A 143,494-nucleotide genomic window follows, 5' to 3' on the forward strand; every position below is an offset into this window, starting at 1 on the left:
CCCACATTATGTCCCTTCTCACCTCTCCCTGTCTCCTGTTTTCTGGGGCTTAGCTCTGAGTAGAAGAGCAGGGACTGTGCCTTTTCCTGGGAGACTGACAGGCATGCAGGCACCTCCCGCTGTGGCCAAACAGAATGTGCCGAGCCATCTCCCAGAACAGTGTTGGCTCCTGTACCATCTCCCAGAAGAACACAGCCTTGGCTCCCGTCCCATCAAGCACAGCCAAGGACCACAGCGGGCACAACCCAGCACCATGTCTGCAGACAAAGGTTGGCTGCATGCTTGTTTGATTTTGTGTCTTTCAGCCAAACGGTTTGTGTGCCCTCCCGATTCAGGTACCAAGTGATGAGCAGCTGTGCTGACGCCATGCACATTTAAATTTTGTGGAAGAAGTTAACACCAGCTGGAGCTGCGATCTTTTCTTCCCACACCCAACCACACTGTCCTGCTGCCTGCCAGGGCCTGACATGGTACATCCTCTCACTAAAGAGTCTTTGTGGCTGCAGCGGATGGAAGATTCTGGGTCTGATCCCGGGCTGAGGGCCCATCTGTAACTACTTGGATGCTCATGGCTGTGGCTTGGTAACCTATGTATTTCACCAACCCTCTGAGGTCATGTTTGGCCCTAGGTCTTGTTTTGGCCAAATACGTGTGAGAGGTGGACAGCTAAGGGGCCAGGGGTGGGAGCGAGGAAGAAAGGCCAGAGGGGAGAAGCAGACGTACTGCTTTGGGTGATCTGATGTTCTAGTTTCTTTCTGTTGCTCTGATAAAACACCCTGACCACAAGCAATTCCGAGGAGGAAGGGTTCATCTGGCTTATAATTCCGGGTCACAGTCTATCATTTTGTGGAAGCCAAGGCAGGAACTGAAGCAGCTGACCACATCGTATCACAGTCAAGAGCAGAGAGGAGAATGTGCCCATGCTATCTGCTTTCCATGTTAACTTTCTACTGGCCATGTGGCTAGAGCCGGAATAGTACCTCTCACAATGAGCTGTGTCTTCCTACATCAACATACAGTCAAGACTCCCCTCCTATAGACATGGCCATAGGCCACCCAGATAAAAACAATACTCAATTGAGGTTCTCAGCTGAGTCCAGGTTGTGTCAGGTTGAGAGTTACAACTAACCACCACAGCGGTTAGCGCAAATGCCTCAGAGTGGGTGGCTCACACAGTAACTTCTGTTGTCATGATTCCAAAAGCCAGAAGTCCAAGTATAAGCAGGGCCCTCCCGAGGCCTCCCTCCTGTGCTTGTGATGGCCATCTTATCCCCATGCCCTCACATGGCCTCCCTCTGTGTGTCTGTGTCCAAATCACCTTTTTAAAAATAAAGACGCCTACACCTATGACTTCATTTTAATCTATTACCCCCATAAAGGCCTCATATCCAGATACATCAATTCTGAGGTCCTCAGTTTCAGCATCTGAACTTGGGAGACTGGAGTCCAGTTTGTGACACCTAGTAAGCCATTGTTTCCCAGTGGCCACAGCAGGCCCAGGACAGACACAAGGTGGAGTCTAGCAATGGCTCCCGAGGAACTAATGGAATGAATCCAGACCCAGCTACCCAGTAGGAGACCCCCAAGCCAATGAGCTTCATCAGGCAGAAAGGCCTGCTTATCACCTGTTGTCCTGGTGAGGCCACACCCAAGTGAGGGGAGCTCTGGGAATCACTTCTGCTGGCAATCTTCCCTGACTCACCTGCCCAGCTCTTCTTATGGTTCCAGAAGCCCCCAGTTCTCCCATCCCCTACCCTTTCCCTTCCTGGAAGTCTCGGAGTAGCTTCCATTTTCCCAACCAAGGGCTTGATCCCATCTAGGTAGGCAGGTGGAGAAGTATGTATCCCACCACGATGTAACCTTTCCCAGCAAGGCTTGGGTGTGTAGGCCTGACGAGGTGGTGACTTTGTGAGATGCTCTCGGGCTTAGCTGGGGTCCAGCTGGAGAGAGCAGGGGCCTGGCTTGGCATTTTCCCCTCATTTTCTCTGGATATTCGTCACCTTCCTTGGTGAGTGTCCCTTCCCGAGGACCTCTCCATCCCTGTAAGGAGAAGTGGATGTGACGCAGGCAGCGTGGGGCCTTCTGTCTAAAACATGGCTTCTCGAGAGGCCGAGCCCCTGGAGTCTTGCTGCCATCCTGATAGAAACCACTTGTGGGCAAGTGGGATGACCACTTCTGGTGCCTTTATAATCCTCGGAGGCTTCCCTTCCTCTGGGATCTCCATGTAGGCTGGGCTCTGTGGTTGTTTGCCTTGTGCTTAGGAACAGGCTATTTAAATAATAGCCATGTGTGTAGTCTTCTATCTGAGCAGCTCCCATCAGATAGGGTCTGGGGACCAGGTCTGTCTGCACGGCCGTTTTCCTCAGGGTCGTGCAGCTCAGCCTTTCCTCCCAGCCAGAACCACCACAGACAATAGGGTTCTGAGGTGGAGAAAGAACAAGAGGGGAATCCTCTGTATTCACCGAGAAGCAGGAGAGGCTGTAGAGTCATCAGTCCACATTCCCCAGTACCCAGACGGCCAGTGAGACTCAGGGTCTGGGGTGTGGAGGCTGCAGGTTGGGCTGGCGACAAAGCCCCCCAGACAGAGCACATGCAGGCAGTTGGCCCAGCATAATGTAGCCGCCGCTGGGCTTCTGAACAAAGGGCTACATCACTTCCAAGAGATCACATTCATGTCCCTTAGTCTGGACAGTACCTGCGAGCATCTCTGTTCCTCCACTGCCCTGTGTAGTTCAGCCAGCTTGATCTCCAAAATCCACATCAGGGATTACGCCCAACCTCCCACATGTGACCTTCCACAGGACAGCTCTGTCCAGGTTGTCATCTCCTCATTGCGCTTCTGAGCTTCATTTCTGTGCCTCATCCCTTCTACTTTCTTGTGTGTGCATGCACACGTATGCAGGTGTGCATGCGTGTATGCATGTCCAGGGCAGGGGCCTCTGTATAGTTCCCAAGGTGCCACCCACCTTGCTTTTTGAGACTGAGACCTAGACTTTGCCAGTTAGTCTAGGCTGGCTGGCCAGTGAGCCCCAGGGCTGGACCTGTCTCTGTGATAGGCACATACTACCATGCCTGCCTTTTTTAGTTGGGTCCTGGGGGGCGGGGTCAGACTCAGGTTCTCATGCTTGCAAAGCAGGCACTTGGCCGACTAAGCCATTCCCACCCCTTGACTCTACTTTCTACCAGTTAAGTACCTTCTTAGACTTTGATAAGACTTACCTCGGCTCATCTGTCACTCAAAAACCTCAAAACACTCCCTATACAACCCAAACCCAAGAGGCTGGTGAGAGCTGCCCCCAGCTCCTGTAGCCCACTAGGCATTCTGGCCTCACCACCCCATGACTCTCTGAGAACACATCCTTCCTTCAGTCTGTGACCTTGCCTCTCTGTCTCCAGCCTTTTATCCGGCTCTGTTCATGGCCATTACTCCATTGTAACACCAACTGCTCTGGGAATCATACACATGGAGATTTTACCAGTTAGAGCTGTCTCTCCACACAGGACACATGGCCTTGTGTGTGTGTGTGTGTGTGTGTGTGTGTGTGTGTGTGTGTGTGTGTGTGTGTGTATGTGTGTGTGTTGCACATGGACTTACATGTACATGTGAAGGCTAAAAGTCAACAACTGGTGTCTTCCACCTTATTTATTGAAGCAGGGTCCCTCACTGAACCTGGAGTTTACCGATTCAGTAGACTAGCCAGCAAACCCCCAAGATCCTCATGTCTCTACCTCTCCACCTCACCTGGTTTTTTTTGTTTTTGTTTTTGGTTTTGGTTTTGGTTTTTTGAGACAGGGTTTCTCTGTGTAGCTTTGGTGACTGTCCTGGATCTCACTCTGTAGGCCAGGCTGACCTGGAACTCACAGAGATCTGCCTGCCTCTGCCTCCCGAGTGCTGGAATTAAAGGTGTATGCCACCACTACCCGGCTCACCCGGCTTCTTATATGGGTGCTAGGATCTAAACTCAGGTCCTAAGCTTACACAACAAGCACCTTATCAACTAAGCAGTCTCCCTGTCCCCACCTTCTGTCTCCTCTGTGGCCCTCACAGCCACCCACATCAGACTCCTTTGGACTATGAACTTAACACCAGCAGATCTCCAAAGCTTCCAGGCTTTCTGAGTTTGATTGGGACTGCAGAGGCAGCCAGCTATGAGAATTGAGTAGCTACCAGGTTCCAACATGAAGGTGATTGTTGGACCACCCACTTCCTATCACCTTCTGCCCTTATATTTACTGTAGTCATTTAAAGCTCATGTCAGCTTTCCTTTGTGTTGAAGAAGTGGACATGCATCCTGGGCATTGAGTGAAAGAGTCTATGGCCTCTCTGTGTCCTTTGAGTCACATGGCCATTATGGTGGTAGATTTTTCTTTTTTCTTTCTTTCTTTTTTTTATTTGAGGTAGGGTCTCACTCTGTAGCACTAGCTGCTCTGGAATTCACTATATAGACCCGACTGGCCTCAAACTTATGGAGATATACCTGACTCTGCTCTGGGATTAAATGCATGTACCAACATGCCCAATTTTAGGGATAGATGTCTGAGTGCTGCCCTGTACTCCCTCATAGCCACAGGTTACATTATCTGTTCTCAACCTTTGGGGGGTGGGGGCAAATGATCCTTTCACAAGGGTTGCCCAAGACCATCAGAAAACACAGGTATTTACTTTATGATTCATAACAGTAGCAAAATTACAGTTATGAAGTAGCTACAAAGATAATTTTACAGTTGGGGGTCACCACAACGTGAGGAACTGTATTAAAGGGTCGGAGCATTAGGAAGGTTGAGAACCACTGGGCTGCATGCTATATGTGCTTTTTGAGAGAACCTAGTCACACCTGCTCAATCTTCTGGAGTTACCGATAGGTGTTTCACATAATGGAATTCCTGACCCACCTTGACCTCTGATATGGCCTTCCTAAGGTTACGAAGTCAGGACTATTTCAAGACCCTGCCTGCCCTGGTACCCTTGACCCTCCGAGGCATGTGGAAGAGCAGATCTGAGGAACCGCACAGCCAGAATCTATGTCTCCAGGGTGTGCTTTCAGGGACATCTCTGTAGCTCTCCTGTATACTGATTTCAGGTCTAAGAGTGAGGGGCTGAAACGTTCTGAAGCTCAAGCCTTCCCCAGAGCACAGTGATAATATCACCTTGCACAGACTACCACAGGAAGGAGAGGATTGCTTCTCCTATGGCTTTGGTCAAATGCAGGCATGATGGCTACATGAAGTGTGCTCACATGGCCTACAGGATGAAGTCCATGGTGACCCTCCAAGTGACCCTTCTTGGAGGAACGTCCTAGAGAATCTTTTCCTTCCTCCTACATCTTCACCTAATTGTTTAAATAATCCATCCATCCATCCATCCATCCATCCATCCATCCATCCATCCAGTTATGGCCCTGGTCTTGTGTATGTTGTAACTGTGACAAACAAAAAGGAAATCAATGTCTCTATTTGGATATCTTCTTTTGAAATATTTTTATTTCACTTTTTTCTAACAGTAATATAGAAACAAATAATCATAAAAATAAAATTGTAAATTGTCCATTGATTATGTAATAGCACTTGGTATTGCTACAGGGGTAGATCTTGGATGAGGCCAGGTCATGGCCAGGCCTGCCCAGGCTCTCTAGGCTCTGTGATTGCTACTGAGCCCACAGAGGCATTGGACATGACCTTGTGGCAGCACAGTGGATATTTCGTGTCTCATGGGGGGGGGGCAGGGGAGAGACTCTGGGGGACATGGAGATGGTTAACGATGAAACAGCACACAGGACTGTGTACATACGGTCAGCCAGGAAAGTGGCTGTGGAAGGCTGCTAATGTCACCACTGACCTACAGACATCTCTGCATGGATCCTACAAGCAGAATGAGCAATTCATGGTTTGTGCTCGCCATGAGAGACAGGGAGCTAACAGATACTAGCTGCACATAAGAACACAAAATGGCTCCCCTCTACTTTTGTGACCCCCCCCCACCTTCCCTCTTCATCCCCGAATAGGATGAACTTGGGATGAACTTGAGATGAACAACTTAAGCTGAGGCATCTAACCTATTTAGATCCATGCCTGGGGCGCAGTGTCCTCAGAGAACAGAAGTAGGAAGAAGCTGGTGGGGTTAGCTGAGCACAAACTGCTCCGTCACATACTTGGTTACTGTCCACATCCAATTCGATCCCTCCGCTTTGCTTTAAGCAAAGGGTGTTAGGTTCTGTAATGGCTGGTGGTGTCTTTTCCCTTGTTATGTTTCTGAGACATGGTCTCATGGGGCCTAGGCTGGCCTGGAGAACTTACTGTGTATCACAGGCTAGTCTTGAACTTCTGATCCTCCTCCTCCAGCTCCTGAGTGTTGGGATTAAAGACATGCACTCCCATGACTGGCTAATGATTAATTCCTTGCAACCAGTTTGGCGTTGTTTTTAGGACATGGGATGGGCCTTCTTTCCTGTGTTTTCTGTGACGTGGTGTGAGAGTGTCAGCCAGCGGGGTGTCTGGAGGCTGGAGGTGATGAGAGGTGATGAGGCCTCTTGGGACTTGGCAGTGTTTTGTGTAGTCTCTAAGGAAGGGACTGGGGTCAAGGCCTCTGGACTTCAGGGCTTTTAAGAAATATTGGCTACCTTGTTCTACCTTTTCAAAAAGAAACACTAACTGCCTGGCTCTTTGAAATCACTAGGAAGAGACCCTTTGGTCATACACGACCATTCAGTTATATGCTCCCATTCCAGCCTCTCCCTGGGTGTGTTGTGGCATGTGTGGACATAACCCATGGGGATTACCAGGAGGAAGAAACATTATATACAGAGAACAGTCAGTATAGACTACGGGACTATGACAGATGGTAAGTGCCAAAGGTCCACCATCTGGGCATCATGCTCCTCCCTCCCAATGCTTTGAATTGCAAAGTGGGGAGAATGGGTGGAGCCTGAAAGGGAAGGAGAAAGAAGTTGGCAACTTATGGGTTTGGCAGAACATCAGGCCATCTTTTGGAGTTCAAGTTCATTGACAGGAGATCCCTCTAGACCTGACTCATAATAATTTCTCACCTTAATATTCTATAGCCACTAAACAGCCAGGTGACTTGAGGGAAGCCATTCTGTTTCCTGGCTTCATTTAGCCCTCTCTGCAAATGAGCAGGCCTCACTAGACACACCCAATGTCTGAGAAACTTGTGTTAACAGGATTACACGTGGCCTAATATGCTGTACCAGGTCTTTCCTGAACCGATCAGCTTAACATTCTGCTGATCTCAAGCCTGCTGCTAAGGGAAAAACCTCTCAAAACTGAACCCCAAATTCTTCTTGGCTTAGTCAACTGGTTCTCCACATGGACAAGAATCAGACGGGTATTAATGAGTTAGCAACGCATTAGGTAACAAACAGTCGTGGTCAATTAAAAGTCATTGTTTAGGTCAGGCACGGTCTTGAGAGAGGCTCAGTATGGGCTTCTGGACTCCCTGTGGTCTTTGGTGCTGAGGATAAGGTGATGTGGTGACACCATCAGGTCCCACCAGGAAGGCCTCTGTCCTGCCTTCTGCAGTAGGATTCACTTGGGGGGAAATCTGTTTCCTATCTGCCTGGTTTAGTCACCAGTGGCCTGTTGGTGCTCTCCTGGGGTTGTGAGTGGCAGCAAAATAACTGAAGTGGTTGTAACTGGAGCTGGGGGGCGGACAGCAGGGCATCTGGGTTCCTCTACCAAAGCTATACAAGGTACATGTGTCATGGAGCAAGCTGGAAATAGCATGGCCTTGTAGCATCAAGGCTGAAGGTCCAAGTAGCAGGGCAGAGCTCCTTCCCAGGGATGCTGGTTGCCATCAAAGAGAAGCCTGCATTCCCATGTGCCACAGTGTTATTCCTTTAGGTTTTCTTGTCCTAGCACACCTGCCCAGGTTGATGAGTCACCTCCTTTGGGGCAATTAGAGCTAGGACTAAGAGGGTGTTGACACTATGTGAGAGATGAGTGTGCCTTGCACATCTAATCTTCCCAGCTTCCCTAGAGCAGAGCTTTCTGTAAGAACAAGCTTTGTGGGTGGGAAGGTCCCCTTTGGGATCCAACATCATAGCACCAGTGAGTCTAGGACACAGGAAAGTGGGCCACTGAGGGGGACAGGCCACAGGGATCCTGCTGAGACCCTGTTTTCCATAGTGCCTGCAGACTCTTTGGGTATTGAACATGAAGACCCAAGTATGCAAAGCTGAAGCCCCTGCCACACGACCGCCCGGTCCTGGGACCTTCCATTTCCCAGCATGGCCTCAGGGAGACCCACTTTGGGTAACTTGGTCTGAGTTGCCTCTCTCTCACCCTTAGCTCTGGTCCCCCCCCCTTCCATCCCAAGGCTTCTCAGCAGAGAGAGAACCTTCTGGAGTTGATGTTCATCTTGGTGACGCCGATGAGCTTGAGTGGTGTGGAAAGGCTGAACGAGGATGCCAGAGGGGAGTCACAGAAGAGGTCTGACAGCTCATCTCGCTCCTCCAGCTCAAAGGCAGCATCATTGAGCATCCTCCTGTGCAGGCGGCAGGTCTGCTCAATCTTCAGCTTGTTGATATCTCCACGGAGGCGCATGAGCTGCCTGGCCAGCTGCTGGTCCTGGAGCCGCATCTCTGCCTGGAGAGGAAAGGCCAGATACGTGTCAGCAAGGGCTGTGGAGGCTGCAGTTCTGTGAGCTCTGCTGAGGAGACTCATTAGCAGGACTCTTAACTGATGTCATGGATCACTGACAGGTCCATCTGGCAGCAGGCTTACTTTCTAGGTCAGAGAGGCGAAAGGACACTACGGTGTCACGGGAAGGTGTCATTGCCCGCTTTGTGCCAGGCTAACAGCCATGCCTAAATCCTTCTCCATGCCAATCCTAGCTTAAATTCACCCCCAGTTCATTCCCGTTCTTTGGTGTAAAGTGGATGTTCAGGCGGAACGAGACTGCAAAGAGTAACAGGCACCGGATTTGGCGGCACAGCTCCTGGGTGGGGAGAAGGGCTGCGATGGGCGGGACAATGAGGGCTCTCCACTGGGACAGTCCCGATTAGGTCATTCGCGTGGGGGCTGGCATAACGTGCTTTGTTATTTGTTAATTCATACATTTTACAATGTATTTTTATCACATCCACCTACTATTACCATCCTCTAATTTTCCCAAGTGCCCTCCCATTCTAACTTTCAAATTCATGTGAATTTTAAAATTCTTTTTAAAAAAAAAGTGTAATTAATAACTCTGAGTCCACTTAGTGCTACCCATATGCACATGGGTGTGGGTCGTCTTCGGGGCCGTAGGGCCCTACCAGTGGTCATGTGACCACCCCCCTCACTCTGCAGCGTGCTATTTTTTCTTTCATCAGACATCTTACAATGACTTATTGATATATATCTTAATAAAGGTTCCTACGAGCCGATCATAAAAAACGAGCTGACATTTACTATGAACCAGAGTTAATCCTCATGATAGCCTGCAGAGTAAGAGTCTTACTATGCCACAAGTCACAGATGGAGAAGTTGAAGTCAGCTGTCAAAAGGCCCTTGGTGGTAGAGGGGTAGGGGCTCAGACTGTGGGTAACCAGGAGACTGACAACTCAGTCAGTTCTGCCTCTTAGGTAGAGTGGAGCCTAAGGCATAGAGCTGAACAAAGCTGGGAGACCCTCTAGAGAGGTTCTGATGTGGTTTTTGCACCTCTGTTTCCTGTTAGGAAAGGGATGTACTGAGAACTCTCAGCAGCACTTTCCAAAACCCATCTACACCTCAAACCCTGCGGCACCTCCCAGGCTCCCCGAGGGACCTGCACTGAAGGTCCATATTTCGTTTGAGGATCCTGGAACTCTAAGGCTTTAAGGTGTCCCTTAGCGTCACCATTGTGACTTGGCAGAGATGGAATGTAGCTGTGATCTCACTAGGCTTGGTGGGCAGTGGTGTCCCATTAGCAAAGCTTTGTCACTAAGACAGACCACCAGCTGTTCCTACTTGACCTGAGACCCAATTCCATCCTGCCATTTACTCTGCCTAGGCCTCCAAGTGTTTCAGTATGTTTTCAGTCCTCAGACTGAGTTCAGTGGCCTACCAGGTGCTTGGAGCCCAATGAGCCCTGAGATTCAGGAAGGACCCGCCCTATGGCTATGCAAATGAATGCAAAGTTCTCATTTTCTCCATTGGGTTTGGAATACCTACCCACTGCCAGGAAGAAAATTAGTGACTTCACTAGTGAGCACTCAGTGTTCTCTCTCTCTCCCTCTTACACACACACACACACACACACACACACACACACACACACACACACTACATAAATAAACAATAAATCTTTTTTTCTTAAATGTGAAGGGCAAAGACTCCGAAATTTGAAAAAAAAATGTAGAATCTATATAACATAAAATGTATCCTCTTAGTCATTTTGAAGCACAGTCCAGTAGTGTCAAAGACATGCATTGCTGTGCGACCATGGCCACCGCCCAACGCCAGAATTTTCCCATAGTTCTCAACTAAAAGAGGTGCTCATTTAAAGAAAAAAATCCCCATCCCCTTCCTCCAGCCCCTGACAACCCCATTCCACTGCCCTTCATCTCTATGAACTAGATGGCTCTAGAAACACCCCCCAGCCCTCCCAGTCCCACCCCGTGAGGAGGATCCTACAGTGTTTGTGCTTATGTAGCTGGCTTATTTCATGTCTCATCATGCTCTCCAGGTTCACATGGCTGAGAGGCTTTTAAAATTAAATTTCCTTAGCAATGTCTAAAGGTCACAGGTCACTGTGGGTAACATGAATGACAAGATCTGTAACCCCCACCCCTGGCTCCCTGGCTCTTCCTCACTCCAGGCCAGAGGCATCACATTTATCTATCTTACAGACAAGGAAACTAACTCAGGCCCAGCCCTCCTGGGAATGGTGGCACTCAGATCCCTCTGGGTTAAGCAGTGGCTTTCCCGGGGCCTGGAGGCGATGACGGACTTCTGGGGGAGATCCTGTTGCAGCCCCCCCCACCCACCCCCCCCCCCCCGTGCCCGCTAGCTGAACCAGTCACTAATGCCAAACTCCCACCTCCACTTCTCCAAGAAGGGACTGAGGAGGGCTCCAGACCAGACAAGAAGCTGTGCAGAGTAACCCTAGGGCAGCAACTAACAGTGGCCAAGTACTTCCCTTCCAGCCAGGAAGGGATCCACAGGAACACCTAGGCTGGTGCACTGGTCCTAAGACTCAGCCTAGGGGACTCAACTCAACATCGGTCAAATACTGTCCTCCAAAGCTCAGTGTAGAATGTCCTTATTTCCCACCCCCACATCCCTAGGGTGGCCTGCCCTCCCTCTGGGGAAGCAGGCACAGGCTGGAGTCAGAGCTGTGGTTCGTTGTTGAGAAATCCCACAATCAGGGCACAGGCCCTGGTGAAAGACGGTTGGGTGGGGGGATGCCATTGGTGAGGGGGTTAGGGGGATGGTAGGGAGAGGGTCTCCGGAGACCTCAGGGAGTGGAGGCAGCCTTTCTGAGAGAGCCATCGCTGTCCTTCAGACTCCTCTGCTGCCTGTGGACACTGGTGGTTTTGAGGCAAATGAGAAGCCTCTTAGGAGAATCTTAGGCCTGTTTCTTCAGGTAGAAGGTGAACTCCCAAGGGCAGGATTAGCTACCTAAACAGTAATTACAGGGCTCGGCAAGAGAAGAGATTTCCTGACTTCCCAGCTCACTGTGGGGTGAAGAGCAGTGGAGACAAGGAGGGAAGAATGGCTGGGAGGAGAGTCGGCTGAGAGACTCCAGAACAGAAAGCTCTCAGGTGAATGTGTCCCTGCTTACTGGGGAGAGATCACCACATCAAGTACTTCCCTGAGGAGAAAGGAGAAGCTCAGGTCTGATCTGGGTTGGGGGGCAATGAAAATGAAGGCGGTGGACATCCCCGGGATGTCCTGATTAAGTTCAGTGGGTACCATATATATGACCAGGGGTTTCACCCCAAACAGCTGGAGGCAAGGACTCCCACAAGAGACCTGTGCCCCAAGTTCACAGCGGTACACCCCAACTGCAAAACAGATGAGCACAGCCAATCCACGCTCTGGATGCTATCCAGTCTTAGCAAGGAGGAGATTCAGACACATGTCACAGCCTGGATTTGGGGGACATTATGCTAAGTGACATTAGGGTTTGCAGGGTGTGGGGATTGGGAATCGGTGTTTAACAGTTAGCACGCACAGAAAGAGAATACTAAGGTGAAGGACATGTGTCTAGTCCCTAGTCCTGGACTCCTGTGGACACTATCTCAGCCTGAGAGTCTCCATTTGTCTCTGACAGAAAGGAGTGGTGTGAGGGCTGGGAACTATCTCCGCACGTGTGAAGGAAGGGGCAGAGTGCGTTCCATTTCCACATGGTTGGACAACAGAGACCTAATTCTTGAGGTTTACAAACACTCTTTGTATTCTGCTCTGGTGTTTGTCTAGCTTTACCCAAAGGTCAGCCATTGTTATAATCAGACATGTATAATGTCAGGCATTGTTACAATCAGTATTGTGTCGGAGTCCGCCTAGAACCAGGACAATGCAGGACACTTTAACCTTAGTTTGACCCCTGTGAATGCCGCACTGATGAGGGTGGAAGGACCAGGTGGTATGGGTAAGGTGTCTTGCTCAATGGAAGCTTGAGTTTCTGGGAACCGGTAGAAGGAAAAACTCAAAGGTTCCCAGAAGCCAGCTCTACATTGTGAATGGGTTTCCAGGGGAGTTAAGGACTCAGTTAGAAGTGGAAGTATGCTTCATGGAGAAGTTGTTTCTAAGAGAGGAGGTGGCTGGGCCACATAGGTGGGACTGACCTCTCCTGACAGTGGGGAGGCCTTTTGATCTTTAGCCCTGGCCTGGGCTGTGGGTTGGAGAGTTGGCACCCTGGCTCCAGTCCCCTGGGCCGGTTCAGTAGGAAGGAGGGAGCTGGTTATATTGCTTGCTCTGTCTGGGTCTAGTCTATTTCCTCTGAGTTGTGCCTGTATTGATTGGGAAGGCCAGATTAGAGTCCAGGGCTAAGAAGAGAGCTTGGGGCCCTTCAAGGCCTCCTGGGGAATTCCTGGCTCTACACAAGTGTGAAGCTCTAAAGATATGATAAGGTTTTCAACTTTTCATGCTTGGAAAGTCCCCAAACTGTTACCTTCTCTATGAGAGGCTGGACTTGCAGAGCTACCAGGGGCTCTGGCTTCCAGTTCCCAAACAGCCCTTTCTAGGTGAACATTCCTGGGCAGGTGTGAACCCCTGGAAGAAAAAGGAAAAGGATGGCTGCCCCCCCCCCCCCACCGATCCCTGCTGCATCAGACAGTACTGGGGTGTGAAGGAGGGAGCTGTGCCTGGAAGGGGCACACAACAGAGAGAAGCTGGAGAGGTGAGTTGAGGACTGGTGGGGACCTGAGTTGACACTTCTCAAAAGAAGACAATTCGGTAGCAGGCAAATTTAGGCAAAGGTGTCCGACATCTCGAATCACTGGGGAAATGCAAATCAGAAGGACAACAAAGCTGGGTGTGAGGCATACCCCTGTGATTCTAGCACTTGGGAGGCTGACATGGGCAGATCATGAGTTCAAGGCTGACCTGGGCTATGTTATAAGTTCTAGGCTAGCTTGATGCAGATGCAGAGTGAGACCCTGTTTCAAACAACAAACAAACACCCACAGCAAGATACCACCTCACCTCAGTTATCATGGCTACTATCAAAGAGACAGGAAATAGAAATGCTGGTAAAGACATGACAGGGACACACACACACACACACACACACACACACACACACACACACACGCGCGTGCATCACTGTAAACAGAACTACCTACCTTGACTACCTGAGAAGTTTTAATGTACTCCCATGTTTATTGAAGGACAGTCCACCACAGTCATTATGTTAAGTGAAATAAGCCACACACAGAAAGACAAATACCACATGTTCTCACTCATTTGTGAAAGCTGAAAAAAAGTTGAACTCTAGAGGTTGCTGGAGGCTGGGACAGTGATGGGGAAATACAGGAGGACTGGGTAGTGGGAAATCCATTCCAATATTCTTTTGGTAGTACTGGGGATTGAACCTAGGGCTTCATGAACGAGAGGCAAGCACTCTAACAACCCTCTGCACTACAGCCCTAACTCAGTTCTACTAGTCTGATCATACCCAGATAAATAGTCTACAACAATTTAGTATGTATTTCAGAATAACTCAAGGAGAATTTGAGTGTTCCCACCACAAAAAAGGGATAGTACTTGAAAAAAGTGGAAATGCTAATTTTGATTTGACCACCACACACAGTATCTAATTATTCTACCATACCCCACAATAGAGCCACACATGTTGATTTAAATGTGTGTGTGTGTGTGTGTGTGTGTGTGTGTGTGTGTCTATATACATGTGTGTGTGTGTGTCAGAAAGGGATTATCCAGCCTACAGACTTGCTTCAGACTGAACCAACCCCTTTGATACTTGAGACCACCATGGCTGGCCTCTGTGTTAGCATAAGACACCTCCTTATACAGAGTGGAAGAATTAAATTCTTGGAAAGAGGGCAAAATGGAGTTAACTTTGGAGAATAACACAGCAATGTGCCAGGAGTTGAGAAGCTGTGTTGAGGAAGCAGAAGGCACCTTCATGCTCACTGACTGAAGGAGCCGTGGTATAGTGTAGCCATTTGGAGCATGGGCTCTGAGGCTGGGCAGATCTGATTTCACACCCCCCCATGCTGATAATCAGTTCCCTCATCTGTAAGGGGGGGTGCTAATACTATCAGAGGCCCCCACCTAGGAAGGTGGCTGAGCATCAAGTGTTGTGATGGGAGTAAACACACACAGTACTGATCCTGGCCTTTGGTTCCTCCTCTCTATTTTCCTTTACCAACACCCTGAGAGCCAGGTATTTGTCACCTCCATTTTACAGTGATAAACATTGGGAAGGATTAGGTCAACTGCAAGTGGGATATAGTAGAACTGGAAGTCTAATCTAATTGCAGATGGGTGCTTTTCCCACCCCCACCCATGACCAGTGACGGGGCCAGCTGCTTTACAGTTGTCTGTGGGTCCTCAATAACTTCCCAAACCGCTCCAGGTTTATAGCATGGACTTCCACAGAGACCAGGAGGGATCTGTCCTAAACAAACACCCTGGGGGCCTTCCCCTCTCCAAAGCAGGACTCCACCTGCAGGTCCCTGGGTGATATCTGCCTTCTCTTGAGAGAGACTCTCTGGAACACAAGACCCCATCCCACCTACCTCAGCTCCACAGGCCAGCCACCCAAGGACTTCTCATCTTACTACATGGGATGTAGTGGGATGAGAAAGTCCCCCTTTGCCTCCTGTGGCTCTTGGGTGCCCTGAACTGCTTCTCTGCTGAGCTCCTCTGGTCCCCTTCTCAACACTGCAGAGAAGAAGAAGGGGGACTGTGGGTGGGGCCTTGGGAGGGGGTCAGCTTCGGCCTCCTGGCCACAGGCCCTATTGCTCTTAGGTCCCAGAGGCATGCCTGGGGATGGAAGGCCTGAGTTCTCTCCTTCTAGGAGACTCTTTTCTGCAGGGCGAGGCACGAATTCCAATTACAGTGGCAAGACAGAAGAACCCAACACTTTTCTCTCTCTGGCCTTTTATTTTTAATAACCCCTTTCTCCTTGATTATATAGGGTGTTTCTATTTTAGAAATTTCTGGAAACTACAGAAAAGTAGAAATAACGGCATAACTAAGAAGAAATGAATATCGCCACCGCTCTGACGTCTTTCATCTCCTGAACCTTTGTCTATACGTTCTCGTATTTATTTATTTATTTATTTTGAGACGTGGTCTTGCTCTGCAACCCTGGCTGGCCTGCCATTTTCTATGTAGCTCAAGTTGGATTTAATACAAAAATTGTCATAACCCCTACAAAGTCAGTATCTTCTCAGACGAATAGAATTGGGTGTTCACGAGAAGAAGAGACAAGCGTCGGGCAGACAGATGCCTGGGCTTCTTGTGCGTCGAGGCCCACACCCCCAGTCTCCTGCTGGCTGCCTCTGAGCACTTCATCATCTTCCCTGAGACACAATGGTCCCAGTGACATGTTCTGGGGCATGGCATGCAACCCTGTGGGGCCTTCTAGGAGCATCCTCTTCTGAAACCATCAGGGTTTGATCATGTGCCTTTGAGAGTATGTGACCCATGACATGAACATGTGACAGGTCTCTGATAGAGGAAAGAGTCCTGAACCCCGAGTCAGACAGGTGCCATCCTAACAGGCTTAGCCACAGCCTCAGCTGCGTCACTTAACCCCTCTGTCCTAAGACTTCTGGGCTTTCTGAGTCTCTGTCTTCTCCTTTGTAAAATGGGGAGAGCCAACAGCCTCAAGCTTCCGGGGGCACCTCACGGAAGTGCTCTGGGGCCTTAGAGTCCTCTCTCCTGCCATCGTCAAGCATCTCCATCCCACACAGGGACTGTGACCTGTCATCTGGCTGGGCACCCAGCAGATAAGGATAATGGGAGCTGGTGTCACACCATGCCAGAGCCGTGTGCTTGCCTAGATGTGCCACTGAGAACTCGAGCTGGTGATCAAACTGAGGCCACAGGCACCGCCGGAACCTGGGTCTCCAGCTCTGACACACAGGTCCTGCCCGGTTAGTACCCACCAAGTTTCTGATTCTGTTTCTAACAGCTATAAACACCTTCTGCCTGCAGGGATCAAACACCTGCAGGAAACTAACAGACAGTGTAGGTGTTATGGATTCTCAGGTTCTCACCACAGAGTGCATCAGGGACCAGGGAGGCTTTTCCTTTTGTCTGCCACTGACAGCGCAGATGTTCTGGCTCCTGTTTCTTATCTCCTTATCTGTCAAGGTCACTTCTGAGCAAGACCACAGAAACAAGACAGACTGCTGGTGGCTCAGCTCCAGGCCCAGGCCTGAAGCTGCTTCCCTGACCAAAGGCAACTGGAATTCCACACTCAGCTGGAAGAAGCTGACAGACTCCTGCCACCCAGGGCCATGGCTTTCCCATGTCACCCTTGCAGGACTGCCACCACCTCATCCCAGACCGCCCATTAGGCTGTCTTCACTGCAGGCACACAGCTGGGGGCTGTGACCTGGTAACCAGAGCAGTCTAGAATCAGCAAAGGAACATGATGGTTATTTTTGAGGACTCTGAGACCAGCGAGGTCGGATCTTAGCTTGGGGATGTCAGGTGGCCCCAAATCACCAAGTGCAGAAGCTGCCCTGCCTGCCACAGTTGGGTGGTGACATGGTCTCTTGATCTAGTTGGAGCAGAGATGCCAGGCCTTAGTTGGATGTCATATGATATTTATGGTTTGAGAATCAATGAATGAATGGAGACCAGGGGAGAACCAAGGGAGCAAGAAGGGATATCAGATGGGAAACGAGGGAGGTCCCTAAGCTTAAGTTGTCGCACCTGTTTCTGCCATAACTGCCTCCATGTGGCCCAAGGCTCAATCTGCAAAGGGGTCAGAGTGCTGGAGCTCAGGCCAGCAGTACAGGAACCACACTTCTTAGAGATGGTCTCATGACCCTTGAGGGTTAGCTTCCCAATATCCCTGGTACATTAGCCAAAGGCAAAGCCACTACTCTAGGTTGACAGGGATGTTGGCAGAAACACCCCATATCTTGGGGTGAAAGCCAGGAAGGAACGTCAGGAGGGATCCCCCAGCCCCTTCTTTGCTTTGGAAACCTGTCCAGATCCTGAAACTCCTTTCTGCTAGCCCCAGAGGAGGCAGCAAAGGGTAGACAATGCTTCCTGTTCCTGCATAGCCTGCCTTTGAATGAGGGCACATTGACAACTGTCTCCCTGGCTGTTTTAACAGCTCCCAGGAAGACCACCAGACAGACAGGAGGCACACTACGGGTTGCCCTCTGCTAGGACCAAAACTTCCTTTAAAACCAGGGTCTGGTGGCAGAGGCCTAAAATTGCATCTACTTCTGAAGCTGAGGCAGGGAGATTTGCAAGTTCAAGACCTGTCTGGGCTATAGAGTGAGTTCAAGGCCAGCCTGTGCAACTGAGGAAGCCCTTATCTTAAAAAGCATATTAGAAGGAGGGTTGTGGATACATGGAAGGGCACTTGCCTAGCATGGGAAGGAAGGTCTTTAAATTCAATCCCCAGGACTACAGACAAACTTTTGTTGAGTTGGCTGTTCGGCAGTATGGAGGGGGAAAGCCCACATACTGACTGGAATTAGAGTCTCAGTCTGTTCCTCAGACACGTGGGAGGAAGGATAAATTTGCACATGAGTCTAACAAATACACAGGGAGGGCAGGAGTGCCCAGGAGCAGAGAAAGTTTGATTCTGAAGTTAAATAAATACAGCATAATAAAGGTTATACGAACTACTTTCACTGGGGCCTTAAAAATGAGCGGATTTTAAAGGCACCTTGAGGGTGAACATAAGATACATTAGAAAAGTAGCACAAAGCTTTGTTTTAACTGAGACAGAGAGAAGAAAACATTCTAACCCAGCCAGCTAAGCGTTTGACGAGCTGCCTTTGCTGGTGTTTGATTTCTGGCAGGGCAGAATTGGGCATGGGGGTGCTGAGATCAGCACCAGAGCTGCTGCTAGCCCCTGGGGGGCCATCTCTAAGCAGGCGGGGTTCCTGCCTCATTGGGTGGATGGGAATGCTTAAGTGAGGTCCTTCACTAAGATCCCTTTGCTGTCTGAACTTGGAGTTGTGGGACAGTTGAGGCAGGGGCAGGATGTGGAACTCAAGCTTGGGGACTCCTGGATCTGCCCTCTGAAGTCTTTTCACGGTCCCTTGGGCCTCTTTCCACCCTTGGCACTCTAGGTGTGGTATGGCATTTAGTGTCCCTTGGAACATATTGGAAATTCCAAATCACAGAGCCCCATCTCAGACCCACAGAACAGAATATTCATCCTTACAAGAGACTGGGGGGCTCTGAATGCACATTGGAGTTCGGAGGCCAAATGGTTTTTCAGCATGTTCAGCTGGGCCTTCCCGGGTCAGGCCAGCTCACCAGACTCCCTCCTGCATTTCCCAAAAGTGAAGGGTGAGCCCTGGCTTTGGCACTTCCTAGCTAGGTTCACTGACTCCCAGGAGCTTCAGAGAGTTCGTCCACATGATGAGAACAAAGACAACAAGTACCCAGGACCTTTGTAGGATGGAATGGCATGCAGGGATTATTCTCACTCAACCTTGTTTTTCTCTCTGCCTCCAACCCACACATTCTGTTGACTGCTGACATCCGTGTGAACTCAGTTTTAGGAAAACTGCCCGCGGCCGATGGAGGATGTTGTGTTCTGTGGCAGCAGCTAGAACTAGCATTAGTACAGTGACCTGATGGCCCAGGGGTTCAAATGCCAGCTTTCTTATTCCCAGCTGCATTCCTCTCTGAGTCTTTTTGGTTTTCTTGAAAAAGGGAGTTTGGAAAGGCAAGGTCACATGACAACGAAAAGTGAGTAACGCAAGTGACATACCTGGCACACACTGAGCACGTGACACATCTGCCATCACCATCACCATCACTACCCACCCCTGGTCACCCAGGAGAACGGAAGATGTTGTGCAGATAAAAGGCATGTTACTAATGCACATATTTCTTGTGCCCACGTCAGACAGCCCTTGGCAACCAAATTAGTCCTGACTATGACTGCCCTGCCCTGGGATCCGACAGTCTGAGTTACCCCAAATATGGCTGGTCTGCTCCTCCTAGCCAGCACACTCTGGGTGGGGCACCTTGCCATGCTTGTTTTTGATGTCCCGGTAATGAGACTAAGCATGCCCCATAGATCTGAGACAATGTTCTCAGCTAGGCTGGGTGCTGCTTGAACCAACCTTCCAAGTCTCTAGATGTTCAGCATCATGCCCTAGGTGTTCCTTTCAATGGTCTGAGGTGTGGCTGGAGCTTTGGGGTCTTTCCAGAGCTCCCCACGGTACTTTTCCATCTAAGGGATGATGGGGGTGTCTAGGAAGTTGAAAGGAAGCCCCTACTGTTTTCCATTCGCTCAGAGGAAACACCGTGTTTCTCTACTCCCTCACTCCAAAGGGAAGCCCACAAGGAATGTGAACGTATTTAGACAGTAAATAACTCTGCTCCTAGAAGCAATAAACTCTCAAATGAACCCAAAACCAACAAATTGCATCCTTGGCTAATGGGAGTATTTTTTGTTCCTCTGTGAAAAATAGATCAAAGCAGGTTGGCCTCAGGAAGTCAGGGCGCAGCTTTCAGGGTCTGTCTCTGGCCCTGCATGCCCACCTCTCCACCTCCTATGCTCCTGTGAGCACACTGTGGTCACAAAGCAAGAATCCATAGGTACCCTGTCTTCAGCAAAAGCTAATGGCAAGCATACCCATGCTCGACACTAACAGCATACACAATGGGATAGTGTGTTCTGAGTAGACTCAATGTCAACTAAAGAGGTTCCTAATTAATTAGATGCTCAACCTCCTGAGCTGCTACCACCCTGAACCCCAATGCTCTATTTCAGCCCACGAGAAATTCCAGGCTCCAGTGGAGAGATGTCCTGCAGGACTCAACAAAACAAACCCAGCCGGCCTCTGCTTTCCTATTACCACCGGTTCTTGGAAGGCAGCTGGCCTTGACTGCTGGCTCCCTGGAGTCAGATGGCCCTGCAGGTGATTCAGGGAAGCAGCTAAAGCTTAAGGGGAGGCTTTGTTTCAGGTCTAGGTCTGCTAAGAAGCTGCTGTTATGGAGGGACCTAGTGGTTTTTCCTGGGGCAGGATGGGAAAATGCTCCACCTCCTTTCCCAGAATTTTCATGGTGGTGAGAGGTTCCTGATGGGGACCCCTGTGGACAGTAATAGGATCCAGGTGGGTGCTGTACTCAATCTTCTGTCTTTGCTCACTCATTCCCATCTGGAAAGTCTGACCCACCCTGACTTCTGGGCAGACTCTTACTCAACATCCTTTGCCAAAGCCTTCACTCAAAGCATGATCAGTCATGTGCCCCCTTCTGGCAGCTCTCGAACACCTTGAATTATTAAACAGCACTTCCCATGCTGAGCCCCAGTACTTACAACTATGACCCCCAGACTGAGAGTCCTTCCCAAAGTCTCTCACCCAGGGAGACGCACCACCTAGCTAGTGTCAACTCCCAGCTCAGGGAAAGAGGGCTCTTGCTCGCTGAGTGAGTGGTGGTCCCCAGCCTGTAGACAACTGTGGTGAGTGGGGAGAGGGTTTCTTAGAGAAGTCAGTACAGGCAAACTCTGAGAATCCCCTAGCTTCCCAGGAATAAGAGTAGGTGGGAAAAGGGTAGGGACACCCTAATGTGGGCTCAGATCCTTGCAGGTAACACTTGCTTCCTCCATATCTTTGATTAGGGGCTGACTGACTCAGGCCCCCTGTATCCACTGAGAAATGAGATCTACCCTGTGCCTAGTCGGAAGACAGATGTGCAAATTGGAAACAGGCAGAGACGGAAGGACAAACATCATTCGGGAGCACAGACAAGGTCAGACAGAAAGATGGAGATAGGGAACAAGCACAGCAGACTTTCTGTACGGGGCGGCCACTCACCAGTTCCTTTCTGAGCCACGTTATAGCTTCATCGATACTCCGGAAGCCTTCCAGCTTGCCCGTGGTCAGTGGCCTGTCGCCCTGGCTGGCACTCCTGGCAGGTGGAAGAAGCTCTCTGGACTCCCTTAGAGGTATCGAAGGTTCTCCACCTCCACATGCTTCCTGCTCCAAGGGGGCCTCCTGCTGGGCAGCTGACCTGGGGAAAGGCCACGTCTGCTCCTCTAGCCTGGCCTGCCATTCCAGGTAGGAGGGTCTTCGGGTCTCTAGCCTCAGTTTCTCGGTGAGGGCCTTCAGGCTGAGGAGGTGGTCATCGGGAGGTGCGGTGGCCCCTGCTGGCCTGTCTTTCTCACCCACTTCTTCCACTTGGATCCGGGGCACAGACATTCTCTAGTCTGCCCTGGTAGCCAGACATGGGAGGTGGTGGAGGCCACTCGGGAGACTTGCTGGGTAGCAAGGTCAAGTCCTGCTCTGCAAAGACCTCATAGAGCGGTGGCTCTGTCTCCTGAAGGCATTGTTGGGATGGTAGTGCGTCTCAAGGCTTGGCAGCACCGGGAGCCAAGCGAGGCTGTAAAGTGTGCCTCTCTGAGCAGGTGTGGCTCAGGGTCTATGATTTGTCCCATAATCCTGTGGGGGCCATGCTTCACAGAAGGCAGGATCAGACAAGCATCAGCAGGAATCTCTGAGGCAGCCTCCTCCGAGATCTATCTATGCTGGCTGGAGGTGTGCAGGTCGGAGATGATAGGAATGTCCTCTTTTAGGGGGAAGTGAGCCTGCAGGAAGGAAAAGAACCCTATCAGCCCTGGTCTCACTCCCCAACTGAGGTCCAGGGACAGGGTTTCTACTTGCCAGTTCTTAGCAAGAAGGGAGGCAATTTCACAGATTCCATGCAGAGCAATTGATAGAACCAGAGCTTTACTGTCTGTAAAATCATTCTACCTCTCTGAGACCATGGAAGTCCTTGCAGCAAGTTTAGAGGCTTGAACCTGAGTCTCCAAGAGGCCAAGCGACTCACCAAGATAGATCCCTCAGCAAGAAATCGGGGGACAAATCCAGCTGGTCTGAACCTCAGGACATAGGTCTCTCCTCTGGGCAGGTCCTCAAAGTCAGCTGACTGGCCAAGTGGGATTCTGCACAGACTCAGGACAGGTGTCTCCTGCCCCTTAGCTACCCTCACCCACCTCAGCCCCACCTTCCATCCACACTCAGCTTCCGGCTCCAACAACAACACCTGACCTCACCTCTAGCTGGCAGCCTGGGCAGGAGAGAAGCTGGCGGCTGGAGCTGGGCTGGGAAACTGAAGGAGACTCATGACTCACTCTTTTGGAAAGATGTTTCTCACGTTTACCTGGAGTGCCCATAGGGCAGCACTACCTTGCGACGGATCCAGCTGTGCTCTGAGCTGACCACCTTGGCTCTAGTGAAGGGTGTAAACTAAGACTCTTAGCCCCATCCCACCAAAGCATAGGTAGAGGAGTAGCTGAGTGAGAAACAGACCAGAGCCTCCCAGCCTTAGCATCTCACGTCCAAGGAGATCTGGGCAAGGGCAGCTCGGAGTAGGAGGCACATGACTTGAACTTGGGTTTGAAACATATTTCTGCTGAGCTCTAAACATGAACTGAGATGGAACCGTATCCAAGATAAGGCTCAGATGAAAAGCTATGGACTCAGCCTCTTGGAGCACACGTTGCCCTTGTGTGGAAAAGGAGGGAAACAAAGAGATGCTTATTGACTTTGCATCTTTGAAAACCCCTGACTCCACGGTGACACAAATCGGTCACGCTGCCTTTGCACAGGCAGTATGCCCACCACCCTGGTCCCTGATGATGATCTGCTTTCTATTTCCACACATTTGCTTCCTGAGAATGCTCCATCATTACACCGTACAGGCTCAGCCTTCTTGCGGTTAGTGTAGTACACTTGAGATGTGGCTGTGTTTATCAGTATTTCATTCTGCTTTCTTAGTGAATGGATGGAATACAATTTGTCTTTCCACCTGTTGAAATGTATGAAACTGTTTCTGCATTTTAGTGATTATGAATAAAATCAGTATAAGAAATAAAAATATAATATATATGTATATATATATTTATATATATATCTGCTCAAAGAAAACTTAATTCAGGTGATGTCTTATTGCAATGGCAGGAAATGGGTAGACAAAGATGAAGATTTAAGATGAGGATGGTGTGGGAGCAAACTGGCAGGCTGGGCCATTGAGTGGGGAGGGTCCTCCTGACAAGCCTAAGCTGCAGGGAGAGCTGACCAGAGCACCAGGGGCTGCCCTCTCCAGGCTCTGAGCTGAGCCTCCCCAGGGCATCACTAGGGAATGAGAACATTGCACCCCACAGATAGCAGAGAAACCTAGTCTCATTTCTTGCCTTCTCTGGGCAGGGAATGGTACCTTGGGGGTCCTTCACACACACACACACACACACACACACACACACACACACACATACACACACACACACACCTCAGCAATTCTAAGCCCACTATGTGGGCCCTGGGACTCCCTCAAGCCACTAAGCTTCCCAGAAGCTCCAAGCATGTAGCTGAAAACCCTGTAGAGATGCTGACCCTAGCTCCAGGCTGTCAGGCTAGCTGAGCCTCAGTTTGGCTTTCTGTAAAGAGGGTTGGCTGATACTACCCACCTCCTCGTATATGCTCCCTGACTGTTAGCATGCTGGGAAGACACAGCAACTCTTGATATTCTGCCTTTCCAGTTCCTCATGATCGCCTTCTCCAGACCTCTCAAAGTGGAAACTTGGGAGTGGCTTCCTGGGGCCTCTCCTGGGCGCCTGTTGTCTGCCTTTTGTGCTGAGGTGCCAGCCTTCGTTCTGAGTACACCTGGGGGCAGCTACACTCTAGAAAGCTTCCTTCCCCAGACCTGGGAGCTCTCATTACACCCAGCAGGGCTTTTTGGAGAAAGTCCAATTTAGACAGGCTGAGGAGCAGCACCCTACTCAGCAAGTCCTGGGAGGGACAACACAGGGGTTGTGTTGGGAAGTACTTCCTACTCCTACGTGCCTCTCTGCAGTGGGTGGCACTCTGCAGGGTCTCCTCTCGAGTCCCACTGTGTGGCTATGTTTTAATTGCTGTTTCTGGATAGACTCAGAGGAGGCCTGAGCAAGACAGCTCAGTGAGATGACTCAGCCTAGGGGAGCCTTTCATCCACTACCTTCACGGTGCCTGTGAAGCACTGGGTATACTCTGGCCCCCTCCAGCCTCAGCGTCATCCAAAAACAAAGCAAGAGAACAGGAACTACAAAGTGGGGAGCACAGTGATGGGAAAGGTGAGGTGCTTTCATGAGCTGGCTATAGGCAGCTGCCAGCTGGGACCTGGGCACCCAGTTTCTTTCTACCCAGCTCAGAGCTGGAAGGCGGCTGTGAGATCTGTGCTCTGGGTCTGTAGCTTCAAGACCATCTCGAGACTCTCCATCCTCTTCTGAGAAGTTGGTACAGCCAGAACTTGCATAATCTGCAGACTGGGCTCAGTGCAAAAAGCAAAAAGTTCCTAAGAATCTCAGGATGCTGGCTGCAGAGTATTAATAAAGTGAAGGTCTGTGTTAAATGTACAGGTCACTGAGGGGATCTGAGGCTAAACAAGGTAAAAGTCATTAGCACTGTACCTAGCATGTAGGAGGCCTAGCTAAGACTACATTTTAAAAGGTGGCGAAGTGGATGGAGCATATTGATAATTCCAATCCCATTACCCACCACCGCACTGGGCTGTCAGTGGTGGGTCCTTGACCTCTTGGTGACCTGAATCATCTCTGCTCTTTCCCACCTCTCCTTGGAAACCAAATGATCTGAAGAGGCCCAGAGGGTTTCTTCCTTCCTCTATAACTGGGTGTAGGAGTTGGCCTGGAATGTCACCCACACAGGCCTGGGGAAGTGCCAGGAGAAAGAGTCACCATCGACTGCCCGCTTAGTAGGCACTAAGCTAACTTTGTCCTGAGCTGGTGGCAAGGTGCTGAACAAGTGTTTGCAACAGGTGCCATATCCCTGGGGCAGCTTCTTGGGTGGACAGATGGCAGCTGGGCCCTTCTGTCTTTCTTGATATACTAGGGTGTTCTGGAAGAGCCCTCTGCCATGCTGGGCCACAGGCTTTTCACCTAACCTAGATTCTCCTGGAGGGGTAAGCACAGAGCACAGCAGAAAGTAGAAAGACGTCCTCAGACCTGGGGCCCAGGGCGTCAGGAGAAAGAAGACAATCCCAGAGTCCCACCAGGCTCAGGGATGCCCCACATGGCAGACACCCCATTAACAGCCAGGGCAAGCCTTGCAGGTATGCCAGCCTTCCTGAAGAAATGATGTGTGGGCCTAGGGACCCACTCTGCATACATGGTTGCTCTTCAAACATGCTCCCTGGCTTCCAGGATAGCACAGGATGCTTCGCCAGCTGTGAGCTAATTCCTAGGCTGCTGGAGGAGGTGGGCGGGTGCAGTTCCATCCATCAGCCAACACCTTGTCTCATTATGAGCTAATTTGTTCATCTGGAAAGCCTTCAAGCCCACTTCCCCAAAGGGCTCCTGGGTCGAGGAAGGCTAGGGGTCTGTTGACTAATGCCCTCCCCACTCCTTCCACTGGAACCCATCATTTCCTCTTCAGGAGATACAGTCTAACACACACACACACACGCACACACACACACTCCACACACCCCACCGCCTCTCCTGCCCCCTGGAACCCCATGGCTTTGTACAGCTGTTTCTTCCTCCTCCCTTCTCCACCTCAGTTCGCAAGGATTTGAGGCCTTTCTCCTTGCGGAAGATTTCTTTAATCTTTGCTGGCGGAGTGGTGTGCTCTGGTGAGGACAGTACGCAGGAAAAACAATGATGTCACCACACGATGAGCTAACACTTACTAAGAGTAACCATAGCTGGAGTCATTCTAACAACCGAGCCTGTCCTGACCCAGGAATGCACCTATTAATGTCCCCAGAGTACAGATGGGGAGACTGAAGGCCCAGCTAGGTGCGGTCACTTGCCTAAGGTCACAGAGCCAGTCAGCAGTGAATTTGGCACTCCAGCCCTCTGTGTCTGTGTCTAGGCATCACATTTATACCAGGCTCTTCTTTTTATAAGACTTATTTGTATTTTATGAGTATGGATGCTTTGTCTGCATGTAGGTCTGGGCACCGCATGTGTGCAGCGCCTGAGGAAGCCAGAAGAGGTGGTTGTGTCTCCAGGAAGTGGAGCTACAGACGGCCATTAGCAGCCATGCAGTTCTTAGGGCATGACAGGAAGACTGCTGTCCTCTTGAACTCTCAGCGGCTAATATTACCCACAGAGGACCCATACAAAACTGGAGTTATTAAAATTCCACCATGGGAGGAAGGAGTTCATGAGGCCCCACCTTTCCTGAGGCAATATAAGCAGTTAACAGTTGCTAGAGGGAGGCGGACATTTTCTTCAGTGGTGTAGAAGGAGCCCATGTTCCTACAGGTAACTCCAATTGTTACCTAACCCCATCGGTTCACTCTGCTAGACTTGGGTACACCATCTCTTTGGGAGTTGAACTTGGATCCTCTGGAAGAGCAGCCAGTGTTCTTAACCGCTGAGCCATCTCTCCACCCCCTACCAGGGCCTCGTGACAGTCTCCTCTACCACACTGTGATGTTCACAACGTGAACCAGTACTTTGGTCCCGGATCCAGAACTTAGCACAGCGCTGCCCTCTGTAATCAACCCGGAATGAATGGGCACAGAAAAGCAGAGGCGCAGTTCCTGGGCTTAATATGGACATCTATCTGTCCTCAGGAGACGCCACACCTACCCCTTCCCTGCCCTGACTGGCAAGTGCCCGAACAAGAGTATGTCTGTACGCCTGGCTGCCTGGACGCAGGTGGACAGCCTCCCCCACCCTTCCCCAGGCAATCAGGAACAGACTCAGCTGGCGCCATGTCCTGGGACTTTGAACTGAAGCAGAGAGGACCTCCTTGGTGCTCAGCATTGTATGGGGTCATTTCCACTTGGTACCTCCTGCCTTCTGTCCTACAGAAAGACCATTCCACTTTGCTTTGAGGAAGCTGACCCCTCAGTTCCTAGGGCACTGACATTCTCTCACTTCAGATACGGTCACATGACTTTAACTGAGCTAATCAGAGCACTGCTTACCCAAAGCTGGCTTTATTCCCAGAAGCCTGGGGTTACTAGGGGCCTCTTGCTGTCATAGGGGAAGCATTTACTAGGGTATAACCCCAAGAACACACAACAGTTTAAGGCCCCCAATTAGACCCTGTTGTGAAACACAGTTCTTAGGGCATGACAGGAAGACTGCTGTCCTCTTGAACTCTCAGCGGCTAATATTACCCACAGAAGACCCATACAAAACTGGAGTTATTAAAATTCCACCATGGGAGGAAGGAGTTCATGAGGCCCCACCTTTCCTGAGGCAATATAAGCAGTTAACAGTTGCTAGAGGGAGGCGGACATTTTCTTCAGTGGTGTAGAAGGAGCCCATGTTCCTACAGGTAACTCCAATTGTTACCTAACCCCATCGGTTCACTCTGCTAGACTTGGGTACACCATCTCTTTGGTCTGTCATTGGTCCCTCACCTGAAGTGAACAGACATTTGTTCAGTTACCCAGGACCTAGGACCAGTTACCTAGGCTTTGATGATACAGCCCTTCAGATTCTCCTCTGGGACCTAAGCCATTTCCGGCTAGATTCCCGACAGTTCTAACTGGCTAAGCGTTAGGGAAAGGAAGTAAAAGAACATGGCAAATGCTTGCTGGTATTCGGCTTTTGTTTGCTTCTGTGCCACAACTGACCCCCTCCTTTGCTGTCTGCAGGGAGCTCCCATGTTGCATGGAACCAGAAGCAGGCCACGCACCCTTCGTGTTCATTCTCTGGGATCACAGGACCAGCCCCAAGGCCCCTTCTTCTGCCAAGGCCCTGACTACTAGATTGAGAATTTGACCTGAGCTTGACCAATCAGAGGCTCAGGCCTGGGCTCTGAATTTGGAGTGTATGAGGCCCAGATGAAGAGCCAAGGAGAATTCACATGTGGCCACCTAGGTGCCAGCCAGTCCCAAGACAGTTGTGAAATGCGGAGGTCTCTCGGCGGATGGTCTCTACTAAATAACCAGGGGGCTGGCTCTGACTTCTGGTTCGGCCCTGGAGCTGCCTGCTCCCTTCCGTGGCCTTCTGCTCCTCTCACTTCCTACGGTTGCCCAATAACCCTGCAACCAGGTCGCTCTCGGTCGCCTACACTCAGGAGCCCCAGCTAGAGTGAGGGCTGCAGAGCTCGTTTGCATGGGCCCCAGCTACAACTGAGAGCCAAGCCATGGCAGGAAATGTGGTGACACCTAAGACTCCCTTCTCCCACATTTCCATGTGTCTCTTAGGGAGAACTAACAGGATGAGTTACCACCTTCTTCTTCGTAATTTTTACTGAGGCTGTGGCACTCACAGTTGTTTCCTAATTTACAGTCACCTGCAAACAGCACTTGGTGAGGGCAGGGTGACTGTTGGCCACATGTGGCTTTTGACACTTCTTCTGCTTCCTCTAGCAGAAATGCCACCCAGGGGTCATTGTGAGGAAGAGGACATGCTCTGGGCTTTCCCTAATGGACAGCAGCGGGATGCCCCAATGGAGCAAACATCTGTATGTCTGCTCAGCCTGGACAGCAGTTTGGAGATGTGCTCTCTAGGCCACCTCAGCAAGGTGACAAGCCCCATAGCAAGGCCCAGGAGTGGCCCTGCTGTTATAGTTCACTTCCTGTAGCTGATCGACGTGGATCTGAGCTTCCTGCAGCCCCACACTAGTAGGGTAATTCTCAATATTAACTCCTGATGTCACTTGGAGACCTTTTCTGCTACCTGAAAGAGGTATAATATCCCTAGTGCTTTGGGTTGATTTTATAGGTTGGAAACAACAACGATAAAAACCTGTGTCACATAAAAACCTGTCATAAAACCCCAGCCCAGGAAAACTGGCAAGGGACTGTGATTATCACCCAGGAAAAGAGATACATTATTTATCACATCGGAACAGATAGGTGCCCCAGGCTCCGCACAAGCAGAACAAAGATCATAGTTCCCAGAGGGCTTTAACACTTTTGAGCCTCAATTGTTCTGAGACTGCAAGGTCCCCCAAGGCTGAAATGGCTGGTTCTTGGGAGCAGGGTCCTGCTGGGGAAAGCTGGGAGGTCCCTATCTTCGGTCAACTTCCTACTGATGCCTACCATACCCCGACACTCCTCACCCACTGATGCCTACCATACCCGGACACTCCTCACCCACTGATGCCTACCATACCCCAACACTCCTCACCCACTGGTGGCTACCATACCCTGACACTCCTCACCCACTGGTGGCTACCATACCCCGACACTCCTCACCCACTGATGCCTATCATACCCCGACACTCCTCACCCACTGGTGGCTACCATACCCCGACACTCCTCACCCACTGATGCCTATCATACCCCGACACTCCTCACCCACTGGTGGCTGCCATAACCCAACACTCCTCACCCACTGGTGCCTACCATACCCCGACACTCCTCACCCACTGATGGTTGCCATAACCCAACACTCCTCACCCACTGGTGCCTACCATACCCTGACACTCCTCACCTACTGACGGCTACCATACCCTGACACTCCTCACCCACTGGTGCCTACCATACCCTGACACTCCTCACCCACTGATGGCTGCCATAACCCAACACTCCTCACCCACTGGTGCCTACCATACCCTGACACTCCTCACCCACTGGTGGCTACCATACCCTGACACTCCTCATCCACTGATGGCTACCATACCCCGACACTCCTCACCTTAGGCCTAAGACCAGGTGTACAGATGTCGTCTCTTCTCAGTGGCCCCTTCCTTTGTGCCCTTGGATGTTTCTCTGGGACTCCACTAGTTGTGAGCCTTTATCTTCTACAGTACATCTTGGATTCTGCCCTAGCAACCATGTCTCTAGGTACTATTTATTAACACTGCCAGGCCTCCAGGCACTCTGCAGAAAGAGCATTTTGTGAGCCTGAGGACCTGTGACTGCATGGTGTGATCATCCCATTCTAGGAGTAAACTGAGGCACAGAGATCAGAAAGAACTAGCAGGGCATGGGTTGGTACTGGGTAGGTATGGAGAGGACAATGCCAGCGGGGTAACAAGGCTGAGCTTGGAGCTAAGGGCTGGGCTCTCTCCCTTGTTATAGCTCAACAGGGAGCTATATATATATAGCTGGCAGACGACTGTCCTGGCAATAGCTAGCTCTGTCCCAGCTCTATGCCATCCAGTGATGCTGTCCCCACCTGGAGCACCACCTTGACTGTGACTACAGGCCACCCATTTACAACAAGGAAGGTCAGTCAGATCCTCTAGAGTACACAGTTGGGCAAAGTGAGTTGGGGACTGAGTGACCCATTTAAGGCATAGGCTACCTTGGTGACAGCCCACAGCCTGGGGCTGCTGTGCTGTGTTCTAGAACATACTATCTAGACAGGGCTGGCTCTTTCCTGAGTCCCACCCACACAGAGAAGTTTTCCTCAGCAGGTGTTACTTAGTTATTTTAGAGAAGCTTCTGGAATGAAGAACTGGCCACCACCATGGATCAAGCTCCCCTGGGATCTGACTTCTCTTAGCAAGGCAGGCATAAGGTATGTCTTCAGCGAGTCTGGCTTTCACACCCCAACACTGTCTGGCTGCCCAACACTCTACTGCTGCTGCCAGGCCAAGCATGGTCAGTGGGCAGGGGCTCACATTGTATACAAGGAAGTCAGTGTTCCTCTCCTGAGTGTGCCTGCATGTCACAGTGGCAAACTCCATCAGAAAGTTGTGACCTAACCACAGCGTCTTTGGCCGCTTAATCAACCTGCTAGGGCAGCGCACCAGCCCACCCTCCCAGCACCCCCTGCTTCCACCCATTGGCTGTGCTCGGAGGGGGCCTCCAAGGCTGAATAGTGGAGGACAAAACGTGCTCAGTTGATGGCCTGCACGCACCTTCTTGTCTCTTAGTCAGGTCTGGGCTCCTTCTCTGAAGACGAAGCTGCCACAGAGCCACGGGGTGGATGAGATGAGGAAGGAAAAGGCACTCAGTGGGCTCTACAGTTTTCTCAGGTGGCGGAAGAGTCGTAGGTCTGGGCAGGCAGGCTTATCTGTGCAGGTTTAATCATAAACCTGATGCTTATCTTACATGGGGGTGGGGCGCTCCTACCCAAACTCACCCAGCCTGGAAAGTGTGGTCTGTAATGTGACCACCGACACAGCCCTGCCGAGCAGGGGATGAGAGGAGGGGACACAGTCCCCTTCCCACAACGCCCCCCCCCCCCCAGCTGATGACACAAGCTGGGCACTGCCCAGAGCCCTGTTCCTCCTCCTCTGAGTTGCCATGGTGACCGAAGCAGGAGGGACACCCGCTGATCTGGCCCTCTGCCAGTCATCTTTCCCCTTCCCAGGCCCATCTTTAATTCCAGCTCCTAGTCAGTGTTGTTGGGAGCACCTGAAATGGGGTGTCCCTGGCTACAGGGGCAGGGAGGGAACTAATTGTGCTGGGATGTGTGTGTGTGTGTGTGTGTGTGTGTGTGTGTGTGTGTGTGTGTGTGTAGGAAGTGGTTGTTTTACTGGTTGTGGAATGGCTGTCGTGTGTGTGTGTGTGTGTGTGTGTGTGTGTGTGAGAATATCTTGATGGATGCATATGTATGATAGTGGTGAAATGGTTGTCTTGTTCTCTTTCTTCTCTCTCTCTCTTCCTCTCTCTCTCTCTCTCTCTCTCTCTCTCTCCCCCTCTCTCTCTCCCCCCCTCTCTTTGTGTGTGTGTGTGAGTGTGTGTGAATGGTGTTGTCATGTTGTCTTATGATCTTTCTCTCTATATATATGTCTGTGTGTGTGTGTGTGTGTGTGTGTGTGTGTGTGTGTGTGTGTGTGTGTGTGGTGTTGTCTTCGGTCTCTCTCTCTCTCTTTCTCTCTCTCTCTCTCTCTCTCTCTCTCTCTCTCTCTCGTGTGTGTGTGTGTGTGTGTGTGTGTGTGTGTGTGTGTGTGTATATGTGTGTGTGTGTGTGTGTGTGTGTGTTATGGTGGTTGATAGTTGTCTTGCTGGATGTGTGTGCATGGGAGTGAACAAGCTGTTCACCAGTGTTCACCAGGGTAACGCTGAAGCCATCTGGGTGCTGCCTGGATAGTTCCTTCATGCAACAAAGCACCATGATAATCCACCCCTTCCTTCCAAAGAGGCTGGAGTGTGTCTCGAGTCTGGGGTCCTCCTCTGCAAACAGGCATCGCTGTGGGGACACTTAAGCTTAAGGATGATTCTGCCACACCCGCATGCCACCCCTGGACAAGCCACATGACTCTTGGAACTTGTGTGGTGTAGGAACTGACTTCTGCCTATGTGTAGGGGACTGACCAAGAGGCAGTCTTGATGTTAGGCCTGAGTCCTCCAGTGTGGGAGGACAAGAAGATGGCTCCATGTCCAACATAAGTCATGGGGGAGGTGGGGCCCCAGTGGCAGCATGGCAGCATAGGTGTATTCTCCCCTTGGGGTCCCACCATTTCTGAGGGAGATGGAAATAAGAACTCTTTGGGGCAGGCTCAGCCTGGGGATGTGGGGAAAGGCATTAGCTCCAAGCCCATATACCTGGAGAGACATGGCCCAAGAGCCGCTACTGAGCTGTCAGTGAACACAGTGACATTGGCCTCTGCTTCCTTCCGGGACTGCTTCTCAAGTTAGAGCAGCCAGCGGGCTGGCAACCACATTTTGGAGCCTCAGGCAACAGAACCTACTTACCTGTATTCTCTCAAGGACCTTCACGCAGTTTGCCGCGTCCTGTGCTAATGATTGCCTCTCCACTCAGGATTCAATGCTTCTATCTGCATACCTGAAATGAGATCGTCCATAAACATTTTCAAACCACACTGCCGTTTATAAACTTTTTCTGTGGCCTGGGCTGGAGAAACCTTCCCAAGTGTTAGACCCCACAGAAACCCCAAACCGGAGATGTCATGAAACTGGCCCAGGGTCACACGGCTCCATTAGTGGGGCTGACTCGACCTGGACTTGAACCTTTGGACTCTGAACAGAGTCCTGCTTCCATTGTCTCAGAAAGGGGAAGCCTTGTTTTGTCTAACTGAGACACTATGAGGGAAGAATCTATAAAAATACTTATAAAGATCTTTGCAAATGCAAAGTGCTAGGTCAGTGCTGAATAATTAATAGGCCTGGCTCCACAGGCCTCCTGCGAGACACCTGGGAGTTGGCTTTCATTGGCCTGGTGAAAAAAGTTGCAGAGAAAACTGCCAAGAAAGATGCGTGCTTCCCTATGGGTCTGGGAGGGGCCATGGCTCCCAGGAGTCATACAGCTAATTTGCATCATTCCTGAAAGGAGGGCAGAAAGCATGGGGCTGCTGCAAGGAGGAGGCGGGTCTGTGAGGAGACCCAGACTCCTCATTATGTCCCCTCTGTCGCCCTGGGTTAGGGCTTCTCTGGCAAGTGTGGAGGAAGATTCCTGAGAGGTAGAATAATGGGGTGGAATGGAGCCTTGAGAAATGAAGGGAAGGAAGGGGGCCCTCCTTCCAAGGAGGACCATTGATAAGTCAGTCTGTCACTGTCCCAGCCACCTGCCCCACGTGACCACAGAACTCTCTCCAAAGACCACAGTGGCTCCAAGGAATCAGACAGTAACCTCTAGAACAGTTTGTGGCTATAAAAGCACAAGGCAGTTGGGGTGTATATTCTAGCTACAGGAGCAGCACATGCTTCCCAGGAAACTCAGTTCACAGTTAAGTGAAACCACTTTACAGTTAAGGACATAGTGGCCCACTGGAAAGCGTCCCAAGGGGCATTTGTCCCGGCCCCCAAACAAGGCAGTTAGGCCTATTCAAATCCATGATGATAGGCTCCAACTTCAAATAAGCAAAATCAACAACGTCTGGTTCAAGTGGGAATGTATTCCATTTGTTTTCTGTTTCATTCTGCAAGTTCCCAAGGCCCAACCATTTTGCAAGGATTTCTTAAGAGGATTCCTGGTACACAGTTGTGTCTTCTTGAGTACCACACCCTATCTGGCTATGCTGTCTGCTCATTGGTGGGAGGGTCTTAGATTATTTTTTTTTTGTTTTGGAATTTGGATGGAACACAGTGAAGGGTACAGTGGGGTTATAGCTGCTCTAAGTCAAGCTGGGACTGTCCAGGGTGGCCTGCAGCTGCCTGCAGGAACATGCTGTGCCCACACTGGGGTATAGAGAGAATCTTTGTTCTGAGTGACTGAAGGCAGAAGAGAAAGTGGGTTGCGTGACCTTGTTCTCTGTTGTATCAGCAGAAGATGGGCCACATCAGGAGAGAATCTGGTGCTTCAGAGAGATTCAAGACAGTGAAGGATGGGGCAGACAGAGATGGGGGAGCCCAGCCACCAACTACCTCTGTTATGATGGATGATCAACCTAACACCTCAGGCTTTAGGGTCATAACATGGGATCATAGGAGAACCAACCTGATCAAATGAGATAAAGTGTGTGTTACTAGACACCTCAAACTAGACTGCCACCCCCTGCCCTCGACGGGGCCTGGCCGGTGTTCTCCTTGGCCTGTCCCCTGGGAAAGCAACTTCCCAACTTCCACTACCACCCAGCGAAGCGTCTGTATGTTCTAAGATGGGCAGAGCACCAACTTAATGCCACCCTTTGCGCTGTGCAAATTGCATTTACTCCTCCGCAGCCTTGACCAGATTCTTTGCTCCTTGAGGGTAAGGCCACCTTAGCAAGAATCCTCCACATGATCCTAAAAGGCTTTGAAGATAAAGAGAGGTTAGGTGTTCTGGGTGGTTTCGCCAGGCTAGCTGGCCCCAAGTGCATTCAAATGGAGACTCCCTCCTTCCAGGCTCGGCTCGCTGAGTGGGAAATCCCCACCCCTTCCAGAGGCAGCAGCACAGGTGTGCTATTGTCCTCTGCAGCAGCACGAGCATCCGGCAATCAGCACAGCAAACATGTTCTTTTGCTCATCTCTTTTGAAGACAGGGGTGTTCCAGAGGGGTGGGCTGATGGATGAATCTGAGGGACAGATGGACTTGCAAGGTGAAAGCATCTAGAGAGTACTCCAAGAAGGGCTGGTTATGGGTGCCAAGGGGCAGATGGCTGGGATGTCAGAAAACCTCCAGGAAAGGCTCCCAGGATCTGCGGGAGCGCTTCGGAGGTCAACACATCAAAAGAAGCCTATATGTGGGCAGAACTTGCTGTCAGGCTTGCTTTTACTCAAACTGGCTAACAGGCTTGCAGGCACCTTCGGCCATGTTTCCAGCAGCTGCTACCCAGCCAATCAAGAAGACAGATGAGGTGGCAGCACAGCCATCCCTGAGCCTGGAGCAGCTGCCTCTCTGACTACTTGGTTTGGTCAGGCTCAGGACTGTCTTGTGTCCCCAGGGTTCTGCACTTGTGCATGCGCAGAGGCTAGGCATTGGATGTCACTTCTGACTTGGTAGGAGATAAGGGGAAGCCAGGCTCCCAGGTGGTCTCCTGGTCATACAGGTCCTCATCAAAACTTTCTCAAGGTTTCTATGGCCACCTTCCCACCCCAGGTCCTTCCAGGTGTCATTGGTCCGTCCCCAGGCACTGCCCGGAGGCTCTGCTGACTTCTTGGAATGAGGAAATACAGGCCAGGCTTTAAGAACAGGGACAGTGGCCACTGCATAGGCCACAGCCTGGACTCATGCAAGTCTTGCCCTTCAACCTGGAAAATGAGATTTGACCCAGGTTTGCCCTACAGGTCCCACATAACACACTCAGGAAGGGAGCTCTGGGGATTCGCCACCAACCAACCACTCCCACATTTGGATCAGGGTATCCTGAAAAGAATTTGTAGCCTCAGTGAAGAAGGAAGGCTCAGTTCACCACTCTGAGGTGAGAAATAGAAGTACTACCCGTTGGATGGTACTCTGGAAATGCCTCCATGAACGGAGTTACCATAGGCCAGGGGCCTCCTGGAGAGGCTGAGGTGTGAAGAGGGCTACCTTAGAGAACAGGGCCCTTCCCCTGATGCCCATGGGACTCTGGGCTACTCTCCACAGAGCTGCCCCCCCCCAAGCTGATCTGGCATGGTAGCATGGTAGAGGGAGACAGGCTGGGGACAGGATAGGAAGGGTGGTGATGTCCTAGTACAACCTCGGACCCCTGGTGTCCTCTCTCTCCTTTCCTTTGCTTTCTGCTCAAGAGAGAAGTGGTAGCGGTTACTTGGGAGAGAAATGGTCCTGAAGGGGCAGAATCCCTGACCCAGGTCCCCAGATCCTGTCAACTCAGCCTTTATGGGTGCTCAGAGGCTACCGGGGAAGAATTAGCAAGGCTCACCTGCCACTTCCTGTTAAACTCTAGTTCATTTGCCTATCCTTCTTGTTTCCTAGGAGCTCAGTCTCATCCTTCTAGGTCTCCTTCATAATGGGTCTGTCTGCCTTCCTCCTCACTGACCCTAACCCAAAGTGCACTTGAATATGATATTCCAGTTGCTACTTTTTCTTCTCTCCCTGCCCGCCCCCCTTTTTTGAGATATGGTCTCGTGTAGCCCAAGCTGGCCTTAAACTTGCTAGGTAGCCAGGATGATCTTGAACTTCCGATCCTCTTGCCTGGAACTCCCAGGTGCTAGGATTAAAGGCTTGGGCTACCAAGCCCAGTTTATGCAGTGCTCGGTAACAAGTCAGGTCTTTTATGTATGCTGGGGACTTTCTCAGACCACGAGACAAGCCTCTCGTGACTGTGATTTCATGTGGGTGTGAACAGTTTCTTCCTGTCTCTGGGCCATGGTGGATTCCCTAGCCTCCCGAGGCAATCTTCCTCTACGAGCATTTCTGGAGGGCAGAGAGTTAGGCACGTGGATGTCTCTGCACCTTCCAAAACCACACAAACTGCTCCAAGTTTCTTAGCCTCTCGGACTCCAAACCCTCCACACGGAGACTCACACTGTCTCCTCAAAGGATAATTGTAAGGTTCAAATGACCAAGAATGTGATGGGTTCTCAGCAGTGAGATCGGTAGCGACCCTGGGGAAAGAGGCACTGCCACTTTTTATTGCTTGAAGTACAGCATGTGGCTTTGCCAAGCTCTTGAAAACCACTCTGGCAGGATCCCCCATCCGAGGATGAGGACAGACTAACAGGTACCTTAGTTACCATGGCTTTGCCAGGACTTTGACCAGTGAGTCCCAAGCCTGGTAGAATAGGAGAGAGAGAGAGAGAGAGAGAGAGAGAGAGAGAGAGAGAGAGAGAGAGAGAGAGAGAGAGAGAGAGAGAGAGAGAAGAGAAGAGAGAGAGGAAAGAGAAGGGTAGGAGAGGAAAAAAGAGGAGAGAGGAGAGGGCTGGAAGAAGGCAGGAGAGGACTCTGGGGTAGGGAAGGGAAGCTACTTTGGAGCCACATCTACTGAGCACTCCGCACAAGGACCGGTTCTCACCCAAGATTCTCCAGGAATGATAGTCTGGTGGTGGTAGGGATGGTGGTGGTAGACAGAACCTGCTGTGAGCGTCAGACAGAAACTGGGGACGCCAGCCCAGAGCCAATCCATTTTTCAGATGTTCCCAGGAGGGCTTTCCCACAACAGAACTGATGCATACAGAAACCACGTCTGAGAGGAAGCTGTCCCCCCTCCCCCGCCCATCGTGGCCCCTTGTTCTTTCCGGCCATCCACGTATCCAGCTTCACGGCTGACCTGCTCATTCCCAGAGCAACATTTGGGTATGCAGTCCCCTCGGGTCTCCCTGGCTTCACTCTTGGGGTACCTGGGTCACTTCAGAGTAGTTGGGGATTGAACCCTTGAGGCCAGAACTCTCATCTCCCTTAGAAGTGTAGGTGTGGGGTCACCAGCCAAGATGAGTAGACCTGGACCAGAGTCCCAAGGGGTTCCTCCCTCTCAGATTATAGACTCTCAAATCCCCACCGGCAATCATAGCCCTGGAAGGGTCAACAGAGAGCTAGGGCCCGAGGCATGGAGTCCACACTTGGCTCCTCCACGCCTTCCAAAGAGGCCTGAGACCCCAGGAGCAAATGGGAAGGGACCACGCTGTCTTATGGCGCTGTCTCCACTCCAGGGTTGTGGGATCCAGAGCCCCCACACTGCCTGCCCTGAAGACCTGGGCGCCTGAGCGCCTGGCTAACCCGCACCGCCGCGAACCCACCTCTTGCGCCCCAGCCGCGTCGCCGGAGCTGTTGCGGTCCTTGCAGCCAGCCCGCGCCTGCCCTAGGCGCTCTCGGCTCCCGCCTCCCGAGCTCCGGAACACAGCGAATTCTCCGCACGGTTCTTTTTTGAAGGGACGTTCTTTTGCATTGCGTCAGGGCGGTTGCCTGGCGACCACAGAGCTATTCCGCCGCCAGCCTCTCGGCGCCGCCGCCCGCCTCCCATTCAAGCCGCGGCAGGTTGGCCTCCCGGCACCGCTGGCCCCAGCGTGCCGGGTCCTAAAGACCCCCTATTCTCTCTCCCCATGCAGGGCCCAGCCCAGCCAGGCGCTCTCGGAAAGCCTCAGACGAAATCAAACCCAAACATTCATTATTTTTTTTTCCATCAAGACCAAAGCCAAGAGAGTTGTGTCCCGTCCTGTCTACACCCTCACCCCCAGCCCCCAAGCATGGCAACGTGGCTTTGCCGCTGTCAGCAGTTTGCTGCGGGAGTGGGCAGGGAAAGCCGGCCGCACTCCACCCAGGAAAGGCTTGGGTTCTTGATCCCCAAGCCAGACCAACTGCCACCAGCCCGTGCATGTCACACCATCACAGGATTCTAGCTGGGTGGGCATTTGTGGGCATCTCTGGCTTAGCTCGCAAATGGGGAAACCGAGACTCTGGGATGTGAAAGAGGAAAGAATTGGTGGGTCGTGCCGGTGGGTCTGACCCGGAGCCTGTTGCCTCTTTGACCACCTGTGCCTCATTCTGTCTCTTGAGTCGTCGGTGTGGTTTTAAGAGGATGAACCTTGCCCTTTCCTACTGGCTACAGAAGCACTTGAGGTGCCCTTCAATGCCCGACACCCCCTCCCCATTCACCCCTGCGTCTGAGCGGACAGGGTTATGAGTGTGCTGGGTGCCACAGCTGCCATGGGAGTGCTCCTTGTGTGTCAGCTAATGTGATGGTGGAGAGGAGAGGCGTTAGGGGACTTGCTTGAGCTCAGTGCCGGCTGAGAACCTCATGGAAAGAAGTGTCCTCAGTGGTCTGTAGCATATTCCAGAGAGGGAGCATGCACTCGAGCGTGTGTGGTGTGTGGTGTGTGTGTGTGTGTGTGTGTGTGTGTGTGTGTGTGTGTGTGTGTGTGTGTAGAAGACAAAGGATGCTGCACACAGAGACAAGGAAGATAAAAGTCACCTCCCCGGGGGGGATAAACCTGGGACTAGAAGCCAGTCTTGACTGGCCCATCACAAATCACTTGTGTCCTTCGGGAATGCCACTAGAGGCCCTCTGCTCACCTGTCAGAAGCCTCTGTGACTTGTACATGACCCTGGGGTGGAAGTAGGCCCCTCCTACAACAAACAAGCAGGCCCTGGAAGGTTGAAGATAGGAGCCTTAACTCCCCCAAGGCTACCTTTGAGGATCACCCTTTCATACCAGTCATTTGCCTCTATGGTGAGGTAACAGGAGAAACCCCACCCTTTGCTTTTGAGGTTTTAAAATTGAAATACAAAATGCCCCGCCTTGCATCGTTTCCCTGGATTGACTTTCCACACCTCCAATAAAGACATATTAATATCCTATAAATACCAGAGCCTGCCTTTGGCTCATGAGGACCACCTTAAATAAAAGACCTTGACCTTGCCAGGCTACTGAGGTGGATGGTGACACCCCTCTCCTTTCCAGAGAGCAATTAGGATGCCAAGGCCTGGGCCAGAGTCTGTCAGCTTCTGCCAGCTGCTCCTGGAAGAGACTTTTCCCACCAATGATACTGTGGCTTTCAAGAGGGAGCCAGGAGGTGGTTGTCATTGGTGCATTCCTCCTTAACTCTCAGAGAGATCAATTCAGCAACAAGACAGGCTCCCATCCCGTAGGGAGCCCATCAGGTCCACTTAGGGCCAGTAATCCTAGGCATGGTGCACACAACTTGTTACTAGGGAGATAACTGACCAAACATTCACTTGGTTGCTGGGGTCAGGAAAGGGGCAGATGCCTTCCAAGCCCAGGTAAAGAGGTAAAGAGGTGGGTGGGTGTGGGCTAAGGGAGACTTTGGAGAGTGCTGGGGGTGGAAAGAACTGGAGAGAAAGAGAAGGGCCTAATTACACACCGAAGTCCAAGTTGACTGAGGTCAGGGCATAGGTGTCAGGGCTGAGTTGTGGCACAGTCCCCAGGACAGTGGGACTAAGGAAAGGAGGTCACAGTTTACCTGTTTTAGGAAAGCTGGCTGAGGAGTGAAACAGGAGGCCTGTGATTAGGTGATTTTCTCTTTGAAGGAGGAAGGAAGCAAAAGACATACATGGTTCTGATGGGGGGCGGGAGAGAGAATCAGCTTTGTATTTCGTTGGTTGAAGATGCCAAGGGAGGTAGCAGAGAGCAGGGACTCAACAGGGATTCAGGAGTTAGGAGGACCTGGGTCAAGTCTTGGCCCTGCTGGTGTTTGACGTGTGGGAGGCGGTCACTGAGCTCCTTTGACATGCAGTGACTTTGGGGGTGAACGAAAATGATTCCTTGACGTTGATGTGTGGGTAAGAGGACTCCCACGAGACATGTGGTAGCTCTACCTTGAGCCTGTTCCAGATCAAGTGGCTGCAGGCTCATGAGGTGTCTCACAGTCCCCACCTCCCTTTGGCTCTCTAACTCTCTGGGTAGCAGGGCCCAGGAAGTTCCTGGGGAAATAGCTGTGTTTGGTTGGGGCTGGGGAGATGGCTCAGTCTGTAATGCGCTTGCCTTGTAAGAAGGAGTTCCTGGGTTCATTCTCCAAAATCTTTAAAATACCAAAAAAATATGTGTGGTCATGTGTGCGTACACGCACGCACGAACGCACGCACACACGCACGTACGCATGTACTCATGTGTGCAAACACACACGAAATAGTCTTGTTTGGCTATTCCCCTTTGTGGCCTCTTCTTGGTCTATAAAGACTCAGATGGAGGCTGGACAGCCAAATTGGGGAGTCCTTTGCTCAGTTAAAGTCCCCAGGGTAGGGAAAGAGAAAAGAGAGAGTTTGCTTCATTTCCTCTGCCCCTCTGAATTCCACAGTCCATGACTGAACCGACCCTACAAGATGTGAAATCAGAGCCTGGCCTTTGAGGTTCTGCTAAATGTGTATTTGTCAAGGCAGAAGGGAAGAACAAACCTTATTTCAAAGTTTATTAGTTTGATTTATAACGTTCAAATATTTAGACACATGGCGCGTGGGCCTCCTTCATTGCTTTTGCTTTGGGCCTCTCAAATGTCAGAGATGGGCAAGATTCCAGCCTGGGTTGCCGGTTTGTTTAAGGAACAGATGACAGGGCACCCTGTGCATAAGCCGGGGCTGTCACTGTCCTCCCTTCCATCTCCACAGCGGCCTCTGGGAGCTTTTCCTCTCTCCCGTGAACACATGTAAGAAACGGAAATGGAGAAAGTGTTTCCAGGTCTGGTACCGGCAACTGCACAGAGATCTCCTCAGCACGCGTAGCGTGAGAAAGCGATCAGCAGTCACCACTACCACCAGTGTGTCCAGATTCCAGTCTCAACACTGTCACTAATCAGATTAGCCCTTTTGCATCTGGAACAATTGATTTCTGCTCTGGCCTCTTCTGATCCTGGTTCTGTGATACTCGGCACCCACTGCCTAGGATCCATCGCCTTGGCAGTGGCAGGAGGTGGATGCCGAAAACCCACAGAGCAGGATGCTTTTGGTGGACAGTGCAAATCTGGACCAACAAGAGGCCAAGGAGGTCTGATGAGAGGAACAGTACAGTGAGGCCCACATGAGCATTTGATTTGAGACACTACTGAGCAAGGCGGTAGGTAGGAGAGGGGAAAGCCTGCTTATGGTAGTTACTATCTTCACCTCGGTGACCGAATCCCAACAGAGCATCAGGGAGGAAGGATTTATCTGGACTCGTGGTTCAGAGAATTACAGTCCATCATGATGGAAAGGCATCGCACCCAGAGTGGGCCAGTCAGCTTGTGGTAGCAAAAGCTTACAGCAGTGACTTCTCTAGTGATGGGGAGAAGGAAGTCAAGAGCTTAGACCTGAAATGAAGCTGGGTTATTGTTGGGGGCCATGTGAGGGGACCAACAGGCAGCATTGGAACTCATGGGACATGGCTGGGTGGTTGGCAAAGCCACACCTCAGAGAACCTTGGAGAGGCAAAGCCCCGAGGACTACGTGTCCTGAGGACCTCATGCTGTTACTGAGCATACTCTGATGGTCTTCACGGTCACCACATCCCCCATAATCTATGGGCTGTATGAAAACTCTCAGGGGGGTTCTAACCCCTCACTGGGCAATTAGTGGTACTTATAATAATAATAATTGACTTTTTCCAAGCATTGCTGCAGAAGCAGATTAATGATTCAACCACCATCCTTAGAAAGAATTTAGACATGTAGGTTGTTAGCAAAGATAGATTAAGATGGTTTTTGTTAATGGCTTTGAGGTAGAAAATCTTGGGGAACAAATTAAAGTTTAGAAAGGCACGTAGTTGAGTGAGGGACTCATTGATATCAAGAAACAAGGGACAATGATTGCCTGGCTATTGCTGGCTGATGTACCTTTCTTGCTGGGATGGGTTGGTGATCAAGGGTGATGACTAATTCTTTGTATCCATTTCTGTCCTCAGCTTCCTGATATAAAAGACTGTTGATGAGTCTTTTAATTTAATTTAAAGTAGAGCTGACTGATTGTTTTTCATATGTAAAAGTTTAGATTTGTGATTCTTTTAAGACTTCTTATAATATTACCTTTGAGATAAATAATAAAGTGATTGATGTAGCTGAAGTTTTCCACAGTCTTGCCCAGCCCCACGGACCCCACTGCTGCTTATAAAATAATCACTCAGAAGCTTATATTAATTAAAACTGCTTGGCTATTAGCTCAGACTTTCCACTGACTAGCTCTTACATTTAAAATCAGCCCATTTCTGTTAATCTATATGTTGCCTTGTTTTCTGTGGCTTTACCTGTGTGGTGCTACATGCTGCTCCCTGGACTGTGAGCTGGCCTCTCCTGACTCAGCCTTCTTCCCAGAATTCTCCTTGTCTGTTTATCCCGCCTATATTTTCTGTCTGGCTACTGGCCAATCAGCATTTTGTTTATCAACTAATCAGAGCAACAGATTCACAGCATACAGAGCAACATCACCCACTTTGTAACTGCAAAATGCAGCCTGCCAGTAAAAGAACTGGCTGAGAAAAATGCCTTGCTTGCTTCCATTCTGTTAATCTATAACAAGCCGCTTGGGTATGAATGTATGTGGGTTCTTGGGACAACTTGTTTTTCACCTGTGATATACCAAATGTTTAATCAGGTAAGGGATACAGAAAACATGCTGTTTTTTAATTGTATTCATTGTAATCGTTCACTTAAAAAATAGAACGCAACCACATTGTAATTTTTATACTGCTTGAAAGATTCTACTGGGGTATGTAAGCTGTAAGAGGAAAAACAAAAGAAATGAGAGAAGGAAAACACCGGGAAAGACGGAAAAGGAGAGTTAGAAGGAAGACATCAAGATTGGAAACAGCAGGGTAGAAGAACAGAACAGAAAAAGAACAGACTAGAACAAGCAACAGAAAGAATAAAGAAATGAAGAACTAAGCTTTGGCTCTCAGAAAACTCTTTGTGTGTCTGTTTGTCTGTCCAGTAGTTCGCCTGCTCTGCGTCTCCTTTTCAGTGTCTCTGACCTGCTGAAGGCTTGCTTCTCATCAGCACCTTAGGTGAGATCCTGACATGTTGGAGATGTGGGTGTGCGCGCGTGCATACCTGGTGTTTCACTTTTTTGTCGGACCTAGAGAGTTAGGTTTCGCCCCCTCACCAGCCCCAGAGAATTAAGTTTTACTCCCTCAGATAGAAAAGTCGAGTTGAGTGATTAGTTCCCCAACTCTGAGGATCCCCCTCAATCGCTGAGCTGCTGGAGGCTGGTCCTTACAGCAGCAATAGGTTATTATTCTCAAAACCTGTCCATAGTGGCCTAGCTCCAAAAGCCATCCAAATATCCAGCCTCCCCAAACAGCGCCACCATCTGGGGACGAGGGGTTTAAACACATGATTCCATGCTGGACAATTCACATTCAAACCCAAATATTGCTTGCCCAGTGCCACACTAAACTCACAATCGGATGACACTACACAAGCAAGAAGAAATCTAGAGCCTACGGTAGAACACTGCCTCTATGCAAGCCAGGCCAGGGAGGCCCAGTGACTTCTCAGCTCCACTGCCTTCCTCACACAGAGCCAGCAGCTGATCAGTGCTGACATACACAGGCCTGATGAGCCGATTCCATCACTTAACCCCCAATAATAGATTTGAGGTGGGTGAGGGGAGAAATTGTTGCCTAATATGATGGATCAACCTAGTCATTCTGTCAGCAAGAAAATCTAGACATACATCAGCAGGGGATTCAGAGCTGGGGGGAGGCCAGATGGTAAGAGATGTGGAGTATTTGTCCATATCGTCTAGCGAGCAAGAGGGAGCTGGGGGAAGGGTTCTGGGCATCTTCATCTTCACCTGAGTTTTTTGGGGAAGGGTGTCCTGGTGATTCTGGTCCTGCCTGTGGAGATAGCTACCCTGCTCTGCCTCTGCCTCTGCCTCCTGCAAATGGGCTGCTTTGGGCAAACCTGTCAACCTTTAAGCCTCAGTTTCCATGTCTAAACACCGAGGCTGCCTGTCTCCCATTAATCATGGGGTGTGAGGGTTAGAATCACTGGTTATAAATGCCTAGTGTATTGGTTGGCTGGACACAGGCACACACTAATGGTGTTCCTTATCTTGTCTGCCACGGAGGCCACCTGAGAAGGGGTGTGGCTTTTTCCCAGTCTAGGTTAATGTCTAACAAGCAAATACTCCCTTAGCTGACAGAGTGGAGAACGTCTTAGCTGCCTTCTTTGTCCAGGCCTGAGGTTGGCCTGTTTGGAATCTGACACCAGAAAGACGGAACAGTATAGAATGGGGTGTCAGCAGACATGTTGGAGTGTTAGAGTGCAAGAGCATGGAGCTCTTCCTGGCTACGAATGCAGCAGACCATCTAGCAAGGGTCAGCAGCCATTTCACTGACTCACAGTAAGGAATTTGCCTTTGTTTCTGCTTCACAGAGAACTGAAATCATAAAGGCAGGATCAAGGGAGCCAGACCCACAGGAATGGGCTTGCCTATCGTACTGGAGACTATAGAGAAACCGAGGAGCACAGAGAGAAGGCACCTTGGTAGCGGCCTTCAAGAGACGCCTCCAGCTAGTGTTCCAGTTCAGCACACAGTCAGCCTTCCTTCCAGATGGCCCTTCTGGAAGGGGTCGGAGGAAGTGAGGGAGAGGAGGAAAGACAGGGGGAAGGGTTGGGGAAGACCCCCTTCTACAGCGTCTGTCCTGTAAGATCTCACTGTTCTCCCCCATCCTGACCTCAGTGTCTCCAGCCACTTCTGTGGACATCTCTGCACTTTTTAAACATATGCTCATGGCATGGAAGGGGTTGGATTGTCTTTGAAGCTTTCTAAGAGTGAGAAAGCAACATGTTGGCGGCGCCTCTGTGTGACAGTAAAGACTGCACTCGGTCCTACTCTCCCACAAACAGTTGCCCCAGCCCTGGAGCCCAACCATGTCAAGTACTCAGGTCTATGAGAGCTCAGAGTCTGAAAAATTAGACTAGGCCAAACGACTAACACAAAAACAGGAAACAGGCAGAGGCTGAGATTAAAATACATGTTCTCAGGCTGGAGAGGTGGCTGAGCCGCTAAGAGTGTGTACTGCTCTTACAGAGGACCTGTCTTGAGTTCCCACCACTGATGCAAGGAGGCTTTACGACCTCTGGGAACTCGGATGCCATCTTACGGCCTCTGTAGGTATCTGACTCTTGTGCACAACACCCCCCCCCACCACACGTATACACATACATACACACAACAAAATAACAAAAGTAAAATTCTTCAAAACTCTTGTTTCGAACCTCCTTCTCCAAAAGGCTTCTGGTCCGTATTTGTACATCCCACTCACAACCAAACATGCTCACATAAATGTATCCATAACCAGCTGTGTGACTGGATTTTACAAATCTGGTCAGATATTCCTATTTGCAGATACTAGAATGCATGCTTTCTCTATTTTACACACATACGTGTACACACACACACACACACACACACACACACACACACACACACACACTGCTACCTCTGGAGGACCTGCTTTCCTATCACCCAGGACAAGTTGATAATGTGTCATACCCCTATGGTCATTCTTCTCTCCTCTGTCTTCTCTGGATAATTCAAGTTCTGTGAGTTTTGGGATGGTTGTGCATTCATTTGTGTTCTGAAATGTTCCTGGGGGCCCAGCACAGGGTTGGAATGTAAAAGATGCTGTGTAGGTGAACTGGTGCATGAATAGTATGCGTCCCTTTTTTGTTTGTTTGGGTTTTTTGTTTGTTTGTTTGTTTTTCAAGACAGGGTTTCTCTGTGTAGCTTTGGAACCTGTCCTGGAACTCACTCTGTAGACCAGGCTGGCCTTAACTCACAGAGATCCACCTGCCTCTGCCTCCCGAGTGCTGGGATTAATGTAGTGTGTCACCACTGCCCGACAAATAGTATGCATTCTTTTTACCTGTGTCTATTTTCCTCCATTAAAGAAGGCATAGAGTGCTCTCTGCTCCTCTCTATTCCAGAAACATCCACATCTTTTCATGAAATACCAGCCTCATGCCTGACACATGATGGTGAAGGTCAGGATGCACAGATTCGGCTGTATTGGGCACCTGGTTACCAGGGCTTCCTTCAACTCTGGAAAAGTAGATATTATCATCACTTAGCCCTTCATTGACCTCAATTACATAGTCTACATGTTCCAGTGTGACTCCACCCATGGCAAGTTCAACAGCACAGTCAAGGCTGAGAATGCGAAGCTTGTCATCAATGGGAAGGCATCCTCATCTTCCAGGAGTGAGATCCCACCATCAAATGGGCTGATGCTGGTGCCAAGTATGCTGTGGAGTCTGGTATCTTCACCACTATGGATAAGGCTGGGGCCCACTTGAAGGGTAGGACCAAAAGGGTCAACACCTCTGCCCCTTCTGCTAATGCCCCCATGTTTGTGATGGGTGTGAACCACAAGAAGTATGACAGTTCACTTAAGATTGTCAGCAATGTTCCCTGTACCACCAGTTGCTTAGTGTCCATGGTCAAGGTCATCCACGACAACTTTAGGATTGTAGAGGGACTCATGTCCACAGTCCATGCTATCACTGCCACCCAGAAGACTGTGGATAGCCCCTCCAGGAAGTTGTGGCATAATGGCCATGAGGCTGCCCAGAACATCATTCCTGCATCCACCACCAGCATCCCTGGTGCTGCCAAGGTTGTGGGCAAGGTCATTCCAGAGCTGAACAGGAAGCTCACTGGTGTGGCCTTTCCTGTTCCTACCCCCAGTGTGTCTGTCGTGGATCTGCCATGCTGCCTGGAAAAATCTGCCAAGTATGACGACATCAAGAGAGTGGTGAAGCAGGCATTGAGGACCCTCTCAAGGGCATCGTGGGCTACACTGAGGACCAGGTTGTTTCTTGCAATTTTAAATATGACGCCCATTCTTCCACCTTTGATGCTGAAGCTGGCATTCATTGCTCTCAATGACAACTTTGTAAAGCTCATTTCCTGGTATGACTGAAAATGGCTATAGCAACAGGATGGTGGACCTCATGGCCTCTATGGCCTCCACAAAGTAAGAAGTCTTGGACCACCCACCCCAGCATGGACATGAGAGCAAGAAAGAGGCCCTCAGCTGCTGAGGAGTTTGTCTTAGTAAGGGTTTTTATTGCTGTGAAGGGACACCATGATCACAGCAACTCTTATAAAGAAAACATTTAATTGGGGAAGCTTGCTCACAGTTCCAGAGGTTCAGTCCATTTCATCAGGACCGGGAGCATGGCAGCATGCAGGCAGACACAGTGCTTGAGCTGAGAGTGCTACACCTTGCAGGCAACAGGAAGTTGACTGACTGTCACACTGAAGGAAGCTTGAGCAAAAGAGACCTCAAAGCCCGCCCCCACAGTGGCACACTTCCTCCAACAAGGCCACACCTCCTAATAGTGCCACTCCCTTTGGGGGCCATTTTCTTTCAAACCACTAGAGTCTCTGTCCCAACTCAGCCCCCAACACTAAGCATCCCCCCTCATAGACTTCCAGAAGAAGGGAGGGGCTTAGGGAACCCTACTCTCTTGACCATCATCAATAAAGTTCACTGCTCCCCACCCCCCAAATAAAAGGCATGGAGGGAGATGGGCTGACCCACTGATGCAAGAATGCTCAGGAATAGCATTTACTAATGAGGTGGGTAGAGGGTAAACTGGGCTTTTTGTCTTCTATACTGGGAATGAAATGCTTCTATACTAGGAGCGACACGGGGTGAGAAGAGGGGCCCAGGGAAGCAGTGAGAAGCTTCCTGGGCTATCTTATCCATCTCTCCGGTGGAATGGAAGCTGGATGCCCCTGCCCCTGAACTGACTTATAGCCAGCCAGAGACAAATGTCTCCCCTCTCCTTCATGGGCCTTTATGACCTCTCCTCTTTTCTAAGGCCGGAAAGGGAGCTGTGGATTATATTGCCTCCATTTTCAGGAGATCAGGAAGGGGTAAACTGTGACACAGCCATAGAAGGAGCTCAGGCTAGAGAATTGCCTCCTCACCAGTACTTTTGGCCTCAGCCTGGCCTGGAAGCCACCCATGCACCTCACTGTGCCCTCCAGCTCCCAGCGTGCAGCAGCCTGGGTCCCTGCCCGGGTTCACTTGTCCCTCTCCTGTATTCTTCCCTGGCTTTAAGCTCACTCAGACTCAGGCAAGAGGCTAAGGAGTGTGTTCTGCTCTGTGGTTACAACTTGGAAAAATACCTCTTGCTCCCTGTTCCTCCCGGTTTAGGCTGAGGAGCTCTTCACACCCAGCTCTGGAACCCTGTGAGGTAAACCAGGCTGAGGAAGGAAACACAGGGCCAGTGAATGTATTTCCTGGACCTGACATCATTGCTCATGGGCCAGTGCTTTTGCCTGAGGGAAGGAGACTTGAGGTACTCTCTGGCTCAGGAACCCCAGTTAGGCCTGAGTCACACTCTCCATGAGCTTGTGTGGGAAACTTCGGCTTTGGACTGAAGTGTGAGGTGAGGCCAGCGTTCACAGAAAAGATACAGGGGTATGGGAAGGGAGGGACCTCTGAAGACAAAGGGGGTTCCCAGATCCACGGAAAGCTGAGTTTAGAGCAACCAAGCGCCCAAAGCCAGACAGCCTAACTCGGACAAAAGAAAACTCCACAACATACAAACTCTAGGCCCAGTCTGTGTCTCCACAGAGCCTGTTTCCCAAGGCAGGCAAGGGACAAAATGTGCCTGCCCAGGGAGCTGAAAGGGCTGGGCTGGCGGTCCTTCCACCTGGGTGAGCAGGCAGCAGAGTGTCTGTGGCTGAGGAGAATTAGGCACAGATAGGAAGAATGGCATGGGATGAGGCTCCCTTCTTCCCTGTGGTCCCTCTCTGAAGGGGACATCCTCAGCCATTCCTCTGTCTGACATCATGCCTGGAACCCCTAGAGTCCTTTGCCCCTCACCCCTGTTTTGCTAGACCCTTCCAGAACATTCTTTTTTTTTTTTTTTTTTAAGAAAAGGATCCTTTACCTTACTAGGTCTAACTCGGGGACTTCAGAGTGTAGGTAGGTCCCACACACCCACCCCCTAGCAACTGTGCCTGTGATTGGCACACAACAACTACCCATGCTTGGTTTGTGTCGCTCTGCTGGTTTCAAGCATTTAGATTTTGAACTTGGAACATGTGATTTTCATTTTGATTTTTTTTTCTGTTTGATGTGGGAAAAATTTAAAACATGAAACCAGGTGTCCCTGCCCCAGAAGTAACAATCATTCACATTCCCTACCACCATAGTGAACTGTCCTTTGTGTTTTGGTACTTTTTTTTTTCATGTTTTTCCCTAATGAACACTGTTTTTAAAAGCATGCTACGGGCTGGAGAGATGGTTACATGTTTAAGAACACATATTGTTTTTTTCCAAGAGACCTGAGTTCGATTCCTGGCACTTGCATTGGGCAGCTCACAACTGTCTGTAACTTCAGCTCCAGGGGAGTCTAATAATGTCTCTGGCCTCTCTGTGGGCACCTGCACTCATATGCACACACTCCACCTCCTCCCCTTACATACACATAATTCAAAATTAGAATAAAGTCTTTGAAAGCTTGATATAGACTGGAGAAATAATTCAACAGTTAAGTGGGTGGGCTGCTTTTCCAGAGGACCAGAGTTTGGTTCTGTGTGACTCATAACCACCCATATGCATTTGTAACTATAGCTCCAAGGAATTTGAATCCCTCTTCTGGCCTACATGGGCATCTGCATTCATGTGTGTACACAGACATACACAGACACACAGACACATACACACACACACACACACACACACACACACACACACACACACACACACATACATAGAATTTTCTTAGCAACCCTGTGAGGTGTGACTTGAGAGCCACTTGGAAGGTACATTGCGGTAATGCTGAGACAACTGAGATTCTTCTTTTGGAAGCCTGTATCCATTCTTTCCCTGAGCACTTTTGTATTTTTTAAATAAATTCCCAAGTTGCTTCCCACTGGCTCTTCCAGAAAGTCTTTTCTGCATTAAAGCCAAAGAGCCAGCTTGGCCCCAGTCCAGGTGCCTAAAACAGGAAGACAGCTCCTCTGTGGATGACAGTGTGGCGCTTAGAACCTAAATCCCGGCTGCTCTTGACCACACACAGATGTTATTCCATAGCGTGTCTTTCCCTGACATGGGAACTTGCTGCTGCTTTGTGCAGATCTGACCTTCCCTTCCTGATGGGCATTCCAGGTCTTCCAGCTTCTCCACATTGTGGTCTCATCCAGCCTCCCTGCACTTCTAACCACACATCCTACTGTAGGACCAAGTTGTTCTGATTGTCTGTCTAGAAAGAGATGATGGAACCCCAATGATACTTTCGTTTCTCTGGTTACCACAGAGGCTCAATGTAGTTGGCTGTTTTTTTACTCTTTTGACTCTTTTGTTTTTTTTTGCTCTTTGGGGGCCCACCACCCAGCTCCCAGATAAATCACACACAGAGACCTATTCTTACGTATGAATGCCTGGCCTTGTTTCTAGCCAGCTTTTCTGAACTAATTATTGGTCTACCTTTTGCCTCTGGGCTTTTACCTTTCTCTATGCCTTTCTTTACTCTTACTCCATGGCTTGCTGTATAACTGGGTGGCTGGCCCCTGATCTTCCTGTCTTTCTCCTTTTCTTGCTCCTCCTTGATCTCTTCTTCCCAGATTTCTCCTCCTATTTATTCTCTCTGCCTGCCGGCTCCGCCTTTTTCTCTCTCCTGCCTTGCTATTGGCCGTTCAGCTCTTTATTAGACCAATCAGGTATTTTAAGCAGACAAAGTAGCACAGCTTCACAGAATTAAACAAATGCAACATAAAAGAATGCAACACATCTTTGCATGAGTAAAACAAGTATTCCACAGCATAAACAAATGTAACACATCTTAAAATAATATTCCACAACAGCTCAACATAAAAATATCTAAGTCCCAGCAGAGAAAAACAATGAAAGCATGGAATTTGCAGGCAAATGGATGGAACTAGAAAAAATCATCCTGAGTGAGGTAACCCAAACCCAGAAAGACAAACATGGTATGTACTCACTCATAAGTACATTCTAGATATAAAATAAAGAACAATCAGACTACAACCCACAGAACCATGGAGGCTATATATATAGCATGGAGGTCCCTAGGACAACTGTGGCTTATAATAAATTTCGGTTTTACTCAATTACTGAGCAAGCCTCAATGAAACATCTCACTATTAAGATAAGAACACATACTGTATCAAGCTGATAATAGAAAATAAATAAATTAATTAATTTTAAACAATAAAAAAAAGAAAATAAAAATTTGAAATATTAAACAAACAAACGAACATTTTACTAAAGTAAAAAAAAAAAGGGAGAACTAGGAACTCATCATTCCTCTCCACAGTCTATTCTTTCCCTTGTTTTATATATTTTAAATTTTTTATCGGTGGATTCTGCTGGAGTATCCGATGCAGATAAGCACTGGAGGGCTCCTGTTGCAAATCACCCTCTGGAGCGATGGAAGGATCTTTCTACTAGCATGTGGAGGAGACCCGATCTAGTGTTGGTGTGGCCCCGGGGTTCTGTTTATGTCTTTCCTCAGGACAATGAGGTTCCTCTTTGGATTCCTGAGCACGGAACGCACCCTGTGGCTGCTGCTGAAGCCCAACATGACAGAGACCTAATGGGTCTTCATGAAAAAAATCTACCCTTCTGATGCCAATGGAGATTGAGAAGCCCAATATCACCAGCTTTGGCAAGCATTAATGTAAGCCTAGGAACTGTAGCCATGAGATTGGATTCTCCAGAAGAGCTGCCAGCTAAAGTCGTGCTGGGATCAAGAAAAATGGGCCTTGGCGGTTCGTGTTACTGGAGTTGTATCCATGCCAGTGGATGTCCACACACTCCAGAAGAGAATTTGACATTGCTGCTGGCGCTCTTGCTGTTATAACAATGGCGGCCACCGCTGCTACTGTTTCTGGGATTACCATTTCATAAATGTTTACTACAGCTAGCACAGTGGAGACCCTGGCAACAAAAGTAGCTACCACAGTTAGTTAATCTTCCATTCTATTGGGCAAGATAAATTTAATTCAGTAGTTATATACATCTCGATTGGCTTTGAAAATTATAAATTTATAAACTCAAAAAAAATATATCTAAGTCCCTCAACATCCTTTTCAGAGTCATTTTTCCTTTTTCTACTAATTCAAAATGCCAACGTTTTGTTTTTTGGGTTTTTGTTTTGTTTATTTTTTGGGTTTTCGAGACAGGGTTTCTCTGTGTAGCTTTGGAGCCTTTCCTGGATCTCACTCTTTAGCCCAGGCTGGCCTCGAACTCACAGAGATCCATCTGCCTCTGCCTCCTGAATGCTGGGATTAAAGGCATGTGCCACCACCACCTGGCTTCAAAATGCCAACATTGTAACTTATTTTAGTATAAGTGTGGATCATTCTACTCAGCTCTATCAGTCTGGCTATTTCTAAGTTAGTCGGTGCCACATTATTTTAACTATAGCTTCATAACCTACCAACAGCCACACATTTGGCCAAGCATGGTGGCCATTTTGTTTGCTTTCTATGGATGGGAAAACTGAATCCCAGGGTTAAAATGATTTGCCCACAGCCTGTCTCACCAAGTTTCCAAAGCAGAAAGGGTCTTTACACAGAGCCACACCTTCTCTTGTCTGCTCTTATCTCCTCCACACGCCCCCAGTCCCTGATACCCCACATCATGCAGTTATTATGTGCTAGGAAATGACCAAGGAGCCTTGTGCCTCAGCCTTGCCACCAGGATTGGAGAGGCTGTGTCTCCAGTGTCTCCAGCAAGGAACACCCTCTGGGCACTTGGAAACACTGGGTGGATGATCTTGTTGTCTCAGCCCTAGGAGAACTAGGTCTCTGAAGGTGCCGATCTGATTTTGTCTTCCAGACGCTTATTTCTCAGCCCCTGTACTCTCTGCTCTGGGCTCTAAAAAATCTAGAGCCGGGGGGGGGGGTCCCCTGGGCAAGCAGAGTTTTCCAAGAGGCTGTGGCTTGTTGCCCTTCTCTTCCACACTTCTTAATCTTTTCACTCTTATTTCCCCTTTTGACTTGTTCCCTCAACTCCATCTTTTTTAGAATCGCGTTCTTTGGTGGTTTTGCAGGGAAGTTTGTTAAGGAGCAAAGCAACAATGAGACACATGAATGAGAAGCAAAGGTGAAGCTTTCCGACGGATCTGAAAGGATCTAGAGCCCAAGCAGGTATCAGTGGGTACCAGTTGCTGCCGGAGCACCCTGGAGTCCTGCCTTTAATGAAGAAGTGGCCTCTTCTTCCCTAGAGAGAACCCACCAATGCCAACTCTTGAAGCCACTGTGCTTGCCCAGCCCAGTCCCCGATCCAGCCTGTTCCTTTATGTGCTTGGTATCCTGTGCAGTGAGCCGGACTCACTACCGGCATCTACAGATGCTGTGGGAAGACTTCCTGGGCACTGAGGCCTGTGAGAACTGGCAGTGACCACAGCCTGCCGGGGTAGACCCTGCAGCCAGAGTGTCCCCTGGGGTCTCAGGGGGGCTTGCAGTGGCTGAACTGTGAAGGCCCCTGACCTTTGAGTTACTAAGAATGCTTAGTTTGTGGCAGGCTGCTCAGCCTTCAGGATTGGAAGCTCCCCGCACCACTGCCCTAAAACCCGTCATTAGTGGGACTGTGGAATGGAGGTCTGGGAAGGGTTTTCCAAGAAGCACAGGTTGGAGAGAAAAGAGGAATGGACTGCAGACGGGGAAGCCTGGAATTTGGTCTCTTGCAGCTACTCCCTGGCTTTTAATATGAAGCAAAAGCAGAGTCCCTTTCTGAACCCTGTAAAATGGGATGATGAGACCCGGATATAATGACTCCTTCAGTCATTCAACAATCGTGACTGTTGGGGGCGACTACAGGTTTGGTGGCAGGAAAGACAGCACCATGCCCTCCCATGGGTCTTACCCTTTGTTACAGTGTGTGAAGACAGGCAGCAGCAACGGAACAAGCCAACGAGCAAAGGCTCTTTACAAGTCCCTCTAGGGACTGACAAGTACCAGCCAGAAAACAAAACGGTGGTCACGTGAGAGGAAGAGAGCATGAGAACCGGTCAGAGGTGACTGTCTATACCACCAGTGCCCTGACCTGCGGAGCTAGCCATGGAGATGGGCAGAAGAGGGTCTACAAATATGCTGCTGGAGAGGGACCCGTGGGATCTGATGCCTAGGGGAAGGGGTGGAGAGAACTCACACTGTTCAGATGCTATGGTTGTCCTTCAGGATATAGGCTGGTTCACCCAAGTGAGGTTGGTGATGGAGCCTGAAGTCTGGAGTATTATATACCCAGGAAAATTCCCTGGGAAGGCTTGATGTAAGGTGGGAGGACCAAAAATGGATTCGAAGATCTTTACTACTCAGAGTTCACCTCTGTCCCAGAGCTGGGATTCTGTGTGAGTACAGACAGTTGTCCTGGCCAGGAAGAGCCTCAGCTTGGTGACAATTGGCAGCTGGAAGTGAGCAGACTGTCAGGCCTCTGCAAGAGCCACAGACAGATGGGACCCAGATGGGAGTCACCTCTGACGTACATTGAGGGGACACCATGGTAGGGACATTTTAAGGCAAGGAAATGTGCTCCATGCAGGCTAGGCAGCTCCAAGCTACGAGCCACCAAGAAACCCCAAGGTCTTGTGTGCAAGGACTTGTGATACTTAAAAGAATAATTAATACACATTTTCTGGGTACATTTGAGGACCAGCTACTTAACAGACCTGTTGTCACAAGAACCCCAAGAGCTGGGGTTTGCTGTCTTAATTCTAAAGATGAGGAGATTGAGGTTCAGACAGTTGGAGGGCCCAGTGGGACTCTCACAGCTGGCCAGTTCATAAACTGGGACCTCAGCTTTACCCTGCATGTTCCTGAGGCTTGCTGCCTCCCCTGTTGGAGTCAGCTGCCTCCTGTGTTTAGAAACTCCTTTACAGAAATTCCACACAGGCATTGAGTTTTTGCTCCATGGTGCCTGAGGCTTGAGAAGTACTGAAAACCAACTTCATTTAGGAAATGAAATAGAGGTGAGATGATGTCAGCAAGATGGCGGTCTGGGAGTCCCCACCATTTGTTTATCAACAATAACAACAAAAAAATGATTTCGCAACAGCCACAGAGGAGAATAGGTCCCGGAGAGCTCTTCAGTACAGTTAGGAAGCTGCAGTCCCTCGGCGGAGCACGTGACTTGAGAGTGGCTGCAAGCAGAGCACAGAGATCATTTGGGATGCATTGTCCCAACCTCAGGCCAGTGTAGCAGCTCAGTGCCAAGAGCTTTCTCCTTGGCCATGACTTTCTTCCGTGGTTGAAAAAGGAGGTCCTGGGATCCACTGAGGATCCCTAGCACCTTTGCTAAAGTTGAGGTTACTCACAGCTTTTGCCACTGAAGGCCAATGTTAACCCCCAGCTGATCGGGCTACCCAGAACCTACCCCACTTCTGGGACAGAAGGCTATCCCATGCAAGGAAACCCCATGATGCTCTAAGCGTATTTCTTAGTAAAAACTTAGCAACCTAGGAGACTGAAATGACACAGTCAAAGGACCAAGCAAGACCGTTAAATACTTCAAACTGAAGGATTATTTATAGGCTTGAATGAAGGAATAGAAATGGAAAAAAAAATATTCCAGGCAAGAGGTAACCAAGAGAAAGCAGCAGCTTTCTAGGTTTCCAGTTTTCACTCACAGTCTCCCAGTTTAGTTTTGGTAATTCACAGCTCCAGAAATCCTCTTTATTATTTATTATTTTTTATAGTAATGGGGTGTCAAACCCAGGGTGTGTGCATGCTCGGAGAATTCTTTAACCACTGAACTATATCCCCAGCCTAGTTATTTTTTGTTTATTATTTACTTATTGTCATTTCCATTTCTCTGTTAAGAGCACCTATTTTCTGACTCTTCTCAACATGAGATGTGACAGTTTACATCTATGAGGCTATCTCCTTTAATCCCATGAACATGTCTATAGGAACTGCTGTGGAGTCTCCTTAGGCCTTCTTCATGGCTTCGCCTTCTTTTTGGTTACTTTCTTGTTGTTTGTTTGGTTTGGTTTTTCTCGTGTCTGGTAACTTTTGTTGAAAACTGCTCACTGCATCACGATGATGCTGGTTTTGTTGGCGTCTCCTGCAGTTATGGTGTTTGGTGGTAGGAACTTATCTGGACCTGGTTTACAAAATAAGCTCCCAACATGGTGCACTGCCCCTCACCATCTCTGCACAGTGTAGTGTCAGCATTTACTTAAATTTTTCCATGATTTATTTTTATTGTTTTCAGTTATTTGTATGTGTGTCTATGTGTATGTGTACATGTGTGCAGGCGCCCGTGGAGGCCAGAAGTCTTGGATCCCCCTGGAGCTGTTGTTAGAGGCAGTTGTGAGCCCCCAGACATGGGTGCTGGGAACCGAACTTGGGTCCTCTGCAGGAGCAGCAAGTACACTTAGCCACTGAGCCATCTCTCCAGCCCTTTTACTTCACTTTTTAGTCTGGATCCCCCAAGGGTCTGGTCACGTTCTGCGTTGCAAGATAATCATTTGAACAGAGAGCATGTTCAGACATCTTGAACAAGAAGCCCTCCACACTCCGCTGCCCAAGCTGGGTGCGGTTGGAGGAACAGCTGTACAGCAAGCCCTCTCATGTCCCTTGGATCTCACTTCCAGCTGTACTCTCTTGGGTCTCCCCCCACCCATCACCTCACTCAAGCTTGTGTTAGCAATTCACTGGGTGTATATCGAGATTTTATTATCTTGACTTCTTCATAGCCATCTTGCCTGAAGGATCTTCCGATTCTGGCTGAGTTTCTTTCCACCCGTGACCAAAGCTATAACCTTAATCCAAGGAAGTTGTAGTTTTCCCCACTTCTTGTAATTGTTTATTACAACTGAATAAATAATCTTTAACCCATAAACTGCAGATTTTCTTCTCCACCCCTCCCCCCCCCAGACCAAACCTGCTCCCACTACCTGCTACAGCTGCTGGTTCCCATTAGCCTTTGGACCAAGCCCACCACAGGTACCAGCAAATCTCTGATTTTCCTCACCCAAGGTAGCACACTGCAGGGTCGGCAGCACAATAAGGCCACAGACTAGTGGCCATCATGGTACGACACAAGTTCTTAATGATGGGTCATTTTCCAGTGATCTGGATATTTGTTCTTTGTACTTGTTTTGTTGACAATTATATCTCATATTATACTTGTTGCCATTAAAAGGGGACTATCGAATGTCTCATGCCACCACCTTGGAGGTGAATCTTAGGTTAGATTACCGTAACATCCACTTGACTATTCTATTGCTCACATCTTTGGGTTTTAATTAGAGATGAGCTGCTGCTACCAGGAGGTTGGTGTAGAGTCATGGAAAGAGAGCCCTGAGTTTTGCATAAGTCACCTCAAATGCACAAAAATAAATGGGGGAAAGTGATGGAGGAAGGCAGTCAAGCTGAACACAGAGCTGGGTGAGTCAGAGCTGGGTTTGGTCTCAGTCCTGCCCTGAAAAGACCTCTCTGAGGCTCCCTGACTTTCTACAATGTCTGACAATGGATACTCCATCTAACCTGACATTCTTTACCATCTCTCCCATAGATCTTCTCCCCACCAGGTTTCTTAGGGGCCCTGTGGCTTTGAGAGCAAGAAAATGGCTGAAGTCAGTTTTCACTTCTGCTCAGACGTCTGAAGCCAGCAGCAACATCATTCCCTGGTTCTTTTCTGAGTGGGTGCTGGAGTGTGTGTGTGTGTGTGTGTGTGTGTGTGTGTGTGTGTGTGTGTGGTCTCCAACCTCTATTTGTGGCAAACAGAAGGATGGCTTTTTCTCAGGCTAAACTGAGGCAAAGGCCATAATCTACAGCTAGCAAATGGGAATCTCTTCTAAGCAAGCTCTCCCATCTCTCCCACTCTATCTATGGGTAGAGCCAATGTCAGAGGAAGCTGGATCCCTGACTTCCCTTTGTATTGTCCTAGCCTCAGATTCAAGTATATAAAAGCTGTCCAAACATTCTCTGTTCAAGGGAGATAGTTCATTTGGTAAAATGCTTTCTTTGCAGGCAGAAGAAGCCAAGTCCGGGACTCAGAACCCACTTTCAAACAAAAACTGGTGTGTGCTTATGATCCCAGCCAGGGAGAAAGCGGAGACAGGAGGATTCCTGAGGCTCAGTGGCCAGCCATCTTATCCTGTTTGTCAAGTTTAAAGCCAATGAGAAAAAATGCCTTAGAAAAAAAAATGACACCTGAGGAATAATTTCTGAGCGATTCCCTTGGTTTCCACACACAAGTGCCTGTTTGTTGTAGCTGAACACTCCAGCTGCTTACTCTGTCCTAACTACTGTGACAGGAACATTTAGACCTGAATCCAGCTTTTCCCCCCATTCAAACCTTTGGGGACATGCAACAGCACTTAGAACCCAGAGCTCTGAGCCCTGCTGCAAAGGACTTGTGATAGCTCTTTCCTACAACTGCCGTGAACACTGTCTTAGCCCTAAACTCCCAGGAGGAAGCACCATATGGAAACAGACTATGGGCTGTAGTGTAGAAACTGGCAGATGGATGACACACTCCATCAAGGCTCCCAGACCATAAAGAGAAGGGCAGATCTGCCCACTGGCTCCCTTAGATGCCTGGATAAGCAGGTGATCAGCGCGCCATGGTGTCTGCTGGGCCAGCAGGTCCTCTTAGCAGTTTTCTTGATCCCGTTTGCCCCTTGACTAATGTGGGGAAGGATATGGCTAACCATGGTGCTACGGTCCTTCCCCTGCAACCTCTCTCTCGCTTCTCTGAGTGTTCATTGCCAAGTAGAGTGGTTGGTTATAGAACCTCTGAGGTCAGAATCATGCAGTGGCTGCAGTACTATCAAATATGGGGGATTTGTACTTACTGAGCATCAATTCCACATACCCTAGTCACACCCATTCTGCCACTGAATGGTCACAGCATCCTGTGACCTCACTAATATTAGCATCGTTTAAAAGCAAAGCAAAGCCAACGGACTGAGAAGACACTGCCCTACTTCCCACAGGTGGCCCAGACAGAGCCCACTGAAAAAAATACTTCCTAGAGTTAGTTGGAGGTGTGTTAACCCTGCTGAACCAGCTGAGAGAAAACACCAGCCACCGGGTGAAACCAAAGCCAGTGAGAAAACGTTGGGGTGACCCAGGGACATCGTGACCAGCATGGCTGAAGGCTGGGTGCCCATGGAGCTTCCTCAGGAGCACCTCTGGGGCTGAGGAGCCAGAAGTCCCCAGAAGACTTAGCTGGAGGGTGGAGCTTACATTGGGCTGCTCCTTAGGGCAGTTGATGGAGGTCTGATCACAGCAGCAGGCACACACACACACACACACACACACACACACACACACACACACACCACACCCCTCTGTGTGCTGCTGGCAGGAAGCCACGAGCAACCAAAGCTGACTGAAATGAGAAGACTCCCTCTGGGGATGGGATTGATTTTTCTTAACTGGGTCCAGAGCTCCTGGTTACTGCTAGAAGGTTCTTCAATCATATGCAGCCTGGAATCCGAAGAGCTATGGTGAGAAGCTGTTGAAGCCCTGAGAGGTAGGTCTGTCAGCTGGGTTCTGGGCAGTTCGTCTCTCTACAGGACGTGAACAGTGCTCTGAGGCCTCTGGGGTGGGTGAGTGGGCAGGGACATTGCCTTGGTTGTTACATGTGGAGCTCATGTGCTCTGTGCTGTGGCTATGGATAAGACACCCCACTGTTTGCTCCCTGAGGAGTCTTTGGATTTATGAAAGTTCATCCATCCGGGGTAGACTGATGTCTGAGGCTCCAAGATGGGAAGAATAGTGAAGGTCCCACAGAGAGCTTGGGCTGTGGGAGAAAATGGATGGGGACTGCTGACCAGCTGTGGGGCTAGAGGCAAGTTCCCCAGCCTCCTAGAAAGAAAGGCAGCTGGAGCCACTCTGCAGAGCCCAGTGAGGTTGGCAGTTACATGTGCACCATCCGGCTTAAGGTCAATGTCTGGTTGTTGCTTTCTCTTACTTTGTTTTTGAGTGGAATCGTCTGGCTTTTCAGGTATTCAGGGGATGATGAAAAGACAGAACTGGTTTCATAAGGATCTTTTTGGCCAAGATATGTTTTATTAGTAAACGCAAACTGAGGAAAAAGATAAATAGTTGATAGATAACATGTTTTTAAAGGATTTTTTCTTTGTTTTTGTTTGATTTTTGGTTTTTTAAGTAGGGTGTCTCTATGTAGCCCTGGCTGTCCTGGCACTCATTTTATAGACTGTGCTGGTTTTGAGCTCAGAGATCTGCCTACCTCTGCCTCCTGAGTGCTGGGATTAAAAGCCTGTGCCACTACATCAGGCTTTCTTGAAAGGATTTTTTTTAAAAGTATCTTGGACTTGGGTTAGGGAGCTAGCTCAATCAGTAAAGAATTTGCTTTGGAAGTGTCAAGACAACCTGATTCCCTAGCATACATGGGAAAAGCCTGGGCATGGTAGCACACACTTGTAATCTCAGTCCTGGGAAGGTGGAGACAGAGGGAACCCCGAGGCTCATTGGTCAGGCAGTCTCTCCCACTCTGCAATCTTTACTCCAGTGAGAGATTCTAGCTGAACAAACAAACAAACCAAAAAACCTGCAAGGTGGATAGCCCCTGAGGAACAACACCCATACATGTGCACACACATACACGCTTTCAAAGCGTCTCTATTCGCTTTGTGATTGGTCGTTTTAGTCATCCTCATTGGCCCACACCAACAAACAACCAGTGTTACCACGAGCTGGAACTGTGGGGGGATTCTCTTGACATGCCTGCAGGTGGGAGGGCTAGTTCCCCTGACCTTCAGGCAGACTGGGTCTAGAGTACGAGAGACAGAAACAGCAGCTGGACAGGGTAACTTTACAGATGGCCGCTTAGCCGAGTTACCAAGATCAGCCACACCAGGGATAAGACATATTGTTGCTGTGAGCTTCTGCCACCAGGCACTTCCTTCCCCCAAGCTGCCAAGACCACAGAGGTCCAAACTGAGGGGTTTTCTCTAATGTATTAACCTTCAAGACCGACAGGGTCCCCCAATCAAGCGGAGGTGGTGAAGTTACAGATCAATGTCTCTGGTACCACTCCACCAGTGTTAGTATCTTAGTTCTGGTGACTGCCGTTTTTCCACAATCGTTGAAATTTTCCAAAATAAGAAGTTCAAAAAAAAAAATTAAAAATTCATACTCATCTCACCTCATGTGGTCACATGATGAGTACTCCTGGGGAAACTTGTCTTTGAACCTTCTGGAACCCAGGAGACCTTTGCTGCTCTTTCTGATCCTCCATCGACTTCAGGACCACATTGTATTTCCTGCTCCTTGCTGGATTTTTCTTCTGTTTTTTGTTGGATTTACATTTGGGGGCTCTCCCTCGTGTCAGGGGCTGTGGGCTGACATCAGCCTGTCCTGCTCTGCAGCGCTCACTGTCTGCTGTGGACTCAGCCTCCCAAGCTCAACTGTTCTTCAAGAAGAAGGCAAGGGGGTACCCAGACCAGCATAGGGTGCCTCTCAACCAAATGGAGCCAGCCATCCTTTGGGCTCCATTGTCCCTCAGGAGTCCACGGCTGGCCTAGCAACTTCGGTCTGTGTTTGAAAATGCTTCTCTCTGAGTGAAGTACGGTGGGTGGTGTGGAGGACAGGGACCAGAGGCTGACACCGGCACTCAGTGGCCTGCTGTAAGGTTCAGGTCTGTGGAAAGGAGCTGTAGGACAGGGCCGCCAGCGTTTCCTCAGCAGGCCTGCCAGAGCAGATGCACTTTCCTCAAAATTGATGCCTCTGCCAGATTAGCGACACCTCGGAACCTAGAGAGGAAGAAGAAGACTGATAACGTTTCAGGAAGATGATGCTTAGATGTGAATCACAGCCCTGAGATGAAAATCAAAACAGAGAACAGTGGTTATGACCTAGACTCAGGACGTTTCCCACCAATGTGGTTTATGTTGTGCTGTGCTGTGCTGGGTTACGTTATCCTGGAGTCCCCTCCTATCTTCTCATGAAGAACCTCTTCTCTTCCCTTCTCTTCCCTTCCCTTCCCTTCTCTTCTCCTCTCTTCTTTTTTCTCCCTAACTTGGGATTGAACCTAAGGTCTCAAGCTTGCTAGAAAAGTGTTGTGCCCCTGAGATAACCCAGCCCCCCCTTTTCCCCTTTCATTCTTTCATTCTGAGACAGAGTCTCACTGGGTGTCCAGGCTGTCCTTTACCTCATTCTGTAGCCCAGACAGGCATGGAACTTCAGTCCTCCATCCTCCGCCTCCTGAGTGGCTGGGGTCCGAGGCCTGACCTACCAGGCTTGAGGACCATTTTTGGGTGAAAGAAGGAACAATGAAAGAGAGTGTGAGGGGCGGTTAGGCTATGAGGAGGAAAGCTGGGGGAGGAAGGGCCGAGCTCCGATTGTCACTGTTAACCATGGTCAACTCCAGGATGGTCTCCATGGCCTGTGCCGTGGGCTCTGAAGCAGCACATTCAGGGGAAGAGGCATGCCTAAATTCTGGGGCATTCTACTTCCCTTGAGGTGGCGTGGGACAGAGGTCTGAAGGGGACATGGCTCTGGAACCTGCCAGCTGAGGGAAAGTGAGCCAGTGGCCTGATGGCTCTGTGTTCTGCTTCCTCGCCATGTCCAACAGTAGCCACAGCCCCTCCAAGTGGAGATCCTAAACAGAACCACAAGATGGAATACAGGTTCTACTGCAGAGCAACGTCTCCCCCAAGGTGACAGTGGGCCTCCCAGCCCTCCCTCACCAAAAGGATGCTAATTCCCCAACCTTACAGCAAGGAGTTCTTGGGAGGCCTTGTCGTCTCCACCCTGTTGGCCTCTGTACACCTGAGACCTGGGATGTTGCTCCAGGACCAATAGCAGAAAAACATGACACATCTGGCCTGCACAACAAATGTAGGGGATGCTTATGTCCACAAATCCACTGTGGTATCCACAAGGGCTTTAGATGTCCCGCCTTCCCGGGTCAAATCACTTTTGACCTTCAAGACCAGGGCTCTTGACATGTTTACTGGAGCCACTGAGTGCTCTGAGCCTGTGGCTGTTGACTAGAGGCTGCTAAGAAATGGTGAAGGAAAGGCCTACAAGGAAAGAGGAGAGAGGCCTCTAGGAGCTGGTGTCATCTACGGTACAGTGCGCACTCTCTTGCGTAGAGAGCCCTAGGGTTTGCACCGTCTTCCCTTAGGCAGCAAGGTTTGAGCTACTGATGTGATCTGGGAATGAATGACTTCCGCTTAATTCCTGTGGGCAGGGCGCAGCTCAGCCACTTGTCCCTGGGTCGCAGGGAGACTTTTCCTAGCTCTGTCGTGCACTAGTCATGTTGTAGGAAGACGTCGTCTGCAAAGGTCTTTGTTCACCAGGCAGGGAGGCAGGATGGGTTTCTGGCATGGCATGGCTCTGTTGGAAGGGAGAAGAGAAAAGAGATGTCGTTTACCTCTGAGATGGGCAGAGACACTTGCTCTCTGGAGCCTAGGCCTGGCAATCCCATTCCTATGTGCAGGCTTGGAATGGGGGCATGATGGGATGAAGGAGATGGGCAAACTGGAGGAGGGATAACTGACAAGATGCTTAGAGCTGGAGGATAGGTAGGAGATTTTTAAAAGGTGAAAGCAGTTAGGCATAGCAGTACACGTCTTTAACACCAGCGCTCAGGAAGCAGAGGAAGGCAGATCTCCATGAGCTCTTGGTCAGTCTGGTCTAAATAATGAATTCCATGCCAGCCAAGGATACATAGTGAGACTCTATCTCAAAAGAGATAAAGATAGAGAGATTAGATAGGTGGGTAGATGATAGATAGATAGATAGATAGATAGATAGATAGATAGATAGATAGACAGACAGACAGACAGACAGATAGATAGATAGATAGATAGATAGATAGATAGATAGATAGAATGTCTAGTGCTCCTGCTGGCACCAGTTCTGCCCCTGTGTCATCTAGATCTGTGGCATCTAGCTGGATGCTGTGAGGGTGTTGAGGTACAGATGGGTGCTGATGAATATTGTTGAGTGTGGGGCCTGTTACTGTCATTGAGAAGGGCAGATGTGGTCACCAGGGTTGCAGGTAAAGGCACCACCTCACTTCAGGTGGGCGTTCTAGAGGAAGTCAGTGTTCTAAAGCAGGCATGTTCAGCCTGTTGCCAGCTACAAAAACAGCCCCAGTGCAAAGTCACGAATGTAATTAAAGCATTATGAAGTGGGGTTTGCGATTTATTTATTTACTTTTATTTATTTATTTATTTTGTAACTTCATTGCACAGTTCTGGAGCATGAATTTTATAGATGACCAAATCGTGTTCCAATGTCAGAATCTGGGTAAAGATTTAAGGTAAGGGGACTCTGAAGGTGAGAGGCCCAGTGGCCCCACTGGAATACAAGGCTCAGATTAGAGGCAGCTGAGTACTTGCAAGTTAGGCTCTTTCTAGAAGCTGGCCTGAGAGGAGGGAGGAGGGAGTTTCAAAGTCCATGTTGATGTAGAGCAGAGCCACAGCCTAGGATCACCAAACAGGGTGCTGATGGTATGGACAGGACAAGATGGTGAGCTGGGGTTAAGAGTGGAGTTAAAGCCAGAAGCTGATAGAATGCTGGAGGTGGACGGTGCCCCGCCGGGCTCATTTGTCTCTGAGACTGTACTTCTAGACTGGAGCCCTGGCCTCGTGCCTTGGCTGGGCGCCTTCCTCTTTCTGAGCTCTGTTTCCAACTGTGATTTTTCAGATGGGCGTCGGGGGTGGGGGAGGTTAAGCTACCTCTCAGACCCCTCATCAGACCTTGATGGCTCTGTGGATACAGCATGTACTCAAGTCAAACAGTGAAGAGTGGTTAGGACTCAGGCACCTAGAAATCTACCAGGAAGCTCTACCAGACAGCCCTGCGTTAGCAGCAGGAACCTGCCCAGGGGCCCAGAGCTGGGTAGGGGTAGGACTGAGATGTGCAAGCTCAGGCTCCTGTCCTTGGGATTAGTCTGAACAAACATTAGTCAGAACCTTAGCACCGAAGCAAGGCTAGGAGGTGAGGGTGGGGGGATGGGAGTTGGGGAGGAGTGGGGTAGATGGTTATGGAGGTGAAGACTGAGATCAGGCTGCAGCATGACCTGTACACAGACTGAGAGGCCAGGGCCCGGGATGTGATGAGCTCTAAACTATGCTCATGGAAGACACAAGCCGTTACCTACAACCTCTGGCTGAGGCAGTTTCTACCCCCAGGAGACTCTGGCGCCTGCTTGCCTAGGGACATGTTCCTGCTAAGCCTGTTTCTACGCCCTGTGGGCTGTTAGTGTGGTATCCTTCCCTTGTTTTCCTAGGGAAGATCTTTCCCACGTCGTTGGTCCCTCCCTACTATCCTGCTGCCTTTGGGGTGAAGTTCTCCTCACATTCCTCTGCCTCTTTGGCTCTCAACTCTGCAACTGTCTGTCACCCCTCAGTTGCTACACGGTGTGTTAGTCAGAGATCAAGACCCTGTGTCAAGCCTGTGGAACACAGGAGTGAGAGTGGTCATGAAAGGCAGCCTTGCATGTCAATCATTCATTCCAACAGTCCAATGAGTGGACTGTGGAACTGTCCCCATGGTCCTTCAGAATGCTTTGATCCAGCAGAAAAGGAAGCCAGGCCATTTGTGTGCCCAGACTGGAAAGAGCACTGGGGTCAGAGAGCTCACTTAGGTTCTTGCTCACTTCCCCCAGCCTCAAGAAGGGCTGACCGTGAAAGAGACTCTCTAGGGAGCCCCGCTAGAGGAGTTCAGCAGGGCTCTGAGGGAAGACCTGTAGGCAGTTCACTTGGATCTGACCTTGACCCCTCATCAGCTTTTGGAGCCTCTCCGTGTTGGAGCTGTCTCTTTCCCTCAGATTCTGCGGTAGGAACCTATCCACAGTCTTCTCGGTAGCTGCGTGGGAGTAGTTGACTTGACGCTCTCATGGGAATACCATGAGGACCGCAGATGCCAGGCGGAAGCTGAGCCAGGCCAGGGTCTTGGCAACTGAGGGACTGTAATGTTTCTCACCACTAATTGGTCACCACAGACAAGCCATTTACATCTGACTCCAAACGTCCGTCTGTTTGTGAGTGATATGAATGTGAACATCAGTCTCTAATGGTATGCACAAACAAGACGACATGTCTGTTCCACAAACCCCACGAATTTAAACATGGAGCCCCCTCCCCGCCCCACACACACCCTTGTTTACAGAAGCCGACCCCTTCTGAGGATAGAAACTAGGAGGGTCTGAAGGGAAACAGGACGGATACACGCTGGAAACTCTGATGGTGTCTTTTCTGCTCTTTCTAACACCAGACTTGGGGTTTGTGGTCGTCTGAGTCTGGGGGTTCTGCTAGCTCTGCCCTGGTCCTACACCCCCAAAGCCAGTCACAAGGGAAGCCACAGAAGGAGTAGGCTGCTGAGACCAGGGACGGAGAACCACTGGGAGGGTAGGCTAATTTAATACAGATGTATCATCTGTCTCCTGACTTCAAATCTGTAAAAATTATGCAACCCCAAAGGTAATGCTGAAAACAGACACGAACCCTGATTCGGCTGGCTTTGCTTATGCTGGTCCTAAGACCTGCTCACTTTGGTTTTTCCTGGGCATAGTTTATCACGGATGGGTGGGACATTACTTTGGTTCTGCTTTTTCCTTCTCTTTCCATCCTAACATAAGCATCTTCCCGTGACTCTATGGCACAATGGTCATCCCCAAGACTGCATAAATACTGGACTTCTAGTTTGGTTTTATTTATTTTTTTAATGATTTCACACAGAGCTGTGCTTAAAAAAAAAAAAATAGCACACAGGCAAAGCTATTCTGAGCTGCATCATGTAACCGAAGGCTGTCTTTTCCTAATCCCTCCAAGGAACGGCAATTAATTGGGAACACAAGATGCTTATTTGGGGGGGCAGAATAGGGTTGGCATCGAGGCACATTGTAAGTGATGACGATGGTGGCTGAGAGTTTTATCCTCTGTCATCTGGCTCCCTGACAACCATAGTTGCTGGCCAGTGCTGTGATGTGGTCTTTGGCCGGAGAACAGACTTTCCTGCCTGGGAAATGAAGTGACTCATAAGGAAACAATCCCCAGAGCTTTGCGCTAGTTTGTTCTTAATCAGAAGTCTGCGAATCTGTTGTAGACTGCCAGGAAAAGGGATCCTGAAAGTGGGTGCCAAATTAATGTAGCATACAAAGACTCTCTCTCTCTCTCTCTCTCTCTCTCTCTCTCTCTCTCTCTCTCTCTCTCTCTCTCTCTCAGAGGTGGGGGGTGTATGCCATGTATGTGCCCTTGGAGGCCAGAAGAGGGCATCAGACCAGAGCTGGAGTTACAGAAAGTTATGAGCTGCCATATGGATGCTAGGAACTGACCTCAAGTTCTCTCCAAGAGCAGCAACTACTCATAACCACTAAGCCACCTTTCCAGTCCCTAAATTTCTATTTTGTTGTTGTTGTTGCTTTTGTTTTTTGAGACAAGGTTTCTCTGTGTAGCCCTGGCTGTCCTGGAACTCACCCTGTAGACCAGGCTGGCCTCGAATTCAAAGATCTACCTGCCTCTGCCTCCCAAGTGCTGGGACAAAGGTGTTCCCCACCACACCCAGCTATAAATTTCTATTTTTAAAAAATTTTTTTATATTCTAATTTTAATAGTAGTAAAAGTAGACTCTCTTACTATATTTCAAAAATAAAAAGCAACCACTTTTTAGAACTGGCATGTTTACGGTAAGCATATTTTCTGGGGACAATATTTTCAATTTCATCATAGTCACTAAGGAGACTGTGAAATCCAAAATACTTTTTGGAGACAGAGTCTCAAGAAGCTCAGGCTGGCTAAAACTTTTTATGAGGCTAAGGATGACCTTGAACTCCTGATCCTCTAGCTCCTGGGTGCTGGGGGGGTTACAGGTGTATGCTACCATACCTAGTTTATGAGATGCTGAGGATCAAACCCAGGGCTTTGTGTACGCTGGTAAGGCTTTCAGTTCTGTCAACGGAGTTACACCCACAGCTCCATATGTATGGTTCCTAGTTAAAGGAAACGTTTTGGTGTTTTTAGACCAGGTGGATTCCACCAACTTCATTCACATTTCCCTCCTGAGAGTCAGAACAGCTTGCCAGGGCTTGTGGATGATGGCTCTTCCCACTGTCAGTGAGCTGTATGCAGCCACCTTATTAGCTAAGGCTGAAGGGGCCTTTTGAAATGCAAGAGAGCAAATGCTCTCAACCACCTGTGGAAGATGTCAGCCTGCTAGTCTGTTGACTCCCTGATGACAGTTAAGGTCCTTCCAAATAGCTGTTTTTATTAACAACGAACTCTCCTGTCTTACTCCGAGGCTGAGAACTTTTTTTTTCTTTTTGCACCCACGAAGAGATGCGAACCTTCAAGTCCAGTGACTTCTTAACGATGTCTTTGTACCTTTGTAAGGTGAAGTGTACATTCTGTGAGGCAGTAGGGAGTTTGGGAGGTGAAGAAGTGTCCGTTTTTTTATGCTTTGGTTTTCCTGGATTGACCAATCGATTGATTGATTCACTCATCCGTTCAAAAAAGAGAAAGATGTGCTGTGTGAACTGTGTTCCCAGCACGAAGGGGTCTGAGAGGCAAAGGTGAGAACAGAAACCAGCTGTCTCTTGGACTCAGTGGGAGGCTGGTTCTTTGCCTTACCTTAGGATGCACAAGTCCAAATCTACCTTTAAGGTCTTTGGGGCAACATAATATGATTGTTTTTTTAAAAAACATCACTTAAGCAACAAAGACTAGGCCAAGATTCTCTTGAATTCTACGTGCTTGATAAAATATTTCCTCTTGCCATTTTATCCTCACACCCCACCCTTCTCTTTCACACAGTGTGGCTCTGGCATGTGCTCTGTGTGTTCTCTGGTGTTGAGTCTTGGTAGAGCATACCCAGGTTCCAGCCTCCTCTTCAGTGTGTCCCTCATTGTTCAGGAGGAGGCTGGTGATCACACTGTCGTTAGTTCAGGAATGGGCCCCCTAAACTTTAGAGGTACAGGGTTGTTTTACCCCATGTCTCGGTAAGTCTGAGCATAGGTCTAGGTTCCCCCTACACCCTACTGCTTCTCAGCACCTCCATAAACCTGCAGTAGACTCATGGGACTGCTAACTATGGGGTTGGTGCTACTTGGGGATCATCCCGCAAAGCCATTGTTACGCTGATAAGGAAACAAAGCCCCAAGGGGAAGTGGTTCATACCAGGTGACCCGGGGAGGTCGCACCATCCCGCAGAGCCTCCAGAATGGTCAGAAAGACCAGTTTAGCATGTTTTTGGCACCCTCGGGGGAGAATTGTTCAATTCCATGCCATTTAAGTGCGGTCTATCAGCAAACCTCAAATCCTGGACTCTGTGTGGGCACTGTGGAGGAGAACGTGGTCAGCAGAGCAGCTCGCTTCCCTGGCCTCAGTGGGTTTTGGGGTCCACTGCAATAGGAGAAGTCTGCCTTGGAAAGACTCCAGCTCACTGCCCTGCCTTTAGTGAGAAAAATACTGAGGATTTTTCTGAGTCACAGCAAGTTTAGCATTGTGTTATGTTCAACAAGAGGAAGGCTCTACTGAGAATCACACTTTCTCTTTCCGATACAAGGACCATTTTACTTCAGCATCCATCTTGGGCAACAACTTAAGGAGCACCTCCTCTGTTTTATAAGTGAATGGGGTCTGTGCAAGCTCTCAGGTTCTCTGTCCCTCATCACCTTGACCATGTGCCATCCGTGGCTGAGTCAGGTGGCCATTCCAGCTCACTGAAACACACATTCAAAACAAAACCAGAGCCACAATCTGTCCTTGAGATAACCATGAAAAGCTCAGCTGTCTGCTCATGAAAGAGGCACTCATGTCCCTCTGTAACTGTACAATCATAACCAAAGAACGCTGAACATAGAATATGGAGGTCTGAGGTCCGGGAGTGATCACCCTGGAATGATGACAGGCTGTGTTTGTCCCCTCTCACCTCCCATGCAGTTAAAGTACCTCTGGCAGACCTGGCCAATCTGTCTAGTCTGTTTCCTTGGTTGTAAAGTGGGGCAGTGGGGCTAGGGGCTGCCTGGGGCAGAGTGAAGTCTGTGTACAGTAGAGACGCAGTGTCATAGGTGGGTAACTTGATCCCTTTGGGAAGGCCTGATTGGGGGACACGAGAAGGAGCAGAGAAACCAGAGGGGACCTGCTGGTGTCTCGGTAAGGGAGAAGACAGTTCAGATCAAGTAAAATATCAGGGATGGAGGCCACAAGACATGTCCAATTATGCCACCATGTTGATGAGGGCAGCAATAGAAATTAATCATGCATGAATATGGGAAGGAACGTGGAGTGGCTGTCTAAAATGGAAAGATCTGGGCCTAGCAGGGTGGTGAGTAGGTCAAAAGCTTAGTTCTGTCCGTTTTCAGTCTGAGCCATCTTCTAGAGTTCTCAGAGGTGGGTTGAGGAGAGAGCCCGGATGGTAAAGTGCTTGTTGAACAAGCACAATGACCTGAGTTTGATCCCCAGAACCCAAGCTTTAAAAGTCAAGCATGGTGTTACATTCTTGTCCTGCCAGCACCGGGGAAGCAGAGACAGGCAAATCCCTGCAGCCTGCCAGCCAGTCAAGCTGAATCAGTGAACCTCAGGCCAGAGAGAAATCCTGTCTCAAAAACGCAAAGCGGACAGTTCCTGAGGAATGACACTCAGGTGGACTTCTGGCCTCCACAGACATGCATGCATGTGCACCCACACACACATGAACACACACACACACACACACACACACACACACACACACACACACACACACAAAGACCCAGAATTAATTGTCTGACAGTTGACACTGTCAGCTGGTCTCTGAGTTCTATGGCCCTTCCTCTGGTCCTTTCTCCCTCATGAGTGTTGTGGTCTTCCAGACTCCTCACATACCCTGGTAGTTCAGACCCTGTGTAATCTTTCAAGGGTGGTTTTCTATTCTCAGATGCACAACTGTGGGCAGCCTCCAGGATGTAAGGGATGACCACTTGTGCCATGACAAACAGGGACCATACTTCTGAAGACCAGCCTTCCTAGCCAAACTGGGGTCTTCAGGACATAGCCAAGTCCTGTCTGGGAGGACCCGCCAGCCTCAGTTCTGCAATGGGGACTTTCGGCCCCATTGCATACAGATAGGCCTATTACATAACCCCCCAATCAGTTGGACTTGAGTCAAGGGTCCCCTGTCAGAGAGGGGAGTGACCCTGCGAAGCCAAGAAGCACATTTCCCATAATAGCAAGAGCACCCGCTCTCAGAAGCAGGTCGTGGCTTCAGGAGTCATCAGGGGATGGTTTGGACTGGGCTGGCCCTATGACCTAGTCACCACACGGAGGAATGAAGAACCCTAGGGTTCCCTTGGTAGATGTGGAAACTGAAGCTGGGTGGAGGGAGTACTCAGCCAGTAACTATCACTTCATGAATCAGGCAGAGAAGTGGGCCCCTGGGTCCCAGGTGAGCTCAGTGCCCAGCCTTCCGTCTCGCATGGGCACTAGCCACCTTTATCCACCAGGCACAGATTCTTAAGCTCAGGCTCCTGCAGGGACCAGATGTTGGCACAATTGCAATTCAGACATGGCTTGCATATGAGCTCATGCTGCCCAGAAGGACATTTGCCTTCATGAGTTTCCACAATGTGGTTGGGGTTTCAGGTGCTTGCTGGAGACGGGACTCTGATTCTGAACACAGATCCTAATCTTCTTCGGAAAGGCTGAGGTGGCTCTTCCCGCTGCAGATAGCCCGACCCTCCAACAGAGGTCATCACACGTTGTAGATGTGATGTAGTGAGATGCCGGTGGCATCGCCTGTTTCCATCTATGCCCCCATATCTGCTGACAACACCCGTGTCCCAGCCACAGTCTCTTGCTTCTCCTCCTGCCTAGGACCCCTGCTTTCCGCTCTCACTCCCAGTCTTCTCCACACAGCAGCTCCAGTGATCTTTGTAAAAGGTACGTTGGCTCTTAAAAGCATGCAGTGGGTCATCCTGGTATTAGCAATGAAATCCCAGCTCCTCCTAGACTTATGCCCACTTCCTCTGTGGTCCCTGCATCATTGCACTCCAGTGCGTTACCTTTTGCTCCTGGATGATGCTGAAGCCATACTTGGGCTTTGCCTCCCCACCCCACCCCCAACCCAGCAATACTTCCTTGTCATTCATCCCCAAGCATGATGACTTTCACCCAATGCTGGAAGAGATTTTATCTGAACAGTCCGGCCCTTCTGGTGTGGTTGATGGACTTTCTCCACAGCACTCGCCTCTGCTGGGAATTCCTGCTCAGTGATTTGTTTGTTTGCTACTGCCTTCTCTTGGCTCTCCTCCCATGTCATTCTGAACATGAACTCTCCATGGCCCCAGTACTCGCCAGCATCCTGGCTCTGGAAAGCATTTGTTGAGGGATGATGGGATCCTCTTGGGGGAGGAATCAGACCATCTCTGGGATCGTCCTGGGTAGTAGAGACCATGCTGCCATCACAGGAGGCAGCTGACACTGTCATAGCCTTTCTAGCAAGCGACTTGGTGACTTGGGTCAGGGATCCTGAAACAGTTTCTAGGAACCAGTCCAAACTGGTTTTCCTTCTGAGAACCTAGAAAGCCTGAAGTGCCGGGAGATACAGTAACCAGCTCACATGCGTGGGGTCAGATGAAGGTAAGCTCGCCCATGCAAATACTCATACACATGCGTAGCAAGGAGAGCTGTAAAAGCGTGTTCAAGTCGGCGAGGTGAGAGAGAAGCTTCTGATAAAATATTGAGTGATGAAAAGGCAAAGTGTCTCAGGTGACGTGTCAGCCAGTGCTCCCTCCCACAGACGCTGTGTCAGACCCAGCTCCACTTGCAGTCTTCTGGGAGATGCTGTGAACTGCTAATCACTGTCGCCTCCACTTTACCAGACAGTGAAGGAGACTCAAGAGACGAGGACACTGGCAAACGGGCTTTAGTCCTCAAACCTTGCAAACTGTAATGTCAGGACGTGGGCAGTACCTCCCCTTCCACAGACCGCATGTCATCGTATTCCACTTAAAAACATGCACATTCCCCGAAGAAGAATAAGTAAAATTCAAATAATCAAGAGGCTGCCTCTGGATATTAAAATCATGGGGATGCTTTTCTGTATAAGTTCCTGTGTTAGCACTCTTCTTTGTAATACGTGCATATTGTTTCATATGAAATCTCGTGTTGTGTATAAGAAATCAACTGTCAAGCCAGGCATGAGGTGGTCATGCCTGTAATCCCAGCACTCAGAAAGCTGAGGCAGAAGGATCATGAGTTTGAAACCAATGTGTTCTACATAGTTAGGGCCCGTCTCAAAATGAGAGACAGGGAGAGATTCTATATAAACTTACCCTATTGATTTAGAAGGGAATATTTCTTTTTATTTATTACTAGTGTCTATGTGTATGCATGTGCGTACACACACACACACACACACACACACACACACACACACACCCCAGGATCCACCCCTCCACCCCACAATGAAAAGAGAAGCCCACTAATCTGTGCCATCAACAAGTCAAAAGGAGAAAGGATTGCTGACGGTCCTGAGAGAGCCTGTGAGACACGTAAGACAGGGTCTGGAGACATCCTGCCCAGGGTTCTTGTGACCCGGAGAAAGGTTGGACCAGGGAGATAGATGACTCACTGAGTAGAGGCACTTGTGGTCAAGTCTGACAATCAGAGTTCAATCCCTGGACTCCACATGGTGGAAGGAGAGAATGGACACCCACAGATCATCCTTGATCTCCACACATGTGCTGGTGTGTGTGTGCGTGCATGCACATGACATACACACATAAATAAATACAATTCAAACTTGGCCACTTCTTCAAAAAGAATGTATGACCATAAATGTAATGTTAATGTAATTAATAGAGAACTTTTTCTCAAAATTATTCTTAAATTATTTTTGAAAAACAAATTAGAAAGAACAAGGAATGAAGTCCTGGCAGGAAGGAGTAATGTGCCGGGTGGTGGCGCATGCTTTTAATCCCAGCATTTGGGAGGCAGAGGCAGGTGGATCTCTGTGAGTTCGAGGCCAGCCTGTTCTACAAAGCGAGATCCAGGAAAGGCACCAAAACTACACAGAGAAACCCTGTCTTGAAAAACCAAAAAAAAAAGAAGAAGGATTTATGTGGTTTCTATGCAGGGGTAGTTTCTATGTGTGGCTCTGTGCAGGGAACACAAGGCCTCCAGGAACAGACCTGAGAATATATGATAGGATTTGGGTCATGAGAAAGACGGGGGTATTTAAAATTTTATTATATAATACTTGACTTTCCAATTCAATAACCATTCTTATTTGGTTTCCTATTCTCTCCTCTAACAGTTTTAAAGTCTGCCTTTGGTTGTTAAATCTTTCATCAACTTAGATTTGATATTAGGGCACAGCTGTGAGGGGAGGGAACAGTTTCACATTTTGACGGAAAAATCAGATGTCACAGCATCAGCCACTGAGTGACCTTCTTTCTGGTGATCTACGGTGTCTGTCTGGTGTCTAGTGTGCTTCCATGTGTGGTGAGTGGTGCTTGTGATGTGTGTGTCTGTGTGTGTGTGTGTGTGTGTGTGTGTGTGTGTGTGTGTGTGTGTGTACTCCTTTGTCGTCTCCCAGTCACTGCAGTTTTTACTGAGACCTCTTTGCCATCTTATTCTTTTCCTTCGTTGATTTTTTTTCTATTCTTAAGCATTTTTCTCATCCACCAAGTTTTAGAAACAGCTTGTGAAGTTTCTGTTGGACTATTGATAGAAAACCCATTTGACTTTTGAAGGCTGTGGGGAGAAGGTTCGTCTCTATGCTATAGTCGCCATAATTAAAATCTCTGTGGCCTGTGAGATGGTCCAGCAGGCAAAGGTGTTTGCAGCACAAACCCAGCAGCCTGAATTCAGGGCCCACATAGTAAAAGGAGAACCAGCTCCACAAAGCTGTCCTGCTTCTACACACACATCATGCGCACACACAATAATAACAAATGAAATGAAAATCTTTTACATTTCCCACTAACAGTGAGCAAGTTTCAACAGTTGCACATTTCTGTATAAGACGGATCAATAACCTGAGCAGATACACTACTGAGCCTCTGTGTGCAGTGAACCACAAACAAGGGGAAAATGAAAAAGCTAAGTTGAGAAAAACGTCTGCAACATATGACACAATGATGTGCGTATTAAATATATGTGTCTTACATAAAAATCTCTGCCATATTATGAGGAAACCAGACCATAGCACTAGAAGCTGTGGTTAATAAATATGACAGATCTTAATAGGTGTAAGCTAAAATTGTCTTATTTATCACTTTCCACTTGAGAAGTCAGCAAGGTTGACTCCCCCTGACCCTTGTTTTTCCATTGACAATGGAGTAAAAAATAACTTTTTCTTCAACACTGAGGGTGTAAATCAGTCCTACCATCACAGGTCAGAAGCCTAAAACATGTGCCTTGTTTCGACACGGAATCCCACTTACAGAATTGCAGCTTTAAAAACGCACAAGGGCAGACGGGATGAGGAATGGGTAAAGGAGCTTGCCGCCAAGCATGGCCATCTGAGTTTGATCCCGGATCCCACGTGGTGCAAGGAGGGAACCAGCTCCTACAAGTCATCCTCTGACCTCCACAGGCATACTGCGGTGTGTGCGACACACACACACACACACACACACACACACACAAAAAAAAAAAAATCAGTCAATAAATGTAATTGCAACTCTTCTAAATTCACAAACAACTCAATATATAGTTTACAAGTCTATAAGTTATCATTATAATATATAATTATGTATAATATGTGATATTATATATAATATATAATTATAATTTATAAGTTATAATTACTGAACATTGAAAATAAGTTATTTGGCTGATAGTGGTTATATAAATTAATAGTAAATAATGTAGAATGGCAGTTAATAATCTGTCAAAACTACATTTACTTACTTATAAATCATATTTTATTTAATTACCTAACTTAGTTATTTAGTAAATATAAGTAAGTTATATTTACTTATAAGTGTAATTCACAAAATAGTGTTCAAGGAAATAATTAAATTACTAAACAGGATAAGTGGTCTGGATATTTTAAGTATGTGTGTATATGTAATAGCCCTGGTAATGCTAATAGTAACTATTTATAATGGTTTTCCGTTGGTGCAGATATTTTTGTTTACTGTGATTTCAGTTTTAGTTTGTTTGGTTTTTGGTGTTTTGGCTTTTTTCTTTCTTTTTTTTCTTTTTTCTTTCTTTCTTTCTTTCTTTCTTTTTTTTTTTTTAGACAAAGTTTCATGTAGCTCAGGTTGGCCTTACGCTCCTAATGGAGCAGAGGATGACTTTGAACTTCTTATCATCCTGACTTCATCTCCCAACTGGCAGCGTCATGAGCCTGAACCACTATACTGGCTTTGTGTGGTGCTGGCAGTGGAACTCAGGTCTTTGTACACACTAGGCGGGAATGACCAACAGAGCCATATCCACAGACTGCTGCTGGGGTTTTAGGGGATTTTCCTTTTTGAATGTGTGTAATCCCCAGATGTTCAGATTTTCTGCATATATGACCAGTTTAACAAAAAAAAGTGAAACTGAAAGGTAAAGAATACTTTTTAATAAACAAACCTGGGAAGGACACAGGGTGAGAAGCATTTCTGCAGGGGGATACAAGCCCCTAAGCTGCTCTGGGGGGCCGGCTGATGACTTGTTGGAGGACGCTCGATGCTTATGCCCCTGAGATTCCACTCACAGGAATTTAACTTCGACAAAAATTAGTGCCAGGGTTTAGTTAGAATTATGACTGCAATCCAGGATGTTTTCACAAGTGTCTGGGGGTGCAAAAGGCGCTGGAAGTAAACTGGTGTGTAACAGAAGGGACGGAAGATATGAAGCTCTGATGGAGGCTTCATAGACCGACGGGCAATAAGGGAGGCAAGGCAGTTAGCGGCGGATAGGACGACTGTGATGTGCTCTTTCAAAAGCAGGTCGCAAAACAGGATGTAGATAATGATCCCATTTTTGCTTTTTAAAAACAAAATGGTCTTGGAGAATTACATACCAGCGTGTTCACAATGGCTGTCTCTGAATGATGGTGTTGGGGATAATTTTTATCTCCCATGTTATTTTCTGAATTTCCTGCGGTAAAAACAAATCACTGTGTAAAAGAGAAAGGACATTGATTTGATTCGTAATAGGTCTCATTCTGCAAGAGTGGATGAAACTGGCCGGGGGCAGGGTGTCACCTACCTCCTGTCCCTCCGCCTTTCTCAGATGGGCTTCAGGACACACACTGGTTGTTTGTTTGTTTTTTTAATTGAGTGATTGTCTTGTTTTTCTCTGTTTTGCTTCTCTCTGTAAAAGGTGTTTAGGCAGGTTTTAGCAGCCCTGGCAGAGGCCTGAACCCTTCCAAGGTTAGCAGTTTGATTTGACTCCACAGATCTCTATATATTTTCTTTAACATCTTCAGATATGTACAGATCGCCCTCTTATTTCCTTTTACACATCTTGATTGTGTAATAAACACCACCTGGGAATGTCCTCGGCTTAACAGTAATATATCCTGGATGTTTTATCTTTCTAGTTCATATCTCTCTTACTTGTTAATTTTTACCCATGCATTTGTTACTTAGCTGCATGTTGCGATTGTATATGTTATTCGTAAATACACTTTTTTTTTTTATAAAAAACATTTTGGATAGCTCCAAAAGATGTCAGCTGAAAACTAAAAATTTGCCTCCCAGCCACGGCTTAGGGCTCTGTCCCAGAAGCGAATGATGATAAATGTGTCTTTAAACCTGTTTTTGCCACAATTAGAACTGCGGTGAGGCTGAGGGGCTGTGGAGATTGCTTGTTCCATGAAGTGTTGTACAAGCATGAGCACCTGCATTCAGTCCCCAGAACCACATAGATCAGTTAGGGGCAGCGACAAATGCTTTAATCCCAGGCCTGGGTCCCTGGAGCTTGCTGGCCAGTCAACCTCGCCTGATTGGTGAGTGTAGGCAGGCCACCTGAGGAATGACAGCTGGGTAAACCCTCGGGCCTCTGTACTCGAACACACGGACACACGCAGAATAAACAAACCAGTGTGAATGGTAAACCCTCTGGCCTCTATACTCACACACATGGACACACACAGAATAAACAAACCAGTGTGAATTCCAACACCTGAGTGGTGGCTTTTCACAAAGGCATGGGAAGTCCCTGCCCTGCTGCCTCTTTTCTTGCCTGACATCGCCCAAGCTCTCCCCTCCCCAGCTCTTCCATTCTCATCCGTTACCATTTACACCCAGTGATTGGTTTTATGGTTCACAGTAACACATTTAAATGCTGATACCTTCAATCATCTGCTTCCAACCATATCTGTCTCCACTTCAAGCTGCACAGCCTATTTTTCGCTATGCTGTTATTATGTTTATTATAATATTTATAATATAATTTATTATATTAATACATACCATATATGTAAAATATTAAGTCTTACAATACTTATATTCTGTTCTGTGCTCTTATTAGCTTTACTGTGCCTCATCAATAAGTTACTACAAAAATAAATTAACTGAAAAACAACCATTACAATAATACAACTAGACAATGTTTTTATACTATCAAGTAGAATAGTTAGACACACACACACACACACACACACACACACATGCTTTATGGTACAGTATCAGTAACACTTGCCATCCGATGGACCACTGCCCAAGTGATGAGCTCTGATGGAGCATCTTTTGTTTCCTTTCTGTATTCAGAGATTCACTCCACTGCCAGTGTCTCTCCTATCTCACACTGGCCTCGTCCTGAACACGGCACTCCCAGTCTTTCTTGCTGCATGCCTTGGCAGTTTTCTCTCCCTGTGAACACATACGTGTATAAGGAAAACTTCCCTGGCTTTTTGGTATGATTTGGGATGTCTCAGTGGAGATACATGAGCATACTTCAGTGTACAGTTGTGAAAAATAAACTCACTTGGTCAAGCATGTGAGCTCACATCTGCAATCCCAGGATTTAGAAGGCTGAGGCAGGAGAATTGCTACCTAGGCCAGCCTGGGATAAAATAAAACAAAAGTGTAAAGATGAACACACTGTGAAACGTTTGCCACATAAACACTTCCATCACCCCCAGAAGTTCCCCTTAGCTCTTTTCTATCCAGTCCCTTTACCGTCCCCTCTCCTGGGCAATCAAGAATCTACCACACCCAGCACTTCGTACAAGGGGTGGGGTTGGGGGAGATACTCGTTTTGTTTTGTTTTGTCTCACAGCACAATGCTCTTAAGGCTGACTCGGGTTGTTGGAGATGTCAGTGGCTCATTAGGTCTCCAATTTTTATCCATTTATAGTTAATGGATTATTTTTTGCTTTTATTGAAAGCTGACTTGAACACTGATGCTACAGCCATACATGTGCAGAGCTCTCTGTATTCATTGTCTTTAGTCTCTCTTTGGTAACTGGAAGTCCAACACCACATTTTTATTTCATGGATCATGCTGTCAGTGTTCCATCTAAAAAGACTTTACAAGACAGATGTGGTAGCGCACGACTGTCAATCCCAGAACTTGGGAAGTGGAGGCAAGACAGTCAGGAGTTCTCAGCCTGACTGGGTCTCATGAGAGCCTGTCTCATCATGAATAAGATAAACAAATAAATGGATAATACCTGTGGGAGGTAAATGTGAGAACATGATACACATGAATGAAGATGTCACAGTGACACTCACTATTTTGTATACTAAAATTTCTTTTCTTTCTTTCTTTCTTTCTTTTTTTTTTTTTTTTTTGGTTTTTCAAGACAGGGTTTCTCTGTGTAGTTTTGGTGCCTGACCTGGATCTCGCTCTGTAGCCCAGGCTGGCCTCAAACTCACAGAGATCCATCTGGCTGTGCCTCCCGAGTGCTGGGATTAAAGATGTGTGCCACCATCGTCTGGCTTAAAATTTCTAATTAAAAACAAAAACTTGCTTTTTAAAAAGACATTAACAAGCCAGGATAGGTGACTCAGTGGGTAAAGGTGCCCGCTGATGACCTGAGCTCTGTCCCTGGGACCTACATAGTGGAAGGAGAGGACTGATTCCCACAGGTTGTCCTCTGACCTCCACACAGATGACATGGGTGTGCACACACACACAGGCACATGCATTTATATATACACACATGCACATTGACACACAGGCACATGCATGTGCATTCATATACACATACACACAGATGTGCACGTGTACACATGCACATAAGTACATATGCACATACATAGGTACACACACACACACACATACAGGCAACACAAATAATAAACGTAATTTAAAAACATGTTAAAGACAATACCAAACACAAGGTCACCTGATTTCTCCCGTGTTGTCCTCTGTAAGTTTTACAGTTTTGCGTTTTATAAATAGTTTCATGTTCTGGTTTAAGTTATTTTTGTGAACGATGTTCCCTGTCTATGTGCAGTAAGTTTTTTTCCCTTTGTCACATAGTGTTCAATGCTCCCACCCATCTATTAGAAAGACTACCCTTTGGTCTGGTGAATTGCCTTGGTCATTGTCAAAGAGCAGTGGACTTTACTTGTACGAAGGTATTCCTAGGTTTTCTGTGGTGTTCACAGGCCCACATGTCCATTCTCTCATATTGCCACTCTGAGTCTTGAGAGAAAGGCTCACACTCAGGTAGGGTGGGCCCTCAACTTTGTCCTTTTCCTCTAGAGTAATGTTGGCTCTTCCGGTCCTGTCTCTCCAGAGTAATCTGAGAATTGTCTTGTTAACAACCACAAAGTAACTTGCTGGCTGGGATCCTTGAGCACTTCATCTGTGCTCAAGAAATCATAGTTGGAGATTGATCCTTGGTAGTCGTGAACCCAACAGAGCTCCAGACCTTAGATCTGCTGCCAGAGATGTGTGGATTCCTTCATATACACTCAGTACACATTTCATTAGATTTAGACCCAAAATAGATATTTTGGTGTTAATGTAGAGAGTGCTCTTCTTTAATTTCCATTTAAATTGTTCATTGCAAGTAATAAGAAAACATGTATGTATTAGATTCAGAACTTTTTAGAATTTTACATTTATTTATTCATGTTTATTGACATTTATTTAGTGTGTGTACTCACACACAAGTGCACACATGTGCACACACATTCACAGGCACCTCAGCACTCATGTGGGGGTCAGAGGACAATTGCAGGAGTCGGTTCTCTCCTTCTGCCATGTTCTGAGGACTGAATCAGTCTATCAGGCTTGGTAAGTGCTTCCATCCACTAAGCCATCTCTCCAGAGCTTAGAATTTTTGGTTCTTCTTTGGGATTTCTTTGTGCAGAGAACCAGGCTGTCCATGAATAAAGACGATCTTCCTTTCGTCCTTTCTGACCTTGGGCTGTTTGTTTCCCTTTCCGTCTGATTGCTAGGACTCTCAGAATGACGTGGAATCCGAGTGCTGAGCGGAGACATCCCTGCTGCCTGTCTGCTCTTCTAGATTCGCTTGTACTTAATTTCTTTTTTATTTATGTTTCAGACCACCAGTTCAAACTCCATCCATACCACATCCACATCTATCTTATTTTTCAGTCATTTATTTTCTGTTTTCAAGACTGTCCTTTTCATGGTTATTTCAGAGAAAGGTGAGCAGCTGAAAAGGGGTGAGCGGAGAAGCATGAGGGAAAACATCCTGTAAACTAGAAAGTACCTCAGGTACGAGCTAGTACCGAAAGGGAAATTGTTTCCCTGTCAACACACTATGCAGGAAACATAGCGCCATGTTAGAGATATTTGTATGGAGGACAGAGAAGGAGCATTTCACTTATAGACAAGAGGATTACCTTCGTTTATGGCAAACTCAAAGAAAGGGTTCCGGAGTATCGCTATTACAATGCATACTCCGGAAGTAAAGGCAAATCAAAGCATCTATGTGAAGTATCATCAGTCCATCACTGACCTTAAAATGCAGATCCTGGAGCCCCACCCCACCTTTGAGGCAGAACTGTTAGGGTGGGGCTGGGATCAGCTGCTTACAAAACCATGTTTCAGAATCCTTTGCCATACAAAGAATGGACTCCGTTAAGAAGTAATGAGTTTGAGGTTTAGTGTTTCATTGAACTGTTAAAAGTTACAAAAAACTAAACAGCGAAGAGTAGATTACAACCCTTGTGCCATTAATGCAAGCTATGAGGGTAGCTACATTGTAGACAGGAGAGCAGATCACTAACATGTTTCCGTGATCACTAATGGGGGATTTTTAAAATACAAATTTGCATGTGATTTCCCTCCAAGAAGAATTTCGATTCATATAAAGGAGTTTTATTCATGCATGTAATCACACAATGTGTGTTGGGCTTCTCCAAGGCTTCAGAGTGACACGTGGATGATGCATGTCTTGTATTCCGAGCAGCTTCACAAGAAGGTCAGCTTCCCTCCTGAAGCTCTGCTCGGAACCCTCAAACTCTTTATCATCAGAAAATCTTCTCTAACAGATTTACCGCAGTTGGGGGTGGGAGGATTTCCACACACAGCAGAAATTATTTGGGTTTTATAAAGTTGAAATGGCAACGGGAGTGCCTCTTCCTCACCCTGCCTTAGTCCTCACTGTTAGCTTGTCCCTTGACACAGAGTCACACGTGCCCAGGGGTCCTCACTCAGCCAGATGCTACAAAGCTACACATGGCTATCAAGCCCATTGCTCGTGTTGGGAAAATAAACGACTTAGGAGCTAGGTAGGATCAGGCATGCTGTCTTAATTAGGGTTTCTATTGCTGTGATGAAACACCGTGACCAAAAAGCAAGTTGGGAAGGAAAGGGTTTCCTCTGTTTATACTTCCCCATCATTGTTTGTCATCGAAGGAAGTCAGGACAAGATCTAAAACAGGGCAGGATCCTGCTGCAGAGGCCAAGGAGGAGTGCTGCTTACTGGCTTGCTCCTCATGGCTTGCTCCGCCTCCTTTCTTATAAATCCCAGGACCACTCACCTAGAGGTGGCACCACCCACAGTGGGCTGAGCCCTCGCCTACTCAATCACTAATTAAGAAAATGCCTTCCAGGCTTGCCTGATCTTATGGAGGCATTTTCTCAATTGAGGTTCCCTCCTTTCAGATGACTTTAGCTTGTGTCAGGTTGACATGAAATTAACCAGTACACATGGTCAATCTCTTGATGGGAGATGACTTGGGACTATCGGAAGTGTTCAGCTATCTAAAAAAAAAATGCTTGTTTGTCTGTGGCCTGCCTGCATGTATGTCTGTGCACCAGATTCCCAGGACTAAAGTTACAGGTTGTTGTGAACTGTCATTTTGGTACTGGGAATCGAACCAGTGTCCTCTAGAAGGTGCAGCCAGTGCTCTTAACTGTTGAGCAATCTCTCCAACACCGAATTATCAGTCTTTAAAAAGTATTGCACACAACTTGGACTGTGTTCCCTTAAATAATTCTAATACACACTCTATAATCCAGCTAATGGAAAATCTTCATTTTCTGGACACATTTCCTGCCTCAAATGTCCTCGAGAAAATACCTGCCTGTGGTAGATTTATGATTGGCAGTCTTTATGGTGTTCCCATTTTCTGGCCATGTCTTCTCTCAACTCTCAACTAACAAATAAATGTGAAACCCATGATGAAATCGGAATACTAGCTTTTGTAACTATCAACAAAAAATCAGCTGAAATGTTGGTGAGAACATTGTTGATGGACATATGGAAACAGACCACTTGAACTACATTGTGTACCTCCTATACAATGTACATCACCCTTAGGGAGCATCCCAACCTGGAGAAGATGCATCTGAATCAAATGGAGCCTGTGGCTTTTGCTCTATGTATAAGAAAGAGGGAGAGGCCAGGCGTCAGTGGTGCACACATTTAATCCCAGCACTAGAGAGGCAGAGCCAGGCGGATCTCTGTGAGTTCAAGGTCAGCCTGGTCTACAGAGCAAGATCCAGGACAGGCACCAAAATTACACAGAGAAACCCTGTCTCTAAAAAAAAAACCAAAAAAAAAAAAAAAAAAAGAAAGAAAGAAAGAAAGGAAGGAAGAAAGAAAGAAAGAAAGAAAGAAAGGAGGTAAGGAAGAGAGAGAAAGAGAGAGGCAAGCATGCTATGAACCATAACACAGAAGCAAAGTAAAAAATATAGAACGTTCTGTAGGATTTGTATTTTACAAATCAAGGACATGGAACTAGTCAAAGTTGAGGCAGGAGAACAGTAGTCACAAGTTGTGTATGACTGTGTTGGACTTTCAAGGGCAAACCAAGCAAGAAGCCAGCATGAGATAAGGATTGGATGAGGGTTGGATTAGCTCTGTGCCTTCTGCTGTGTGAGACACAGCACATTGTTAGCAGGGGTGGAATGTTTGGGACAAAATGAACAAAAGGTTATAGATTCCTGAGAGCCATGGCTGGGGCTGCTTCAAGTTCAGGTGTGGAGGGAACGATGCTGAGTTGTGACTGTGTTGAAGGCTGAGCTTGCTGCTCCCTGACGGCATGATGGCAGACAGATTTCTGCTGTCCCTAACTGCCATCTGCAGAAAGGAACTAGTAACACTTACCTCTCATGGTTACTGAAGGAACTGTAACCATTGGCTGTTCGTGATTCTAGCATAAGAGTGAGGTGCCTATTAGACAATTAGATGAATTAGGCACTCTTCTAAGATGTACTAATAATGAGTAATACTAATTCAGGCCTTATAGAAATATAGGAAATATTTCAGGGGAGAGGAATAATCATTACTCCAATTAACACACTGAAATCCTAAGTAACTTACTGAAGGACAAACAATTACACTCTGTGTTCTTGCTTACTGTACTGTGTGACCCCCCATCAGTGCACTGTGGGTGGAGTATTAAGATAACTGTGTGGGGCACCTAATACCAGACAGTCCCTGCCACTCAAAAATACGAACTGGAGTCAGACAGACCTGAAGCCATATACCCTAAACATGACTTCACTCATGATATTTGTTTCAACCAGGTGTCCCCTGTTTCTAGAATAACAAGCATGGGTTTCTGGATTAGTAATGCCGGTGTAGGTACATAAATGGTTCAATGCTCTGCTGGATCCAAGGGGCTCTCACTGGCCACCATCTTTCAATCCACTACCAAACCTTCAGATTTCTTATACCAAGCCTTGACCCCCAAAGAAAAGACAGACAACCCTAATACATCTCAGGACCACCTTGGAAATTGCAAAGCCCTGGGGAAGGAAAGAACCGTGATGCCCACAGGCCTCTTCTCACTAGCTCATGTGCATCGGAAACAGGCTGTCATTTGTGTTAATTCAAAATATAAGAGAAACAAAAACAGAACAAAATGTTTATTTAGTGTCCTGTTTCTTCCTTGTTTCTAACTTGTCTTCATCTTGCGGGGGCCACTTGGCAATGTTTGTTAGTTATGTATAAGCTGTTGGCCTTTCATTTTACACCTACATGTCTGCTCTTTACGCATCAACTTGCCCAGACATCTTCTGCGCACTAAGCCTACACTGGAGCATGCCAGGGAGTGACTGAACGGTCACAACCGCCTTTGAGCAGCTCAGGCAACAGCTCGTGGAGTCAGGGCAGCTGCTTTTGCCCGGGCAGCAGTGGTCACGCAGTTGTTTCCATATTTTGGTGCGCATTGCCCTTCTTTTACGCAAACGTCCATAGCCAACTGTCACAGGAAAGCATGATTAAAATACATTTGTGACCAGCTGGAAATGGATTGCAGAGACAAGCCAAATGGACAAGACGGAATTGAGAATTTCATACTTTGGTTTAATTCTGCAGAAAGAGAGCTCTTGGACCCCATCCCAGATGAGAGGTCAATTACTCAACTTTCTCAGCCACATTTGAGGATACCTTCTTCAGAAAGCTTTGTCTGTGGTACCAGGAATGGACGCATACCTTCCCATCGACAAGGAGATAGACCCAGAGAAGTGAAATGATTTGCTCATGCTCATAAAGCCAGTGGGCAGGCTGTTCTGAGCTCTGGTCACCCAAGCCCTGGCCACCATTGCTATAACAATGGGGAGAAAGAAGTGTCCTTGAAAGCTTTGTAGGCAGGTGGTATCCCTTGCAGGGGAGAAGCGGGGATCTGAACTTGAACTGCCCTGGCAGGGCCAGCTGTCCACCTGCTTCCTGTGTGAGCTGGACACAGCCTCGGAGATGCTGCTCTGCCACCTTCCACGCCATCTTAAAGCCTCCTGGGCTCTCCTGCTTCGGATGCGAGGACTGTCGTAGCCAGGCCACTGATGCAATCACAAACATCAAAACTGGAGGTGTCGTGTGCTTTTCAACCATGACACACACACACCAGGTGTCAATCGAGGCCTTCTGCTCTCTGACTTTAACTGTTGCCTTCACCACATCCCGTTTGACTGAGGTTGGGTTTCGGGCTTTGAGCACCTCCCCAGGGGCAAACAGGGACCTCCCGGCTCTTGCGAGAGTCTGCATGGGGGTCAAGTATGTTTCCAAGCAGCAAAAGTCTCCTGTCCTCTTTTGGGTAACCCACAAATCGCACACACACACACACACACACACACACACACACACACACACACACACACATACACACACACATATTCACTCACTCACACAGGCAGACTCACACCCTCTTCCCGTCTTTTCTTGGAAGGGAAGTTGTTGTCTTCTGGATGAAGTCAAGCCTCCTGAAACACCAGGATTACATGTGTGCTCTGTCTGCCCTGGTGGACTTCTGCACTTCCTGTCTCCAATCACCCTGAAACTGCAGGGTTAGCCCAAGCCCAGTCACAAAAAAAAAAAAAAATGTTGTCACACAACTACACCTCCTAAATGACTAGTGTGTAGTTGGTCTTCGCTGAGAAGCTGTGTGTTCCCTAAAGACCTGGAAAGTCAGTTGGTCATGAAATGTAAGTACTGGGTCATGACCTGGACTTCCTGTCGGAGTCTTCAAATATTCAATTTTGCTGGTTAAGGGGACATGTTTTCCCAGAAAATTCAAATTTGGCGGCTGACTAGATGGAGGAAAACAACAATGTAGTCATCTGAACAGGGGCAGAAGATGTCCAAGTGTAGAGAAGGTTCTAGAACCTGTTGCTCACTGACTTGTCATTGAGCCTGGAAATGGGGAGCACAGGAAAGACTTGAGTCCCAGCCACTTGGTGTCTTGTCTATTCAGGAACTATTCTTCCCAGGCCCTAAGTACTGTTGTTGTTAGGCAAATTGTTAAGATGGTCTCATAACTTTTCTTCTTGTACAAGAGTATACACTTACTGTTGAAGTGCTCATGGGATATAGGAAATTATATGAGAAAAAATAAAAGTCCTATGAAGTCCTACTGTCTGAAGTAAATGATATTAACATTCTAGAAATATCTTTGGGACAGTGTTTTGCATTAACAGCCACATGTACACAGTCTTAAAATTTTCTGTTTTTTTTCCCTTCACATCTTTATTTTGTTCTTTTTAAAAAAAAACTGCATTCTTGCCCCATCAATAATCAAAATAACAAGGAAAACATTATGTATTCATTTTGCTGCCTGAATTTGGGTCTTTCCCACATCTGCTAAGATTCTTCACCAAAGAACAATCTTGACCATGATCTCACTTCTACACAAAATTTCCAATTACTGGGCAACTATGATTGGCCTTCAATGCCCACCATACTACCTGTCAGTTTGTCCTATATGGCATCTTACCCAAAAATTCTAGCTGCAGAGCACCCTGTTAGACATGATCAAATAAAATCTCACCATTGACAGAGGAGCCCATGGGCCCAGGGAGGAAGGGGGACTTCCCAGTGACATAGTGGCCCACTGGCAAAGTAAGACTAAAACCCAGACCACCAGACATGGGATCAGTCTCATGTAAGATCAAGATGGCTCCTCTACCCAGACTCCTGTCCCTGAGAAACTAGGACCCATGCCAGGTGATGTCTATGTCCTGAACATAGTCATTTTCCTTTTCTGGGTCACTGAGAAAAAGATGGATACCAGCTTAGCTCTTTCAGCCTCTTCTCCCACGCTCTGATGTGGAGAGCTGCACTGTCACGTATTCCTAACCAGAAGGAGGTTGGGTGCAGGGACCCGGGGTTTGTGATCTCTTGTCACTGTCGGCTGCATACTCTCCTACAGGATGGGGCTGCTGAGCAGCAAGAGGCAGGCCGGCGAGAAAGGCAAGGGCTGGAGCCCCGTGAAGGTCCACGCCCAGAGCAAGGCTCCCCCGCCCCTGCCACCCCTGGTAAGTCATCAGCCCCCTCCAGGAAAGAGTCTAAGGCACAGGCACCCCCTAAACCAGCCCCTTTGACTCTTTCATTTCATTTCCTGCTTGGTCACAAATCTATTAATTTGGGGACAATTGTAACCATGCCTGGACCGATGTCCTGCCCTGTCTGTGGGCATTACCAAGATTCCAGCAGAGACCTGATAGGAGCAGAGACTGCCAGTTCCCTTTCATAGATGAGCCCTGGCCTTTCTTCTGACTGTGTCCAAGTGTCACTGTGTCTGAGTTCACACAGTGAGATGTTTATTGACTGAATGAACACAGTGAGATGTTTATTGAGCGAATGAATGAATGAGAATATGGGCAAATTCAAACTTAGACAGGTCAAGTTGTTTCCCTGAAGTGACATACTAATCAGTAGAAACCTAGAACTTAACTTTTAAAAGCTGTGCAATGGATACTAACTTTAGAAAGATGATGATTCCTTACTATCACACTCACCAGAGATATAGAATCGTCTCTCCTGAGCCCCTTAGCTACATTCTCTGTTGCTGTAATAAAACACTGTGATTGAAACAACTCCAAGAGGAGTTTATTGGGGCCTCGGTTCCAGGGTGATAGGAGTCCACGGGTCCAGCACAGTGTTTGTGAGATTTAACCACACTGGTGCATGGTAGATATAGCTCATTATACATTGTTCTGTCATGGATTGTAAGGGCTAGTCCCATGACAAAAAAAATGCTTTATGTGTGACTACTATTGTACTAGGCATATGCTCATGCTGTGTCCTGGTACAAATGAACAGAAGTCAACCCTTGGGATAGACACTAGTGAATATTGATTGAGTTTTTGGGAAACACAATTTTAAGATATTTTTCTTTGCCAATAAATAACTGTCTGCAACGTCTTCTTTAATGGTAGAGCCAGAATTTTAATGAAGGTGACAGTGTTTTTTCCCCTTTGAAGCTGTGGTAACTTCATACATGGTCAAAGCAAGGATGGCAGGTGGCCTGGGGTGACTGGTGCTCCAAGGAGTTGACAGTGTATACAGAATTTATCTAAGTATCCCTGTACAGTGGCCACTGTCCTTCCTTGGAGTGGGTCCCCACAGGTTACCTAGCCAACTGGTTCTCCAGTTCCTCAGTCTACCTTTGCTGCGCACTGCTCACTAACTCTGTTTTTCTGCCCAAGGTTGTCTTCAACCACCTCGCCCCTCCGTCTCCTAACCAGCACCCAGATCAAGGTAGGAATGGGGCACTGGGGCATCTCTCCAGGCCACATCTTGTGTTAGAGCCAGAGCAGTTGGGGTGGGCCCTATAGGGCTGGAAAGGAGTAGGGGAGGTTGGGAGCTTAAGAACCTCTCTGTGAGCCGCAAAGGAGACCAAGGAAAGAGTTACGGGAGTGTATCCGCACTGTGGAGGCCTGGCTTGCAGACTCTAGCCCCCAGACTCAAAGGGCAGCAGGACTGCTGTGTCCTTTCCTCTCAGCACAAGGTCTGGTCCATGTGGAGGACAACGTCTTGCCTGCCTCTTTCCATGTCCAGTCTCCACCGGAAACCCTCTAGTCACACGTGCTTCCTCCTTCATCCCAGACTCCACCCTATGGTGGTCACATAATGAATGAGCCTCCTCTTGGGCCAGGACTCGGGCTTTGAGGACTCCCTGGATGGGGCCTCATTCAGAACTGGCCTCCATAGCATCCCCGTCACCCGTCCACACCAGCCATCCCTTCACTCACTCACAGAGGACGCGGAGCTGGCAGCACACAGACCGCTGTGTTCCAGGACAGGGGAAGATGTCACAGTGGGTAACACACCTCTCCTGTCCTGAGAGGGACCAGCTTGTTACCTTTATGAGCAAAGTGCTGAAACTTGTGTCCCTTACCTGGCTAAGGACACCATCTTTCCCATCAGACAGGTGATCCCTCACTTTCTAGCAGGGGGATGTCTCCTCTTCAGAATGGAAGCTCCGGAGAAGGAAGTAACTGAGCCTTTGGCACAAGTTTGGGAGTATCAACACTGCCAGGGACCCCCTGTCATTCATGCCAAACCTCCTCCTCCCAAGGGAAGGTCCCAGCCTCAGGCCATACCACTCATTCAAGACAACGTTAGGTCCTCTGCAAGCTACAAGTCTCCAAGAGATTCTGCCAGGTGTTCAGGGGTCCCTGGTGCCAAACCGGGATCATTTGAAAGGTGGTCCTCCATGCTCCCGAGCCTTCTGCTGCCTCAGGGCCTCCAGCATGTCAACAGCCCTCCAAGAGAGGCACAGAGCCAGGAGGGACAAGTGCTGAGAGCCACTGGGAAGCTCTGGGCACAAACGCCGTGGAGAGAGCAGGAATAGAGTGGTTACATGACCTCTGGGATAGAGGCTGGGAAAGGATGCTGAGGGGAGGCACCAGAGGCAGGCTGGATGCAGGATCCCAGACTTGGGCTTAAAGCCCTCTGAGGGCTGGCGATGGCTGCCTCCATGTAGCTGCCCTCCCAAATCTTTGCCCAGGCCTGAGGTCTGAAAGGAAGATGATCTAGGCAATGAGAGCCAGCCTACTCCTAGATTGGACATGGGTCTAGGCGTCCCTTCCTGAGAATTCCCCCTTTCTTGTTGAAAGAGTAGCCTCACGTGGCTTCCCTGCCACTAATCCTCCGAGGAGTTGGAAGATGGCTTGCACCACACAGTCCCCCAGACCTCCACCTCTGTCGTGGGCCACAGTGGTAGCCATCTTTCCCTTGTTCTTTTCAGAGGAGCATTTTGTGGTGGCCCTGTTTGACTACGCGGCCGTGAATGACAGGGACCTGCAGGTGCTGAAGGGGGAGAAGCTCCAGGTCTTGAAGAGGTAAATTTCTAGAAAACTGCCCCCTGTCAGCACAGGACACCGCCCCATTGTCCACCTCCCTCATTCACCTACCACATCCCCGGGGGACCCCTTGAGGGTCTTCTCCGTTGTCACACCCACTCCTGTCGCCCAGTATTGTCTCCAGTTTGAGCCATTGTCCTCCCCTCCAGGCCTTTCTGGCCGGGTTGTTTCTCCTTCCAGCCTTCCGCTCTGCTGTTAAAATCTAACACGAAGCCCCTCTGGACCCCACATAGGAACTCCATTTTGGCTTATTTCCTGTGTTCTTTCTCAGGACACCCTCCAATGTCTGCCCGTGCTCTCCCTGTCCCTCTCCCTTCCTCCACCCTTTAAGCCTACGTCATGGAACCTCGAGGTCTGGTTTGTTCCTGAAGTTCTGCAGTGGGTTTGAGCTGAACCTGTAAGGGCCCTGACCTTTGACCCTACATAGGTTTCCAGGTCCTCCCTTGTCAGCAGCCCTCCTGGTTTTGTTTTCTTAGACCCAACTCATTCCATAGTTTTGGATACTTCCCACCCATTAAGATGGGGGCTGCTTAGTAGAGGACATGGTCCTCAGGCCAGTCACGCTGTCCAGACAAATCTCCCTTCCTACTCTGCACCAGGACCCCTCCTGTCTGTCACACGCTCAGCACAGTGGAATGGCCACTCACACAGCACCTCCTTACCACCAGACTGTCCGTCCGTCTCTGCCATCCTGTCTCCTACCAGAGTGGGATCTGTTGGGGATGCTGGGAGCTGCCCAAAACATCTTGGGGGAGCCTCTGTCATGTTTCTGTCTCCCCCTCTTCCCCCTAGCACTGGAGACTGGTGGTTGGCCAGGTCACTCATCACCGGAAGAGAAGGCTATGTGCCCAGCAACTTTGTGGCCCCAGTGGAAACTCTGGAAGTAGAAAAGTAGGTGGATAAATTGCCTCAAGCCAGAGGTGGCAGGGCTGCTCCAGCCACTCTGAGTATGGCAGGGCCAGGAAGTGAGCTAATGGCGGCTGTTGATGAGGGGCTGGGAGTCATAGGTTCTGGATATCTTCTAACACTCTGAGGGATGCCAAGGGAGTCTGTCTTCCCATCTGAAAGAAGAGCCACCTGCTTCCTGGCTTCTCTGGATGTGGCGATCCCAATGTCTGGTCCCCTCCAGAATCCGCAGCGAGGCTCTACGTCCTGCAACCACTCCCCACCACCTCTAGGGACCGTTCCCAGAGGGCTTCTTCAGCATTCTCATCACCAGCTTCCAAGGTCCACCTGGGCCACTCACCTACTCCCTCACGTGGTGCAGAGACATGGGCACGCACCATCTCACGGTGGTGATACCTCCTTCCCTTCCCTTCCCACACCCCATGGGCCCTGGGTCTTTCTCCAGAACCATGTTGGATTAGTTATGTCTTTTGTCACTATTAACAAAAATATAGTTTAAGGGAGGATTTATTTTGGCTCATGGTTTTAAGAGAGTACAGTCCATCGTGGTGGGAAACAGAGTTCATGGTGGTAGGAATGTACATCTCGGGACCGCTCACATCTCACTGGGCCAGGAATTCGCCAGAGCTCCAGCAGGGAAGCTGAGCTGGCCTGTCACCTCAAGTGCCACCCCCGTGGCCTCCAATTAGACCTCATGTCTCAAAGGTTCCACAACCTTCCAAAACGGCACCACTAGCTGGGACCACATACCCAAACACACGAGCCTGGAGAGAGCATTTTACATCTGACCACAAGTAACAAAAGCCCCATGCTGAAGAGAGGGGACTTGGGAGAAATCCAGGCCCAGAAAGCCCCCAGCAGTACCGTTATTCACTCAGATGGCAGGAAAATGTCAACCTCATGACTACATCTGATGCAGGGGGAGGATAGTGGATCAGGTGTGATTTTTGCAGTCTGACACTAATAGAGGTCACCTAACCGATGTTCTCACTTCGTTCAGGGAAAACGTGAGCCTGGAGGATGATGGGAGATGGGATGGAATGGGGTTGCAGGGACTTATGGGCATTTAACTGAACGAGATGTGAGGAACATCTCAGGATTGACTTGGGGGGTGTCACCAACTCTGAGGCTCACCCACTCTTGCTGTTTTCCAGATGGTTCTTCAGGACCATCAGCCGGAAGGATGCCGAGAGGCAGCTGCTGGCTCCGATGAACAAGGCTGGAGCCTTCCTCATCAGAGAGAGTGAGAGCAATAAAGGTGAGTCCGGTAACCTCACCATCCCACTTGCTGTGCGTGGTCCTGGGGAGCCCCCACTGAGGCCTCAATCTGGAGTGAGAGGGATTCCCGATGCCTTCTGTCCTGTGTCCCTGCCTGGGAGCTGGCTTTGAGGCTGTCCACACCCGCTGTTCTCCTGGCCTCAAGACTGATACCACTGGGACCTGGATGGCAGAGGGAATGGAAAGCCCTAGGCCGCAGTGGTCATAAACTAGTGAAGTGAGGCAGACAGGGGTTGAGAAAGGAAAGGTACCATATAGCTCTCAGTCCCCGGCCACATTTTAGAATCAAAGAGTCAAGAAGCTCAGAGAATCTTTAAAAAGCATCTTGGGCAGAGGCTGGCAGGTCTCAGGAGGCTGGGAAGTGGCCTGTGTCCATCTGTAGATGGGCCAATGCCTGGTGAATTAGAAGCTGCCAGGCGTGGTGGCGCACGCCTTTAATCCCAGCCCGTGGGAAGCAGAGGCAGGTGGATCTTTGTGAGTTCGAGGCCAGCCTGGTCTACAAAACAAGTTCCAGGATAGCCAGGGCTGTTACACAGAGAAACCCAGTCTTGAAAACCAAACAAACAACAACAACAAAATCAGAGCCAACACCCAAGACTCAGAGATTCAAATCTGTCTGGGACTGAGTCAGTTCTGCCTCCAGCCTCGAGTCACTGTTTCTCCTTCCCTCCCTTCTCTCTGACATTTTCTAAATAGTATTCTTCCCCATCGCTCTCTTTGTTTATTTATTATTGTTTGAAAGAGTCTTGCTATGTAGACCAGGCTGACCTTAACCTTGTATTGCTCCTCTCGCTGGGATCACAAGCCTGTGCCGCCACACCCAGTTGACACTCCTTTCTAATGGCTTTGGTTTTGTTTTGGAGACAAGCCCTCACTTGTGTTTGTGGTTCTCGGAATCAAACCCAGGACCTCAAACACTAGTCAAGTCCTCGACCCCAGCTCTGAACCCTCTACCTCTGAACTACACCCCAGCTCCTTAAGATCCTTTTTATTATAAAGTAGGAAGCATGTACAATGCATTCAAAAAAACCATGAGTGGATATAAATTACATAGAGCAATAGGTAGACCCCTGTGTAACCACAGCCAGAAGGCAGAACATTCTAGCAATAGAAGAGCCCCTCACTCCTCCACTGGCTCTTCCCTGAGAGGTGATTGGTTGGTCGAGAGCCCTTTCCTCTTTTCTTGGGTTAACTTTCACTCCCTTTTAGCCTTCCACAGTGCTGTCTCTCTATTGTGGCTTTTCATTCAACACTGTGCGATTCTCCATGTGTACACGCATGCTCCTCATAATTCCGAAGCAGAATCCCACCCTACACTGCAAAGCCGTAGCCTTTATTTGCAAGCCAAGCAAGAAGCTGCCGCAGATGCCCCATGTGACCCTTGGGATGCCCCTCAGCTTCTCAAGCAGCTGGTTATTGGTTTCTATGTGAGGATCCACTAATGTCCTAGCTCAAAGGTAGATGGACTATTCAGTGTTAAGGAATCTGTGAAGAAAGGGTTTAGTAGGGATGAGTAGGAGTTGAGAGAGGGTGATGGTGAGTGAAAATGACTGTGACTCATTATACGGTGTCAAACTAGCCGGGCAGTGGTGGCGCACACCTTTAATCCCAGCACTCGGGAGGCAGAGCCAGGCGGATCTCTGTGAGTTCAAGGTCAGCCTGGACTACAGAGTAAGATCCAGGAAAGGCACCAAAACTACACAGAGAAACCCTGTCTTGAAAAACCAAAAAACAAAACCAAAAAACAAAAAACAACAAAAACAAAAACAAAAAAAACTTGCAAAAGAATAAAAAAGTACGTTTTTTCTTACAAAACAAACAAACAAAACAATAAAACGGTGGGGCTATAGAGAAGACTCAGTGGTTAAGAGCACTGGCTGCTCTTCCAGAGGAGCAAGGTTCTATTCCCAACACCCACATGGCAGTTTACAAATGTCTATAACTCCAATCCAGGGAATTTGACAACTTCTTCCGGCCTCTGGGCCCTGCACACACATGGTACACAGAAATGCAAGCAAAAAAAAAAAAAATCCACTCATACACATACAATAAAAATAAATGTTTAAATACCCATACTAAGCCAGGTGTGGTGGTGCATACCTTGAATCCCAGCACTTGGGAAGCAGAGGCAGGTGGATCTTTGTGAGTTCGAGGCCAGCCTGGTATAGAGTGAGTTTCAGGACAGCCAGAGCAACACAGAGAAACCCGGCTTTGGAAAAAAAAAAAAAAAATCCATACTTCTCCATATGCCCCAGGCAGCCCAGAGACTTCCCAAAGGCAGGAGGTCCCATGGACATATCGCTGATGGTATTGGGGGTGCTCTTTAAGAACACTCAGTTGCCATAAGGTAGGCAGGACCTTGGAGGGCTTCAAGCTTCAGAAGCTGTAACTAGTGAAGGAAAAAAAGGGATGCTTTGGCGTAGAGCCAGGAACCTACATAGGTACAGCATCCTGGCGAGAAAAGCTCTTGACCTCATTGTGCTGGTGTGAGGATGATAAACTCCATAGTGCCTGCTCTGGGCCCGTAGAGACCCAGGCACGGCGGCAATGAGCAGGGTGGGGTGGGGAGGTCTGCAGTATCCAATCTGGGGTCCAGGGGCGAGGGCTGTGGCAGCCTCAAGGTGTGTTGGACAGGAGTGCAGCCTCTTGGCATTCTTTCACAACTAGGTTGTGAGGGTCACATTGGCCAAGAAAGACACAAACAAGCAGGGAAGAGGCTTGAGATAGGAAAGCACCCAAAACAATGAGGACAGAACAGGATCAAGGTCCTCATGCGGAGAGGTGTCCAGGTCTGACCCCTTGTGGCAGAGGGTGGGACTGCTCCTCCAAGGCGTGTCTACAGAAAGGGTGGAGTGCCCCCTCACCCGCAAGCCTGCTGCTACCTCTCCGGGTGGCCTCCATTCAATGTCCCTGTCTCACAAATAAAGAGTTTGAAAATGGGAGAGTCTGTGGCAGCCACAGGGCTGGGCAGAGGCGTTTTATAAAGGCTCAAGGGAAGACATTTCTTAGCTGAAAATTCTTCCTTCCTGTGTACTAACCCCTGGCCACCTGCTTCCTTGTCCGTATGAAAATGTCAACACAGGCTGGAAAACACAGTGTGAATTTGGAAAGACCTCTAGGGAATAGCTTGCTCTGCTTCTGGGAAGGGCATGGAACTGGAGGCCCTGAATGCCCATTTCTCTGGGGAAGTCATCAGGCCTCAAGTCAAAGATACTAAAGCTCCAAGCCCCCTGGCAACCCTCCATTTCTCAGTATCTCAGGCACCCCGGGAGAGGACCCATGTGTAGCTGAGATGGTCCTGTCTGTCCCAGAGTTCCTGATGCCCTGGCAGTTTGGGGGCTTGAGGGAAAGTCTGGGTCAGATAGCCGATGGGAGAGTTAAGACAAAAGGAAAGGGAATTTGTGTTGGAATGGCTGAATTGGGGGTACCCCTTCAGATCACGGGAGCCCCGCCCCTAGTCCTGGATTTACATTCCTGCCTGACTTCTCATGTGTCTATTAACCCTCCAGGTGCCTTTTCCCTGTCTGTGAAGGATGTCACCACCCAGGGGGAGATGGTCAAGCACTATAAGATCCGCTCACTGGACGACGGTGGCTATTACATCTCCCCACGGATCACCTTCCCCACCCTCCAGGCCCTGGTGGAGCACTATTCTAGTAAGAGGTGTTGGGGCACGGGGGTCCCAGAGAACTCTTGGGTTCTCTATTGTATGATCCCAAAGTTTATGAATCAACTGGGGGTGGGGGCTGCCAAGCCGGACTTAAGGAATTGCCAAGTTTCAGTTTAACGATTTAAGATCAGTGGCCTAATGCTTGACATGGGGTTACTTGGGAAGTAACAAGGACCTGCAGCCTCAGAGAGTGCAGGTTCCAGACATCATGTCCTGCCTGCCACAGTGGGAGGGAGGAGAGAAGGGACACAGCTGGGGACAGACAGTGTGGTTCCTAAGGGAAGTCTGCTCTGGTGGCCTCCAGATTCTCTTTTCTTCCCTGATACAGAGAAGGGGGATGGTTTGTGCCAGAGACTGACCCTGCCCTGTGTGAGCCCAGCTCCGAAGAACCCCTGGGCTCAGGATGAATGGGAAATCCCCCGGCAGTCTCTTAAGCTGGTCCGGAAACTTGGGTCTGGGCAGTTTGGAGAAGTCTGGATGGGTGAGTTGTAGCATCCCGGGTTCCCTCACTCTACTCTGTGTTCTGAGCCTGAAGTGGACACGGAGGCAGACAGCTCCATATGGGCAGCACACCCCCTTCCCTGAGATGCCTGTGAGGGACAGAGGCATAGCTATGTACCTTTACAGATGAGCTAACAAGACTCAGATGCCAAGGGACTCACGTTGTTGCTCTAGTTTCCTTGTAGTAGAAGAGACTCGAATCCAGCTCTCCCTAATTTTAAACTTACGTACACTTGACCATTTTATTAGGTCCTCAGATGCCATCCATCAGGCATTGGGAGCCAAGAGCCAGGAGGCAGGAGCTCCAGGGTCTGTGCAAACAGAAGCCACACTTGCTGGTGTGTGACTGTGGGAGCTCAGACCCCAGTGCCCACACCGTTCCATCATAGCGACTGCTGCTGCTGCTGTGTATTTATAACACTTTCCAAGCATAACATTGGGCCCTTTGTCTTATTCTGCTCTGGTCCATGTCTCTGGAGCACGACTTCAAAGTCCCATTCTGATGCCTCCCAGAGTCTCACACCCAGAACTGAGGCACCTCTAGCTGGAACTATAGACCTGATCCTCACAAGGCCCAATACCCTGGGAAGGGCAAGCCCCAGCTACTGCCTATGCCCTTCAGTGGATGTCGTCCTATTTCCCTCAGACTGCATGAATCCCACCACAGCCTGGGGCTGCATCATGGGGTCTGTAGAGACAGGCTGGCATCTTACACAAGACATGCACTCTTATCATCTATTCCCCTCAGGAACTGCATGTTCCAGCTTGGGCCTTGGGCCCACATAGAGTAGGGCTTGAATCTGTGGTGAAGGGTTTTCTTCCATGCCTGAGTGGCTCCTCCGTTCCCTTGCCCTGTCAGGTTATTACAAAAACAATTTGAAGGTGGCCGTCAAGACCCTGAAGGAGGGAACCATGTCTCCGGAAGCTTTCCTGGGCGAGGCCAACATGATGAAAACCCTGCAGCATGAGAGGCTGGTCCGTCTCTACGCTGTGGTCACCAGACAGCCCATCTACATCGTCACGGAGTACATGGCCAGAGGTGGGGCCCTTCCTCTCTCTACAGGACAGGGCTTAGAGGGTAGAAACGAGAGTGGAGCATGGTGGTGGGTTGGCCTGGCTGGGGGTTCCTATGGGGGATCTGTAAGCTTTATCTTATGAGAGGGGAGGCTGAGAAACAAGGGAGAATCATCTTCACAGAGCTTTGTTCTCAGCTCGGGAAGCGCAGCCTTCCAGAGCATGGAGTTTGCTTCTGGAGTATGTTTTCCACGTCCAGAACATGCATGCCCTGTGTTTCCAGAACCTCATTTTTGTTTCTGCAGCACACACATCATACTTTGATCCCCACTGTGATGGACAGAGCCTTGCAAATCAGAAAGAGCCATAGGCTGGGCATCCAAAGGTGGAACCCAGTTCCACCTCTTCCCAGTTACTGGAACGTTGCCAAGCCTGTGAACATTTCAAAGTAACGGGTGTCAAGGGAAATGGGACCCAGCAGCCTCTGTATGAGGTCCGGTAGCCTCTGCAGTGTCTCCACAGGGGACAGTTGACCAGGGATCAGACCCGGCTCTACCTTCTGCCTAAGGGACCTCGCCCCTCTTATGGCCCTGATGTCACCTTGTTTCCTGCAGGTCCTCAGTGTGACCATGCTAATTATAATAGTTGTCACCAAGGGAGCCGGCATCATAGACTGTGCTGGGTGCCTGCCTCCTGGCTGAATATTCAAGAGCACCTATCTGGCAGTGGAGGAGTCTCATTTTTACAAGCCCCAGCTCTCCCTCCTGGTGTCTTCTTGTTAATGCTTCCCTTAGGGGAAGTCTCCATCAAGGAGGGAAATGGACCTAGGAAGACACATGGGAACATAATGCTTGAAAAGAACACTAACCTCAGGCCCAGAGCTGGCATTTGACTCCAGCTCTGCTGACCTAAGAGACCCCAGACAGGTCCCTGAACTTGGCTGAGAACTAACTTTTGGAAGTCTAGGGGTGAGTGTTCCCATGAAGTATGAGGCTCCGCAGACATAGGCAGACCCTCCACCGACCAGGACCACAGAGCCGGGGTCGAGCCGCTTTGCAGTCACTGTCTCTCTTTTCCTAGGATGCTTGCTGGATTTTCTGAAGACCGATGAAGGTAGCAGATTGTCCCTTCCAAGACTGATTGACATGTCAGCCCAGGTTGGTGTACTATGACGCAGAGGAATCCTGGAGTGATGATACCCCCTCTGTGCTTTGTGACTATACTGAATCCCCTGGTGAGAGGCTGTGTTGGTCAGATGTGGGCTGGGCTGTGAAGGACAGAAAGCCTGAAGTACTAAGTGTATAAGTACCTGGAGGTGGACAGATGAGAGGCTCTGCCCACTGATATCTTCTGCTGGGCACAGAATCTTAGCATGGAATGACACCTTACTATGTCAGATGACCGCTGGCTTTACCACCCACCCCTGCCTCTTCTTAGCCAGCAAGAAGGGGATGGGGATAGAATTCCGCCTTCTTCACTCTAGGGACATTCCCATTTCATTTGCTCTTGCATGTCCTCCCCACTCCACTTGCCTCAATGACCCACTTGGCTGCAAGGGAGTCTGGGAAATGTAGTTCCAACTCTGAGCAGCCATGATGGGATATTAGGAAGGTAGAGATGGTGACCGGTGTTGGAAAGCCAGGGTGTAGGCAAGAGTTCTGTTTAGTAGGTAGGCAGGCATGCTTTGCTATTTTGTTCTTCAATGCATCCATCCTGTCCCAGAACTCCCAAGTCTTGACGCAGCCCTGGAACTGGCCCTAGCCTGATTGGCAGGCATGAGCCCTGTAGAGTACAAGGGACATAACGTTCTAGAGACACCTCCTACACCTACACACACACACACACACACACACACACACACACACACACACACGCATGCGCGTGTGCGCACACACACGCACATATGCACGCACTGACATACATCTACCATCAGGGAATTCCAGACCTCGTCTGGACTGGCCTTTGGTTCCCTCTGGGTCCATGGATAGAAGTCTCCAGCTTCTGTGAGGAGAGAGCAGAATCAAGATGGGGAGGTGTCTTTCTCCCCTGGGGATTCTAGCTGAGGGGTCTAACTGGCAGGAAGACACATCTGGGGGCTCTGAGTGCAGCTGTTAAAACTGGAACTCTCAGCAAGAAAGCTGTGGTCTGTGGTCAGGTCGTGAGACATGCTGTCAACACATACAGAGCTCTGAAGGGGAGCTTTCTTGCCCACACTTCAACCCACATGCCTGCTTGCCCACTGTAGCTTCCTACACTGCCCCATATTATCTGCAGCTGGCATCAGACTCAGGAACTGAGGTCACAGAGTCTTTTTCCACTGGGGTAGCAGAGACCTACTGAGGTGCAGAAAGTTAACCCTGGCCACTGGCTTTGAGGCAGTCACTTCCTGGTCAGAAGCCTTTCCTTATCTCAGGTCAGGTCATTCCTTTCCCTTATCTCTCTCTGCCCATTCCCTTTTAACCCCACGGCACAAAGACCCTCCACCAAGGGAAGGTTGTGAGAGTATGTACCTGAGTTCCTAGGCAAGTAGGATCCGTTCAGAGGCCGGCAGCCTGCAGGAACAGAAGAGAGCTGAGGTCACTTTATCCATCGATCAGTGAGTGACCAAAGCCTTAATGATCTGGCTCAGGTGCTTGGGACAGATGAGGCTCTTCTTCTATGAAAACCTCTGTTCCCCTAGATTCCACTCTCACCCTGGGACAGGCGCAGGTTCAGGGCCTCAGCCACAGTCAGCTCCTTCAACATTGACCCTAACTCTGTGTGCTAGAGATGACTTCTCAAGTCCCAGGTCAGAACTGTGACCTCCTCGCTACCCAGGAAGTAACACAGACTGTTGGACATTAGTGATTCAAGGCATGGTTGCTCTTCTCAGAGAAGTGTCCACTGAGGGAGCAACCCTGTCCTTCCCTGCTATCCCTGTACACCCTGTTCATCCCTTCTTCTCCCTCACTCAGCCCCAGCCTTCTTTTGCTATCCCTGGTCAGCAGAACCCGGGAGACAGTTGCCTGGAAAGGGAGGACAGGGTGTGGATGTCAGCCTAGGGTGTTTGACGGCAGCTTCTCTGGTGCCCTGGGCTCTGCTCTGGTCTCATGGGGAGGGGTGGATGCTTTCTCTCCCCACTCCCCACCCAGCCTTGTTCCTCATCGCCTGGCAGGGGATGTGAGGCTGGTGGGCTCCATTCTTGCTGCTTTTCACCATGTGGCCTGTCCCCTCAGATCGCAGAAGGGATGGCTTACATTGAGCGCATGAATTCCATCCACCGTGACCTGCGGGCAGCCAACATCCTGGTGTCTGAGACCTTGTGCTGCAAAATCGCTGACTTCGGCTTGGCCAGGATCATCGACAGTGAATACACTGCCCAAGAGGGTGAGCAGACTCTCCCCCCACCCACAGGGAAGCCTTTGCACTTCTCAGTTCCCTGAAGCCCCCTTGAACGTCTCCTTGGTGTTGGAGATGGGTAGGGAGGCCATGGGCCTGTGTTTGCCATGACACTGGGCTCTTTCCCGGCTAGTGCAGTGCTTCCTTTCCCTGGATGGAGGGAGGCTAGGCAGAGAAGCATCTCATGCAAAGGAGCACCTTGGGACCCTTTGTTCCTAACGGCCTTGGAATGCTGAACTATCTCCCTCCCAACCTGGAGACTCCCGTGCACAGGAATCTAGTAAAGGAACTGAGGAGCCCTGCAAGGGCACTCCATTCCCACTTGTCTCACCTGCTGATCCCCAGACTAAGTTGAGAAAATACTTTTCCCATCCAGTTCCTATCAACCTCCTGTGGAAGGAGGGGGTCATGGAGCACACCCTGGAAGACGCGGCCCTAAAACATAATCATCCCACTCTCGCACCCGAGTGAGGGTTGCCATGGAGCTCTGCTCTGTTAATATGAGGGAGGAGAATTGACTTTGCAGGGAGACTTCAGTGCATTGAGCAAGCAAGCAGTATAGGCTGAACGTACCCTAAGTGGTAGAGTCAGGAGGATAACCAAGGCCTGGAGATCCATACCTCTCCTCAGGGGACTTCAGGCTGGCTCCTGAGACTGAGAAAACAGGGCTAAGCCTATGGGATGAGGGTGGAGAGTTGGCAGTCCCTGGAGCTAATGCACTTTCCTGGCAGGGGCCAAGTTCCCCATCAAGTGGACTGCCCCAGAGGCCATCCACTTCGGGGTGTTCACCATCAAGGCTGATGTATGGTCCTTCGGAGTCCTGCTGATGGAGATCATCACATATGGACGTGTCCCCTACCCAGGTAGGTACTGCCCCTGGACTACTCACCATCCTCCTGGAACATCCTCATAGTGACTCCCCAGGCTCAGTATCTATAGGTACCACACACTGGTCAGAGCAGGGTCCCATCACAGGGACCACATACTGGTCAGAGCAGGATCCTGTCATAGGGACCACACACTGGTCAGAGCAGGATCCTGTCACAGGGACCACACACTGGTCAGGGCAGGATCCTGTCACAGGGACCACACACTGGTCAGGGCAGGGTCCTGTCACAGGGACCACACACTGGTCAGAGCAGGGTCCTGTCACAGGGACCACACACTGGTCAGGGCAGTGTCCTGTCACAGGGACTGAGGCCCAGACCTGCATTTTGATTGTGGGCTTCTGTCTCCTTGCTAGCATTGCTCAGGCCACAGGGCTTCATCCTTCCTCCCAAAGAGCTCATATGGATCCCCAGGAGCAAGCACAGTGAATGTTATGAGACAGCTTGTAGGTTGAGGACAAGATTTTCAGCTTAACCTCACCCCTCAGGGTGGGATCTCCAAAGTTCTGTCCTGAGGTGAGGACCTGGACTCCTGCCCAAGTCAGGAGGGCCCAGGCAGCTGCTATGGGTGGTTGTTTTCCACAGCATCCCCCTCCAGTGAATACTTACATAGCGAATACACATCCAGGAGAAGCTGCCTGTGATTGCTGAAAACCCCATAGTTCCTTCCCAGCTCTTCTCCAAACAGTGTAAAGCAAAAGGCATCCTTAAATATGTCACCAAGGCTGGGGAGATGGCTCAGGTGTGTGTGTGTGTGTGAAGTGCTTGATAGGCAAGCATAGAGGACCTGATCCTGGTTCCCCAGAACCCAGGGGTAACTCTGGGCACAGCAGAACAGGTCTGTAATCCTGGCACTCCTACAGTGAGATGGGGGAGAGATAGGAGAGACCCCAGACGCTCAAAGGCCACCTAGCCTGGAGTATGCAATGGCAAATAACATAGAGAGACCCTGTCTCAAACACGAATTAAGGCGACGATAGACACTGGAGGTTATCCTCTGTCCTTTGTCCTTTGCCCTCTGCCCTCTGCCCATTGTTCTGCTCTCCCTCTCGCACACACAGATTAGAAAAAAAAAAATTAGATGGCCCCAGAACCAGACGTAATGGCTCAAGCTTATGATCCCAGCACTTAGGAGGCCGGGACAGACAGATCTCCAGTTCAAGGCTAGCCTGGGCTATACAAGAAAACCGTGTTTAAAGAAACAAAGCGGTATGACCCCGACACCTATGTGACCTTCCAGGGTTAGGCTGGCCATAGTGTGTCAGAGCCTGCTGTCTCCCATCTAGTGCTGGTCTACCGTCCCCAGGGCCAGTCACGGCACTCCTGGAGCACCACCTGCCCTGATGCACCCTGTCCACCCTCCCGCAGGAATGAGCAACCCCGAGGTCATCCGAAGCCTAGAGCATGGCTATCGCATGCCGTGCCCGGAGGCGTGTCCACCGGAGTTGTACCGTGACGTCATCACCGAGTGCTGGCGGAGCCGGCCAGAGGAGCGACCCACCTTTGAGTTTCTGCAGTCGGTGCTGGAGGACTTCTACACTGCCACGGAGGGCCAGTATGAGCTGCAGCCCTAGCCCCCCGTGGGCTCTGCAGGGCTCCCTCCTGAGCCTCCTGCTGGATGCTTACTTCAGGTTAACATGCTCGCACCTGGCTCTTCCTCCAGCCCAGACAGGTTGTGAAGTCAGGTTGTGGAATGGCATACCTACTTCTCAGTTGAGGGAACCAGGGGACAAAGGTGGCTTCACCGTAGGGCACGGACGCTCGAGGCACAGCCTCGGTCCACCCTTCACTGACTGTGTGCCCTTGGGCAAGTTACCGAGCTGCTCTGTGTCTCCTGTTCCTTGCATGTAAAACAAGGAAGGGTTGTTTTAGAACTTACCTCCAACTGTGTTCGGACCTGGGAGGGTGCTGAGAGCTGAGTCTGAACTGTAAGGGATGAGCAGTGTGTAAGGCGGTCCTTACCCAGAGGGTGGCTGATGGCAGGTGACCAGAGCTCCTACTTCTCTGACCTTCAGAGCCTCGACAGCAAGGGTCTCCCTGTCTGCTGCTCCAGAACCACGGGCCAATCCTCCAGGTATCCCTGGCCTGGCTGTCTCCCTCCCCCCATCCCACCCCCGCACTTTGGGACTTTTCCATAATAAACTCCTGAGAGTTTTACCTTTCTCCAGGTCTTTACTGATCACGCAATCAGATGCGACACACAAGGTGTGTGCAGAAGGTGGGGAGCACCCTGAGCGCCACCCCACATCCAACACCCAGCAAAGGACACTGGGCACAACTGGCAATGTCTTTCCTGGCCAGCAGGTGGCGATCTCACCCCACAAACTCCGTGTCTGGACCTCCTGGGCTCCGAGGAAGCCAGCTCTGAGTTACCCCAGAATATGGACAGAAAACTATGAGATGGGGTGGGGATCCCCCCAAGTGCAGCGACTCTCTCCCCTGTTTTTCTGTCTCCCATGCATCCTGTTTTGTTTATATAGGGTTCTTTGGGGGGGGGACAATTTAAGTTTACAGAAAAATAAGCAGAAAGAGTCCAGTTTCCATAAACCATAAACCCTCAGTCCTTTTAGTTATTAACATCTTGCAATAGTGAGCATGCTTACTCCTCCTGGGGGGCCGATATTGACACACTTTACATCGGGGTTCACACGCTATCCTCTGTGTTCCACAGAAGCTTAAGGGCGCCGATCCATCAAGCACAATTTTTCCGGAATAGTCTTCCTGACCTAGGGATCTGCCGGTATCTCTGCCCTAAGCCTCCTGCATGCTGAGGTTACAGACACCCACAGTGATGTCTGGCATTTTACATGGTCACTAGGGATTCAAACTCAAGTCCTCGTGTGTGCAGAGCAAAGTGTTCTCATTAAGCCCTCTCCACCCCCTGTGGCTTCATATTTAAATGTGTCCAAGGGGGCACTAATGACGACTGCCCAGGATCCAGATCTGGGCAGCTGATCTGAGTGGGCTGTTGGGACATACTATTTTCCAAGAGTTCTGGCTCCATGTGAACGCCCCGTGGCTCTTCCTGGTTCTGGTGTAGAGGTGACGTCAAAGACTAGCTCACTCTGGCCACGCAGAGGCCCTTGCCAGGTGAGGCTGGAGCCCATTATAGACCAGGAAGAGTTGTCTCCACAAGGGGGCGCACTTTCCCCGCATTGAAAGAAGGTCCCCTTGTGTGTTCTTGTTCACAAATTTACACAGGACAAAAGAGCCTTCCAACCAGAAGGTGACACAGGAGAGTGGGGGAGGGGTATGTAAAGAGAGGGAGAAGCAGAGAAAATAAGAATAGGAAAAACATCATTTGGGGGAGGACTCATCTTGCTAACGGGGAGGGGAGGTGGCTGTGGAGTGCTGTGTTCTCCCAACCTTGGTGGTGGCCATGGAGACACTGGCAAGGAGCCTGTACCTGAGGCATCTGGTCATATAATGGTTGCCCTCTTGCCCAGAGCTCTGATGAAGGATACAGACTGAGCCTGGGAAGCCCAGGACCATTATGACCTGAGATACATATCTGTTTTCCCAGAACTGGGGCACACTAACCTACAAAATGAGAGACAATGGATGTCTGGGATAAGATGAAGTCCAAGCACTTTCTCTCACAGGGTATGTGGTACAGTGCGTCACACCTCTGAGCCTCAGTTTCCCCACCTGTGAAATGGGAACACACCAGGTGTGCTGTGAGGTTTTGTGGTGACAGTTCACCTGTGCACAGCACTTATTTCAGAGCCTGTCTTAGAGGAAGTTGCAGGAATGCCTGCTCGTATTATAGTCACCGAGTAGCCTGGGAGCTCTGACTGGCAGGCCCCCAGGGTGACTGCATACCATCACTTTCTGGGATCCCCTTCTTGGGCATGCAACCCCCTTCAGGGCTTCACCTTTCACATCTATCCAGAGCGTGGGGGCATGGGTGGCACTTTCCAGGGGTGTGACTGAGTAAGTGACCCGGTTCCTCCTTCCTCCAAGCCTGCAGTTCCTTGGGTGTCAATGGTGCGGACAAACCTTTGTTGAAGGGCTGTTTGAAGAACTCAGGAACACTCTGAAGATACAGTGGGGCTCACCAGGGCTCCTGTAGCCCAGTGGCTGCACCCAGGCATTCATTTCTTACTGTTCTGCCAACTGCAAATCCAAGGTCAGAATGTGTCAGAATCCCACTCCTTTATGAGGCTGAGTACTATTCTGGTTAGTAGACATAACACTTTATCTTCATCCCCCTGTCTGCTGGTAGACATTCTGTGATAACCCAACTGTGAACACGTGTGTCCTCTGGACCCATTGCTGGAGTAAATGGCCATTTGAGAGGCTTGATTCTGAGAAACCAATATGCTGTCACATCATTTTTCTTCATCCTCTATGTCCCAGGTTCCAGTTCCTCCACGTCTTCGTGGCACTTGTGGCTTTCTGTTCTTTTGGTTTGTTTTCACAGGACTTGTGCTAATGGGCCGAGGGGGGCAGTCCCACATTGCTTATAATAACCCAAGTTGTCTTGGTTTTGGTCCCTGGAAGCCTCCGTCCAGAGGTGTATTGATATAGAGTTGTATCACACGCTCCTGGTAGTCTCCCGGTGCCTGGGGCCTCTGCACTCTGCTGTCCCACTGGACAACAGTCACCAGGCATGGGAGTGCTGTGGGCCTGGCTGGGAGGCCCAGCTGTGCAAGTCCTAACTAGACCTCTTCAGACCCTGCTTGACAGGCTAGACCCACACTGTCCTGGGATCCATTCATGAACCTCCAGATGTCCCCAGGTGTCCCCAGGTAGACCTGATGCACACATGCTCACATCTCCACTCAGATCTGTCACTATCAGTCAAGACACGTGTCTTGTTCTGAGGCTTTGTCTCGAAGGGATAAAGAGAGAGAGACACAGTGCAGAAGGCAGAGCAGGAAACCAGAGGGACACCCAGACCTCCCACAGGCTCATGGGCATAGGCGACAACCCAGCTGAATCTGGAGCACCACTAAAGAAAGACTGACGCCCACACCATGTAGAATCTTCACACCATGCAAACGGGACCTTTATAAGCAACACTGAGGATGAAGGAGGTCCTCATGCCACAGATGAGGAAGCAGGCACAGGGAGCCTAAGTTAACTTACCACACAGCTGGTGAGAAGCAACCATCTTTGGAGAGAGAACGTGGCGGTGCCAGGGTTAGGACGCCCACAGGATGCTGGATCGAGAGAGAAGCTGAGTTTCCTCCGATTCAATGCAGCCCTTGTAGGTCTTCTGTGGTTGCCTTGTAGAAGATAACGGGACACAGCCAGAAATGCTTTCTGGAAACCTCTCGTCTATTCCAGCATGAGCTCGCGCCTCTCACAGGTGGTAAACTGAGGCCAAATGAAGTGTTTTCCGAGGACCTGGGGTGGCATGGTGAGATCTGCTCGGCTAGTGACCTCAGCTTCTTGGCAACAGATGGTGGCTTACTCTGGGATCTTCAGACCGTGGAAATACGTGATGAAATATACTCTTATGAACTCTCCCAACCAGACTGGCCTCTCTCTGAGAAGTCCTGTTCCCTAGCCAGCCACGAGGCGCTTCTGTGAGAGCACAGGATAGTGTCTTTAGAGTAATCATCCTATAAACAAGCTACATTTGGGCCAGCACAGCACTGCCGTCTGTAGGGCCTTCCTGTGCTGTCTGTCTGGCCTTCGACGTCTTCACTTATCCAGACAGCATACAGAAAGACATCCAGACTATGATTCACCACTGTACCCCTAGGAAGTGGGGTCGGGACCTTGACTCTCAGCACCAGCCAAATGCCTAGCACCGTAGGACTCAGCCATAGGCCCCGAGGATAACATTCGTGTGACAAATGGGGAGCAGGGGATATACCCCAGGACGAATGAGGTCTCGGGAAATATTTTTACAGAGGTTAAGCAAACTCCGGGTCAGCAAGGGAGCTGAGGGGTCATGGAAAATGACAGGAAGCAAGGAAGAGAGAGACAGGCATCGCTGAGGCCTCTAGCCTGGCGGACTCTGCTGCTGGATGGTGTCCCAGCTGTCCCTGTCCTGAAGAGTCCCTCTTTACGAGGTCACCATCCCATGCTCCGTAGAATCACAACTCTGCCTGACATCACTGGAGAGTGTCCAGCACTCTGTTGAGTTAAACTTGCGGGTGCACAAGGCACATTATCTGGCTGTCGTGGAAGGTGGCGACTTTATTACTTTCTGAGGTCACACTTAACCCTGAAGAGAAGCATCCAGGAACAAGACAGGGTCCCTCCCAAGGAGAGCTTCTGTCTTCACCCTTCCGTGAAGCAAGGATGCTGTGCTCCCAAACAAGGATGCTAAGACAGTCCCCAGGCCAACAGTGCCACCTGTGTGTCACTGTGTCTAGGCTTCACACGTGTTCTCAGGTCACTTCTCAGCCCTCGGGTGTAGTCTGCCGGCCCCTCTCACTTTGTGATGAACAAACCAAGATCTAAAGGTGAGGTTCCTGCCAGTCTTCCTTGCTAGGACCCCGACGGGTGGGCTGAGCCTCTCCCCGACTCTGTAGAGCCTTCTTCAGCTAGTGTCCTGGGAGAAGTGGAACCAGATAACACAGAAAGAACCTGGGTAGGCGACAGCCTCAGAATTCCCAGGGCCTGAACTCAGCCCCCATCTTACTGGGGTTCCCTCCCTTGCCGTGCGTGTGTCAAGCCATGGAAGAACCAGCTATGAAGGAGTCACCCACCGCCTCAGCTGGGCTCTGGGACCCTGGACGGTTACTTCTCTTCTCCATCTCACGGAGAATCTGTGTGATGTTCCAGAAGCTCCAGGCCCAGGCTTCTGCATACAGCAGAAAGAACATCATCAATATATGCACATTCCCTTCCTTTGGACACACTTGAAAGTGGAAAACCAGGCCATGAAACACCTTCCCTGGAGTCACCTGGGGGTCTAGCCTGCCAGATTCTAGCTCCCCCAAACTCCCAACCTGCTCTCCTCCATGTCCACCTTGCACTTTGGCCCCTGGACCACCAGGTCTGTGTGGGCAGCACAGGCTGATGGAGGCTGACCGGAGCTAGTCTCAGGGCTGGAGGAAGATTCCTGAGGACTGATGAGGTGGAGGGAATGCTGCCCAGCAGCTGACAGGGAGTAGGGGGAGGTAGGAGAGCCAGGGGAGTGCATTATCTCAGACTGCTGCCTTCTGGAAGGGCCAGGGTACCATCTAGGGCCATCTCTGTTGAAGCCCTTGCCAGTACCAAGGTCAGTCTGCTCTCGCGGTTAAAATTAGCTTCCTGATGATTGCCCTGGACTGTAAATGGCCTTTTCCCATGAACCTCTAGGGCCTGGTCTCTCAGAGATCCAGCTGGGCTCTGTGCCCTGTGCTCTCCAGAGAGCAGGAGACGACATAAGACCGTTCTGGAGGTGAGGATGGCAAGGCACAGGCACGTGCAGGTGTGTGCACGGGCTGCATGCTGCACACGAAACATCCAGCCAACCCAGAGACCCCAGACAGGCAGTGACTGTGGAATCCTGTAAGCCTATTAGCATCGTTCCTTCGTTATGCTGTCTCTCGCCCACCTCCCAGGTTTCCACATGACAGCTGATGAGGTTCCTCAGCATATTGCTGGCCCCAGTGCTGCACAGTAACCCCACCCCCACCCCCTTCCCACATACGGTGCAGTGCTTGGATGTGTATGAATAAGTAAGTCGGGAGCAGCAGAAGGTGTCATCGGGCGAGCTACACGGTGTCTGTCTCTCACTGTGTCCCAGCCTATGGCACAGGAAGGGCTCCATTGTGTTTGCGCTATATGATTGAATGGTAAGGGAGCCAATATTCTACCGTTTCCACAGCCCATAGATAGTGGCACATCGAATCTGAATAACCCACTGGAGCAGGGCTCAGTCCAGGCTGGAGTTCAGGAAGAGCTGAGACAGAGACGAATCTCACTGCTCACAAATCTGGACAGACAAGTCCAGGCTCCAGCCTGCTTGCCATGTGGCCTTCTACAAGGCAGTCCCAAGTTCAGCTTCCCTCTGGCAAATGCATTCTCTAAGCAGAGGCCAAATAGGGGCTGGGTGTGACGGTGGCTCTGTGGCCCTCAGGACCAAGGCATGCTGCCCTGAAAGGTGGCTGCTAGGATTTTACAGGTTGAGTTTTACCACGGGAAACTCGGGAGTTAAACAGCCTGGAGCAGATTGCCCTGGCCATGAGTCCTGCTGGAGACTCTCTGAGTGACCTCTGATCAAAGTTAAAGTATGTGTCATCGGGGAAGAAAATATTTGCAGTGCCTGTATAACAAAGGATTACTGCAAAGAAAACCCAAGAGTGGGGGGTTGGGGGGGCTTCCTGTTCCTAAACACCCTGGAGACAAGAAGTGATAAGAGTGGAGCGGTGCCTGGGAGAGTCCCTAACAGCCTGGAAACGGAAAAAGTGCTGGGCGCACTAACACACGGGACAAGGCAAGCTAAACACCGGTACATCACTTTCTGCCATGAGATAGCAAGGTGGCATTCATGCCACCATTACACACTGCAAAGGATGTAGGAAGCTGTCACTGTCATAAGGCTGACGAGAGTGCTCTGTGATCAGGCTCAGAAGCCTGTGAGCATGCGCGCTTCGTACACACACACACACACACACACACACACACACACACTTGTGGGGTTGTTGTGCATCTGGAAAGCTCCCTCCCAGCAAAGCATTTCTCCAAAGAGAAACAAGCAGGACTTGCCTACAGTGCTTTAATGTTCAGACATGGAAAGGCAACAGGGCTGTTAAATGACTGCTTTCTTGTGAGTGGGCTCTTCAACATGTGGAGACAGGAAGACGTGAACCACAGGATGGGAAGCAGAAATCGTACCTGCTCTGATTATACACACACATTGTATTTTTGTTAGCCACAGGCTTATGTGAGGACCACATGATACCCACCCGAGAGAATCTCCTGACCTCTGGGAAGCGGGTGGGTGACTACCCCGGGAGAGAGAGTACTGTCAGCTCCCTCCCTCCTGCCTCCCAGAGTTCTTTGCCCTGTGGATGCACTAATGGGTTTGGAGAAGGGAAAGGCCAGGCCTGTGGGCAATGATGGATGGATCTGTGCAATCTGGCCTGGTGGCAGAGAATGGATGGTGTGACCCCCCACAGGGGGTTGGGTCCCACCCTGCAGCTCAATACCAGGCCTTGTGTACCAGCCCGGCTCCACCCCACACCGGCCCATTTCCGCTACATTCACCCTTTCTGGGTTATCAGCTCTTTCATTCCTCCAGGAAGGGGAGATCTAGTGGGCGGCCCAAGAAGCTCAGCCACCAGTCCCATGCAAAGGGGTGTGGTGGCTGAGGTCAGTGTCCCTGTGTGTGGAGGGACCTGTTTGAAGGCACCCACCACCTTGCACACCTCAAAGACAATTGTCTTTTTGTGGCTCTCCTTTCCTATGCACCAGGCATTAAATGTGTCCCTACGGTGCACCATCCGTGAATGAGGTCGGGTAAATCCCAGAGTTCCCCCGTCACAGATGAAGAAATGCTCAGAGATAGCAAGGGACCGAGTGACCAGAAAACATGTGACTGCGTCAGGACCAGCTGTGGCTGTGTACACATGGGCAGACCAGGACTTCTGCTTAGGAAACAGAAGGTCCCAGTGGACCCCAGCAATGCCAGCCCTGGGTCTCCTCTTGTGCCTCTCATCGGTGACGTACTCTGTCTCCCTTTCCTTGGAAGTGAAGTTGGTCTCAGGAAGTGGAACTCACACAACTGTCATGAACAAGCCAACCAACTGCGAATGTGTCCCCTGAGTTCGTAGGCAGTGAGAGGAGCAGAGAGCACTTTATGGGGTCAATGCTCCCAGGGCCTCCTGGTACCCAGGTTTCTCTGTACTAAGCCAGGCCACCTGCCAGTCTCATCGTCCCAACCGAAAGACAAGTGAAGCAAAAGCCTCCATGGGAATAAGGAAAGTGTCCCGTGTGTTCCAGCTAGCTCACAGGACCCCAGGAATTCTCATACCTAGAACGGAGATCATAGTGTTGGGAACTGAGCATCTCTAGCCCTTCATCACCACCCTCACTACCATTATCTCCACTATGGCCATCATTATCACCTTCATCACCACCATCACCACCATCACTACCATCACCATTATCACCACCATCACTACCATCACCATTATCTCCACTACGGCCATCATTATCACCCTCATCCCCATCACCACCATTATCACCACCATCACCATCACCTTCATCATCATCTTCTTGTCATCAGCTAATCTCTGCACCTCTGCTTCCTCGTTTTCAAATGGAAAGGACTGCATCATCGTTCATGTCCCTTCCAGCTCTATAATTCTGATGAGCCAAGGTGGGGTTTCTTAGATGCTTAGTGTTCTTGGGGAAATAGGATGTGCCAAGCTGGTGTAAAAGAGTCAGCAGCCAGAGAAGGTTTCACTCTGCGGTGAGAATTTACAAAGCTTCCAGAGACTTGCCTAAGATGTCCGGGAGCTGCCTACTCCTTGAAAGCCAGTCCTTGGCGGTGCTGCTAATCCTTCTCCAGGCACCTTATCTCCTGGAAAGCGAGAGTACTGCCTTACTTTGAAGATCTCCAGTTTGACAGCATAGTCTAGAGTGTGAGTTCAGATTCTACCCAACCCTAGACTTCTAGGAGGAGGACCCTGTGGGGCAGCCTCTCAGAGAAGTGTGCAGGGGTCGAGGATCAGGGAAAAAAATCCAGGGAGAAAACCGAAAGAGTCCAAACAGCATGATTCTCTGTCTGCAGACGGCACCTGAGTCTTGGAGATTTAGTTTGTCCCCACTTGGTTTTGAAATCACAGCTCCCTCTGGGTTCTGCTGCCATCTCTGCAGGGAAGATGCTGTCCCAGACCTCAGCACAGATGCTTAGAGCCTTAGTGTTGGAGGACTACAAGGTCCTCTGGTCACATCTGTAGACATTCAAGCTCTGGGATTTCTAGCTGTCATCCAAACACTTTTGTGCCCTGGTTCTTAGTTTGCAGACTATTTTACTCCTCCTACTTCCTGAGGCAGGGACTACCTCTTAGAAAGCTCCTACTCTATGTTCCTCACTGTGGGAGACGATGATGGAGGCTTGGAAAGGCTAATTAGGGAAATCTACTACCACATTCATTCTCTCAGATGCCAGTGATGATGGTTATACCTTTTCTAGATCAGTTCCCGAGCAGTTGACAATACAGGGACCCCAGCCAGTGCCCAAGAAGAGTCAGAGGGTAAGGTGGGCATGCTACTGAGGAGGGGCATATCACGGGTGTGCATGGGTTATGGGAAGTGAGGTACCATGAAGGGGTGGATTTATTTGGAGGCCATGAATGTGGAAGGGTGGGTGTGTCATGGGAGAGAAAAATATGTCATGAAGGGGTGAGGGTATGCATAGCACAAGGAACAGGTCTAAAGGAGGGGTGTGTGGGTGACAAGGATCTATCTTAGAGGGATAGGACTGGAGCAGAGGGCAGCCATCTCCTTAACCCAGGGTCTCCCACCAACAAATCTGACCATGTTTATGAAGCCTGTAGTCATAATCTTCAGGCAGGCTGGTAGAAAGGATAGAACAGAACAAGAAATAGAGGCCACAGTCCACATAGCTATGGTCATCAGTGGCTGTGGGTGCCTGCTGGGTCTCCTCTGGCACTGGGGTTGGGGAGAAAAGTTGGAATGAATTGTCGGCTTCCAGCCAGGGATCTTCCCAGCAGCTCTACCTAGGCTGAACATAGTCCCTTCCCACCTCACCCCAGCCCTACCTAGCAGCCACTGGCTGAGGGCCTGTCTGAAACTGGAAACCTTATACATGTCATTCTGACCTACACTCCCTTGAGAGGGCTCTGAAGAGGAAACTGAGGCAGGGAGTGGGTGTATTAACTGCCAGGCTGACATGACTTTGATTTCCGGTTTTGTATCTTTTCCTCTCCAGCTCAGTTGGTAAGGTGGAGGGACAGACTGGAGGTCTTGCTCCCCCAACACCACTGCTGGGGAGATCATTCTGCCAAGAGCTGAGTCAGCTGGGTGGGGAGGGACTGAGGTCTGTGTGATATGAGGGTTCCAGTCGGGATTTTCCATCAGATTCTCTTAGGTTCCTATGATGCTCTCAAAGATTGGGCTAGACCATATGGAACCACCATGGGTATTGGTAAAAGGAACTGAAGGATTTGGGGGTGCGGCTCAGTGGAAGAGCATTGATCTTACATGTCTGTGGTCCTGAGCTTGATCTCCAGCTTTGACTGTGCTAATAACTGAGTGTATGGACATTGAGTGGTTTAATCTAACTTGATTGAGACCAAGAGCCCAGAAGCCTGTGCTAGACTCTTCTCTATAGTCTGAGACACCAACACAAGGGTCAGACATAAGCACTTCAGCAGGGGCTGCAGGAGATGACCTTGGTCACCTTAATGATGCTGTGACTTTCTTTCTGGAGTTTCATTGCAGGTGAGACCAATCTTCCCGAAACAATGGCTCTGTCTTTAGTGGCTATCACCCACTGGAGGCTGGATGAGTGTTCTCATGTGTCCCTTTGTCTAGAGAGCAGGTCTGTGAAGAGTTGGTGGCACTCTGTCCACCAACCTCAAGGATGCTCAGCCTCCCCACTTCTCTCTGCAAGTTCCTGTGTTAGCCAAGGGTTCTTGGTCAAAGCTTGGGTATAAAGTCCTAACAGAAATTCCTATGGGCTTTGTCAGGGGCCAGTGGAGGGAGGTGTGAGCTCCAGAGGTAGACACACCTGCCCGGGAAATCCTGCTTCTGCCACTTCCTGGGGGTTGGTGACTTCAGGCAGGTTACTCACCCTGACTGTGCTGTGCCTCGGTTCCCTTAGCTGTCCAGTGTGGATCCTAACAGTGCCTCCTCCAGGGGAATGGAATGGTGTATGGAAGGAGATGTGAGTTAGGGTCTATAAGAGCATGAAAGCATCAGGTGTGTGCTTTGCTGCTGCAGGCCGCAGGAATATATCACAAGAACTCAGCTGGTTATGGCAAAGTCACTACCTGGAGGAATCAGGGAATTCCTCCAGAGGAAGCCAAATCCCAAGGAGTTTTTGGTGTTACTTGGCTTGTTATATATCAGCTGTCTTCTGTTACGAAAATCATGTGTGCCTTCATAGTTTTCCCAATTGACTTTTCCCTAAGAAGGGCTAACAGTATGGACTGATCACTCTCTGGACATACACATTCCAGGTATTTGGAGAACAGCCTCGGGAAAGGCTTTCTCTGGAATCAGATATCTCCCTTGGCCACTTTCAAGGACTAGCAGTAATAACAGTCCACATGCAAGTCTCCTGGTAAATTCCACAAGGAGACACCACCTAGGTCAGGTGGACATTAAGTAATAGCTTTACACAATTCAGCTCGGACCCCTCTTTCTTACAGCCTTACTAACTTTATAGACCTCTAACTCCTTATCTAACCACTTCTAGGAATATTTAGATAACCTCCTGCACTGACAGCTATGCTCAGCCAGAACCCCAGTTCAAGCCTCCCTGTAATTATCATCATTAGCAGCATCCGGCCAGGTCCATCCCCAGATGGAGGAGAGTACTTTATCAGAGATACCTCTGTATTCTCTAAGAACAGACTTAACCATCCAGGCTACCTGTTTGAGAAGGCCTGGCGGATGTGCCAATTAAGCGTTACTTCCTCCTTTCCCAAACCTTACCTCCAGTTCCAGATCTCCCTTTAACTATCACCAGAGGCATCCAGCTGTACACAGGTTGCCTAGTGACTGAGCACACTTTCCTCCACCCTGCAGAAAAATGGCAGATAGCTTGGACAGATAGGAGCCACAGGAAAAAAGAAGACAGTTTTACTTTCTCCCATTGACCTAGCAACTTATAGATTCTTAACATTTTGTACCAATCACGTTTAAGATTATAGTTGAGCACATAAGAGCCCTCTTCTTAGATATTACCTGAATTCAGCCTTTAGTTAATTCATTTCCCCATTGGTCACTTCCTTTGGGGTTGCAAATGATAATTAATGGTTATTGCCTCCCTATGTGATTCTTATCACCCTTCCATTTGACCCTGGAAGCCTGGCTTTATATACCAGGACTTCCAGGGCACAGGGAGTCGGAGAAGAGAAAAGAGAATGGAAGAACTAGACGGGTAAGAACTCGAGAGGAACAAACTGAGATGGGGAAGAACTAGATTGAAGGCTAGAAGAGAGTACTAGAGGAATGAGATGGAAGATGAGGATGAGCCAGATGGGGAACAACAAGATGAGGAAGGACGAGATGAGGAGAGAGAAAGAGATGGGAGAGAAGATGATATGGGAAGGAACAAGATGGATGAGAACCTAGAAGGGGCAGAACAAGATGAAGGAATTAAGATAGAACCCAGAGGGGACCGCGGACAAGTGTAGAGAGAAATCAGGCAAGAAAAGACCTAAATATGAGAGCAGAATATAAGCTTGTAACTGACACAGAATAATAAAGTATATGGACTAAGGAGTTTCGTGTACATAGATTCATTTCTCCTCATCAAAGATTAATTATCAGCTGGTTGTAGATTCTTCCCGGACCCTGGGAGGGGACTATCGAGGGGCTGGACCCCCTTAGTCCCCGGTACCTGGCGCCACGAACAGATTTAACTGTTTAGGTACTCAGGGGACTGATAGGAAGTAAGTTTTGGAGCATATCCAGGGAGAGAGGTATCGCTTCACAGAGGGTTGCCCAGTTAGAGGCTCAACTCTTCGAGAGGTACGATTTTTGGAGACCTCTGGAGTATCAGCTACAATCAGTCCTCACCGAAGGATGCTGCAGATCCCGGGGACACCGACCCCCCCATTTGGAGTGGTGAGTAGCTATGAATAACCCCCCCCCAATACTCAGAAAGAAACTTCTTTCTGAAGAGAAACAGCTTCTGATAGAAGTTACAGGACACAGGCTTAAGACGAAAGGCACTTCAGTCAGCTCCAGTCAGTTTACAAGCTTAGATAAGGAAACAACAGTCTATCCTAACCCCATAGTGCCTCTGAAAAAACGTAAGGAAAAATTTAGGAGACCTCCTAAAAGCGGCCAACTTTATGAAATTGATTTACCGTCAGACTATGATAAGCGGCAGAGAGTCTAACCCCTCCCTTTTAGGGAGAAACCTGCCATTACTTCATTCAGGGTCTTACAAGGAGGTAACACAATATTCACACTACAAGACCTCCTGAGGGTGTAAACTAGAACTAATGAAGTTCACTATGTTCTCCATAGTAGCAGCAGCGGCCTGTTACAGTCTTTTTTGCTAAAACTATTGGAATCTAAAGGCTAACTTGAGCCCTAAACTTCTCACTCCAGCAGCCAACTAGGAGCTCATTCCAGTGGCCTTTATTTAAATAATAATGCAAGTCTCACAGCCAGTGCAGATTTAAAAACTAATGGCAACTCCCAGCTCTCCTAAAAAAGTGTCCTTTTCTCTCTCTTTCCTCTTTCTGGGTTGACTTTTTTTTTTTTGGTTTTTCGAGACAGGGTTTTTCTGTGTAGCTTTGCGCCTCTCCTGGAACTCACTTGGTAGCCCAGGCTGGCCTCGAACTCACAGAGATCCGCCTGGCTCTGCCTCCCAAGTGCTGGGATTAAAGGCGTGCGCCACCACCGCCCGGCTCTGGGTTGACTTTTAAGTTCTTGGTAATTTACAAAAATCTTGGCCAAGTACAAGAACTTCAGTTAACCCATTTCAAAAAAACAGGTCCCGGTGAGGGGACGCCCTACTACGACCTGTATGGATTCATCAGACCCCCGAAGATGTTTGGGGGTTGGAATCCTAAACATCTGCCTTCTTCCCTCTGAACCTAACTATCTGCTGTCTGCATCTCAGCTCACTTCTGCCTGTGAGTCGTCTCCACCCTTCTCCTCACCTTGCCATTTCTGGTGGCTATCTGGCTTGATAGGGACTGGACTAACCGGCTGCAACTGCTTTAAAAAAAAAAAATCCTCTTCCTCTGTTTTAGTTTGGGCCTTTTACTGTGATTATCTCATTTCATGATACACCTTAAAGGATTTATGAAATTGTTACTCTCCTCATATACTATATTTTTGAATAAGAGTTCCTATATGGCCGGGCGGTGGTGGCGCACGCCTTTAATCCCAGCACTCGGGAGGCAGAGCCAGGCGGATCTCTGTGAGTTCGAGGCCCGCCTGGACTACCAAGTGAGTTCCAGGAAAGGTGCAAAGCTACACAGAGAAACCCTGTCTCGAAAAACCAAAAAAAAAAAAAAAAAAAAAAAAAAAGAGTTCCTATATTACAGTAACTTCAGTACAAACTTAATATTTTTAAGGCTAAACCTGACAGATATAAAACCTAAGTTCTAGCCGGGCGGTGGTGGCGCACGCCTTTAATCCCAGCACTCGGGAAGCAGAGCCAGGCGGATCTCTGTGAGTTCGAGGCCAGCCTGGTCTCCAAAGCAAGTTCCAGGAAAGGCGCAAAGCTACACAGAGAAACCCTGTCTCGAAAAACCAAAAAAAAAAAAAAACAAAAAAAAAAAAACAAACAAAAAAAAAAAACCTAAGTTCTAAGTTTATAAAGACAACTAACTTGTAAACTGTTAAGAATAAGTTTACTTTAATTAAAGATAATTAAAAATAAAACTTGTTGATTGATTGGCCGACATAAACTATAAACTGTTAAGGATAAGTTGTATTTAAGCCATAAGCTATTAGAGATAATTATCAGGATACAAATTAAAACTTGATCATCATAAATGATCAAATTCTCTAATATAACACATAGACATCTAGATAGTTATTAATGATACATGAATCTCAGTAATAACCTAGAGATACTGAGGATGTATGCCTAAGTTAGATCTATGGATAAAGTTTTTATTGAGGTCTGAGCTATATAAGCTTAAGGAATGGACTTATATGCCTTAACACAAGAGACTGTGGACCTCCCCAGAAGGGACACTGGGGCTAAATATAGGCTGTAGCTCCTCTGCTGTACAAGGTATAAAAATTGTCCCAGTAAAGCTTGATCCTGACTTTACTAAAGAAATCAAGATTATTGTACAACCCTCTACAAAAACAATTCAGATTCATGCAGAGCAGCGCCTAAGGGAGCTGCTGGTGTGGATTCCAGTGATATGACCTTCTGGGTTCAGGAAATTAAATATTCCAAACCAACTAAACACTTAAAATACAGGGGAAAAATAATTGGCTTGCTAGACATAAGCACGGTTGTTTCTTATATTTCAGGAAAAGATTTGGCAAGTACTTAAGAGGACTCTTACTCCTTTATCTCTTATAGGCCTAGGTCAACCTAATATTATTGCTAGCAGCTCAAAAATATTAAGATGGTTAGATAGATAAAATTATGACATATTCTGCCCATATGTCATCCTCCATACCTAACATACTATGGGAAAGAGGCATACTGTAACAAATGGATGTACCATTAGTCTCTGCTATGAACTAATATCATCTCAAATGCATTAGATGGGTTTTAAACTTAAAGGAACTTGAGTAAACAAGCTCAAGGCATAATTGAGCCCATTATTCCAGAAATCATAAATGACAGACATGGCCTTACGTTATCAAAATTTATCCTAGGGGCCACTGTCCACTGTTGACCCATTACTTGTAAATCTGATGCTCCTATCTGGGTTAAGCAATGACCTATAAATGCTGAGAGAATTGTAATTGCTACCTGTCTGGTGGAGGAAAAACTTAAAATTTGGACATATAAGGCCCCCACCAGTCCTTAAATCACCCCAATATCTTTTTATTTAGGAAAATCAGACTTATACACTGTTACAAGATCTTAAGAAATTAAATAAAATTTATTAAAGTCAAGGGAAATCTCACAGCCTGGAATGCCATCTCCCACTGCCATCCCCAGAAATAAAATAATAATAATAATAATAATAATAATAATAATAATTGTCATAGATGTACAAGATTGCTTCTTTACCATGCCTCCTCACCCTAAAGATTATCAGCATTTCAAATATTTTTAGCTTGCCTACTCACCCTGCCATGATGGGGGCCAAAGCCGACATACAGAGCAGGAAATGCGAGTTCTGTTTATCCAGGACTCATTCTTTGAGCAAAGTTCCTCATTTTATCCATACAGATTAACTTTCAGAACTAACTGTCAGTTATAGCTTCCTCACAGTCCCCCAACCTAATAATAATATATATGTATGTATATATTTACAATAATTTTATTGCATAGATGATATTATATTTATGTCAAACTATGAAACTTATGAGTCTATAGAATGGCAAATAACTCTACAGGATATACTGGCACCTTTTCTTATGTCTGTCCAACAATTACAAATTCTCTCCCTGTGGAAGCTCACTCATGAGGCTTAATACACCATTTTTTCCACTCCTTTTCAATTTTGGGAATGCCTAGAGCTCATATATGGACCAAGGCCTTACATATACTCCAAGAGCTCTTAAGAATTGGCGCTTAGATTTTTCACATCTCCCACAACAGGCATTCCTTATTACCCCCAGGCCAAGCCACGAAGTTACACCTAAGCCTCTATGATCTCCTCACTGGTATTTGAAAAGGTCCTGATATTTTCATACTGTCAGGAAGAGGATATGCCTACATGTCTTCACAGGACATTGACCTGCCTTTATGATTCCTGGATCATCTGGTCACACCATATACTAGGCAGCTGCAGGACAAAGACACCCTATAGCTGCCAGACTGAATACAGGCTGTTATTTACCTCTAGATTCTTAAATATTGAGCGTTGAATATAAATAAATTGATACAATTCCAGATCCTTTTGATAAACCGTTCATCAATGATATAAAACTTATAGAAATATGATTAGAAATAATAATTCTCGCCGGGCGGTGGTGGCGCACGCCTTTAATCCCAGCACTTGGGAGGCAGAGGCAGGCGGATCTTTGTGAGTTCGAGGCCAGCCTGGTCTAGAGAGCGAGATCCAGGAAAGGCGCAAAGCTGCACAGAGAAACCCTGTCTCGAAAAACCTAAAAAAAAAAAAAAAAAAAAAAAAAAAAAAGAAATAATAATTCTCTTCTAAATGTATTTTATTAACTTTTGTCAAAAAATAATGAGACTTGAGAGATATATAAATGACACATTTCAGATTTCATTCTCTGGCTATCCTGATTCTGTTGAGACTCCAAGGATTCATATTTTTGTCTGACAAAATTTACCACTGTTATATTGCTAACATATCTAAGCTTTTGTCCATTAAGAAGGTTCTTACAAGCTTCAGGAGATCAAAATTTGCCAACGCTCACAAACCAAGAAGGACTTGGAGGAATGCAACCTAACTACAGTTCTTATCAAAATTACAAAATTCTTTTTCTCCTCTGGTAGGGGGAGGAGCCTTCCCTCTCCCTGGCCTAGTATCCCCTTCTCTCATCTGCTAACCATGCATTTACTATCCCATAGGTACACCTAAGAGAAAAGTTTCCTCTTTAAAAATCCTCAGCTGCATGTTCTACCATTAATACATATATTTGTTTCCAGCAGAAATTCTAACCATTTAAAGAGTTACAGGTTTTCATCCTCTGGAACATAGACATGCTGTCTAGCTGCAGGTCTACATCTTACCCTCCAGCCCACGTCGATGTGCTGTCCGGCTCAGCCTTACATCCCACCCTCCAGCCCACAAGACAAGAAAGTCTGCTGCACATGTCTCACAGAGCCTGAAATAGCCTGTGCTTCCTGGGTTTCCACTGCATTCCAGGCCTCAAGACCCCCAGCTTCACCCCCATATTCGCAGGAAGTGACCATGAGAGAATTCTACAGCCCCTTTGTCACGTACCCCTCTTTCTGAACTGAACTCTCCAGCCCAGGGGCTGGACTGCCCTTAAAAAAAAAAAGCTCTATTATCAATTGTATAAGTCCTGCCATGATCCTGAAATGTATGTACTATCAGATGTTCTCCTCATGTACTTATGATATGTATGTAAGTCTTGCTATGTATACCCTGACACAGGTTATTACTGTTTTCTCATAGCTAGTGGTTTAATATTACATTGATTACAAATTTAAACTAGGTAAGCTTCAGCTGCAGCCTTGGTCCCACAGGTGCTCATGACTTACTCAGGTAACTCTTTATGCCTCCTTAAAAGACAGGTTAACCAAATTAATACCACTAACCAAAGATTAATAGATAGAGTTAATGTTCCAAACTAACCATTTCTTTTTTTTTTTTTTTTTTTTTTTTTTTTTGGTTTTTCGAGACAGGGTTTCTCTGTGTAGCTTTGCGCCTTTCCTGGAACTCACTTGGTAGTCCAGGCTGGCCTCGAACTCACAGAGATCCGCCTGGCTCTGCCTCCCGAGTGCTGGGATTAAAGGCGTGCGCCACCACCGCCCGGCCAAACCATTTCTTTTTGATAAGTCACAATCATAGTATTCAGACACTTTGGACCATATTATGCCATACTAGCTAAGGATAGATTTTTATGATTACTCATCTGTTCCCTTTTGGAGACAGAGATATTCTAACTATATACAGCTATACCTATTAGATGGTTAAACTAATCCTCAGCCTGCCATCTCTATATAGTATTGATTATAAATATGTATTATAGGTACAATATTGATTAAAAATCAATGTTAATCATTACTTATCATTTTTCAGAAATCTCCAAACTTAAGTTTATCTACATATTGTCTGTCCTAAAAAAAAATTTTTTTTTAACTAAATGAAAAAAGGGGAACTGCTGCAGGCCGCAGGAATATATCATAAGAACTCAGCTGGTTATGGCAAAGTCACTACCTGGAGGAATCAGGGAATTCCTCCAGAGGAAGCCAAATCCCAAGGAGTTTTTGGTGTTACTTGGCTTGTTATATATCAGCTGTATTCTGTTATGAAAATCATGTGTGCCTTCATAGTTTTCCCAATTGACTTTTCCCTAAGAAGGGCTAACAGTATGGACTGATCACTCTCTGGACATACACATTCCAGGTATTTGGAGAACAGCCTCGGGAAAGGCTTTCTCTGGAATCAGATATCTCCCTTGGCCACTTTCAAGGACTAGCAGTAATAACAGTCCACATGCAAGTCTCCTGGTAAATTCCACAAGGAGACACCACCTAGGTCAGGTGGACGTTAAGTAATAGCTTTACACAATTCAGCTCGGACCCCTCTTTCTTACAGCCTTACTAACTTTATAGACTGCTAACTCCTTACCTAACCACTTCTAGGAATATTTAGATAACCTCCTGCACTGACAGCTATGCTCAGCCAGAACCCCAGTTCAAGCCTCCCTGTAATTATCATCATTAGCAGCATCCGGCCAGGTCCATCCCCAGATGGAGGAGAGTACTTTATCAGAGATACCTCTGTATTCTCTAAGAACAGACTTAACCATCCAGGCTACCTGTTTGAGAAGGCCTGGCGGATGTGCCAATTAAGCGTTACTTCCTCCTTTCCCAAACCTTACCTCCAGTTCCAGATCTCCCTTTAACTATCACCAGAGGCATCCAGCTGTACACAGGTTGCCTAGTGACTGAGCACACTTTCCTCCACCCTGCAGAAAAATGGCAGATAGCTTGGACAGATAGGAGCCACAGGAAAAAAGAAGACAGTTTTACTTTCTCCCATTGACCTAGCAACTTATAGATTCTTAACATTTTGTACCAATCACGTTTAAGATTATAGTTGAGCACATAAGAGCCCTCTTCTTAGATATTACCTGAATTCAGCCTTTAGTTAATTCATTTCCCCATTGGTCACTTCCTTTGGGGTTGCAAATGATAATTAATGGTTATTGCCTCCCTATGTGATTCTTATCACCCTTCCATTTGACCCTGGAAGCCTGGCTTTATATACCAGGACTTCCAGGGCACAGGGAGTCGGAGAAGAGAAAAGAGAATGGAAGAACTAGACGGGTAAGAACTCGAGAGGAACAAACTGAGATGGGGAAGAACTAGATTGAAGGCTAGAAGAGAGTACTAGAGGAATGAGATGGAAGATGAGGATGAGCCAGATGGGGAACAACAAGATGAGGAAGGACGAGATGAGGAGAGAGAAAGAGATGGGAGAGAAGATGATATGGGAAGGAACAAGATGGATGAGAACCTAGAAGGGGCAGAACAAGATGAAGGAATTAAGATAGAACCCAGAGGGGACCGCGGACAAGTGTAGAGAGAAATCAGGCAAGAAAAGACCTAAATATGAGAGCAGAATATAAGCTTGTAACTGACACAGAATAATAAAGTATATGGACTAAGGAGTTTCGTGTACATAGATTCATTTCTCCTCATCAAAGATTAATTATCAGCTGGTTGTAGATTCTTCCCGGACCCTGGGAGGGGACTATCGAGGGGCTGGACCCCCTTAGTCCCCGATATTTTGCGCCTACCATGAGGCCAGCACTGGCCCAAGGCTTGAGAAATATTCTTGCAGTTTCCTTCTTTGCTCTCTGGCCCCCCTGTGCTGGCTGCACCATGGGTGGTCCCCGGCCACTGCAGGACTGTCTCCCTGTGATAGCTCTGGGTCACATAGGTCAACTGGGGCTGGCAGCTGTCCACTCTCCCTGCTGCTGGGAGGGATGGTGCTGGAGGCTCAGGTCTCTCATCTCACAGGAGACTGTATAAACACTAAGCATCCACAGCTATTTGCGTGGACCCGGAAGCACTCAGCTGGGAGCCTCAGGCCTGCCTGCAGCATCCTAGCATGGAGGTGATGCCCCAGGAACCAGCTCCGCTAGGAAACGAACATGCCTACAGGAACCTGTGTGTGTGTGTGTGGGGGGGGGTGCATTAGAGATGTTGTTCAACGCTTCCTCTCTCAAACCTTGTCCCCATAAGCTTTTCTACTTACTCATGGCATTTCCCATATTCCCTATGGACTCTACAGGACCGCTGTGAGCCTTCACTTCTTATTCTGCCAGCAGAGAATCATACCTCCTTCCTGCCTAGCTTGAGTAACTGTGGGCATTAGGAAGCACAGTGTCCATCATAGGGCCTTGAAATGTGGACACTCTGTTAATTCTGCCTCTCCAGATGCCCTTTTCCAAGATGGTAAGAGATGGACCAGAGAGGCAGCTTGTAGAGCATCGGCTGGGGAAGAGAACATGGAAGCTGACAGGCCATTTCAGGCTGGGCTAGCCCAGTCCCATTCTTACATCTTGGTGTGTGTGTGTGTGTGTGTGTGTGTGTGTGTGTGTGTGTGTGTGTGTGTGTGTGTGCATGTGCATGCTCTCTTGCACTTGTATACATGTGCATGTGGAGACCCAAGGTTGATGTCAGGAGACATCCTGGGCTGCTTTCTACCCTGTTCAATAAGGTGGGAACCTCTCAGTCAAGCCCTGAGCTCCCTGATGCAGCTGCTTTTGCTAGCTAGAGAGCTCTGGAGATTCTCTGCCTCTGCTTCTGAGGCTGGCATTGCAGGTGAGCTACCATGCAATGAGCCCACCTGACATCACTTGGGTTTCTGGGCATCTGAACTGCAGTCCTAGCACTCGCATGCTGACAACTTGAAAAAGTCCTTTGGTACCTCACCCCTTGGGGCTGTTATAACAAAGTCCTACGGGGTGGCTTCCATGCAACCAAAGCTTATCACACCAAACAGTGGACGTCAGGATGCCAGTATGCTGGAGTCTGTCCAGAGTCCTCTTCTGGGCATATTCTGTGTCTTCACATGTTGGGAAGAAGACTACAGTGCTCTCTCGGCCCCTTTTATAAAGGCATTAACCCCATTCATGAGGGCTACACACTCAAGTCCTAATTGCTTCCTGAAAACTCCATATTAGTTCAACATAAATGGAGGATCCATAGACATTCTGTCCACCATGATGAGACTCTGGACAAGACCCACATGTGGTGATGGCCACATATTGGCCAAAAGGACCTGAGACAGGAACTCACTGCCCTGGGCCCCTGGGCCCGGCTCTGAGTGTGGTGAGGAGTATACCACATCCTCTGCACTAGCCGAAGGATCTAAAAATGCCTTGTAAGCTCCTGACTCAGTTCTTTTTTGGAGGGTTTTGAGGGTGGAGAGTAGTGGTGGTTGCTATTTTCATTGGTCGTAAAGGTTCCAGTCAGTATTCCCCAGTTTAGCCTGGAATCAGACTCACCAGGGCCATCTCCAGACTCATAGAAGGCATGGTACCCAGCCCAGGATCATCTGAGACCAGTGATGAGGGCAAGGGAGGGTGGTGCTGTGGAGAAGCATAGCTCACTCTAACAGCTCACACTAACAGCTTCCCAACCTTCTCTTTCTCTGCTCCCAGGGTCCTGGGCAGTGACATGCGTAGACATAGAGAGTAGAATTGTGGCTGGGACTGGGGGAGTGGGAGATGCAGGGTGAGTGTCTATGGGTGCCCAGCTTCAGTTTAGAAGGTGAAAGAGTCCTAGGAGTAGATGACGGTTGGACTCAGTGAATCTAACCTGGAAAGCAAACCCCTCAAAAAGGGTTTGTGCATCTTCCTTCCCCCAGAAACAAACTCAGGAGGCCCTCTGTGTTTGCATTCTTAAAGTCCAATGAAGAATTCTTCCCCCTAAGCAATGTATGAAGGAGACAGATGGAGACACCCAGGGCTGGGGCTGAGGGCCAAGAATAAAGGTACTGGATGAGAGTCAGGGCTAAAACTGGGCTCAGTCACCTCAGAGCTGCTATCAGGCCAGACAGAATTGTTGTAGAATATTAAAGATGTGTTGCATTTGTTTATACTGTGGAACATTTGTTTTAGTGATGCAAAGATGTGTTGCATTCTTTTATGTTGCATTTGTCTAACTCTGTGAAGCTGTGTTACTTTGCCTGTCTAAAACACCAGATTGTTAAAGAGTTACATGGCCAATAGCAAGGCAGGAGAAAGGATGGTTAGGGCTGGCAGGCAGAGAGAATAAATAGGAGAAATCTGGGAAGGAGAGATCAAGGAGTGAGAAAAGAAGTCGGGCGGTGGTGGCGCACGCCTTTAATCCCAGCACTCGGGAGGCAGAGCCAGGCGGATCTCTGTGAGTTCGAGGCCAGCCTGGGCTACCAAGTGAGTTCCAGGAAAGGCGCAAAGCTACACAGAGAAACCCTGTCTCGAAAAACCAAAAAAAAAAAAAAAAAAAAAAAAAAAAAAACTGAGAAAAGAAAGGACCAACCACACAACCACACAATCAGACACAGAATAAGGAAAGAAAAGATATACAGAAATAGAGAAAGGTAAAAGCCCAGAGGCAAAAGGTAGATAATTTAAGAAAAGCTGAATAGAAACAAGCCAAGCTAAGGTGGGCATTTATAAGAAAGAATAAGACTCTGTGTGTATGTATTTGGGAGCTGGATGGTGGACCCCCCAAAGAGCAAAAGAGTAAAGAGAAAGAAAAGAAAAAAACAACTACACAGAATGTGTTGAGAATCTCTGTGTCCTCTTCTGAAGGCCAGAGATAATGTCTCTGACCACATCTTAGCATCCATGATCTCTGTGAGGCCCTGGGAAGTGAGGATGGCCCTACTGGGCATGTGTGTGAGCTCACATACTGGAACCACTCTCTATGGTTGTGTTCCTAAGAATAAATCAGGTTCAAGATGGCTGAATCTCACTGAAAGCCAGGGAGTTTGACTGCAAAATGACAGAGGAAAAATACTGACAAATGGTGGCAAAACTCACAAATTATGCACATAAACAAGAAGGGAGGAGGCCCCTGATTAAGAGGACAGCCTCACCAAAAGTGGAGACTTGGCAGAGGGCCCCAGTGGCCGGCATTCTGACGTCTCATTGAATGTCCAGTGAGCTTTCACTCAGCTCCAAGGTGATGGATAATGGGTTCTCCAAGAACATGATGGCAATATAAAAGCTAGGCGTAGTATAGTGGTGCACTTCTGTAAACTCAGTTCTGGGGAGGCAGAGGCAGGAGGATGGGTTTTGAGGCAAACCTGGGATATGTAGGGAAACATTCTGTCCAGAAAAGAGGGAGCAGAATACAAATGTATTACATAATATCACGATCATTAAGCAAATGATAAAAGCTGTAATACTAAATCCTTGGTGGCATCATCCCAAGAACATTCTCTGCGTCTCCCAACAAGGGTGCCTTGAATGGAGGGGTTGAATCACCAGTTTCCAAACTGTGTGCCCTAGAATCCCTTGGGTGACCAGCTCATTGGGAAAAGAAAGGAGTGATCAGGAAAGTCTGGGAAATGTTTCCGATTATATTTGCCTCTCAGGTAGGACTACAGGTCAGCATATTATAAGATGTGAAAATTCTTCTTACTCAGAATTTCCCCAAGTTTTTCTATAAAAATCTTTGTCCAGGCTCTGTCATCATATGGGATGGAGGTTCATGGGCTCTATTTAAGAAGCTGCTTATGTCAATCATTCAGACCCCTTGAACTTCCCCAGGGTTTGCTGATGGTTGTTATTCATGCTTAGGAATGGTATGTTTTCTAGGGGAAGGAGACTCAGTCCATGGGCACCAGAAACGAATATGGTGAGAGCTAGTCACAGGCATCTGGTGTGGTGGAAGTGAGGCAATTTCCCTGACATCTAAATGGAGGATTTATCTTCTTTTTGGGTCCATGGTGGGGACCCCTTGCAAATCTCCAGGTCAGGGCTGAGCTCCCTACCAGACAGATAAGCTAAGCAGCCAGTGCCAGAGAAGGATATCCCAAGGAAGAAAGGCCCATGCCTGGGTGTAGTGGGTAGCCATTCCAGCTTTGATCTGGAAGTTCCAACCCCCATAGAGACTTCGGCAACTGTCACGCCTACAAGGCGGGGCCAAGGGCGGCGCCTGGACAAGGGAGGCACCTGGAGACCTGAGATCTGGATGGGCTGAGCACTCACTGGAGTCCGGGACCCTGGACGGTGAAGGTGGGCCAAGCAGAGCTCCAGAGAACACCGCTGGACTGCGATACACCTTCCCCAGACCCCGCGACCTACCTATTCCTTAATTTGTAAGTTACGCCATTAAATAAATCTCCTTTTAACTACGTGGAGTGGCCTTAATAATTTCACCAATACCTGGGGTCAGAAACATCGCTAAAAGAACCGGGATTAAGAGATTTGTGTCGGCTGTGGCCAGGCAAAGGAAGGCGGCAAGTGGGCCAGACGTGAATGCTGAAGAGGCTGGCCGAACCTCCTGTCTTCCTGAGACAAGCAAGCTGGGCTTGGTGCCGATCTACAGTCCCAGCTACTCAGAAGGCTGCGGTAGAAAGAGTGAAAGGATTACAGCGAGTGTTCAAGGCCAGGTGAACACAAAAAGTAACAAGAGGAGACTGGAGCTCAGGGCTAGAGCGCTTGCCTAGCCTGGGCAAGTCTAGAACCCGAGCTGGGCACAGCCTCCTAGGACCTCTGACTACTCCTGGAGCAAGGTTTTTAGACTCCACAAGTGAGTGAGCGAGTGGGTGTGGTGTCTGTTTCTCTATGCCTGGCTAGTTTCACTAAACACAGAGTCCTCTACTTCTAGCCACATTTCTGCTAAGGTAAGGGGTCCATGCTTTTTATGACTGCATAGCCTTCCAGAGTATGAGTGTCACATCTTCAGCCACTCATCCAGCAGGATATTCACCATATCATGGATATTACGAATAGTGTCCAGCCTTGTGTGCTTTTAAAAGCCAATGTCATTCGTTTCCACGGAACTGTCTTTGTAGGTGTCAGGGGCCATTTACCATAAACGCAGCTCTTCACGACTCTTCTCAGCCTTTCTTGATCAAAGCCATTTCTCCTCAGGAAGCAGCAGCTTGGGAAGGAAGATGTCTTATTAAAGATTGTGTTCTGTTTCACTCATAAGTTTGTAATAACATATAGCATTCATCGTGGACACGTGACCCTTGCAACCATAGATTTGGGGAACCGGAAGCACCACACTGTTCACCGGGAAGAATGCTGTTGCTCCAGGTGAAGCTACCCCTATGACAGTGGATGGAGCCTGAGCCATCTCTTCTGTGCTTTACATCTCAGAGAAGTGGGTTGGGATGGATGGAGGTTTGAGGATGGGCCAGCTGCTACAGTACGCTGCAGCTTCCTGTGACGCAGACATAAGGCTCACCGGGTGAGCATCCGGTTCTAGAAGCAGCATTGTGGGCCAGTTTGAGGTCCCCAAGGAGCATGGGAGCTCGGGTACAGAGCCTGGATTCCCTGCAGGGGCAGTTTTGTATCAGGTCCTATGAGAAGGTCCTAGAGGAACAATCTTGCTCATTCTTGCCCTTCCTCGGGCACAGCCATGGCCTCTTCCTCTCATGGCTGGAATGCTCTCTCTTGGCTCACCAATCTCACCTCAGCAGGCTTCAGGGCGCACCTTCACCTGTGAACAAGAACTGGGGCACACGGGGATTGTCAGTTTTCAAGAGGTCACAGATGTCAAGTTTCTTTTCTCACACCTTCTCTCCCCTTTGGGATCACACATTCTTCCCTCTGTGTCTGCCCTTCTCTCCTCAGTGTGTGTGTGTGTGTGTGTGTGTGTGTGTGTGTGTGTGTGTGTGTGTGTGTGTGTGTGTGTGTGTGTTGGGGGGTTGTCCCATAGCAGCTACATGGTGGAACCTCTTGATAGGAAGCCTTCTTGGAACACTACAAGGTTTTTTGTTTTGTTTTGTTTTGTTTGTTTTTTGTTTTTTGTTTTTTTGGTTTTGGTTTTGGTTTGGTTTTGTTTTTAGAGACAAGATTTCTCTGTGTGTATAATATACCTGACTGTCCTGGTACTCACTCTGTAGACCTGGCTATCCTTGAACTCATAGAGATCCGCCTGACTCTGCCTCCCCAGTGCTGAGATGCGGGGTGTTTACCCACCAACCCCACAGTTTCCCAGAGTTTTCTTGAGTGAGAGCAGCAGGAAATATTAGATAGAAGGATTTAGAATGTGGAGATAAACAGAAAATAGAGGATAGCCTCGAGAGGGCCTGGAACCTATTCCAATGGGCTCTGACTGTCTCTGCCCTAGGGTATTTATAGAAACGCTAAGGGGTGGAGCAAAAGACCTCACCCCAGCACAGCCAAGTGCAGACCATCTCAGACACCTGCACTCAGGCCTGTGGTCCAATCGTCCTCTCTATGTAGACCCACTGAGTAAAGCCACTAGGAACCTGAAAATGGGCTCCCACACTGAGATTGAAGGTGTGTGCCACCACCACCTGCCCCCAGAACATTACAGTTTTTATACACACTGCTTTTCATGAAAATAAGACATGAATTATAACTCCAGTATTGGGTAATCTGAGGTCTTCTTCTGGTCCTCCTTGAGCACCAGGCACACAAGTGGTACACAGACATACATGCAGGCAAAATAGCCTTGCCGGGCATGGTGGTGCATGCCTTCAATCCCAGCACTAGGGAGGCAGAGGCAGGCGGATCTCTGTGAGTTCGAGGCTAGCCTGGTCTACAAAGTGAGTTCCAGGGCAGCCAAGGTTAAGACACAGAGAAACCTTATCTCAAAAAACCAAAACCAAAACAAACAAAATAATTAATTTATTAATCAGTTAATTAATTGGTTAACTAAATTTTAAAGGTAGGTGGCTCCTGAGGAATAACAGCAAGGTTGTCCTCCAGCCTACACACACACACACACACACACACACACACACACACACACACACACACACACCTGCATGCACACTCAGAAAAGAATGAGGGTGCTGGTGCAGGTTGGGGAGCCCTAACTCTGGTCTCCCTACACCCCTGCTACTCTAATCCCTCTCCTGTCCCTACGGCCTTGTGGCCACCACCACCTCCCTCCTCACCGCTCTCTCCTCTGGCAGGGTGGCTATCTGCGGCCCATCAGCTGAACAAGGCATTTGTCAACTCTAATGGATGGCGAGCCCCGGCCCTGACATACTTCATGCATCCCCAGGGCCTTTGATCTCCTTGTCTACACACACAAATGAGAGGACTACTGAGACATCCAGAATGAGGCACTAGGAAGGTCTGTGCAGAGGTGCTTTGGCCTGCAGAAGATAAGAATAATGAGCTGCCATCCCTGGCCATTAGGGCCGGGGCTGCAGAGAACTCTACACAGAAGTGAGTCAGGGAGGCTGGCTTCGAGGGGTCTCCCTGCTATTACTCCTTGTTAGTGTTTATGTCTGTGGGATGTGGCTCATCCCTCTGGTACCACCTTCCCCCCTCAAAGATTATGGTCAACAGTGGCTGATGCTTGCCACGGTGGGGTCCCATATGGTGACTGTCAGCGGTTTCTGGAGTTGGAGACTGGATGGGGACAGGTACTTTTAGGGTCTGTGGAGTCATAGCCACCTTAGGAGAGTTCTCCGTACGGTTGCAAACCTATACATCTTCTCCCATCTTGCTCCATCTTTGGAGGGACCATGAAAGGGAAACAGGACTGCTGTCCTTGCTGAAGTCTCTATGGGACTGGTAGGTGCCAGCATTTGGAGATGGAGATCCTTCGAGTGAACGCCCAAATGATCAAATGGCACCTGAGTCTAGGATTCCATCAGGGAGGTGGACAAAGGTCCCATGAGCTGATCAGGAGAGCAAGCAGCGGTTCTGATCCCGCAGCACTGACCCATCTGTTCAGCTCCCTCCATTGCCTGACAGGCTCTCACCCTGTGTGTCACTGGGACAGGTGTGTGGTGACAGGTGGACACATCCCGACAGTATGCGCTCTTCCTCCATGAACTCAGGCTCATTTCTCCTTCCTACAATAGCTTCCTACGGGGTCTGGAAGGGAACTGCAATGCCATCCGGGTCGAACCAATCTCGCATTTCTGCACTTCAAGTGTCTCTGGGAAATCCTCACCTGCCCCCTCCTGGATGTTTCTGCTGAGGGGTTCCTCACATCCTCACATCTTCGACACATTGGCAGCTCTGAGTTCTTTCTGTGTTGGGCTAATACCCATTTGCCCAAAGCACTGAGTTCTCGGTTTTCCTCCCGGCTCAGCAGCACAAGCACAGCCCGTCTCCGTGGCTCCTGTGTGGAGTAGCTGCTAGTTCGTGACAGATCTTGCTCTGTACCTATCAAATGGTGGGGTGACTTCAGGTATTGTCTACTCCACTCTGCTCAGGCCATCACAAATCTTAGAGAGCCTTCCTAAGGATTGGCAAGATGCCTTTCCCAAGCCACACTACTGCCACCTGATGGACATAGGCTGTAATGCCCCTGTGAAGTGCAGTGCCCAAATGTCCCGCTTAGCTTTGAGAGTGAGAGGCCTCTTGAGGACCCTTGTCACAAGTACTGAAGCCCAGCTTTTCTTGCTTTCCTACTGTCTGAAAACTTCCACACTCATTGGGGTCACCCCACCCCCCATTCTCTCCCCTGCTCTCGTGGCTCACTTTCTGGACCAGACCTGCTAAGGAACTCCACCCTGTATCCTTAACGCTGGCAGCATCCTTCTCCTTCCAGAGCCTGGCCAGGATGGTGCTGAGTGGGGATTTGCAGGAATCCGATTGTCCCTTAAAGCCATGTGCAGAGCCAACATTGGGAATCACCATTCCTAGCCAGCCTGGATGTCCTCTTGTGGAGTGTCCAGCTCTGTGGGGCCTGATACTGTCATAGGCCACAAGACTGGCCGTGAGTCAGCTGCCAGGTCACAGTCCTTGACTGCATCAGGCATCCTTAACAAGCATCCTTAAGGGGCTGTGGTGGTCTCACCTGTAGTTTGAGAAGGGAAAGCTGTCCTATCACCAGGAACACGGGGGCACATAAACACAACAGGGTAAATGTGAGGTCCCTGTCCCTGTCTGAGAGTCCCTTTCTGTGCCCGGTCACTGCCCGGAAGAGGGATCTAAATTTCCGCGACCTCTTTGCCCTGTCTCTGCTGTACCCAGACCTTGCTCAGCTGGTTGACAGGCTGGTTGACAGGGTCCTCCTCGGCAGTGGAGTGAGTTAGGAGAACTAGGAAGGCCCTTCAGATGCCATGAATTCTTTACAACTTGTCTGTTTCAGTCGCCACACTGCTGTCTTGAATTTCTGAGATGCCGGGGCAGCCAGCCTGCCTCTGACCACTCATGTGCCTCCCATCCCGGCCCTGACCCCGTCCTCCTCAGTGCCCCTCCTGGGCACCGCAGTCCTAGACTCCCTGCAGCCCACACCGCGCAGCCCACAGGCTGAGCCTGGACACCATCCAGAGCGGAGTCAGGATCGGGCCGGCTCTCCACAGAGCATTTGAGCCAATTAAAATGACAAACGGCCTAAGCTTATCTTGCTCGCCTCCTCTGCCCTCTCCCCCTCCACTCTGCATTTGGACCTTCCCTTCCAGGGAAATGGACTGGGAACACCTTCACTCCTCCAGGCCTGGGAACCTTCCAGAACTGGTGATGATGGCATGGCTGCTCCTCTACCTCCCCACCAGTCCACTAGTGTTCTGGGGACCTTGTTCTGCCTAGGAGGATGAGGAAAAGGCAGAAAAGATAGGGAGACAGTAAGACCACTGGCACACAAGGATGGGGCCAGAGGAGGGTGGCAGGTGTCCTCCCCAGCCACTGTCTACCTTACTTTTTGAAACAGGGTCCCTCACTGAGCTCAGCAGCCCACCAGTTCAGTAGAGTGGCCTATGGATACCCCTGTCTCAGCCTTCCCAGCATGAGGATGACATGCTTATATGTAATACACCATTGCACCTGGCTTTTTAAACCATGGGTTTTGAGGTTCAAACTCTGCACATTGCAGCCTAAGTCGTATCTCCGGCTCCCAAAGACTGTTTAAAATTTTCAATATAGAAATCTTTGGAGCTTATTTTAAGTTTGGGCCTTGGAGTTCCAGCAAAAAGATGTGTAATTATGGGTGAAGATGACCATCCCCCACCTTTGCCTTTCAGGAAAGAGAGCCGTCCTGCCCAGAAGAGAGCAGGCCCTTTGGAAGCAGGGGACTGGGGAGATGGTCACGTGCGCACCCATCTCTCAGGTAGGCCAACTCCAGGGAGGCCCCTCTCCGAGGAAGTCCCGTCTCTGTGGGAATCCTGTCCACCAGCGAAGCCCTTCTGCAGAAAGAGGCCCGTTTCTGGGGAGGACTGCCTAGAGAGGTTAGCGGGTGGAAACAGGAGACATGGGTGGCATGTTATTAGTGTTCACCAATGCCTTTCCTGGCACACCCTCCTCAAGACATTATTCCAACTTCCCTACGGCTCATACTTCCACCTCTAAGTTTAGCTGATTGAAAGGTCTCACAATTATCACCAACAAAAAGTTTATTTGAGATCTAACTGGGAATTTTAAAACATCCCTTTGCTCCTACTATGGCCCCCCAATGAACTTCTGCTTATCCTTCAAAACCCAGTCCAATTTCCCCCTTCTATGTGCCCTGCCCCCCTTACTCTGTGAGGCTATAATTGTCCCATTGATTCCGTGAATATTTCATGAATGTCTGCTGCATGCCAGGCACTGATGACCCAGGGAACGGCTGGGTAAATAGGAGGAAAGAAACCTTTCCCTCTACTGGACATGTGCTTAAGCTGAAGGTAACAAAGATAGAAAATCCTTAAAACTAAGCCATGTGAGTCCTGAACAGTAGATCCCAGCCATGGGGGTGCACATCTGTAAGCCTGGCACTGGGGCAGAAGGGGCAGGAAGGGCAGGAGAGGAAGGAGTTTAGGTTCATCCTTGGCTACATATTGAGTTCAAGGTAAGCCTGGTCTACTAGAAACTGTGTCTCAAATTAACAATAACAGAGACTATTAGACTCCCCTACACACACACACACACACACACACACACACACACACACAGAGCTTCCTTTAGTTTCCTGTGCTAAGCTTCATACGCGGCCTCCTGATAGGATGAGCAGCCATTAATAATCCTCCCCAATACCCAACTTCATGCCGAAAACCTCTCCCGCTCTGAGATGACTCGGGGTTCACAGATTCCCAGCTCCTTGGACCTGAGCTACTGCAGCAATCTCTTACTGACCAACTCTCCTAGCTGACCAACTACTAAATCACCTTCCTAGGCTGGCAGCCTGGGCCCTGTGGGCCAGGCAGGAGCCCACCTCCTTCCTGTGGGTGACGCACAGCTCAATGCAGTCTCAGTCATAGGTCCCATAATGGTGGGACTGAAAGGAGTTCAGAGATCCATCAGCTGCCCCTGATCACCCACAGAGATGGCAGGTGGCCCCCTATAGAGCAGGGACACAGTGTAGACAATGGGCTCTCGGAAACCCAGCACAGTGAGTAGATTGGACACTCCTTGTTTGCTTATAGCATGCATGCATGCTCAACAGTGACTGACCACCTTGGCACTGGATTCACACTCAGCCGGGTCCCTTCATCTCTGCTCTCCAGGCCCAGATGCTGCAGCATACTCAGACATGGCTGGTAGCAATGACACGGGTGATGTGACTTATGGAGACAGACACTGGTACATGTGGGAAGCACTTCTGTGTCCACGGGTCCGTTCCTCATACTCGTGGCCTCATTTGAACTCTGAGATCCTGGGAGGAAGATACCTATACCAGCCCCACGTTAAAAACAAGGAGGGGAGGCTTAGCCAAGTGGTACAGCTAGCCCACATACCCACCGCCTTTGTCCTCGGAGGACTTGTACAGAGGATAGGAGCCCAGAGGTAAGGACATCAGCCTGAGGGCTTATTTAGAGGCACAGGCAGCAGCTCTCTCAGAGACACTGTACACACCGTGCCTACCACAATGATATGAGCATCTACTGTGCCAGGGACAGGGCTGGATGATTGACACACTTTGATCATTGTCATCCTCTGAGCAGTCTCACCAAGCAGGCATCATCCCTTTCACCTCCCAGGTAGAGAGATGGAGGCTCAGGGGACTCACCCTGCAGTTAGTCATAGCTCCTCCACTCGGCATCCGCCCTAGACCACTGACTTGGACCTACCTACATCCTATGTCCATGACATTAGCCTTCTTCCCGATGGACCCCCAGTGGATGGTCTGAGAGACCAGCTCCTCCCATACTCAGAGTCCCAGTGTTGTTGCTGCTTACACAGCTACTGTCTAGTTCAGGCCAGAGACTGGTGGTCCCATTCCCAAGCCAAGTGCTCACCAACCCTGGGCACCAGCTTGGAGCATGGACCATTAGCACAATGAGGGGAGACAGTGGCCTTACCCATCATCACTCAGTCCACTAATCACAGGGGTGTGGAGGAAAGTATACCTAGGTCTAACGTCAGGAGAAGCAACCAGAAGCAAGTCTGCCCTCACCTGGGGGCGTGACCTTGGCCTGCCTCTCTCCTCTAGGCCTCAGCTCCCGTTTCCAGGCATGGAAGGGATCTGCTAAACTTCGAGCACAGAGCGCTGACTCAGAGGCCAGAGATCAGTGCTCCATAACCCAGCTTAGCTACCTGGCGCCAGCTGTCCCTTTTAAGCCTCAGGTGTTTTTCCTACATAATGAAGGTATGGCAGTCACATGCTCCCCATCCTTACTGTGCAGCTAGAGTGGGTGATGTCTTCAGGGGCATTAGCACTGTGCAGAGGGGTACCCTGCATGGTGAGAAAATAACCACCCCCTGCAGAATACTTCCAAAATAGCAATGCCAGTGTCACGAAACAAGCATCTACAGAATGTTGCCAGCTGCCTTGGTCCTGCAAATGTCCTTGTGCCTTCCCAGGGTCACAGACAGGCTGAGCACCAGGGGAACAGGGGCTCACAGGCCCTTTCCCAGAACGGGCTTGTTTCTCATCGCCAACCCCTTCCACACACAACAAACTAGAACTTTCTGGCTCCCCCAGGGCAGCTGCAGCTGCTGCCTGAGACATCACAGTGCCCTTGAGAAGGCAGCTCAAGGGCGTGAATTCAGCCTGATTCCATCCTGGGCCTCCCCTCGTCCTGCAGCCCGCGACCTTGGAGATGTAGCATGCTGTGTGGGCTGGACCAGGCCATTGTGACAGTGGGCAAGAAATGGGAGCTGGAGACCGTGAGCTCAGCAATGGTAGGGGTCAAGGCCAAAAAACAGAGGCACGGGCCAGGCGTAGGCTTCAGCAGCTTCATGGTAATAAACACATTTCTTTAGTGGTTCCCTCAGCTTGGGACCTCAAACTACTCCCCAAGCGCAAGTTCCTCTCACATCGTAGCATCCTAGTGTGCATCCTAGCAGTGCTCTGTGACTCCAGCCTAGACATGCCTAGGCTTTTACCATATTTCATACCCATGTGTTGCTGCAGTGGACCCCTGAGATTATTCACCACCTTCTAACCCCTAGCCTTCTCTGAGCTCCACAATCAGTTTGACTGACATGCATGGGCTTTGTGAGGGGCTGGGCTGTGCCCTCCCACTTCAGGTCAGAGTCTTGAATATCACTGGATTTGGACAGGGGATCTTCAAAGGGGTGGTTAAGGTAAATTGAAATCATTAGGCTGGGCTCTCATCCAGTATGGCTGGTGTCCTTATACAAAGAGATCAGGGCACAGGCATACACAGAGGGACACTGTGTGAGGACATGGGGGAGGACGACACACCAAACAGCAAGGTCCCGGAGGAGCTAGCCACAGCCTTGATCCCAAGCACCCAGTCTGCAGAACTGTGAGAAAATAAACGTCTATTGTTTGAGTCGCCAAGGCTGTGACCCTTAGCTGCGGCAACAACAGAAAGTCAGCCCAGGAACTGGGTATGGAGACGTACTGGGCATCGAGATGGTTGAGGCGGGGGGGGGGGGGGGGGGGGGGGGGGGGGGGGGGGGGGGGGGGGGGGAGGGGGTCATGAGTCCTGAAATATAGAGCTGGAAGGAGGGAGGGACGGAAGGAAGGAAGGAAGGAAGGAAGGAAGGAAGGAAGGAAGGAAGGAAGGAAGGAAGGAAGGAAGGAAAGGAAGGGTCCCAAAGAAATCTGGGACAAGTCTCACTCAGTACCTGTGGCTCCTCCCAGCCCTTCTCACCCCACCCCCTACCCTAATCCTCTCCAGGTCAGGGCCTGGGTTTCAGTTCTCTTCCCTCAGCTTCTGGTTCCTACACAACGCAGTCATTTTGGCGATACACTCTCTCGGTCCTCCTGACTCCCTCTCTCCTCTCTCACTCTCCCCTTCTCTCTCTCCTCTCATAACCCAGTCCAGTCTAGACAGTTCCAGATGCCTCTGGCTGTTCTCTTCTTCATATTTATAATAAAACCTTCTCCTCGGCCGTAAATAGGAGCTGTCATGCCCCGCCATGTTCAGGAAGGAATCGAAGGAGGGAAGGGAGGAAGTAGGGGGCAGTACAGGTGCCAGGTTTAGTGTAGCAGGCTGTAGTCCCAGCACCCAGAGCTAAGGCCGGAGAGGCATTATTTTAAAGCCAGACCGGGCTACACAGTCAGACACTGTCTCACTGTCTGTAAACAAAATAAAAGAAGAAAAAGAGAGGGGGAGAGGGGAGGTAGAGGGAGGGGAGGGGGCAGGAGAGGAGGGAGGGAAAACTGTGACCGGGATGTAAAATAAATACAAATTTTAAATTAAAAAAAAAAAAGAAGAAGAGAGAGGGGGAGGAGACAGGAGGGCACACAAGCCTTCGTTGTACCTTTGACTCAGTCAGGAGACTCCATTGCCCAGCGGCTGTTTGACAAGTGAAAAGAGGACAGAGTGAATCAAAGATGATTCATCGAGCAGCTCCCGGTCAAGTCAGGATCAGAGAAGTGTGAGAGATTGCATTATCCAGGGTTCACTGTGAGGATATATTGTGCACCCTAATAAACTTACCTGGGGATCCGAGGACAGAGCCAGCCACTCGATTAGACATAGAGGCCAGACAGTGGTGGCACACACCTTTAATCCTATCGCTTGGGAGACAGAGATCCGTCTGGATCTCTGTGAGTTCAAGGCCACACTGGAAACAGAGCCAGGCAGTGGTGGCACACACCTTTAATCCCAGTACTGGGAAGCAGACACGCCTTTAATCCCAGGAAGTGATGTCAGGGCAGAGAAAGGTGTATAAGGCGTGAGGAAACAGGAACATTCGCTCTCTAGACTGAGGATTTCATAGAAGCAAGAACATGGCTGGCTTGTTCTGTTTCTCTGATCTTTCAGCTTTCACTCTAATATCTGGCTCTGAGTTTGTTTTTTTGTTTTGTTTTGTTTTTTATTGATAAGACCGTCTAGCAATTTGAGTTACAGTTCACCCCCATGTGACAATCCTGAGTCCTTTCCCATGGTCTTTCTCTAGGCTCAGGCATCTTTGTGGGCTTCTGTCCATTGGAGAGATGAGAGTCTGCCTCCCTTTCTCAAGCACCAGGGTAGGGAATGGAACAGGGCTGTACGTGCTCTATAACATCCATTCCCTTTGAGGGCTTCTTCCACCCTGGCCTCAGCGTCCATCCCCAAACTCCTGGGATTTCCACCCTGGCCTCAGCGCCCATCCCCAAACTCCTGGGACTTCCACCCTGGCCTCAGCACCCATCCCCAAACTGCCACTGAAGCTAGCTGGGTGGCCTGAAGGGTGAGGGAGAATGGAATGGGAAGGGATCAGTTCCGCAGACTGCCTTCAAGGATTGCTATGAAAGATCAGTTTTCCTGCATCACTTCGTTAGAACTGCACTTCATGTTTGGAACACTGGATTCTAGGTTTTGCTTCTGAACACTGAGTTCTAGAATTTGGTTTTGCATCAGCATGAGGATGCAAAGCAGCAGAAGCAACATATATGAGCCTAGAGCATCAGATAGAAAAAGGCAAGTCCTGCCCCCCTCCCTGCCCATCCTTGGGGTAAAGTCACAGCCGTCATACAGCCACAACTCAGTTCGTATCTTCTCATCTTTTTCTTGTCGTTGTTGGTGATGGTGGTGGTGGTGGTGATAGTGGTGGTGGTGGTGGTGGTGGTAATGGTGTGTGTGTATGTAGAAGAGGATGTCAAGTGTCTTCCTCTATTGCTCTCTACCTTGGATTTTGAGATAACGGTCTCTCATTGAACCTGAAGGCTGCCAATTCAGTTACTGGCTGGCCAGTAATTTCCTGGACTCTTCCTGTTTCTGTTTCTGCTCCACCAACGCTGAGGTTACAGGCTCTCGTGGCCATGCTCAGTTTTTACCTGGATGTGGGGCTTTGAACTCAGGCCTTCTTATGTATACAGCAAGTGCTCTTTCCCACCAAACCATCTCCCCAGCCCTTTATCTTTTCTTACTTAAATAAAGTGAATGGATAAGTCATTGCACACACACACACACACACACACACACACACACACACATACACGTAAGCACTTGCACACATGCACGCACACTAATTCAAAGGAGCAGATGAAGTGAAAATAACCTTTGACTACTTTACTTCTCCATCTCCACAATGCCATCAGCTGAGGGAATCCTAGGAGACCTCTTTCAATGTATTTGTGTGATGTGTGTGAATTTAAGATAGAGTGTGGACTTATACACAGAGAATCTAAAGTAAGGACAGAGTACGGTTTATGTAGCTATTTGCTCACAGAAGTTGGGTGCTAAGGACCAGGGATGTAGTTCAGTTGCTAGAGTACTTGCCTAACCTACACGAAGCCATAGATTCAATCCTCAACACTACTTAAAACAGGAGTGGTGGTACACACCTGTAATCTCAGCACGGGGGAGGTAAAGGTAGGAGGATCAGACGTCCAAGGTCATTTGCTCCTTCATAGCAAGTTTGAGGCCAACCTGGGATACATAAAGGATTGCTTTGAAAAAAATCAGGAATTGGGGTTTGGTATCTGTCCATTCTCTATGGCTAATAAGAGAATACTGTAGAGTGAGACACATTATAAAAAAAAATGGAGGAGGGTATATTTTAGCTCATAGTCCTAGATGTCCAAGTCAAGAGATGAAGTCTGGTGATGGCCCTTTTGCTTGCAGTGGCTATAGAGACTTGGTGAATTACCCAATAAGAGACAGAAGAGGGGACAGTGTGTCTTGCTTCGGGTCTCTCTTTCATACAGAACTGCCAGGACTCAACCATGGGGCTCTGTGCCACTCTAGTGACCTTATCTAATCATAAAGCTCCCAAAGGCTCTCTTGTCACTACATCAAGCTAAATGTCCACCATCTTGATGCTTCAGTGTAAGGTTAAAGGTCAACAAGAGGTTCAGGGGGGCAAAGCAGTCAGACCACAGCAGCTTCTCCTCCACATTTCAAATGATAGGTCATCTTAAAATTCTTTTTGTTTGTTT

At 49.0% G+C, this 143,494-nt stretch overlaps 2 protein-coding genes and 1 pseudogene across 4 annotated transcripts; 2 read left to right on the forward strand and 1 right to left on the reverse strand.

Moving 5' to 3' along the window:
• Positions 1–5,449: 5,449 nt before the first annotated feature.
• Positions 5,450–38,745, reverse strand: Fam167a (family with sequence similarity 167 member A). 3 transcript variants are annotated; one of them, XM_052732975.1, is made up of 5 exons: positions 38,533–38,745; positions 33,172–33,262; positions 31,389–31,543; positions 21,429–22,198; positions 5,450–8,601 (listed from the first exon to the last, which is right to left on the reverse strand). In XM_052732975.1, exons 4-5 carry the CDS (start codon positions 21,810–21,812, stop codon positions 8,338–8,340), a joined length of 648 nt encoding a protein of 215 aa, XP_052588935.1. In that variant the 5' UTR covers positions 21,813–22,198; positions 31,389–31,543; positions 33,172–33,262; positions 38,533–38,745; the 3' UTR covers positions 5,450–8,337. The 3 variants fall into 3 exon arrangements, with proteins under 3 accessions (XP_052588935.1, XP_052588934.1, XP_052588936.1); XM_052732974.1 differs by lacking the exon at positions 31,389–31,543; XM_052732976.1 differs by lacking the exons at positions 31,389–31,543; positions 33,172–33,262.
• Positions 38,746–47,196: 8,451 nt separating this feature from the next.
• Positions 47,197–48,201, forward strand: LOC128107915 (glyceraldehyde-3-phosphate dehydrogenase-like; annotated as a pseudogene).
• Positions 48,202–60,296: 12,095 nt separating this feature from the next.
• On the forward strand, positions 60,297–106,072 carry Blk (BLK proto-oncogene, Src family tyrosine kinase). Its single transcript, XM_052734252.1, has 13 exons — positions 60,297–60,695; positions 89,145–89,250; positions 90,424–90,475; positions 91,968–92,061; positions 92,875–92,973; positions 94,143–94,246; positions 97,776–97,922; positions 98,265–98,417; positions 99,297–99,476; positions 100,532–100,608; positions 102,667–102,817; positions 103,561–103,692; positions 105,085–106,072. Exons 2-13 carry the CDS (start codon positions 89,146–89,148, stop codon positions 105,288–105,290), a joined length of 1,500 nt encoding a protein of 499 aa, XP_052590212.1. The 5' UTR covers positions 60,297–60,695; position 89,145; the 3' UTR covers positions 105,291–106,072.
• The last annotated feature ends 37,422 nt before the right edge of the window (positions 106,073–143,494 follow it).

The sequence above is a fragment of the Peromyscus californicus genome, unplaced genomic scaffold (assembly GCF_007827085.1).
Source record: "Peromyscus californicus insignis strain IS unplaced genomic scaffold, ASM782708v3 Scaffold_12__1_contigs__length_115047231, whole genome shotgun sequence".
Lineage (NCBI taxonomy): Eukaryota > Metazoa > Chordata > Mammalia > Rodentia > Cricetidae > Peromyscus > Peromyscus californicus.

Coding starts and splice junctions, on each gene's coding strand:
- Fam167a (XM_052732976.1), bottom strand. CDS start 21,812: ATGTCTGTGCCCCGGATCCAAGTGGAAGAAGTGGGTGAGAAAGACAGG. Junction 8,602..21,428: donor CGTGGCTCAGAAAGGAACTG/GTGAGTGGCCGC, acceptor TTTCCTCTCCAG/GCAGAGATGCGGCTCCAGGA.
- Blk (XM_052734252.1), top strand. CDS start 89,146: ATGGGGCTGCTGAGCAGCAAGAGGCAGGCCGGCGAGAAAGGCAAGGGC. Junction 97,923..98,264: donor CCTGGTGGAGCACTATTCTA/GTAAGAGGTGTT, acceptor TCCCTGATACAG/AGAAGGGGGATGGTTTGTGC. Junction 99,477..100,531: donor CACGGAGTACATGGCCAGAG/GTGGGGCCCTTC, acceptor CTCTTTTCCTAG/GATGCTTGCTGGATTTTCTG.